Source organism: Bufo bufo, chromosome 1 (genome assembly GCF_905171765.1).
Source record: "Bufo bufo chromosome 1, aBufBuf1.1, whole genome shotgun sequence".
NCBI lineage: Eukaryota > Metazoa > Chordata > Amphibia > Anura > Bufonidae > Bufo > Bufo bufo.
The window spans coordinates 734,838,263-734,956,169 of record NC_053389.1 but is presented as its reverse complement, the minus strand read 5'-3'; the positions used below and the strand labels follow the sequence as shown (position 1 = coordinate 734,956,169).

General features: G+C 43.5%; 1 protein-coding gene, 1 long non-coding RNA gene and 1 other non-coding gene across 9 annotated transcripts; 2 read left to right on the top strand and 1 right to left on the bottom strand.

The window, feature by feature from the left end:
• Positions 1-11,536: 11,536 nt before the first annotated feature.
• On the bottom strand, positions 11,537-92,504 carry TET3 (tet methylcytosine dioxygenase 3). 7 transcript variants are annotated; one of them, XM_040414392.1, is made up of 12 exons: positions 92,424-92,504; positions 90,791-91,515; positions 72,629-72,685; positions 48,784-51,235; positions 26,770-26,860; positions 26,463-26,556; positions 22,324-22,532; positions 21,948-22,098; positions 21,232-21,321; positions 20,522-20,659; positions 17,375-17,702; positions 11,537-16,937 (listed from the first exon to the last, which is right to left on the bottom strand). In XM_040414392.1, exons 2-12 carry the CDS (start codon positions 91,142-91,144, stop codon positions 15,271-15,273), a joined length of 5,631 nt encoding a protein of 1,876 aa, XP_040270326.1. In that variant the 5' UTR covers positions 91,145-91,515; positions 92,424-92,504; the 3' UTR covers positions 11,537-15,270. The 7 variants fall into 7 exon arrangements, with proteins under 7 accessions (XP_040270326.1, XP_040270331.1, XP_040270330.1 ...); XM_040414397.1 differs by lacking the exons at positions 90,791-91,515; positions 92,424-92,504 and adding an exon at positions 73,114-73,176; XM_040414396.1 differs by lacking the exons at positions 90,791-91,515; positions 92,424-92,504 and adding an exon at positions 72,938-73,050.
• LOC120986075 lies at positions 63,670-66,555 on the top strand. Its single transcript, XR_005775633.1, has 3 exons — positions 63,670-63,743; positions 64,068-64,334; positions 66,380-66,555. It is a non-coding gene; the product is annotated as an uncharacterized LOC120986075 (long non-coding RNA).
• On the top strand, positions 90,520-90,591 carry TRNAE-UUC. Its single transcript has one exon. It is a non-coding gene; the product is annotated as a tRNA-Glu (tRNA).
• Positions 92,505-117,907: the final 25,403 nt, after the last annotated feature.

Here is a 117,907-nt window from a genome sequence, read left to right as displayed (position 1 = left end):
GCTGGATTCATTTTTCCATCACCATTATACACTGCTCATATCCAGGGGTTATGACCACCCTGTAATCCAGCAGGGGTGGTCGTAATTGCACACTATAGGAAAAAGCCCCAGCTTCTCTGGTGGGAGCGCGCATGCATGCGCAGCAGCTCCTGTCCCGGCCACCTGTATCTGCGTTGCAACAGTGGTCATTGCAACAGAGTGGTGTATAATGTGATGGAAAACGAATGAAGCCAGCAAAGGAGACAATATCAGTAATAACAATACATTAGTAAGTGTCTTGTATTAACTTTCTCTACATGATAAATGCCTTTTGCTGAAGTGAGACAACCCCTTTAAGACTCTATCCCCATTTCTTTATTTTATACTTTTGATGTAATGGTTGGGAAAGGGCTAGATGAATTCAACTATACACCATAAAGTAGCTTAAATCACACAATGACTTGCATTGTGCAGTGAAAAAAAAACACCTTATACTGCACAGATTATTATTTTTTGCGGGATTGCCTTGCATTAAAAAGCATATTTGACTGTTCTTTTAATATATTTAAAAGTATGCAAATTAGCTCTTCTCCAGAAGGAAGAAACTATCTCAAGTTATGCCAATGCATACCACCCAAAATATTCCATCGAGACACTCTTTTAGCATATTTGGGGCTCATTATACACTCTAGACATGTTTGCACATCAGTGCCCTGGAAAATTAATCATATCCCTTGAACTTTTCCAAATTTTTTCACGTTACACCCACAAACTTAAATGTATGTTATTGGGATGTTAGGTGATAGACCAACACAAAGTAGCAAGTATGTGTGAAGTGAAAGGGAAATGATACATGGTTTTCACAATGTTTAATAAATAAAAATGTGAAAAGTATGCCGTGCATTGTACGCCGATACCCCTAAATAAAATCCAGTGCGACCAATTGCCTTTAGAAGTCACCTAATTAGTAGAGAGAGTTCACCAGTGTGTCATTTATTCTCAGTATAACTACAGCTGTTCTGTGAAGGCCTCAGAGGTTTGTTTCTGAATATTAGTGATCAAACTGCATCATGAAAACCTAGGAAGACCAGAAAGGTCAAGGATAAAGTTTTGTAGAAGTGTAAAGCAGGGTTAGATTATAAGAAATATCCCAAGATCTGAACATCTCATCGCACTGTTCAATCCATCATCCAAAAATGGAAGGAGTATGGCACAACTGCAAACCTACCAAGACACGACTGTCCACTTAAACTGACAGCCCAGGCAAGGAGAGCATTAATTAGAGAAGCAGCTAAGAGGCCCATGGTCACCCTAGAGGAGCTGCAGAGATCCACAGCTCAGGTGGGAGAATCCGTCCACAGGACAACTATTAGTTGTGTACCCCACAAATCTGGCCTTTATAGAAGAGTAGCAAGAAGAAGCAGCAGTTTGCGACTAGCCATGTAGGGGACACCACAAACATGTAGAAGAAGGTGCTCTGCTCAAATGAGGCCAATGTTGAACTTTTTGGCCTAAATGCAAAATGCTATGTGTGGCAGAAAACACTGCACATCACCCTGAACACACCATCCCCACCGTGAAACATGGCAGTGGCAGCATCATGCTGTGGGGATGCTTTGCTTCAACAGGGACAGGGAAGCTGGTCAGAGTTGATGGGAAGATGGATGGAACTAAATACAGGGCAATCCTGGAGGAAAACCTGTTAGACGCTGCAAAAGACTTGAGAATGGGGCGGAGGTTCACCTTCCAGCAGGACAACGACCCTAATAAACATATAACCAGAGCTACAATGGAATGGTTTAGATCAGGGATGGCCAACCTGAGGCTCTCCAGCTGTTGTAAAACTACAACTCCCACCATGTTTTGCAACAGCTGGAGAGCCTCAGGTTGGCCATCCCTGGTTTAGATCAAAGAATATTCATGTGTTAGAATGGACCAGTCAAAGTCTAGACCTAAATCCCATTGAGAATCTGTGTCAGGACTTGAACATTGCTGATCACAGACGCTCTCCATCCAATCTGACTGAGCTTGAGCTATTTTGGAAAGAAGAATGGGCAAAAATTTCAGCCTCTAGGTGTGCAAAGCTGGTAGAGACATATCTTAAAAGACTTGCAACTGTAATTGCAGAGAAAGGTGGTCCTACAAAGTATTGACTCAGGGGAGCTGAATACAAATGCATGTTGCGCTTTTCTGATTTTTATAAAAGATTTTTGATAAACTTGCTAGTATTTGTTGGGCTATCACATAAAATCCACCACAATGATATTTAAGTTTGTGGGTGTAACATGATAAAATGTGGAAAAGTTCACGGAGTATGAATACTTTTTCAAGGCACTGTACGTTGGGATTATTTCCCGAGCTAAACCCCTTTAAGGAAAAGTTTGAATATAGTGGAATGAAAGGAACAAGTACTCACACATGCTGTTTTGCATACCACTCAAGAGTTTGTCGTGCATGTAGACCAAAATCAGCATTTGCCCATAAAAGTCTATCTGCAGTCAAATTTAGAGCACATTTCTTGCCCATTTGATGATTGGGAACCCGTTGATGGTGTTTGCATGTGGTATCCATGAAAAGTAAAAAAAAAAAAATGTACATGCCTGCTTTCCTTCACAAAATGCAAATATGTAGTTTTCTGCTCTCTCTTTGTAAACACCTTATGTAGACCATAATGGTTGCCCCCTGACACCTAGCACTCTGGCCACATGACTCACCAGCCCCCACCCAAACAATGCCCCTTTATATGCTGCCTAAGTCAAGTTATATGAGGCATAAATTGATAGAACAAGGGGCGCTCAAGAAAAATAGAGCTTGAATTTTGGTGTTCAACTTCACAAAAATTCCACAAAATACCGTCTGGCTGCCAAAACCAAGAGTGTAAGCTTTGAAGGTCTGGTGGGATATGTGTCCCCGATACTAGGTGCCAGGCTATTTAGGTATAATACCAAGGCAGCAAACTGGGCAGGATAAATTAAATCATCGGTACAAATTTGTCCTACAACTCCATTGCCCATTTTCAATTTTTGGATTGTGAACATTGCACTGGACATTGGGAGGAGAAAATAAAGGTAACAATATTCCAAGATTACATTTTAAAACTGGGAATGAGTAATTTAGTGTCAGGCCTCTGTCACCTACTGGCAGGGGCGGATTGGGAACATATAGTGGCCCTGAAAAAAAAAAAAAAAAAATGGCCCCATATTGTAGGAGGGTCTAAATTGACAGGAGGCGGGGCAACAAAAGTAGAGTCAGCAACACCATAGCGCAAAATACCACATTGGCTCACAGCATATTGCCCTGGCCATCAATATAGTCCATTTTCTCTCCTCCTCTTCCAGTTGTCTCTGATTAAGATATGGAGCAGGATGCTTAGTTGGTGAGATGCGGGACACAGTTGAATTCAGAAGGGCATGTTGCTGGCCGGGTGCTTAAATACTTGACTCCAACAGAGTTAATTACCACTGATAGCTTATTATGTACCCAGCCAGCGGCAGAGCTGGGGGCGGATTGGGCATCTATGGCCAATCCGCCCCTGCCTACTGGGTCTCATAGGTGTTGCATAGCCTGTGTCTACAGCTGGCAGACTACTGCAGAATACAAGAAATGCTGCAAGATTGTTATACCATATGTCGAATGTTAAATCAAAACGCAGAGTTTGAGTGCAAAAAATAAATATAAAATTTATTGAAACACCCACAATATTTTAGTTATCAGGAATAATACATTTCACAAACAGATTGCTTGTGAAAATTATAATAATATAAAAAAAATTAAAATAACAAAAAATGATTCATACTTGGAATTTTTTAGGCATCCTAAAATAAAAATTACAGAACACAATAATGGGAGCAAAAGTCAGGAAAGAAAATACAAAACATGGAAAATTATACAAAATAAAATTATCAATTTACTGTACTAGTCATTTCTGCAGTTTAATACACATTAATCCTAGTGCCTTCAGATATCTTAAAATCTACCATTCATCAGATCAATCCCCAAAAATAACTGAATTTTCAAGTAACCACAGTCACAAGTTGAGATATATTCAAGTGTGGCCTACAAGCCTAGCTCCATTGGAGAACATTGTAGCCCGTGAATTTAAAGACATGAAATCAAATACATCAACATCTACTTGCTAGCTAACTATACTGCATTCATTTATGCCACAAAACCATGTTTTTTTCGTATTCTGTTCAACCCTTTCCACTGCTGAACGCTGGAAAGAATTCAAATACGTAAAGATAAAAAGTTGACAAAGTCATACCTAAAATGTACAGGTTTTCCATTGACATTATGCATAATAAACGGACAAAGATTATTAAAAGATGAATGCCTGTATCTGTAGTATGTTGTCTGAAGATATATCCCTGAACAATTATATTGGAATGTGGGCAAAATCTCTGGTCTCATGATCCCCGATAAGGTCATTAACAGATAAAAGCAACTCCCAAAATGCATTTTGCATGCTACCAAGCAATACCCCAATGTAAGATTTTGCATCCCAAATCAGTTTTTTCAAAATGTTTTCACAGCACCACAAACACACCAAAAATACATTTCAAATTAGAAAAAAAATACAGTTTGCTTTATTTTCCCAGACGCAGCACCACTGTAGTGCATGAGCATTGATTGGTATTGCAGCTCAACCCCATTCACTTGAAAAAGTTGTCCCATCTTGGACTTTCACAGCCGAAATGGGAATATCCTCAGAAGAGGTGGAGTTACGGAAAAGGCTGAGTAATGCAAAGGAGCGATGGCTGCTTGGATTTTTCCATAATTCTGGCCACTCCTGTTCGGCGCTTACTGTGGCCATTAAAGGTCTAGACGCTACAAATCCTTTAAATGGGAATAACCTGTAATACCACACATAACCCATAGTCAACAGTGGTGCTGTTTCCAGGACACAAAAAGCAACCCCTTTTTTCTTATGCTGTACAAACCCTTTGTGACCAGTATCTAAACCTGCCAACTACACATGAAAAGTCTGTAACTCTATTGTAGGCAGCTGTGGTGTGGACATTTATATTTTTACTAAATATCACCAGGTTACATGCGATCACCATAGAACAACTTGTGACTTTTCATGAACAAACTGCAGTGATGTATTTATGAGGTATATGTTAGAAAAGAAAGGTGTTTTACGGTGATTTAAGTGAAAAGATGTGAAAAAAAAATATGCTTATTACAAATAAATTATGTGCACCGTTTTTTCCTCCCCCCAAAAAATGAAAAAATTAAAAACAATAGCACCACATATAAAAATAAAAAGTTTAAAACACAAGACGTGAAAGCTTACATATGACTTTTGCATTATAACCAGAGAGAAATGTGACAGGAAGGAGATCCATTATATAGAAAAAAGACATAATACAAGAAAATAAGTGAGACTTAAATCTCTTCTCAGTAAAAAAACAAAAAAAAAACAACCTAAAGAATATTAAAATTGATGTCATGGATCGCCCTGTACCTGAAATGACTGATTTAGCTTATTCCCCACAGTACTGTACATCTATACATGCAACGGTCTACTGTTTAATGTCACTATATTGTGAATGATTACATCATTTTGTTACACACTTCAAATAGAGTTGGCAAATTTAGATAAAAAGCCATCTGAACCCATCAATATGGTGGGATCGACCGTCATTGCCTCTCCAGTGTCCTCTGATGACAGATGTTGGGGGGGAACAAGGATTTGCCATGTATTGCAATATGTTCCAATGACAATAGATGGTTGCCAGAGGTCTCTTGCATCGACTTATTCTCCTAGCCTAATTGAAATAAACATGTAAAAACCAAGTATGTATGTAGACAATTAAGTCAAGAGACCATGTATGGCCAGCTATAGTGTAGCAAGATTATTGATCTAGCCCTAGAAAGAGATAACACATATTTCTGGGCTTAGGGTATAAAATGTGTAAGTTATTATTATTTAAAAGCTAAAAAAAAAAAAACTCCTTAAAATGTATTCCACAATATGTGTGCATTTATGTTTTAAAACTATCTTTTGGCAAACAACTGCCCTCATAAGTCTATGGCCAACATGACATGATTACTGACTTGTAGGGTGAAGAGCAAAGGCAAAAGTTCTAAAGCAATCTGACTATACCTGAAATCCTGATGCAATTGGATAGAAGACCTAAGGCTTTGTTCTTAAAGTTCTAAAAGAAAGTAGAGGGAGTAAAAGTCTAAACAAAAGACTTCCACTGGGTTCAACTCCATTTTAGCTTGAAAAAAGAGGCTGCGCTGTGAGAACAAAGCCCAGTAGCCCATATTTTTATTTAAAGGGGTCGTTCAGCCAATCATTTTTGAAGCTCAAAGTGGCAAAAAAATTAATAAAGAAAATATACACACCTCCACTAATCCCCTGCCTCTAATAATACTCCGCAGGTGCCGAATAGTCTCTACTTCCTGGTCCCTCTCAGCCAATCACTGGCTGCAATATTGACCCACTTCAGCCAGTGATTGGCTGAATAGTAATTTCCTGTGTGTCGAGAAGAACCAGGTAGTGGAGATCAGTGGGGACCTGGGGAGCATCAGAATGAGAGTGGCAGATTTTTTAAGGGGAGGAGAGTATGACTTATTTTGTTTTTGCCACTCTGAGCCTTTAAAAAAATGATCAGCCAGACTAGCCCTAGTGGGTTATTACCGTGTTATTGATAGAGTCACTAAAACAATGATTTGATCAATTATCAGAGTTACTGAAGAATAACACGTTTTGTGATATGGAGGTTCGACAAGTCTTCTCTAGTGGTTGGTTACGTTAGACCTTTGAGAGTGCATAGGTTTGTAGCACCACAGGGGCTGGAGATCTAACTACAAATTGCTTAAAATGCTATGAAATAATAATAATAAAAAAATCATAATCATTAGACTGAGCCCCGATCCCCGGATGGTTTCTGTTCTTCCTGCTCCAGCAATGACTCATTGGCCTGGACTTATCACCACTGCAGCCAAGTCAACACTACTGAGGTCACCACTGTAGCTGTGATTGGCTGCTGCAATCACATTCAGCATCATCACTACAGCAGGAAAAAGAACAGAGACCACCAGGGACATGGGAAGTGTTGGCACATGAGACGTTAGGGATCGGTAAGGTGAATATCACTTCACTTTTATTATTTTATAGCATTCTAAGTTTTTTTTAGCAACATTTTGGACAGCCACCTTCTTGCAAATTCTGTATAATGCCTCCATCTATCAGTGCATCATTTATAGTCTTTTAGAGTTCTTTTCATATGGGTCACAGGGATCTTTTTGGGTCCTCTCAGGCTCCAAGGTCCAGGTGCAACTGCTAGCTCTGCGTCCCCTATAGCTATGTCCATGACTTTTAACTTATCTAATGCCCTAATATCCAGAATGTCTTATTATTTTTTTTAAATGGGAAAACAGAGAATGTAATAATTCCTTAAGAAAATATGAGAAAGTTTCCGCTGATGACAAAAAAATAAAATGTACAGTACAGACCAAAAGTTTGGACACACCTTCTCATTCAAAGAGTTTGCTTTATTTTCATAACTATGAAGGCATCAAAACTATGAATTAACACATGTGGAATTATATACATAACAAACAAGTGTGAAACAACTGAAAATATGTCATATTCTAGGTTCTTCAAAGTAGCCACCTTTTGCTTTGATTACTGCTTTGCACACTCTTGGCATTCTCTTGATGAGCTTCAAGAGGTAGTCCCCTGAAATGGTCTTCCAACAGTCTTGAAGGAGTTCCCAGAGATGCTTAGCACTTGTTGGCCCTTTTGCCTTTACTCTGCGGTCCAGCTCACCCCAAACCATCTCGATTGGGTTCAGGTCCGGTGACTGTGGAGGCCAGGTCATCTGGCGCCGCACTCCATCACTCTCCTTCATGGTCAAATAGCCCTTACTTTCAAAGTTTTCCCAATTTTTCGGCTGACTGACTGACCTTCATTTCTTAAAGTAATGATGGCCACCCGTTTTTCTTTACTTAGCTGCTTTTTTCTTGCCATAATACAAATTCTAACAGTCTATTCAGTAGGACTATCAGCTGTTTATCCACCTGACTTCTCCTCAACGCCACTGATGGTCCCAACCCCATTTATAAGGCAAGAAATCCCACTTATTAAACCTGACAGGGCACATCTGTGAAGTGAAAACCATTTCAGGGGACTACCTCTTGAAGCTCATCAAGAGAATGCCAAGAGTGTGCAAAGCAGTAATCAAAGCAAAAGGTGTCTACTTTGAAGAACCTAGAATATGACATATTTTCAGTTGTTTCACACTTGTTTGTGATGTATATAATTCCACATGTGTTAATTCATAGTTTTGATGCCTTCAGTGTGAATCTACAATTTTCATAGTCATGAAAATAAAGAAAACTCTTTGAATGAGAAGGTGTGTCCAAACTTTTGGTCTGTACTGTATGTTAGAGTGGACTTCCCAGAACAACAATAAGCGCAACTGTACAACCTAAATTAATGGAGAGCACTGCCATTCATTATTCAAGTGATAATTCAATGTATATTCCTAGTCACAGACAATTATATCACTAGATTTTTTCGTTTTTGAGCCTACTGCCCATAGCTACTCCAATTGAACGTATCATTTACATTATTCGATATATATATTTACTGCATTTATCTTTTTTTTTATGCAGTGGAACAAAACAGAACCAGAGGCTTCACCCAAAAAATTGTAGTAACAAAATCAGTGCAACCACCACCAACAAATAAATGCACAGCGTCAGAAAAAAATACAGACAGAAAACATGTCTACATAGGATAGATTTAATACCATGACACCAGTGAAAGCAAAACTTCCAGCAGTTTCTCTCCAGACATATAGTTACAGTTACAGAATCCAACCTTAAATCATTACACTCATACAAAATGGATATCTATATTCAACACAATATGGGTTTATGCATGTATATATCATATACATTGTTGCATGCAAACAACAGTTTGCCAGTGCTTTGAATTGTAAATGGGCAGGGGGAGGTCACATACATTATTATAATTAGCAATGATAACACTATAGGAGGTCCATCAAAACTTTTTATTTTTTTCCGAAGAACAGGGAAAATGCTGATTATTAAAGAATAGTTAAAAAGGTTGAGCTGCCAAGTTATGCATAGCACAGAGTATGATGTAGGCAGAATGATCCCCAACCACATCCAGGACTATGGTCCTTCTCTGGCAGGAGAGGATGAAAGCAAGGAGTCTGAGGTAGGACAGATGTAGTGTAAAACACTGCCACAATATCTCTATAGTTTTTCATCCAAAAATACGTACAATCTCAGTTTGTTCAAGTCTCTCTTGTCACTATGCAGTAAAATCTTGCTAGTAAGAAAAAAAATCACAAATTTAAGTCCTATAATATTTTATCAGGCATCGATTGACTCAAGCACCACTGGAAATTGGGGGGAGGGGAGATACAAAGCTATATTTAGTAAAATAGGGCAAAAATACATCATAGACATATACAAGTGCACTGCAGCACAAATCCAGCATCTTCTATTACAGAAGGAAACGGCTCTTCGGTATTTTAGAAGTCCACATCTGCCAAGACCAATAGCTAGCCACTTCATTGACCCGTTATGATCAAGTCATATATATATATATATATATATATATATATATAATTAAGGCTAATCACATAGACAAGGTGTACAGTAGTACACTTGGGCATGTATATAACTGACCAATCCTTACATTAGGTGGTCATAAAATTATTTTTTTCATCTTAGAATAGTACGAAGTACAGAGGGACACCAGTTTAGGAAAAATCCATTTCGTCTAAATTATCAGTGTCACCAGGGGAAATATATAAGCTTGCAAAAATGAGCTTTGGTCTAAAGTTTTTCTATTGTATAGTTAAGTTATAATTAACCTATATACAGTTTATTGTCTCTTCTAAGATAGACTGCTTTCAAAAACACATTGGTCATTGCAAAGCCGTACCGAATAATAATTCTGTGGGTTATAAAATACATCATTTTATTTTTTTGTTTTTTACAAAGATCCATTTTATGGATCAGAATGTTTACATTCCAGATGAATAGCCCAGTAGCTCAAACAGCACCTACAATAATTAAAGCAGATTTGTTAGGTACCTGTCTAAAGACCAGCATAGGATAGAGGGACAGATGCTGAGCATGGTAATATATAGTTTTCTATGATTTGATTTACTGATTTACCTGTGAGACCTGCTTTTCCTGTCCACTCCTAGGGAAAGCCTGAGTATTGTTTCCCCTGCTTATTCATAGAGAAAGCCTGTGAGTCCTTCTTCCCGTTCACTCATAGAGAAACCCTGTGAGTCCTTCTTCCCCTGCTCACTCATAGAGAAAGCCTGTGAGTCCTGCTCCCCCTACTCACTCATAGAGAAAGCCTGTGAGTCCTGCTCCCCCTGCTCACTCATAGAGAAAGCCTGTGAGTCCTGCTCCCCCTGCTCACTCATAGACGAAGCCTGTGAGTCCTGCTCCCCCTGTTCACTCATAGAGGAAGCCTGTGAGTCCTGCTCCCCCTGCTCACTCATAGAGGAAGCCTGTGAGTCCTGCTCCCCCTGCTCACTCATAGAGGAAGCCTGTGAATCCTGCTCCCCCTGCTCGCTCATAGAGGAAGCCTGTGAGTCCTGCTTCCCCCCTCCACACACAGTAATTGACAGCTCTCCCTATCTTTAAAGGGGTTCTACAGTTTGTTTTAACTGATGATCTATCCTCTAGATAGATCATCAGCATCTGACTGGCGAGGGTCCGACACCCGGGACCCCCACCGATCAGCTGTTTGAGAAGGCCTTCTTACTGTTTACCGCTGGCCCAGTGATGTCACGACTAGTATCAACTGGCCTGGGCGCGGCTAAGCTCTGTTCACTTGAATGGAGCTTTCCCTGCCCAGGCGAGTTGATACTAGTCGTGACGTCACTGGGCCTGCGGTAAACAGTGAGAAGGCCGCGGTGCTGCCTTCTCAAACAGCTGATCGGCGGGGGACCCGGGTGTCGGAACCCCGCCGGTCAGATGCTGATGATCCAGAGGATAGATCATCAGTTTAAACAAACTGCAGAACCCCTTTAACTGTGCTGGCAGAGGAAACAGGACTCACAGGCTTAAAAGGATTCTGTCACCTGGATTTTGCCTGTAGAGCTGCAGACATGTGCTGCTAGATCGCCGCTAGCACGTCCGCCATATACATTCCCCATAGCTGTGAGTGTTTTTATTTAGGCAAAAAAATGATTTATATATATATGTAAATGAGGCATGTCCGCAGCTCTACAGGCAAAATCCAGGTGACAGAATCCCTTTAACTAGCAGCAATTAAACAGCTTTTTCTCTAAAAATACTAAATCAAATAATCGAAAAATATAATCCCAAGCTCAATGTATCCTGCTCTATCATAAACTGCCTTCAGATGTTCTTAAGTAAAGCCTTATGGAGATGATAATTTCAATAGTACATCTTGACAACTGATAAAACTCGTGCACTGGCCTATGCTGTATCTCACAACCACATTCGTATGACATCTTTCTACACTGTAGTTGTAGACCCCGATGTTTCCATTTTATGAAGCTCATTTTTTGGTGACCTATATTTCCTCCTTTTGTGTCCTGCTATATCAGCAAATATATCCAAAAAGCACAATACAATTTCATATCCAAAACAAAAATAATAGACTGACTGCTGATATGTTACCACGTAAAAAAGATTCAAGTGGCCTAAAATTTAAAAGAGGGATGCTTTCCTAGTAATGGCCGCTTATTATTGGCATTTATAAGGGTTTTATTGGATTAGAAGAAGGGGCTGTTTTTTCCCGCAACAGTGCCACTCTTATGTATCTGTTGTGTATGTGTTCCAGTTAATATGGCTGAGCTTCAATATTAGACATAGCCCATCATCAACAGGAGGTCCCATTTATGGGGAAATACGAAGCAGATGTGTTTTACCAATCCTGGGCAGGTCACTGAGTTTGTTTCATTGACCAACATGGCAAAAACTGTAAATCATGACTGGTTATAAACTACTGAACTGGACTCATATTTAATATTAAGGCCTCATGCACACGAGCGTATTTTGTTTCTGTGTCCGTTCCGTTTTTTTTTGTGGATAGGATGTGGACCCATTCATTTCAATGTGTGCTGTCCGCATCCGTATGTCCGTTCCATAGCGCCCCAAAAATTGTAGAGTATGTCCTAGGCAGGGTAGGCATTGTTACAAATTCAAAAAATCAAACAGAAGAAAAATCCAGCTTCCCAGGAAAAGTGATGATCTTTAACACATACGTGCCTTAGAAGCCGACATACACTACATACATGTCTACGCGTTTCGGATCACAAAAATGTGGACCCTTACTCATGAGAAGGGTCCACATTTTTGTGATCCGAAACGCGTAGACATGTATGTATTGTATGTCGGCATCTAAGGCACGTATGTATTGGGAAGCTGGATTTTTCTTGTGTTTGATTTTTTGCATTTGGCGCTTGGTTCCTGACGTCTATCCGCGCCTCCCTTCGATTTTGAACAGTCGGGTGAGCACTGCAATCTGACTTTGCATTGTTACAATGGATCCGCAAAAAAAAACATGCAACACAGATGTCACATGGACGTCATCCGTATTTTTTGCAGACCGCAAAATACATACGGTCATGTGCATGTAGCCTAACTGATCCAAAAGGAAAAAAAAAAACATTCCATTAAATGTTCATTTAATCAGGTCAACGTGTTATCAATTTCTTGTCCTAACTTGGGCCACTAACAATGCCCAGCTGCCATTTTTGCCTATGGTGGACTTAATAAATGAATAAATGTTGAAAAATGAATGTTTTATTTTATACTGCAGTTGTCAAAGGTCAGTTTATACAAGGTAAAAATGAAATGCAAATTGCAAGGAGCCAATAGTTGTTTTTTGGTCTTCCTTAAGAAAGAAGTCACACATTAGTCTCATGATGTCATCTAATGTCAATGTCCCCGGCCTGAGAGAAACATACCATTTATATGGAGCTGTACGGGTACATGGTGGGGGGTGGAGTGGCATTATCTTCTTTTTTCTAATGGCTGCTCTAGACTGTACAATAGTAACAATTCTGTAGCTTACAAATTACAACAAAAAAATTATATATATATATTTTTTATATATATATATATATATATATATATATAAAAGCAGATATAGTTATTGGTAGGACGGCCACATTGCTTTAAATATTCTACCTCTATATACAATTCTCCCATTATCTATGTCTTTGCAGCAGGATAAAAAGTGCTTTAAAATCAAATTAGAAGTCAGGCAAAAAAAACTAAAAGCTATTTACAGACTGATGATTCGAAAAAATTTAGCTTTATGGGGTCTTCTCCCCCACGTGTTATGCACCACAAATAAAAAATAATAATAATATTAAAAATGGAGTTAGAACTGGATTTACATTCGGTATGGAACAAACTGCCCGGTAGTTGGGGCAGTCAATAATATATAGGTGCAGTATCTTTGTTGTGTCTTTCAATTCTCTTTGACACAACCTTGCAACCTTCATCCAATCTAGAGACTAATACATTTACCCCCTAAAAATCTAAATAGTCTTAATTCTGCTACTTTCATAAAAATACTTTTATTTTATTTCTTTATTCTTCATAGCACCTGTAATCTTCAGGCCGAAAAAAATAGGTGTTGCTGTCATAGATTTTCCATGTTGCAATAATTGTCCGGTTTGTAAGGAGATAAAGCACCAAACTCCTTGCACCTCCCCCTACCACCAGAAAACAAAAATAATACAAAAAAAAATCATAAAACATTAAATTATTAAAAACGATTGAACACATTTACAGTATAAAAAAAAATAAAAAACTTGCTGGGAATTTAAAAAACAAAACTAAAAAACTGAAGGAATTCCAGGATATTGTGGTCTGCATGGCAGTGTTCATGATATAAATGAAAGAGAGAATGCCCCAGAGCCTACCAGCACCATGTATGCTATCAAAGAAATACAGACAACAATGGTATCATATTCACAGTTCTCACTGGATGCAAGATACAGCAGCCCTTTTGTCTACAATTTACAAATTCATTCATTTTTTTTACATTGCTACAGGGGTACATACAACCTGTTTGTAGGTTAAAATTTTACAGATTTCAGAAAGAAGTTCCAAAAAAGGGGAACAAACAGATGTGCATTGAACATGACTCAAAGATTCCAATCAATATCACTTCTTGTGCAAAAAGTAGCAGCAAAAAGATTGTTAAAATGATAATGGTATGTTAGAAACAGGCTTCCTCTCCCACGTGGTAAAAAAATAATAATTTTATTAAAATGATTATTTTTAACATGTAATTAAATAAGGTTTTACATACATGACAATAGGGGGGGTATAGCCCGTACTTTGATTTCCTGAAGAACACGTTTAAAATGATTAGATGTTTTTTTTTTTTTATAAATATATTTAAAATGTTATAAAATGCTGCTTGAAATAAAATGGTGATTTTATACATCGATTTTCAATGGTCATATTCGAAAACACATCCGTATTCGGCTCTGTTCATCCATTCCGTTCATAATGGAGCCATGTCATCTATGCTAGATCCGTTTTCAGATCCATAAAAAAAAAAAAATGTTTAAAAATTTAAAATACCAGAAAGCCCGTGGGAAACCCAGATGGAACCCTATTAATACTAGCGGGAACAGAGTCTTACTGCATCAACAGATGGTTCTATTGATCCAGAAGAAGTTATGTCTAGGTGGCAATAATTTTCAAGATCCAATTATAATGAGGCAGACGCTCTAATATTTGATTTTTAAAAGGGTTACTGTATCTGTGGTGTAGCCGCTGCCGTAGATACATTATGACCACCCTCTATGAGACTGCTAGATGGACAAAAAAAAAGTTCCTTGTCGTGAGCATACTTTTTGGTGGCAAGTCAGCTATGATTTTTAGTAGCTTAGAAAACCTTTGCAGATGTGATCTGGCTATAAATTTTGCACCATTATTGTTCTATAAAATCCAATAAATATATGTTTGAATGCAGTTAAAAATCTTATTTTTTTTTTCATTTTGTGTGTGTGTCATAAAAGGATGCCAAGATATTCCTGTTATTTGCTGTACAACAGTAGGTTTAAAAAATGCAGATAGAAATCTTTTTTAAGATTAATTGAAAAAAAAAAAAAAAGATACAGTAATAGTTCTCTTGTGGGTCAAGTCCTGGGAGATGTGTACAGATACAGTATCCCCCTGTGGTACACAGGAGAAAAAAAAAAAAGCACCAAAATAGCACCATATATTAGAGTGCTGTCAAATAGCTGAGGTACAATGGCCACAATGGTAGCTGTTTTAATCTCATATCCAGCGACTATATGGTCCCGTAACCTTGGTATAGGCATAGGAAGATGAAGTGGTAAAAGAGTTTGTCAAGATAGGAGCTGCTTGTCGAGTTGGGATACTGTCCTTGTTTTCAACAGGTGGGGTCTCTGTAGTAGCAGCACCACCCCACTTTCTCTTTTTGCCAAAGCCTTTAACTTCTTCTTTGATCCCCAGTCTAGCAGCTTCCTCCTGCCTCAGCCGTGCTCTTTCTGCCAATGCCTTCATTTTGACTTCCCAAAGTGCCAGTCCATGGTTAGGTTGATTTAAGTTCTTGTGTTGATAAAACACCAAGGAAATGCGGGTTGGATGACTGCGATCGGGCTTCTTCAGAGGTGTAGTGGCATGGAGCTCTCTTCGTGCACACTCTATAAGGATGGAGCCATGGGCTGGTGCTACAGCAACTCCTCCAATATTTTCATCAAGAAAATTGTGCTCACTGTCGGACCACACTTCATCATCCTCCTCCTCTTTCTTTACTGGGGTATCATCTATATTATCATCTAGACTATATGGATCCCAGGTTTCTCTTTTTAAGGGGGTTGATGGAGTGGCTGAAGACGCAAACATATTCCATGGCTTTTCCTGCATACTGGAACTAGGTGTCACACTGCACCTATCATTACCAGCAACTGAATTCCAGAGCTTTTCTTGGAACATCTGGGTCTCCTTCATAGCACGACCACTATTCCAGTTCTTCTCCTGAGTGACGGCAGAACTTCCACTGAGCTTGCATGAGCTCCAGATCTTTCCTGGAGTGTCAAAATCACGCTGGCCAGTCTGAGTATCCATCTCATATGCACCCCATTGCTTATTTGGTCCATGTATGTTCTTCAAACCCATGCCATGTGATTGGACACCATAATAATCTATCTTACCCAGACCATTTGTTAAGCCGCTTTTCTCACTATTCATAAACATGTTTTGAGAACCTTCTGAATTTGTCTTCTCAGAAGGAGGCAGTGCCCCATTTGCTTTATAGGGAATGGCCTGATCATTTTTCGGTAATGAGAGATTCAAAGCAGGACTTTGAGAATGCGAATGGACACTAAGGGGTCTATGGAATGCATTGTGCAAATAGTCATTCATAGGTTCCTTCTTAATTGCTTTGTTAAAATACGAAGAATAAGGAGTGTTATCCATTGGGACAGGTGTAGTCCGGTGGGGGGTATTTGCTGATCTTTGACTGTTTGCATCATAAAGATTGTACTGCTGTGCCAGGTCTCCTGACCGCCCATAATTTTGCTCAGATGACTCATTTCCATAACCATGATTCGCACTGTCTACAGCTGGTTGCATTTCAGACTTTTTCTCAAACGCGTTGCTCATCCATCCACCAGTCCTTTTGTCATTGGAACCATAATTCAAAAATTGAGAAGGGACCACTGGATTATTGGGTAAGCCATAATATCCAAAGGGAGGAAGAGCAAATTGTGAGTGATAGCCATTGATAGAAGGCAGGTTAGGTGCTTGTGCATAGAAAGAATGGTAGGAGTAAACACTATTCATGCTGTAGGGATCAGAAGGTCTGCAGCTGCCCAATACAGAGTAGCTCTCAACAACTCCATTTGCATTATACTTGAAGGTATTGTAGTGATTTGTAGGCTCCACTTTTATACAAGGCTTTACCTGTTGCTGTGGTGTACCTGTGGATGAAGGAAGCACATTGGCATTAGAATGTTTAAAATAGACAAATTGATTAATTTACTGCTCATCAATAACCATAATCACACAATATGGTCCACCAACATAACCTGTAGCCTAAGGGCTTACGCACACAGTATTATAGCTCCATACCACACTACTAAACGAATGGAGCCACAATACAGCACCCGAAGTCGATGGAGTTCTACTGTTCCTCTGTAAGTTTCTGAATTTATATTATTATTATATATATGTTATATTATTATATTTATGTTGGATTCAATGATCCAACCAAAACAAATATAGCATGATCCATGGGATTCCACAATAGGGGGGAATTCTTCCATAGAAGACAAATATAAAAGCATTCAACAATGAAGTTGCCCCTAATGTATACACACACAACATGATCGTCACCCATCCCTCAGTCATTACATACCTGGGTTTCTTGGTGTTTCTGCTGGTTCCTGCTTGGTTTTATCTGGGGTGATTAGTTTCTCCTTTTGAAGCTTCTTCTTCTCAGCTGCTGCCTTCTTAGCATCTAACTGCCTCTGCCTGCAAGATTTGGCAGGTTCGGGAAGCTTGCGGACTTCGCGGGGGAAAGCCGTCAGCACCTGTATTCCCCCTTTCCTGATCTTTTCATGTTGGCCTTCTTCACTCCCAAACTCATCTGTGGTGGAGACCTTGTAAAGTGGCAGCACATGGAGTTGTTCATCTTCAGCAATCTTACCAACCATCCTGTTGTCTTCCTTTGTAAGGGTGCAGACCTAAATATCAAAAAGAATGTGCTTTTTATGGACTGTAAAACACTGTTTTTTATAATGTGTGTTTTTGGTATACTTAAAGGGGTTGTCCGGGTTCAGAGCTGAACCCGGACATACCTCCATTTTCACCCCGGCAGCCCCCCTGACAGGAGCATCGGAGCAGTTCACGCTCCAATGCTCTCCTTTGCCCTGCACTAAATCGCGCAGGGCAAAGGCATTTTTTTGAGATCCGGTTACGTACCGGGGCTCTCCATGGGGCTGCCAGGAAGCCCGGTGACGTCACCGGCACTGATGGGCGGGATTTAGCGCTGCCCATGCCAGTAAAACGGCTAGGGCAGCACTAAAGCCCGCCCATCAGAGCCGGTGACGTCACCGAACACACTGCCGGGCGGAAGTTTCCGCCCGGCAGTGTGTTATTGAAAACAAAAACATGAGATGCTCCGATGCTAGCCTCAGGGGGGCTGCCGGGGTGAAAATAAGGGTATGTCCGGGTTCAGCTCTGAACCCGGAAAACCCCTTTAAGCATTTTTTTTATACTTGACAACCCCTTAAAAGGGTTTTTGGTAATAATTATATTTTGTGTAATGCCCGCAGCCTGGCTTCTGAAAAAGAAGAATCATATTTACCTGCTCCATGCTGCTCCGATCCCCCGCTGCCTCCATCTTCCAGTCCCTGCACTGTTTACATCCGGCTGGCTATGGGCATGGTCACATGTACCACTCCAGCCAATGACTGGCTTCAGTGGTGAACTACTGCTTGTGGTTGCATCACTACTGAAGCCAGTCATTGGCTGGAGCGGTGCATGTGACCATGCTCATGTGAGGGGACCAGAAGATGAAGGAGGCAGGCTGGGAGCATTTCATAAAATACACTGCTCAAAAAAATAAAGGGAACACAAAAATAACACATCCTAGATCTGAATTAATTAAATATTCTTCTGAAATACTTTGTTCTTTACATAGTTGAATGTGCTGACAATAAAATGACACAAAAATGTAAAAATGGAAATCAAATTTCAACCCATGGAGGTCTGGATTTGGAGTCACACTCAAAATTAAAGTGGAAAAACACACTACAGGCTGATCCAACTTTGATGTAATGTCCTTAAAACAAGTCAAAATGAGGCTCAGTAGTGTGTGTGGCCTCCACGTGCCTGTATGACCTCCCTACAATGCCTGTGCATGCTCATGATGAGGTGGCGGACGGTCTCCTGAGGGATCTCCTCCCAGACCTGGACTAAAGCATCTGCCAACTCCTGGACAGTCTGTGGTGCAACGTGACGTTGGTGGATAGAGCGAGACATGATGTCCCAGATGTGCTCAATTGGATTCAGGTCTGGGGAACGGGCGGGCCAGTCCATAGCATCAATGACTTCGTCTTGCAGGAACTGCTGACATACTCCAGCCACATGAGGTCTAGCATTGTCTTGCATTAGGAGGAACCCAGGGCCAACCGCACCAGCATATGGTCTCAGAAGGGGTCTGAGGATCTCATCTCGGTACCTAATGGCAGTCAGGCTACCTCTGGCGAGCACATGGAGGGCTGTGCAGCCCTCCAAAGAAATGCCACCCCACACCATTACTGACCCAATGCCAAACCGGTCATGCTGGAGGATGTTGCAGGCAGCAGAACGTTCTCCACGGCGTCTCAAGACTCTGTCACATGTGCTCAGTGTGAACCTACTTTCATCTGTGAAGAGCACAGGGCGCCAGTGGCGAATTTGCCAATCTTGGTGTTCTCTGGCAAATGCCAAACGTCCTGCACGGTGTTGGGCTGTAAGCACAACCCCCACCTGTGGACGTCGGGCCCTCATATCACCCTCATGGAGTCTGTTTCTGACCGTTTGAGCAGACACATGCACATTTGTGGCCTGCTGGAGGTCATTTTGCAGGGCTCTGGCAGTGCTCCTCCTGTTCCTCCTTGCACAATGGCGGAGGTAGCGGTCCTGCTGCTGGGTTGTTGCCCTCCTACGGCCTCCTCCACGTCTCCTGATGTACTGGCCTGTCTCCTGGTAGCGCCTCCATGCTCTGGACACTACGCTGACAGACACAGCAAACCTTCTTGCCACAGCTCGCATTGATGTGCCATTCTGGATAAGCTGCACTACCTGAGCCACTTGTGTGGGTTGTAGACTCCATCTCATGCTACCACTAGAGTAAAAGCACCGCCAGCATTCAAAAGTGACCAAAACATCAGCCAGGAAGCATAGGAACTGAGAAGTGGTCTGTGGTCACCACCTGCAGAACCACTCCTTTATTGGGGGTGTCTTGCTAATTGCCTATAATTTCCATCTGTTGTCTATCCCATTTGCACAACAGCATGTGAAATTGATTGTCACTCAGTGTTGCTTCCTAAGTGGACAGTTTGATTTCACAGAAGTGTGATTGACTTGGAGTTACATTGTGTTGATTAAGTGTTCCCTTTAGTTTTTTGAGCAGTGTATAATTATTACTGGAAAAAAAACCTTTAAAAGTAAATATCTAAATTTTTACAGTAAGTACCAATTAATTTTTACATTTTTTAATTATTTTCTTTTACAGAAGCAGATGTCCATTTTCTGATACAGAGCTACAAATCTCCTGCAAAGACAAAATAAGACTGCAAACAATCCAATGTTGCAGGTAGCAATAATTTTAGAAATTTTAATTTTAAAATGTCTATCCAGGAGATTTGGAGCGATAAATTTAAAAAAAAACTCAGCTTCAACCTTAAATGTATAATAAAATAAATCGGCACAGATGTGTGGACCTATTTAGAAAATATATTTAAAAAAATACAAAATGTTGATGGGTGGACATCTTGACTGTAAATACTGAACTTACCACCGTGCAGCCATTGTAGAGGTTGTGCTGGTCTTTGTGTGCGTGGGCACAGAAATCCATACATGCTGTAATACCGGAGAACGGACGTCCCTCTTCCATCCCAAGCCTGCAATCTATTGCTACATCCTCATTGTTAACCTAAGGAAGAAAGGCACATGATAATGAATTCTAAGTGAATCCAGATTTTTTTTTTTTATACACTAAATAAAATTTATTAAAGGGGCATGCCAGGCTACCTGTCTCCCTTCTGTGGTCTTCAGGCCCCCGTTCTATAAATTTCTGGACAGAAGTGTTAAGTGCACCACTGCCTGTCCTCAAGCAGCACATGACCCAACAGTGATGTGACACTTGGGAACATATCACTGTTGAGGCCAGTCACTGGCTGCAGCGGTGCGCGTGACCCCATCGATGCAGACGTTTGCAGGACAGGGACTGGACAACCAAACAAGGGGCGCCAGAAAGCGAGCAGCAGGGAGCAGGTGAGTAGTTTTTTTTTCACCTTATCTATATTTATAATTATATGAGTCCTAAATGCTAAACAGTTTGCATTTCAAGGGGTTTCTTTTAAAGATATGACTTCATAAAGCATAGGGCACTGTGGATGCTATGATATAATAGGGCACTAAGATGAGGGCGCTGTGGCTGGCTTGAGTATTGGGGCTCAGTCATGGGGGACTGTGGTTTCATCTGTGACTACCAAGTCTACATACCTGATTTTGGTAAGCCTCTGGAGCAAGCCTCTTGTAAAGTGGGGCAACCTTTGTAGCCAGATCTTGAAAGTTATCATTAAGATGCTCCTCCTATTAAAACAACAAAAACTATTAGTACAAGGTCAGTAGGGAATTATCAATACAGGCTTTTCTGCCTAAAATTGGACACTCCATGCAAATATAGTGTCCAAACCATCATCATGTTGGACACACTTTAAACTTTTTTTCTGTAAACTCACTTTATAATTGGGAGAGAATTTGGGGCGCAAGTGGTAGTAATTCTTACTAATGACGAATGGATTCTCATTATTACAAAAAGTCTACCAGAAGAGGATCATGAAAACTTCTCGGAACAGGGACTTTCTTCAGATAACACTAAGTTTGCTTTATCCTCTGAGTACAGTGGTTTATCTGCCATATTCGTGTCCATGGGGGCTAGTTTAGATCTGCATATTACTGCTGTATATTAAGAGTTAACAGTGGGATAAGATCTAGTCATAGGGTTGAAGGAAAATATTTTCAATTTTTTTTTTTTAATAATGGGTGTGCATCCAATACATTTTTGGTGCTGAATACACAGCTCCCATATGCAGCCAAAATATACCCATCAGCCCTTAGGCTGACAGATTTAAAAACACACTTGTGTATTGCCAACATTCAGACCAATGACCTATATTATCTGATAGCGTGGGAAAGAAACCATATTAACTGCCTACCTCCTTTGGATGATCACCCACAAGTCGAAATTTCCTTGGCGTTTTGCTTCGAGCAAACTTGCAACCATTGAAGTACATGCTCCATGAACACCCAAAGGAGAAAGAGGCGCCACAGGTGTTGGGATCCTTACCTTGGCACGCGCAAGTCCGACTGAAAAGACATAATATACATGAAACCTTTCACTTTCCACTGGTTTAGTGTCCTGCATATTTCATCGTTTACTGTTACAAAGTTAGGCCGTCTGCCTCCATGTGTATAATGTTATAGGAACGTCAATTTGAGATTTGGTTGTGAGTTATATTCACTGCAACATGGGAATATCAGGAAAAATCCCTTAAAATTGTTTGGGTCAGGCCTTGTCCTTAGAAAACTTACTCATCGTTCAGGCCACATCTTCTTGATGTTGGGTTTCCAAATTTGGTGATGGTTTCTGTGATAGTATCATACAACTTATCTCCCATGGAACGAGTGATTCCCTCCCAAGCCATGATTAATATAATAATGACAGCATTCTCGCAATGGTGGCCAGTTCGGTGGCGGACCAAACACATCAGCTTCTCTTCCTCACTCTGCCGGCGGATGACCTGAGAGGCAAAAAATACCAGACTTGTTAGTTTCCGAACTTCCTTAGGAGTGGCAGCTAATTTCCAACTCATGTAATCAATTTAAGAATAGAAACCATTGCATGGATATTGTGAGAACCCCTTTCTATATACCCTGATAAAGGGGGTATATGATCCGTTAAACAGAGTATAGAGGAGCCCATTCATTTGTATGGCTGGATGTAATACAACATTTTCCCTGTAGTAGTCACTGCTGAGTAAACGTGCAGCCAATTGCATCTCATCCCAGCAAAAATGTACGTTTTGCCTGGGGTCTCCAGATCAGCTGGCTCTAGTATTAAAGTCTGTGATGTCTTGGATGAGATTAACCCATCATGGCTGGATCTGCAGAGGGAAACGTACTTACCTTGCCGCTGGGTTAATGCTCGATTGCTCCCCCCCACTACCGCTACTGCAGTGCTCCGCTCCCTGTGTATCAACATCCAGTTTGATGGCCACATCACCCACTGACATGACGCAAGGGGGAAGCAACTGCTGCGGCCACTCATTGGCTGCTGCGGCTATCAAACTGAATGTTGACAGACAGGGAGTGGGGTGCTGCAGTGTCGGCGGGGGAGTGAACGAGCAGGAACTCAGCGGCAGGGAGCAGCTAAGTATGATTTCCTTCCCCTGTCCGGCCATGTAATAGGGTCTGTCCAAAAAGCCCCTAAAGATGGAAAATCCCTTTAATAAAGATGGCAGTTCATCCGACTGCATTTTTTTTCTAGACATTAGTTATATTAAAGGGTTTGCAAATATCTCCAATACAACCATTCTATTACATGACAAAGAAATAAGTGTCAATGATCAGAAGTACAATGCATTCAATGACTATTACCTGCAGCATTGAGAAGGGCGATATATCATTAATATATGGTGACACGGGCCAGTCACAACCCTGTTCTATTAATACTGTAATAAACAAGCATGTCCTCAGTTCACCTCTATCCTACAGACGATCGTCTGCTTCCTGTCAATGAGGAACAGCATCCTCTATCGGAAAGCAGCAAAAACACGAAGATGAAGGTGGCATGCAATGTCATTCACTACAGAAGGGAGGAAGATAACATATCCAAACATACATATAAATATATGCTATGGGCACAACCATAACTGCTGACTAACGGCCTCTAAACCTCTACACCTACCTGCAATATGCTCTAAAAAGGAAATGGATATCTGTAAGTCCCTAATTTTCAAAGCCAGTCCCTGTATATTTTGGCTGTCCCGGGGCAAAACGGGGCTTGTGTATGCAACACCCATAAATGGGCAGTTCTGTCCTGTTTTGGGGCATTCCTGGTGGTGGGGTCTATATGTCCCTAATTTACCAACTGCTATGTGGTAAGTATGCGCTTGGTGCCGCCGAGAAGAGGGAAAGGTTATGAGGTGCTCTGCCTAGGGAAGGGAATTTAGGGCAAAGGCAGCAGACGGAACCTTTGCCCTTGGTGATGGAATACCTATCTATGCCATGTATGATGACCCACCAGGGAGAGATGTGATGAGGAAAGGGCTGGTAGTGATGGCACAGAGGGAGTAATTGTGGTTCACGGTAGCTGCCCTCACTCTGGCACTCCCCGGGGCTGTGCATTGTATGGCGGGTGCACTCTTTCTTCCCAGGGGACACACCCTGAGTTATGGGGTATCTTGTTTGGTGGTAGTTGGGGTGCCTTTGATGGTGAATGGTTGGCAGGGCGCAAGGCAGGAGTACAAGTGCAGGACTGGATAATAGCAGTGGTGCAAGGCAATAATCATGCTAGTCTAAGGGTAAGGCTGAGTTCACACTTCAGTTATTTCCATCAGTTATTGTAAGCCAAAACCAGAAATGGAGCCTACTCAGAGATAAGGTATAAAGAAAAGATCTGCACCTGGTTTTGGTTCACAATAACTGACCAAATAACTGAAGTGTGAACTTGGCCTAACAAATCTGGTGTTCCTTACTGAGGTAGTTTAGGCAGTTCATAAACTGAGACACTGGTAGCAACAAGTTCATTCTCTCCAGAGGACACACAAAATACTTCCAAACCTGAACATGGGATAACTGGCCGACTCTGAGTCTCTCTATCAGATCCAAACTACTTTCAAAGTCAACCAAAGGGGTGAACATTCCCAATACGTATTACAGTTCCCACAGCGGGGTGTAGATCCTTCAATGGGTAGCTAATCTGTGATATAAACATATTCCATCTACCCTTCTTGTCTGATCTCAGTATAACATTCTGCTGGCTGATACCTTCTATTAGCACACAACTATACCTGACTAGCTCACAGCACCTCAACTGTTACAAAACCACTACAACAGAAGTGCATGGAAAGTCCAAAACCGACAAAGGAGCAATGAAAATCAAGGTATTGCAAAAAACTTCCAGTAAAAGTCTCAAAGGGGTTTTCTAAAACTCTATACTGATGGCCTATCCTCTGGATAGGTCATCAGTATTGATTGGTGGGGGTCCCACACTCGGGACTCCTGCCAATCAGCTGTTTGAGAAGACACCGGCGCTCACAGTAGTGCCACGGCCTTTGTTCTGCCCACCAAGTACAGCGCCGTACGCTGTACAGTGGTTGTGCTGGGTATTGCAGCTCAGTCCCTTTCACTTCAATGGGGCTGAGCAGCTCCTAGGCCACGTGACCGGATCACATGGCCTAGGGAAAGCTGTGAAAAGACAGTGCCGCTGCCTCCTCAAACAGCTGGTCTACAGGGATCCCGGGTGTCAGACCCCCACAGATCAGATACTAATGACCTATTCATAGGAAAACCCCTTTAACAACTTAACTGATTGTTACTATGCACATAGCTAGCATTCAACACTCCAATGGACTTCTACCAAAGATAGTAAATAGAATATACCCTCATTAAAAAGAAAATGACCCATTGTCTAAATTAAGTTTTTATGGTAAAACTAAATTTTTATATTTTTTTGTTGATTTTTTATTTTTTACATTTCCCTGTCTCTATATTTTTTTTAAAAAACCTCTTAAAATCTGTCAGTTTTCACACTAGCCACTAGGCTTATAATATCTCAAAGACTCCCTGTACTTCGAATACAGCCACATGGGCTATAAACACAATAGAAAGGAGGGGGCTCATTGACTTCTATGGGGGAGTTCTCTAGGCATGCTCTGTGAACTGTGCAGAGGTCAGGAGGGAGAAGATAAGCTATGATATCAGCTATTGTGACTGGTGGATCCTCTGTTATCTGTACCAGAGGTGTTATTTCTACTGAAAAGTTAGGCTTCTTTCACACTGGCGTTTCTGGGTCCGCTTGTGAGATCCGTTTCAGGGCTCTCACAAGCGGCCAAAAACGGATCCGTTCAGCCGCAATGCATTCTGAATGGATAAGGATCCGTTCAGAATGCATCAATTTGGCTGCGTTTGGTCTCCGTTGCGATTTTGAGGTGGACACTAAAACGCAGCTTGCAGCGTTTTGGTGTCTGCCTGACGATGCAGAGCCAAACGGATCCGTCCTGACTTACAATGTAAGTCAATGGGGATGGATCCGTTTTCACTGACACAATATGAAATTGAAAACTGATCCGTCCCCATTGACTTTCAATGTAAGTCAAGACGGATCAGTTTTGGCTTAGACTTTTTTTTGAATGAATAATGCAAACAGATCCGTTATTAACGGATACAAGCGTTTGCATTATAGGTGCGGATCCGTCTGTGCAGATACAAGACGGATCCGCACCAAACGCGAGTGTGAAAGTAGCCTACCTGTACAGAACAGAAAGTCTTGATATACCGGTAGGCCTAGTGGCCACTGCAAAGACTGCACGCTATTAGGTATTTTTTTACACAGTGACTTGAATAATTAAAACAAAAATCATCCAAAAAAAATATATATATTAAGTTTAACATAAAAACGTGATTCAAACAACAGGTCATTATAAAAGATATTTTTTGCAATCACCTACCCATTTAGCAATAGGACAACCCATGGAACTCTTCCCTTCTTTTCCTGTGTAAATGACTTTTTCAATGCGGATTGCTTTCCCTTTCTCTCCATACCTGCAAATAATAGTAAGTGCATAAATAGAAAAAAAATTGTGTGTGTATATATATATATATATTAAAACCAATGAACTTCACAAAGTATGGTCAGAAGAATTGGGAGAACATAGGAACTCCATGGAGATCTTGCACTCGTTCTGTAAGCCAGTAGTGATAACCTATGAGTCACATGGGGTTAACATACATTACATCCTTGCCTGTCCTACTCACCTTTCCTCCATTAATTCTCTAATTGATGCTACAGTTGGTCCAGATCCAAGGTGAGTGTAATATGGTCCTTCATCCCTCTCATTAATTTGCTCTGCAAAGAAATGGTACACTGATGACAAAGTCCTGTAAGAGTACCAGCGATGGTAGACATTGGTGTGCTTACTGCATTTACAAGTCATAAAGTGGACTCAAGAAAAGGTAGTGTTGAAAATTATCTTAAAAGGGGTTGTCCAGGATTTTAAAAATGTGCTGGGTTTTCTCCATAAATAGTGCCACACTTGTCCACAGTCTGTGCTTGGTATTGCAACTCATTCCTATTCAAATCAATGTGAGCTGTAATAAAGTACTGGACATGTCCCATTGACAGGCATGGTCTCTCTCTGGGGGGCTGGGGGGTAAGCAGACCCATTTTATTTAATGTAAACCTGTAAAACCTAGTTACCCTTCTACAAGGAAGGAGTGAGTTAATGGTTCTTCAACAGCATCTACCAGCAAGATGAACTCCTTGGTGGTCCGAGGATGTGTAATATACAGGCTCTTAAGTCCCTCATGACGACTATACAGTCCCAGTGGATTGCGGGTTTCCTCCTATGCAGGTACATACAGTATGGAACTATACAGGATATATCCTAGGACGACTCTTCATCCTGGTTTATAAGCTGGAGCCTCAGAAGGTAAACCTCCCCTTTAGGCCTCATGCACACGGCCGTTGTTTGGGTCTGCATCCGAGCCAACGTTTTTGCGGCACGGACGCGGACCCATTCCCTTCCATGGGGCCACAAAAGATGCGGACAGCACTCCGTGTGCTGTCCGCATCTGTTGCTCCGTTCCGTGGCCCTGCAAAAAAAAAATAGAACATGTCCTATTCTTGTCCGTTTTGCAGACAAGAATAGGCATTTCTACAATGGGCCACTCGTTCCGTTCCGTAAATTGCGGAAGGCACACGGGCAGCTTTCGTTTTTTGTGGATCCGCGGTTTGCGGACCGCAAAAAACGGAACGGTCGTGTGCATGAGGCCTTACATTCACTTTTCACAATCCTGTCGCCCAGTACGTCTCCAGCTGCCGTCCCTGCCTGTCCGTTGCTCACAAGGTCATGAATGTTCACATGCAGAATTGATTACTTTCTGTGAAATCTGCTGAACTTTCGTAATGAGTTATTGATCATGGGTTTACTGAGCATGCGGTCACTGTAATAATGCGTCCCATCTCCTTGGAGCAGTGAGGTGGACATCCAAGATCATATTTCACCATGCACTGATGAAGAGCTGGCATTGCTGAGATGTTTTACAGAAATGCCTGAAATATCTTACATGGACTGTTTACAGAGTGTGCCTAGATTGATATGGACCTCCATAGGCAAAATAAAGGGAATTCACTAGTATACAACGTGTAGGCCATTCTCACATACATACCTCACAACTTCAAGAACTTAAAGGGCATCTGTCAGCAGACTTGTCCCTATGACACTGTCTGACCTGTTTCATGTGCACTTGGCAGCTGAAGGCATCTGTGTTGGTCCCATGTCCATATGTGTCCGCATGGCTGAGAAAAATGATGTTTTAATATATGCAAATGAGCCTCTAGGAGCAACGGGGGCGTTACCATTACACCTAGAGGCTCTGCTCTCTCTGCAACTGCTGTGCTTTCTGCACTTTGATTGACAGGGCCAGGCAGAGTAAACATCATAATGCCTGACCCGTCACTCAAACTGTAGGGGGAGTGGTAGTTGCAGAAAGGGCAGAGCCTGTAGGTGTAATGTCAACTCCCCTTTTGCTCCTAGAGGCTAATTTGCATATATGAAAACTTCATTTTTCTCAGCCATGCGGGCACATATGAACATGGGACCAACACAGATGTCTTCAGCTGCCAAGCGCACATGTAACAGGTCAGCCGGTGTCATAGGGACAAGACTTCTGACAAATGCCCTTTAAAGAGGAGCAATTCCCACACTGTCATTTTTTTAAGTTACCGTTTCACATTAAAGGGTTTCTATCACTTCGTTTCACCTATTTAGCTTTCAGACACTAGCGATCCGCTAGTGTCTGCTTTATCTAACCATCCTAATATAAGAGCTTATTGTCCTGCCGTTTAGCTAAAAAAATAACTTATATAGATATGCAAATGAGCCTCTAGGTGCTATGGGGGCGTCATTAGCACCTAGAGGCTCCGTCTACCTTAACAAACTGCCGCCGCCCAGCGCGTCCCTCCAGCCCGCCCATCTCCTCCGGAATGCGATGCTCCTCGTATTCGGCGCATGCGCAGTGAATGTCTGATCGCTTCCCTGCTCAGACATCTCCACTGCGCCTGCGCCGATGACGTCATAGTGCTCCGAGGAACAGGCGCAGTGGAGATGTCTGAGCAGGGAAGCGATCAGACATTCACTGCGCATGCGCAGAACAGAGACGCGCACGGAGAGGATCGCTTCAGCTGGAGATGGGCGGGCTGGAGGGACGCGCTGGGCGGCGGCAGTTTGTTAAGGTAGACGGAGCCTCTAGGTGCTAATGACGCCCCCATAGCACCTAGAGGCTCATTTGCATATCTATATAAGTTATTCTTTTAGCTAAACGGCAGGACAATAAGCTCTTATATTAGGATGGTTAGATAAAGCAGACACTAGCGGATCGCTAGTGTCTGAAAGCTAAATAGGTGAAACAAAGTGATAGAAACCCTTTAAGCCCCCTCTCTAACCTCACCCAATCCATGTTCATACGCGCCCAGTCCCAATAAGTTCTTTTTGTGCCTTTTTAATGTCCTTTGTGTGGCACACCATAATAGTATTCCCACTCTGTGACAATGCCTCCTGAGTGCCCCCCACACAGTGGCATAGCATGGGTTGCCAGCACCAAGCATTGCGCCCCCTACCTGTGGACACTCCTATTATTACACAGGCAGAGCTGTGCCCCCGAGACACGTGGGGTCCACTAGAGGTAGCGGTATAGCTTACTGGAAAAGTGTGGGGCATGGTCTGATGCGACTGGGAAAAAATAGATTAAATTTGCAGGGTGACTTTGGGGTAAATTCCCTGCCCTCCTCTTATCGTGAGATTTGGTATTTTTGCAGTGTACCCATCTCTTTACAAGGCTTTATGTGTAGCCAGAGGAGTAATAAGTGTATTTCAGTGTGCAAGTCCAGTGAAGAATCAGGGCAGATTCACACGTGGCATAATTACACGCCACCGAGAAATCTGCTGCAAGATCCGTCCCTCCTGTATACTGTACCATAAACCCCAATGATGGGCTATGTTGAGTTGAAGGTCCATGCATTCAGGCCATAACATGGAGGTAATAATATTATGGCCATGTGACAAGGGTCTGACGACATCTTAGGGTCTCCCTCATCAGGCTGGGAGTGCAGGTCCTTCAAGAGCGGAGCGACTGCCCCTTGTGTGCAAGTGGACGCGGTGAGTAGTTTCATTAAATTTTAACCCCTAGAAAACCATTTTCTACTAGTCTACCCATTTTAACAGCTGTTAGAAGGGTGTACTGTCTAATGCCCTTTAAAAACTGCCCCATTGACTTCAATGGGTTCCATCTGGCTAGGAAAAGGGCCAAAAACAGGGCATGTCCTATTTTTTCATGGCAGCTATTCACTGGCTGTTAAAAAAAAATGCTTATAGCCCTATTTACTTCAATTTGTTCTAAAAATGGCCTGTTGTGTGAGTGTAGCATTAAGATTTCTTTAAAGGGTTTATCCGACCCCTGAAATGCCCCCTCCTCACACACAATATACTTACCTTGCTCCCCGGGACCTGTGTCGCTCCTGGTCCCCGCACAGCCATCGCCGCTTCTCCTCATGCGCGGATGGGGGGGGGGGGGGTTTGTGAGCCAATGGCAGGCGGAGTTTAGCCTCCCTAGCGTCACCTGCGATGCTCCCTGTCACCGCCTGCCATTGGCTAATTCCCCCAAACTGGATGTTTTCATTCGCGACTGGGGAGAAGCAGCAGCCGTGTGGGGACCAAGAGCGACACAGGTGCCGGAGAGCAAGGTAAGTATATTGTGTGTGGGGGGCCCGGGTGTATGGTGCAGCATTTCAGGGGTTGAGTAACCCCTTTAAGGACAGTAGAAGTCATTCAGTCTCAGGCAGCAGAAAAAGTGACTTTCGGGGCCTCTGTATGGAGGCCATGGAGGTCATGACTAGCCCTAGGATCCAGCAAGGCAGGGGTCATGTCTGGTCCACACATTCCAGTCAATACCTAGTTTTGATTTTCCTCTCCTTATTTGCAGCTTTAGTCTTTCAAGGTGACAAGCCGTCCCACCCTCCCAATGTTTTTATCCGTTGTTTTAGGTTTTCAAAATCTCATTTTGTTATAAAAAAAAAATTATATATATATTTTAAAAAAATTAATAAATAATTACAAATGCTAAAAAAAATTATGTCTACGGCTACTATTTCTATATTATACTGTTTTGTCACAGCTTTAATTTGGCGGGGTTGTGAGACCAGAACTTATGGAATTTGGGGAGTTACTACGGAGACGTGGTACGCCACGGGTTCATCTCTCAGTTGGAGACTCTTGGAAGTTGGGTTCGCTGCGGCAGGCATATCGTTTTCGGAGTTATGTGTTATTATTCTATAAAGCTGTGGTCAGTTTAAATCCCACATGGAGTGTCCGCTTGTTCTTTTGGTTGCACCACAGCTTTAGTAAAAATCCATAAAGTCTAATAAGTATTGTGTTTGCCACCATCATATCTGTTTTGCGATCCACAAATCAGCAAAATACAGATGCGGTCTGTGTGCCTCCTGCAATTTTTGAAGAACTAACTGTTAAAAAAAAAAAAAAAAAAAAGAACAGGACAGGTTCTATAAATTGTAGCCTGGCTGCAGACAGCACACGGATTACATCTTTTGCGGACCCATAGAAACGAATGTGTGTGTGTGATCTGCAAAAAAAAATGAGGATTGGACACGGACCAGAAATGTCATGTGCAGGAGACCTTTGGGGTATGTTCAAAAGTGGCAGTTACGCAGCAGATTTCCCATCACGTTTTTTTTTTTTTTTTCTTGCGGCAAATCCGTTGCGTAACAGCAAAGTGGATGAGGTTATACAAAGTCTCATCCACAGTCTGTAAAAAATCCACAGTGCGAATTTACAATCTGCAGCATGTCACTTTACGCTGTGGATCTCCCCTGTGGCTTTCAGACAGTGCACTGGCTGAAATCCACAGCAAACCTTTCCACTGTATTTTCTGGCCACATTCACTTGGTTTTAGTTACGATCTGTGTGATTTTTTTTTTTTTCTCCCTGCGGCCGAATCCCCGCCAGTCACCATTATCGTGAATGGGGCCGGACGGAATTCTGGCAGCGCGCAGTTGTGCCCTGCCGTGACTGAAAGAAGATACAAGCGGCACTTCTGCTCTCAGCGGTGCGGTGCGCGTGTCCCAGAGAAGATCCACAGATAATTGTATAGTAAGGACCAGCACTCGCTCTAATAGTAATTTCAAGTAGATTTATTGGTCACATACAGGTGGTAAGTGACGCGTTTCAGCTACTGTGAGCCTTTGTCAAACCTGCCGTGACTGATCTGGCAGGCTTTTCCCAGCCGAAACAGGCCTTAAAGGGGGTAACCGGAAATTTGATATTAATGGCCTATCCTCAGACTCCAGGGTTTCCACCGATCAGCTGTTCGAAGAGGCCATGGCAATCTGACCAATGTACAGTGATGTCACTGGCCGAGGATACGGCCTAAGCCTAGCTCAGTCCAATTTAGGGTACTTTCACACTTGCGTTGCTGGATTCCAGCAGGCAGTTCCGTCGCCAGAACTGGCAATCTGTATACAAACAGATACCATTTGTAGACGGATCCTGATGCAGATCAGTCTCACAAATGCATTGCAATACCAGATCCGTTGCTCTGGTTGTCATCCTGAAAAACGGATCTGGTATTTGTCTTTATCACATATTTAAAGGTATGCGCAGACCTCCAAACCGGATCCGTTTTTCCAGAACACTTGGTGACGGATCCGGCGTTAATGCATTTCAATGTAAAATAATGCAAGTGTTCCGGAATTTTGGACGGAGAAAATACCGCAGCATGCTGCGGTATTTTCTCCGTCCAAAAACCGTACAGTGACTGAACTGAAGACATCCTGATGCATCCTGAACGGATTGCTCTCCATTCAGAATGCATTAGGATAAAACTAGGACGGAACTCAATACCGGAAAAGTTTAACGCAAGTGTGAAAGTACCCTTAAGTGAATCAGACCAAGCGCAGCCACTATACAACGTACGGCACTGTGCTTGGTTAGCTGTGAAGAGACGGCAGCGCTCACCGATCTGATACCGAGCACTTGTCCAGAGGATAGGCCATCAATATCAAATTCCTAGATAACCCCTTTAAGGGTGGTGTCACACACAGCTTTTAGTGGTAGATTTTTGATGCAGTGGGTTGGACTTCTACTTCTCTTTCCTGCTGGATCCAGTCAATTTGGAAGGGCTAAATAGCTAAACATTTATTTGAACATTTTTGGAGGCATTTCTGCCACCAAAAAGTGTTCACCTAGGCCAGTGGTGGCTAAGCTCCGGCACTCCAGCTGTGGTGAAATTACCACTCCCAGCATGCTCCATTATTTTTTATGGAGTCCTGAGATCAGCCAAGCAAGTGTGCATCTTGGGAGTTGTAGTTTTACCACAGCTGGAGTGCCGGAGGTCAGCCATCATACACTGATCTGCCATCTTGTGCAGTAAATTTTTGCTTTGTGATACCCTCAGGCTGGTGTCAAATTCACCTTCTTGTGGCAGGTTTTGCCATCAAAAACCTGAACAGGTGGCAGCACCATCAGTATGACCGTAGCATGTAACATGTATGTTCTTTCTGGATCTGTATGTCCGTTCCGCAATAGAGAGAACATGTCCTATTCTTGGCTTCAAATTCAGACCATGGACCTATTGAAGTCAATGACTCAGCAGAAAAAACAAAACAAAAACAGATGCAACACAGATGTCATCCGTTATTTGCGGATCACAAAATACATACGGCCATTATTATTTTATTTTATGCACTTATATAGCACTACTATATTCCGCAGCTACTGTAGTTTTAGGGTCTTTTTTTTTTTAGGTAAAATGTCAGCTCCAGCTTAAAAACAAGCAGACAAATTGCATGTAATTTGGAAAAAATAAATCAATAATCCCCTTTGGACACATTTGGCATATACACCAGGAGCAGGTGAAGGAGATGTGAATAACTGTATTCATTTATTAGACTACGTCTCCAGAGCTTCTTGTTGTTCTAGAACGTATTTTTCTTCTGGATGATGACACCGGGTGTAATACTTCCTATGTAAATTCGCACAACAAACACACAAGACAAAAATAAAATAAAAATAACCTTCATTAAAAAAAATAATCTAGCTGCATGACACGAGGTATAAAGAATAAATCTCTCATACCATCCACCAGTAGGTATTTAGTGTTTTCCCCTGACAACACTAATACCAGTGATAAATTGTACTGTAGAGCAGAACACAGCAATGCAGATATATTACATACTGCCGCCCCCCCAGCTATTGAATGACTTACGTAGAGCAGATGTCTTTACTGCAGCATTCCTTGGAAGAAATCTGGTCACGGATGGTTTTACACACAGTCGCACCCTTCATGCAGACGTTTATAGCAACATAGGCTCAAGTTCAAGGTTAAAATACATGGGGGCAGAATGGTAGCAGAAGCCGATCTTCACTGCCCCAATTGTCCTCTGAGCTCTGTTGGACGATGCACTACCATCTTTCTTACATTGCTCCATACATATTTTTTACTTGATGGTTTGATATACCTTACTCCTTACAACCTAGATGCTATGGACATTTTGGCACGGAGATCAAAGGCTGTGTAGGCATATAGAGAGAAAGTAGAGCACCCACTGAAAATGCATGGAGAGGGGAATCACACACCTCAGGAGATCCCTCATGAGTAGGGATGAGCAAGCATCAAGTTTGGAAGTTCGGGTATATGCTGAATTGCATTATGGATTCCGTTACCACGGAACATAACGCAATTCCACGATGGAATGGATAACGGAATGCCTTTAGAGGCATTCCGTCATGGAATTGCATAATGGTCTGTGGTAACAGAATGCATAACGCAATTCAGCATATACCCGAACTTCCAAACTTGACATTCAATCATCCCTACTCATGAGCTGTAGAAGGGGAAATAAGTCCAGGGATAAAGCTATGCTCATACACAACAGCAAATGAAGACAGCAGCATCCTGGACACACAGGCAGCACATCCAGCATGTTTTACTGGGAGGGATATGCCCACATGAGAAAAATAGGAAACTAGAAGCAGGTTGCAAACTGCATATCAGTGAGTCTGAAAATGAATTTTGGGATGAAGACTGGCACCCAGTATATTATCTACATGACTAAAACAAGGTCAGGTTACATCCGCTTAAAAACTTGGATATTACAGGGGTTTTCTGAGATTCTGATATTGGATGATCTACGCTCAAGATAGGCCATCAATATCAGATCAGTGGGACCCCATGGGACTCCTGCTGATCAACGGTTTGAGGAGGCCTCCGTGCAGCTCAGCACCATACATTGTACAGCAGCTGTGTTTAGCATTGCAGCTCAGCCCTATTTAATTGAATGGCACAGAGCTGCTCCTAGGCCATGTGACTGATGGCTGGGGGCGCTGCGGCCTCTTCAAACAGTTGGTCGGCTGGGGTTCCAGGGGGTCAGACTCCCACAATCAGATATTGATGATGTATACTAATGGGTAGGTCATCAGAATCAGGAAAGCCCCTTTAAATGTTCCTGCACAGGAGGCAGTGCAATCATCAATTTAACATGTGGGCGATTTGAATATTCCCTATTGTACTACATATATACACACACACACACACACACACACACACACACACACACAGATTTAAAATATTAACCCTTTTAGGCTCGGGCCATTTTTCATTTTACGTTTTAGGGCCCTTTCACACTTGCGTTCTTTTCTTCCGGCATAGAGTTCCGTCGTCGGGGCTCTATGCCGGAAGAATCCTGATCAGTTTTATCCTAATGCATTCTGAATGGAGAGAAATCCGTTCAGGATGCATCAGGATGTCTTCAGTTCCGGACCGGAACGTTTTTTGGCCGGAGAAAATACCGCAGCATGCTGCGCTTTTTGCTCCGGCCAAAAATCCTGAACACTTGCCGCAAGGACGGATCCGGAATTAATGCCCATTGAAAGGCATTAATCCGGATCCGGCCTTAAGCTAAACGGCGTTTCGGCGCATTGCCGGATCCGACGTTTAGCTTTTTCTGAATGGTTACCATGGCTGCCAAGACGCTAAAGTCCTGGCAGCCATGGTAAAGTGTAGTGGGGAGCGGGGGAGCAGTATACTTACCGTCCGTGCGGCTCCCGGCGCGCTTCAGAGTGACGTCAGGGCGCCCCACGCGCATGGATGACGTGATCGCATGGACACGTCATCCATGCGCATGGGGCGCTCTGACGTCATTCTGGAGCGCCCCGGGAGCCGCACGGACTGTAAGTATACTGCTCCCCAGCTTCCCACTACTACTACGGCAACCAGGACTTTAATAGCGTCCTGGCTGCCATAGTAACACTGAACGCATTTTGAAGACGGATCCGTCTTCAAATGCTTTCAGTTCACTTGCGTTTTTCCGGATCCGGCGTGTAATTCCGGCAAATGGAGTACACGCCGGATTCGGACAACGCAAGTGTGAAAGAGCCCTTAGTTTTTCACTCGCCGCCTTCCCATAGTCCTTACTTTTTAATTTTTCCGTCAAGATAGCCTTGTTAGGGCTTATTTTTGGAGGGACAAGTTGTACTTTCTAATGGTGCCATTTACGGTTGCATACCATGTAGTGGGAAGCAGAAAATAAATTCCAAATGGGGTAGAATTGGAAAAAAAAACTATTCTGATAAAAAAAAACAAAAAAAAAAAAAACTTGATTACACTATGCGGTAAAATCGACCTGTTATCTTCATTCTCCAGGTCAGTACGGTTCCAACAATACCACACTTGTATAAATTTTCTTGCGTTTTAATACTGGGGGAAAAAATTAAAACCTTTCAGGAAAAAAAATACATTTTATAACCATATTCTGACCCCTATAATTTTTTTGTAGTTATGTGTATGGGGCTGTGTGAGGGCTCATTTTTTGCGGGATGATCTGTTCTTTTCAGTGATACCAATTTGAAGTGTGTGCGACTTATTGATCACTTTTTATAAAAAAAATTATTGAGTAGTTGAAGTGACAAGAAATGGCAAATTAGCCGTTTTTTATTTGTTTCCCGTTATGCCATTTGCCGTAAGCCCTTAATATTGTTATATTTTAATAGTATGGGCATTTCCGCACGCGGCAATGCCCATGATGTTTATTTTTTATTGGTTTAGCATTTTTAGGAAAGGGGGTGATTTGAACTTATGGGTTGTTGTTTTTTTCTTATATTTGTAAAAACTTTTTTTTACTTTTTTTTTTTTTGTCACCTTGGTTGACAATAACTGCAAATCATTAGATTGCCCATTGTGTTCATTGATGGCTATATAGCCATCATTGAAGACTTCATTTGCACTATTCCAATACTATGCTGCCACCTCGTGGCCTCTATTGGTATAGTCCTGAAATAAGCTCAGAAGCCTGCTTGAGGCTTTGGGCTATTTCATAGATATAACAGGTTCCCCGATCTCAGTCGGGGAGAGCTGTTACTGGAGCAGAAGTGTGCAACTTCTGCTTCCGGACTGAGAAAATGCCATGGTCACATTTGACCACGGCATCTGAAGTGGAAAATGTATGTGATCAGCCTTATGGCTGATCGCATACATGTGCCGCGGGTCTCTGCTATTTAAAATAGCAGAAACCCGGCAGCTATGGCACCCGCTGTGGGCGCCATGTTTAAAGACCGGTCCGATGACGTACATGTACGTCATCGGGCATGGAAGGGTTAATTTATATGACATCACATCTCAGTTTGGTTGTAGGAGAACCTTTATTTTTAACAGATTTTCATATTACTAAAAACAGATAAACAGATGTTGGCTAATGTTGGGGTCCATTCACTTTCAATAGGGCTGGAACAGATGCGCATCCGCATTTTCGGGATCCGCATTTTTTTAGGATCCATTTTTTCGGGATCCGCAATTCCGTTTCTGAAAAAAATAGAACATGTCCTATTCTTGTCCGCAATTGCGGACCAGAAAAGGCATTTTCTATTATAGTGTCTGTGATGTGGGGTCCGCAAATTGCGGATCGCACATTGCAGGTGTCAGTGCTTTGCGGATCCGCAAAACACTTACGGACGTGTGAAATATAAGGGTACTTTCACACTTGCGGCAAAGTGATCCGGCAAACAGTATGCCAACTGATGGCATTTGTAAGACTGATCAGGATCCTGATCAGTCTTACAAATGCACTGAAATGCCGGTGTCATCTGGGAAACGGATCCAGCATTATTTGTTTAATCACCTTTTTTTCGGCCTGCGCATGAGCAGACCGGAAGGACGGATCCAGCACTAATACATTCCTATGGAAAAAAAAAATTCCAGCCAAGTGTTCAGGTTTTTTGGACGGAGATAAAACCGTAGCATGCTGCGGTATTATCTCCATCCTGAGAAGTCAAAAAGACTGAACTGAAGACATCCTGATGCATCCTGAACAGATTGCTCTCCATTCAGAATGCATGGGGATAAAACTGATCAGTTCTTTTCCGGTATTGAGCCCCTAGGACGGAACTCTATGCCGGAAAAGAAAAACGCTAGTGTGAAAGTACCCTAAACGGTGTATGTGACCCGACCAAGCAAAACATCCCGGTATGTCTTATTTATCTTTGCCACTACTGCTATGGACAGTTAGGCTAGGGCTACACAGAGACATATCACACGACAATGCACCTAATGATGTTGCAATATGACACACAACACGCTGCCACAGTCTCAAAAAATCCAGACATGATCGATTTTGTATCGAGGGTCACAGGGGACTATTTTTCCACTGACTTCAACGAGCCAAAAAGCTCAAACATTCGCACAACAGGAAGATGGAGATAAGTCACACTTTCTTTGCAGCACGACTTTTCTTTGACTTTGTCGTGAAACACATGTCGCTGTGTAGCCCTAGTCTATTAGAGAGGTCTTTGGTTTGTGTTGCTGCAGCAAACTTATAAAAAGTGTTTTAATCAATTTGGTGCAAGTGTGATGTGGTTTAGCCACTGTCAGTAAGAGGGGGGTTGCTTGCCTTTTTTATTTTTTTTTAAATAAGACAACACTATTCCTGACTTTTCCTAATCCTGTCCAGCCACTTTAGAAAGTGGCAAAAGCTCATGAAATATCACAAAGTAAAAATAAAAAAAAAATACATAAAACGCCACACGTTTGCGACATTTTAACGCCACAATCCTGGCATAGCAGACTTGATAAATATCCCACTTAGGGTACTTTAACACTTGTGGCAGAGGATTCTGGCAGGATGAAAAACGGATCCGGTATTATCTCTCCCCCCGCATTTTTAAAGGTCTGCGCATGCGCAGACCGGAAAGCCGGGTCCGTTTTGCCGGAACACTTAATGCCAGATCCGGCACTACTACACTTCAATGTAAATTAATGCCGGATCCGGCATTCCGGTAAGTGACCAGTATTTTTGGCCGGAGAGAAAAATGCAGCATGCTGCGGTATTATCTCCGTCAAAAAAACGTAAGAGGGACTGAACTGATGCATCCTGAACGGATTGCTCTCCATTCAGAATGCATTAGGATAAAGCTGATCAGTTTTTTTCCGGTAGTGAGCCCCGAGAACGGGACTCAATACCGGAAAACTTTAACGCAAGTGTGAAAGTACCCTTAATGTGAACAATCATCTGTGATGGCCAAAGTCCGAGTTCTTTCTGCTGAAATGTTGTCCAACAGGTTGGAAAATGTCAGCTGAACAGGCAATGGCCAATTTGGTCTGTAATGTGGGTGGCAGCATCCTTCGTAGGAACGATCCCATGATTATTAATCCCACTGTGACCGATCAAGCAGCAAGTATAAATACCTTAGGGCACAGTGTTGATGAGTCTACAATGGAATATTCTGAGGCTTTTAAATTTTACTGCACCATAGTTATTGTAAAAATCATGTGTCTGGTGGCTACCTAGAACTAACCTGACCTCTCAACTTTCTACTACAACAGAAGGCAGGCCTGCGAGATTTAGTGTTGGCACGCAGAAGGTTCCTCCCTGAACCACTGGACCTTGCTCCAGCCACCTACAGTGTGTTGGGGAGTTCACCCTAGTTTAGTCCTGCTGACAATTCCTTATCAGTCCTTGACTGATGGCATGGCCCTTGCCTTGACTGGTAATAAAATTCTAAACTCCTCCAGGAGTGACAACTTCCTTATTGCTCATTATTCGTATCCTGACAACTGGCTACTATAGCGGCAGCACACGCCAGTCTCTTCTGATTTAGTGCTCCTGCTTTGGACAATGATATTTGGACAAGAACAGTAACAATACCTTTTTTGTGTTAAGGAAAACACTTTAAACTAGCCAATAGGTTGTAGATGTTAAAAAATTAAAATAAATGAAAGGTCATGTCCGAGTAGGACAATGCTGGAAATACTAAGGTTAGGCTCTGTTCATATCTGCATCATGGCTTCTGTTTCAGGCTGGACACCCCTGATACCCAGAGGATCCCACTGACTCCCGATTGAAATTGTCAACTTCTGCTGAGGAGTTACTTTTTTTTTTTTATGTCAAATATAATGTCATTTGTGATGGAGACCCCAAACATAGCCTCTAAAGGAGATGTGAACATAGCCTTAATGGGCTTGTCCAACCCCGTTGAAATAATGTTACCATATATATATAAAATGCTATAAACTGTATAACACTCACCTTACTAATCCCCTGACACCACTTCCCAGGTCCACCGCCGTCCTCTGTATCCTGGCCTTCAGGGAGGATATGACTGCTGCAGTGGTGACCTCATGGTGTCAACAGTGGTCACACATCCATGTCAAAGCCATCACTGGAAACCAGGATACAAAGACTGGCAGGAGACTGGTGAAGCAGTGTGGAAATTAGTAAGGCGAGTATTAGTTTATTTTATAGCATTCTACAGAATAACTTGACAATATTCCAAGGAGCAGGACGAAGATGTCCATATAGACCTTTCCTCTGAGTACAATTAAACAGTGAATACTAAAGAATACATGAATTTGCCAATTCCTACTCATGTGCACTCAAAATTCTCCATACTGCTCCACATGTGACTGCATGGGATTCTACAGTTATCACCATATTCTTCTGAAAAGAAAAATTAAGCCCTAATTTTCGGAACTTGGTGATAAAACACAAAGAAGATATTGGTTGTTTCAAGTAGGTGATGCTATGTTTCACAGCCATCCAATGGAGGACTTCATGTTTCTCTTCTTCCAGTTACCTTGGTAGGTTGTTTCCCCTTACCTACATTCATGAGGGCTAAGAAGCCAGGAACAGCTCAATGATATGCCGTGCATGCACATGGCCGAAGCAGACAAGAACTGGCCAAAGCAGTGACTTGCTGTACATAGTAGAATCACTACTGAGGCTATAGCGATAGGACAGTCTCCATTCAAGCAGGAGATACGATCTCTACATATCTCTTTGCAACACTCAGAATCTAAACCGTGTGAAGAATGCATTTCACATAGACTAGATCGATGCTACTTAACATATATTCTATTCATCGCAAAAGGTCTATGGTCTTCTCCACCCATAACAGAACATTAGTCAAGTCAGCTCAAAAAAAGGTGCCAAAAGGACCAAAGTTCAATGTTCGTTCCTAGTGGTGACTGAAAGAACCGAGGCGTCTAATTATTTGCACACAGCGCAAAAGTGAAGTAGGTAGGGAAGATATTCAGAGTATTACAGCTGGCTTGTGGCGTGGACTCACCGCCCAGCTGCTCAACCTTGGAGAATGGTTGACAAATGCATGTGGTAAAGAGGCGGTGGAAGTTACTAAGCAACCAGGACGCCAGTACTGATTCGTAAGAGTAGCTGGCGGGTAATTAACCCCTTGTGTAGTTTCCTGGTTACGGTTATAGACGGGGACAGTAGAAATTGTTTATCTTGCCATTCAGGAATGTGGTATTTTAACGCTTTGTGAATCCTGTGTTATATTCGCATATCTATATCAATTAGCACAGAAGTTATAATAAAATAACCGTAACCGTCTATGTTCTCACACATGCATGGCCATGACCGACATTCCAGAATATCCGTATAACGTGGTATTATTGTTAGATTGTGTCTGGGTGGGGATTTCCGCTGTTTTAAGACGTTTCAAGTAGAGGAGCTATTGGGAGCTACACAATCCCTTAAGACTTCCCTAAATAGAATGGAAGAATGGTCTGTAAACAGTAGTTATTCATTTTATATGGATCCTGGTATAGTTTTTTTGTTTGTTAGGTTTACCATTGTAATGACTATTATATTCTATTATCAAATTGTTCTTACTTGGGGTGGCGGTCATTCTGCTACTGGAAGATTAGAACCAGAGATTGGTGAACTTATAAATGTATAAAATTCTCTAAAGATGTCCCTGTGTCAATTATGGTTGTGACCTTAGTTCTGTGAGGTTTGAAGAGAACGGTCATAGTAATAGTAGGATACTACTGCTAATCCCTTGGGGTACAGGCAGTGGGACAACCTTATAACATAAGGTATTGTTTAAAATGGACAACCTCTTTTAGTTTTGACTATGGTTACTGGCAACTAGGTACTGTGGGCTTTAGGGATGTGTGACAAAACAAGACTTGCATATTTTTAATTATTCCATTAAAGGGGTTGTCTCACCTTAACAAGTTATATCTATTATGTGTATAACATTGATATAAGTAACTTACTAATGTAGATGCATTAAGCAGTAATGGCTCTGGTCTCCACCATCATCATCTTCCTCTTTATAGACGGCTTGTCTCTAGGGGTTACAGCGGTGGCCGCGAGTCGTACAGCAAGAAAAGAGCCGGCCTTTCTGGTTGCCGGGAATTGATTAGGTCCCATTCCTGGCCACCTCTCAATCTCCACCGTCATTCCCTCATCTAAGAATCAGATCACGGCAACCACTTACCACTGGTTGTACAGGGTCTGCTCCGCTGAGACTGCTAGTGATTCTGATACACTAGCAGCCTCAGGAGCACGCACAGGCCATGAGTTGCCCCAGGAGTCGTGCACGGAGGACTGAAATCAGGAGGTGAGTCAACCCCTTTAATTCATCAGATTATCGCTCTTCTCACCCAGAAAGTCACTCTTACAAACTGAACTGAAATGTAAGATTGTATAGATTTTATAGAGTTTGACATTTAAAAAGAATGAGGATGTTTTATGAAGACAACCCCCTTTAAAATAGAAGCCAGCCTCCATCGGCCTTTATCGCCAAAGTAAGCAACTGCTGGCAACAAAAAAAAAATATCCCCAGTAGCAATCACTGCAAAGGGAAGGTAGCCACCCTCTCGCTCTACCTGGGCTTGCTGTACTAAGTGGGCTTGTGAATAAGTGGAGTTTAAAGAACCGGAGTGCTGGTGCCGAGTGTGATTGCAAATAGATGCCTATAGTTTATAGCAAAGGTCCTTTTGAGTTAAGGGCTTGCATTTTTTCCTCTGCTGTGTACCTGGTTAAGGGGAATGGTTTGTGCTTCCAGGTGCTATTAATTGCACCACTGAACTTATCCTGAGCTCGCTCTACCAAGTGGGCTTGTGAATAAGTGGAGTTTACAGAACCGAAGTTTAAGACAAGGAGCAAGAAACTAAGGTTTGATAGATTTTCCTTGAGTGTTGTTGGCTTGATACTAGCTAGTCCTCCAGCTACAGCAGACAGGGTCTAATTCTAGCTCATATTTACCGTTTTCCTTCTTTACTGTTCATCCCCATTTCAACATGTGCTTCATGGACAATGATACTAAGGCCTTATGCACACAAACATATTTTCTCTCCGTGTCCGTTCCGTTTATATGCGGACCGTATACGGAACCATTCATTTCAAAGGGTCCGCAAAAAATCGGAAGTTACTCTGTGTGCATTCCGTTTCCGTATTTCCGTTCCGCAAAAAAATAGAACATGTCCTATTATTGTCCACATTACAGACAAGGATAGTACTGTTCTATTAGGGGCCAGCTGTTCCGTTCCGCAAAATACGGAATGCACACAGACGTCATCCGTATTTTTAGCGGATCAGTTTTTTGAACACCGCAAAAAATACATATGTTCGTGTGCATGAGGCCTAAGTGTGTCCTGTGCAATGTATGCGTGCCTTGAGGAGCCATTCGAGGGTGAATACATTTGCACTCGATGATTTGGAAGCCCAGATCCTGGATCTAAATAAGCAGCTTGAAACACTTAAGGGCATTGCAGACCTGGAGAGAGGCTTATACCTCACTGTGCAGGTACTGACTGGGGTCAGTGTAATGGAGGTGGGAGGAGGAGGAGGGCAAGATCAGGTCAGCAGTTGGGTTAATGTAGGAAGAAGGGGTAGAGGCAGTGGCGCAGCTAGAAATGACTGGGCCCCACAGCAAATTTTTGAATGGGGCCCCCCTCCTCCAGTAATTTTTTCACAACCCCTTCCTTTCATGCTGCCCCCATTCCTGTGGCTAGTAAAGATCGCTCTCTCAGACCAGGCCCGGCAGCTGTTCCATCCGTTTTCTACACTGTCTATACTGTCACTGTATATAATTTCATTGTGCAATACTGTTGAGGGGGCCCTGACAAAATCTTTTAGTCCTCCTCCTCCTGAATGGGCCCCAAAGCAGCCACTTCCCCCTGCTTCCTCTATAGCTATGCCCCTGGGTAGAGGGAAAAGTACCAGGGAGGCTAGTCCTGAGCTGGAACACCCTAGTAAATATGCCTGTTTGGGCCAGCAACACTGCAGCAGGGCGTTTGTCCTAGCAACCAGGAGGATGACTGCTGCAGGAAGGTTGGGAAAAGGAGTTCAGCAAAGGTTAGACAAATGCTGGTGGTAAGGGACTCCACTATTAGGAGGACAGACAGGGTCATCTGTCGCAGAGACCGTGAATGCCGAACAGTGTGTTGTCTTCTGGGTGCTCGGGTTCGGCATATTGCGGATAGGATTGACAGATTGCTGGGTGGGGCTGGGGAAGACTCGGCGGTTATGGTACACATTGGCACCAATAACAAAGTCAGGGGGAGATGGAAGGTCCTTAAAAATGATTTTAGGGAACTAGGTGAGAAGCTCAAGTCCAGGACCTCCAGGGAAGTTTTTTCTGAAACACGAGCGTCACCAGAGAGGCAACGGGAGCTTAGGGAGTTTAATAAGTGGCTCAGAAGCTGGTGCAGGAAGGAAGGGTTTGGGTTCATGGAAAACTGGGCCGACTTCTGCGGGTTACAGGCTCTACAGTAGGGACAGGCTGCACCTTAATGGGGAGGGTGCAACTGCCCTGGGGGTAAAAAAAAAAAAGGGTTAAATGGCTGGAGGAGCTTTTAAACTAGGATCTGGGGCAAGGGGGGGGGTCATACTAATAAGGGGATAGATAGTGTAGACAGAGAGTGGGATATAGAAGGGGACAATGGGGATAAGGTGGGGGCTGGGATTAGACAGGAAAGTAGGGATTAGACTGGGCAAAACTATACAATGATGAAAAAAAGAACTTCTGGTAACAAGAACCTGTTACATACAAACATCAACCAAGGTAACCCAAAAATCCCAGATATTTACTTTACAGGTAAAAGTAATTTAAAATGTAAGTCTAGCTAGCAAAATGGGGGAGTTGGAGGCTATGGTACTAGAAGAACACATATATGTAGTTGGTGTGGCTGAGACATGGTTGGACTCTTCACATGACTGGGCTGTAAATATTGAGGGTTTTACACCATTTAGGAAAAGACAGGGTCAATAGAAAAGGTGGTGGTATGTGCCTGTATGTGAGGAGTGATCTGAAGAAAAGTGTGAAAGAGGCAATTGTGGGTGAGGATGGTGAGGATGTGGAAACCTTATGGGTGGAATTTCAAAAGGGATATAAACACTGAAAAAAATAATACTTGGTGTAATCTATAGACCCCCTAGCATCACAGAGGAGATAGAAACGCAACTGTATAACCAAATAGAGTGGGCTGTACAGGCTGGTACAGTGGTCATAATGGGAAATTTTAACTTCCCAGACATTGACTGGGGTCATGATTCTGCCTCAACCGCAAAAGGGAGAAAATTCCTCATTTGCTGCAGGACCACTTTATGGGCCATTTTGTAGAAGCTCCCACTAGGGGCAATGCTCTGTTGGATCTGGTAATTTCTAATGATGCAGAGTTTGTCCTCCCCTGCATAACGTAAATTGGACGGATCAGTTTTGCAGCCCATAGACTTCTATTATGACAGAATGAATAACGGAATGCCTCTAAAGGCATTCTATTATGCATTCCGTCATAGAATTGCGTTATGGTCCGTGGTAAGAGAATCCATAACGCAATTCACCTTTTACCACAAAACGAAGTGTGAACAAATTTCATAAGCGGAAATTCGCTCATCTCTAATGTCAAACTACAAGATGACTTGGACACTGAGTGTTTGGGCATCAACTTGGCAAATGAGGTTCAATGTGGATAAATGTAAAGTTATGCATCTTGGTAGTAATCTCTGTGCTTCATGTGTCCTAGGGGATGTAACACTGGGAGAGTCACTTATAGAGAAGGATTTAGGTGTCCTTGTAGATGGTAGATTAAATAACAGCATACAATGTCAATCAGCTGCTTCTAAGGCCACCAGGATATCGTCATGCATTAAACAAGGCATGGACTCGCGGTGCAAGGATGTAATATTAACACTTTACAAAGCGCTGGTGCGGCCTCATCTGGAATACGCAGTTCTGTTCTTGGCACCAGTCCATAGAAAGGATGCACTGCAGCTGGAAAACCTATACAAATATATAATGGGCCATACAAAAAATACGGTGAAAAACTGTTCCATGTAAAATGCTCTCAAAAGACAAGGAGGCACTGCCTCCGACTGAAGAAGAAAAAGTTCAGTCTCCAGAAGCGTCAAAACTTCTTTACTGTAAGAACTGTGAAGCTGTGGAATAGACTTCCTCAGGATGTGGTCACAGCAGGAACAGTGGACAGTTCTAAAAAGGGTTTAGACGAATTCTTAAAAGTAAACAACATTAATGCTTATGAAAATGTGTAGAAATCAGAGTCTCACTTCCTTCTGGGATTCGCATCCCCACCTATCCCTTGGTTGAACTTATGTATTTTTTCAACCGTATTAACTATGTAACTATGTAAATATTTGACCAACTAGGTCATACATATAGGGTTACGGTTGCAATATAATCTCTAAATCTGGAGCTAAATAATTCTGTTGGTTAATATTTTTAAGCCAACCTGGAACGGTGGTTCTTTTAAAGGAGATGGCCAGAAAACATAGTACATGGAACTCATGATCTGTCACAGGTAACCTGGTCTACATAAAAGGGTGGTCTCCTCTATGAGATGGTCTTTTGTAAAAGTTTCATTGAATAAGCAATTAAACTTTCTCATCTTGTAAATGACTAAGCAGCATCAATTGACAAGTGATGGCAGTTTATCTGGCATCAATGTCTGCAACTGAAACAAAGTATCACACATGTTGAAATTCAACTTGGACAATCCTTTCTCCTGTGACATCCATCACTGGAGGACCGCCCCATTGGTATTACCAACAACAAGCGGGTTTAAGAAATTGTGTTTGAACATATATGGAAAGTTAAAAAGGGTTGTCAATTTTGCGATATTAGGTCCTCAATATCAGGTTGGCAGGGTCTGACTCCCGACACCCTCACTGATCAGGTGTGTGAAGAGAACACAGCGCTCTTGGGAGCTATGCTCACCGTTTACCTGCTCACTGTCCACATCGCAGCGTTGAGCTTGTGTACTTCCAGCTCCTTCATCCCATTCACTTGAAGTGAGGTGGAGTGTAACTACAACTGTTCCTTCCCATTCAAGTAAATGGGACAGAAGAGCTGTAATTACGCTTGCTCACTGCTGAAATGCCAACGGGAAGTAGATTCACAGTGAAGAGAACACTGTTCCAAGAGCACTGTGTTCTCTTTACACAGCTGATTGGTAGGGGTGTCAGGAGTCGAACCACTTCAAATTTGATATTGATGACCTATCCTGAAACCGGACAACCCCTTCAAGGCTTGGACTTGGACAACTATAAAACTATTGAGTGTCAGCTGCACAAGTGTAATATGGTGCATGCAACTCATAGTATTCCTTCAGACTGCAGATGCAGCTCAGTTAAAATTGCAAAACCACACTACAAGTCTCAATGATACACCAGCTTCAAGATGGCCATACACATTAGATCAATGTCGGATGAACCTGACAATTTTGACTAGCTGCCATCTAAAGTGTATGGGGACCTCCCAATTCCATCCTGATGGCAGATGTTGGGGAAATTTGGATCAGGCAGTTGGTTTTCCGCTGTTCAACCTATTTGGTCATGGGGATATAAGTTGCTAATAGAATCTGGCAGCAACTTTCTCCCCGTTCAGGACATATGCACACTTGATGAATTCTCATTTGGCTGACAGCCACCTCTTCTTATACTTCCCATACACAATACCAGTTGGCTGAGCGGGCATGTGTATGGGGTGGTTGGAAAGTAGCTGTTGGCCGAACCAGTGTTTGGCCAACAGCAAGCTTATGTATATGGCCAGACTAAGTGTTTCCTACATAAATTACTGTACAGTGCCTCATGTAATGATAACTCTTCCAAACTTTAAAAGGAGCACACACTAAGCCAGTAATGCACTAAGACTACAATATGATGTAACTGCTGGTAAGTTTTGAAGCTTAGCTTAGGGTGCTACAGCCTGAGCAACTGTTTTGTCTAGAGCAGAGTGCACCCACAAGAAGCCGAAATCCTATAGTTTCCTTTCCAACATTTGCACTTCTCATCATTTACTTACAAGTCATGCCTGTTTGTGCTGATGCTTACTGTTCATTTGTCCCATCCTGTAATGTTTGACATGTGTGCACATTGTGAAAAGCTGTCATCTTGCACAGTAAACCATCTTAAACTTAGCACATAAATAAAACTTTTGTACTTACCCACACAGTTACACGTTGGAAATTCAGACTGAGCCTGCTTAGCTGGAGTGTCCAATAAACTCTTGGTTGGAGATGTTAAATAGCTTAATGGAGATTCCAAAAACCCACTAAGAGTAGGATTAAATGGCAGTTCGCTTTTTGTAGGAGTCCCATCAAGTTGTTGATTTTCCTCTGAGAATGAGCATGTGGTAGATACCACTGTAATAGCACCAGAAGTCTCAATTTTGACTTGTTTTGGAGGTTTGGAGGAGAACAGGCTTTCATAATTCTGAGACAATTCCTGTCCTAAGGGCATGGTAGACCTTGGAGCAGACAGTGGTTGAGGAAGAAATGGGAGTCTAGCCTGTGGCTCTAAAGAAGTTGCTGGTTTTGCAGGACTTGCACCATTTTGAGAGGCCACCACTGTACTTGGGAGCGGGAAGTCATCACCAAACTCTGCTTCAAACTGCCTAATCAAGTCTTCAAATTTGTCATCAATTAGATCATTTTGAGCAGAAACATGACCTACATTGGCCTGCTGACTGACAGATTCGCTCTGTCCAGAGCTAGAGCTGGTGTCATCAACTGAAGATGCCGCATTTGTATTTTTAGCACCAAAACTGTTGGTTTGAGGAATACCAAGTGATAAGCTATTGCCCTGCCCATCAGACTGATTTACAGAGCACATTTCCTGAGTGTTTAATGTAAATCTGTTGTGAAGATTAGCCTGTAACCCAAGCTGTGATGTAAGCACCATTGATTTGTCATTGGAAAGAGACTGCTCAACCTTTTCATTTGGTTTGCTCCCTTCATGCAGAAATTGGCGAAATTCTTCTATTTTAATTTGGCTCACTGGCAAGAAGAGGTCCTGGCCATCTTTTTGCTTGTTTTTTTTAATCTGTATTTGTTTACGAGGGGCTTTTATTTTCGGCTCAGTTTGTTTTTGCGATGGCGATTGCCCTCTCTTTTTCCTCTCCTTTACTGGCTTATCTGTGGTCTTTGGGACCTTTTGTGGGCTTGGCACCCACCAGTGTTGTTCTGGTGGAACCTCCTGTTTAGTGTGTGGGTCTATGAAGAGGTTGCGTTTATGGTGAAGGTGTTGCTGTAATGCAGCCTGTGCATTCCTATGCATATTTGCTTCTTGGAACAGCTGAGATAACTGCTGATCTGGTGACATTTTGTAAAAATCTGATGTTGGGGTTTCTTTCTTAACAGAGCTTTGTTTAGACTTTTTTACTTTGGGGGTTATGGACTCAGGTCCCTTGAAACCAGACTTAATGTAATCATCTGGATTCCCAAGCAACTGCTTCAACCCGGTCATGGGATCTGACGGCGTTTTTCGTTGCTCTGGACCTTGAACCCATTGCTGCATAAATTCAGATTTTTGTGGAGTGGATGTCTCATTTTGCAGCATAGGAGTGCCATGAGATATTTTTTCTGGAATGTATTGTCCTTCTGGATAACTAGAGGTTTTGTTTTGATCCCAATTAGTTTGTCTGGAGGGTTGAGACATAGCAAGTGCATTATTACCAGTGTATAGTTGGGACTGGGGATTCTGAAACAGTTCATTGCATGACATTGGTAATAACTGACCCTGGTCCCCCTTTGCAGACGGAAAATGTGTTAGACGATCATGGGAAGGTAAAGGTGTCTGTGAAGGGCCATTGGGGCAATCCTTGTTTGTTTGTGGAAGTGCAGAAGACAATTGAGTAAGCGCTTCTATGGCGATCGCAGTTTGCAGACTTATATTTTTCTCTTTCGCAATGCTCCATGCATTTTGAGAAAAGGGAAGGGAGCCAGATGGGCATTTTGCAATCTTATTTTCTAGTGCAAGCACCTGTTCTTTCGAGTAGTTCTTTTCCCTGCTGACGTGACTGAGTGGGTTGTGTGAGCCATCTTGATGGTCCTTAACAGCAGATTTAATTTTGTTCTCAAGCCATTCCAAGTAATCAGGACATTCGGGTCCATCACAGTTACAGTTTGGGGGTTTCATGCCATGTTTTGCGAGTTCCAGGGCTGTTTTTAGAGTATTTAGATCTTCTGGGCAAGGTGGTGGTTTATTTTCTGGAATGCCAGAGCTTTCTCTATTTGTCTCATAATTGAACTTTTCATACAGCTGCATTGAAGCCATAGATGGTGTCCCTGATGCTGGTAAACCATAGGACACAGCCTCGGCCACAGCAGAGAATGCTACTAGGTTTTTGGCATCTTCTAAATTTGAACTGTTAGCAGCAGCATGATTGATGTGAGCATTTTCCCAATTTATTTTTTCACCAGAATCCTGTTGGATAGGAGTATTGCTTAACCAACTGTTTGCTTCCATTAGTAGCCTGCTTCCCAAATCTTCACATCCTTTATTCAGCAGGACTCTGTCACATGCCTGCATCACCCTTCCTTCTTCAACAGGATTGGCTGGCCCCGTTTCCATTTGCTCTGTTTTGGGTCCATCAACTAAAATACTTTCTGAACAATTCTGGGGAAAGACAAAAATGAAAAAGAACAAAACAAAATTAATATACAAATTTTTTAAGTCACTAATAACTAACAAAATAACTTTACAGCCCTCCAAGTGGTAAAATGTTTAAGCATATAGATAAAAATCAACTTTTTGTGACATAGTGAGTGTCACACGAAAATTTCCCCAGTAACTGGGAAGCTCAACAATTACAGTTGGGTGATGCAAATATTCAGTTGGGTTATTAGGCACAAAACTGAACTTGCTTAGTCATAGAATGTTATCTTGAAGAACGTTGATCGTAAAAAAAACATTCAGTTTGTGGACGTTTCACTACTCTAGTTCCTATGTTCCACGGTGAGCCCCCAACGCAGACGCAAAATTACACTGCACAAAACAATGTAAAAATACTAGTATTACAGATGTGTTCTTAAACAGCATCTATCACAGACAAGAAGTGCTCTCTTGGGACCAATGCTGGATTGTGCAGTACACCAATGATTACAAAGTGAGCTTCACACAATGGATGCTTAAATTTAGTGGGATATTCCATAAGTAATTTACCGGCACTACTTACCAATGACTAATATTAATGAGAACTTGTTTATGGTATAGTACCACTTAGAGATGAGAGAATTTCACGTTATGAAATTCGTTCACGCTTCGTTTGGTGGTTAAAGCAGAATTGCGTTCTGGTTTCCGTTACCACGGACCATAACGCAATTCTATGACTGAATGCATAACGGGATGCCTCTAGAGTCAGTTATTCCTTCCGTCATAATAGAAGTCTATGGGCTGCATAATGGATCCGTCCCGTTTCCGTTATGCAGTAGAGGACGTGGTAACGGAATCCATAACGCAATTCTGCTTTTACCACCAAGCGAAGCGTGAACGAATTTCAAAATATGAAATTCGCTCATCTCTAGTACCACTCATAGACCGTTATACCCACACTATACAGCCGATTTAGGACTGGTAAGGACAGATACCTTGCTAATAACTGCTCGTCGGAGAAGTTGATTCACTTTCACCAGTCCCTGTGGTCCAATAGCACTATGTAGGTCTCATGCACATATCCATATTAAAACTCAGTTTTGTATGCAGCTATGAAAGGGCTCCCATTATATTACATAGGACCTCTATTGTACCTCAACATGCCCACTATTGCTTCTAGGGAGAGAATATCTCCATACAAATGGTACTAGTTGAATGGTAGCTATACACTGCCATGAGCCCTTATCCCATCACAGGTACTTACATGGAGCACTGTTAAAGCCATTAGCCATCATTAAAACCACCTGCCTAATATGGTGCTTTTTTCTTTTGTGCCAAACTGGTTCAAGGCATGGTCTGCAAAAATCACTGAAGGTGTCCTGTGGAATCTGGCACCAAAACATTAGCAGCAGAAACCTTAAAGTCCTGTAAGTTGTCAATATGTGGGATGTGCTTGAATAACATGTCCGATCAGATTGAGAACTGAGGACTTTAACACCTTAAAATTTGGCATGTTTTTCAAACCACTTCTGAACAATTTTGGCCACTGCCATTAAGGAATACAGATAGTATGTTTCCCAGCGCTGCCCAGAGCATCACACTGACTTTACCAGCTTGCTTTTTTCCAATCGTAGCCTATACTTCTCCGCAGGCTTTAATAAACCTTAGGCACCCAGTTCTTCCATGGACTGCTTTTTGAAGGTTCTAATTACTTCAAACCAGGGATACAAGACCTGCCATTTTGGACATGCTCTGACCCAGTCATCTAGCCATCACAAATTGGCTCTTCAGTTACTCAGATTCTTAGGTTTGCCTATTTTACCTGCGTCTGACACATGAACTTCAAGAACCATCTGTCCACTGGGCACTTAATACCACACCCCCACCCCCACCCCGATATGTGTCATTATCAAAAGATATTACTATGGCTAATAAATTGGTTACTAAAATATGATAGTAAGCAAGTTTGGTGTACAACTGCACAATCCTTCTTAAAACAGACACAAGTTATACATGATTAATCTATATGTGTGGTCTTGATTACTGACCATTAATATAGTCTGGATCGGACTGGTCCACAGGGGCACAGGTTAAACCCCCGGTGGGCGCCCAGTCACCCACCACTTGCACAAGTGGCAATGGTACAATAGATTGACTGGGCTACATACAGATAGCCAGATTACAGAATCTTAACCAGCCTACGTGTCCATAGATAAAAGTTTACTATTCTACATGTAATGGGTGGCAGAGTTCTAGGCACAGAGGCATGCCAGCAAGTATCTTCTTCCCCCAAGGTCCTGCGTTATCAAAGACCCCATAATCAATCATATTTAGCGTCTTGCGCTGCCTGCCACTGTATGAGCAGGTGGTATTGCATATAGTTGTACACTGGGCCCCCAGAAAGAATTTTACTGGTGAGCCCTAGGCGCCCTTGAATATAATGGAAGTGAATTGTGTGAACTGTAGAACCATCTTTCTAACTGCAACCTATGGCCAAACCTCTGTGGGATTTGAAGCATACAGACAGCTGCCCATAAGGATACAAGATATCTGTATAAATCCATTGTGATAGCGACAAGCAAAGGATTGTCTGAATATGACAGCTGTAATCTTACTGGTTGGGAGAACCTATTGAAAATCCTTTTAGACCAACATTATCTTCATTCACACTCTTCAAGATTTCACAGTCACATTAAGGACAGCCCGAGAAATGTAATGCCCAGATATGTGCAACTGTATGCTTGTTGCACACCATTACCCCTATTTAAAAAATAATAATAATAATAATAATAATAATAATAATGTACCCAACTGTATGTCAAAAAGCCAAAAAATGTTTTGGCATGTTTGGCTAGTAATAGTCCATGGGCATGACAGACATAAGTATGGAGAATTTTCCAGCCTCACGCAGAATGAAGAACACAAAAGACGTTTGAACCTAGGCTTATCACTAATTTGGGAAAAGTATGGAATATTTCAAAACAGCTTGTTCCAAAGACCTCCATGTATGGTTCACTAAAGCCAAGGTGGTAAAGGTCTGTCAACTTTGCCGATACACATATGTGCATGTTCTGATGCAGTTAAAAGGGGGGCTTTCTGAGAATTTTTTTTTTCCCACTGATGACCTATCCTCTGGGTAGGTCATCAGTATCTGATCGGTGGGTGTCCAACACCTGGGACCCCTGCCAATCAGCTGTTTGAGGAGGCATCGATGCTCACAGTAATGTCGCAGCGTTTTCTCAGCTCATGAAGCACAGCGCTGTACATTGCATGGCAGCCCAGTGCCATTCACTTCAATTAAGCCGAGCTGCGTCTGGGCCATGTGACCGCCGAACGTGATGGCCTAGGCAAAGCCACGGCGCTACTGTGAGCACCAGTGCCTTCTCAAACAGCTGATCAACACGGGTCCGGGGTTTCGGACCTCCACCGATCAGATACTTACGACCTACTAGAAGATAGGTCATCACTCAAAATCTTGGAAAACCCCATTTGATTAACATGGCTATATGATGACAAACAGAGGTCTGAGAGATGCTCATCAGCCAATCTTCCAAAGACTGTAAATTAAAAAGAAAAATAACAAAATTTGCAAATCCAAACATTTTTTGAAAAACCACTTTGCTACAAAAAAAATTAAAAATTATATATATAAAATACTGAAACATAAAAAACATTTCTCCACTGAAAGCATTACATATGGAAACAGAAATAAAGGGTTGTCCATTTCTGAAACTGCACAGGGTTAAGTAGGACGTCTTTTTGGTACAGAGCCTGGCTTTGTGAACCAATAAAATCCCACACCGACCATCACACTCCATCATTTGCCGTTTCTTTGTCTGCTGCAGAGGAGCACAATGAAATCCAGGCTTGTACCAATGCTAAATCTCCTCAAACACCCTCCAAGAAACCCTTTTTTTCTGCAGCAGCCAACATATAAAACAGCCTTGCATTGTGTCCCAGGAATCGGTCTCCTGGAAGGGGCATATTCACCACACACACCCAGCTCATCACAATACAGTTTCAAACCATATATCCTTTAATCCTATGCTTCAGTGTATCTTCTATCTGAGCACTGCTTACAAGTATTCTAGATATAACATTCTAGATTAGGTTTGCTGAAACCTACAGTGCAAAAGGGAGGGAAAAGGGGGGAGGGGGGGGGGGTCATAGTAAAAATCACACCATAACACCAGAAGCATCGAGCTTTAACCCATAGGAACAAGTCTATGATATTTAAAACAAAATCTGTAGTATCTATGGCAGAATCTGATAAAATGAACAGCCATTTAAAGCCTTCCTGACAAAGGAGTCAATGAAACCCTAAGGATCCCACTGCAATTAAAAGAATCACAATGCCCTCACATATTTAAAAAGAGCATGATTACTGGCGTCATGAAACCCCTTACTTTAACCCTTTCACACAATAACCTTCATTTGCTAACCCAAGAGAAGAGGAGAGTAAACTAAACAGATCAATGAGACCCTAGTTCCTAGAAACCCAACGACAATGAACAATGAGAGGCACTTACATTGGAATGATCCGGTGGAATTAAAACAGAAAAACAAAAAGAAAAACGGTAAAAATGAGGAAGCACAAGAAGAAGGAAGAGAAGTCCTGGGGCTTTAAAGGACGTGAGAGTAGAAGTGGTGAGCAGGAAGCGGCTTATAGATTCAGCCTACACACACCTCACCCTCCCCCCTCCTAACAGCTGTAGGGGCCATTAGCCCTGTCAAACAGCACACGTACATTCTGCATACAGCACACAGGCTCGCTCTGCTGCAAATTTAGGAGAGAACGGTCGCTAAAAAACACAAACAGGCGGTCCTTCTCTCCATGGACAACAGCTATATGGCAGCAGAGGCAAAGGCAGCATTCTGTGTCGCCCCGGTGGCCTTGCCGGTTGACTCTGCTCATTTATACAAACAGAGTAAGGCTGCAATTACTTTATCGTTCGGTGTGTTTTTTATGTCTAAGATGATGCTTGCTAGCGGGAAAAGAAAAGCCGGTTCTCTCCGCTGTTCCGAAACCATTCGTTTTTGGCATGAAGTTTCACGTCTCCCTGGCATAGGGCACGAGGAAAGGCAGAGAGCGCTCCCATTCTTTTCCTGCTCTTAGTCCCAATCTCCCCGTATGATGTAATCTGGAGAGCACTGACAGATAAAGCGGAGTCCACCCTTCTACGGCTGCGTAAGGCTGTCTGCCAATCAGAGGCTGGGCATAGCTTCCGTAGCGCAAAGGGCAACACTTTCTACTACAATACTACCATAATTAGATGGTTTCCCGACAGCAGTAGACCTACGGATTCTTATGCCACGATCTTTCAATGGACCTGCTTGTAGAAGAACACTAGATACTATAAAAAGGTAAGGACATCGGGTCTATAGAACTCTGAGTTCAGTATTATAGCGATCACATAACCAGTTAAACACGGTCTACTCAGTTAGCTGAAAGTGAATGCGTTTGAAGGGCATGGCCAATATGTGACATAGCCAATATGTGAAATCCGTAGCATTCCATTCAGACTAACCATTCTTCATCCACTGGTCTAGCTCGTAAAGACAATCGCCAACCTCAAATCATTTCAGAACTGCATATTTCTAGCAGAATACATCTACCACCTTTACGGAGAATCCTTTGACCAGGATACACATGCAACCCCAACCAATTAATTAAACGGTCATTCGAGAATGCTGGCAGTAGTTCGAAAGCAATGGTAATTTGTTCAGGCCTCATGAAGTTGGCTGGAATGGGCATACATCCGATCCAGCAATTGCAAAAGAAAATCTAGGAAAATGCTTAACAAAAAAAAAAAACATAAGTGTTTGTTAAAAAATAAAAAATAAAATTATATATAGACCTCTATGAAAAGTATTGATTTCATCAGATCAAGTAGGACACCTTGCCATCATCTAGGTGAATTGCAAAATGACCTGAGTCAAGTTGACAAAAACACTTTAGGCTACTTTCACACTGGCGTTTTGGCTTTCCGTTCAGGGCTCTCACAAGCGGTCCAAAACGGATCAGTTTTGCCCTAAAGCATTCTGAATGGAAAAGGATCCGCTCAGAACGCATCAGTTTGCCTCTGATCAGTCTTCATTCCGCTCTGGAGGCGGACACCAAAACGCGTACACAATTTGGCACAATAGAAAATGGATCCGTCCCCCATTGACTTTCAATGGTGTTCAAGTCGGATCAGTCATGGCTATAGAAGACAAAATACAACCGGATCCGTTCATGACGGATGCATGCGGTTGTATTCTGGTAACGCAAGCGTTTCTGCGGATCCGCAAAAAACGCTAGTGTGAAAGTAGCCTTAGAGAATCATGGCCCCACCATTTAGAAACCTAAAGACCCAAACAGAAGAAAGACCATACTGATGTACTCTTCATATGCTCCACAGTAGTCAAAGCTAATAATGATACTCAAAGGATATAATGATAGACTCCAATTAAAGAAGTTGTCTCACAAAGACATCCCTTGTCTAGAAGACTAGTAGCGCCTACCAACCTCATGGTAGTGGTGGTGGGCGTAATTCATTTGAGTGCCCCTTATAGGACACAGAATGGAACTGCTCTGTGAGACATGCTGCCAGTCTACGGATGGCTATCCACTAGAATGGCCTTCATGTAATGTTATATTTCCCCTACAAGAAGGGAAGAAGCGAAGGATGGGAGAAGTTGGAAACGAGAAAAAAAAAAAAAGGGGGGGGGGGGGGGGGAGAAAACTTAATTTCTTAGCCGAATCACTGAGTTAGAAGTGAATCAACTTGTGGATCAAAAAAAGAACTTCCTTATGTCTCTCTAAGGGTACGCCCACAAGGAATGGATATGCCACAGCGGATCTGTGTTCGGCAAATAGTCAGTGCTTTAGGTTACTTCCTCACTAGCGTTTTTACTGGATCTGGCAGGGTTCAACAAAAACGCTTCAGTTTCTGATAATACAACCGCCTGCATCCGTTTATCCGGTTGTATTATCTTTAACATGGCCAAGACGGATCCATCACGTACTCCATTAAAAGTCAATGGGGGACGGATCCGTTTTCAGTTGTGGCAGAGAAAACTGATCCCCATTGACTTGCATTAGGGGTCTTGCTCCGCATCCCAGGATGGAAAGCAAACTACAACATGTTGCGGTTTGCTGTCCGGTATGGGAACGCAACTAAACGGAACGGAATGCATTTTGGAGCATTCTGTTCTGTTCAGTTTTGTCCCTATTGACAATGAATGGGGACAAAGCTGAAGCGTTTTTATTCTGGTATTGAGCCCCTATGACGGATCTCAGTACCGTAAAACTAAAATGCTAGTGTGAAAGTACCAGCAAAGTAGATAAAATATCATCATAAATTAACCTCTGGTGTAGATGTTAAAATGCATGGGTGACACATTCCCATTTTATTATAGAGACACACATTTTTTTCTAATCAATTTATATTTACTGATTGCAGATTTATTCTATCTCCTAACTATGATTATGGGGTGGCCATCTTGGCTAAGCTATTGTTAACAGTATTTAGAGATTTCCATTGGAAACTTTTCTAGTCATGCTCTGTGACCTGAGCAGAGGTCCGGAGGGAGAAGATATGAATGGCGGATTGTGTTTTATCTATTATATAGGTGACATCAGTCATTGTAATCCAGCCTATCATAAATGAGAGGACTGTAAATAATTAGAACAGAACAGTTCAAAATCTGCAGGATTAAGATATTTCTTCTTTAAATATAGGCAGGGGTGGACATACCGCCTGTGCAGCAGGTTCGGCTGCACAGGGGCCCAGTGCAGGAGGGGGCCCCTTATTAACGGTGGCAGGGGGAGATGAGCGCATTGTGGAAGAGCTCATAACTCTATATTGCCGTGGCGGGTAGGGGAGAGGCGTCTCCCTTACCCAGTCCTCTCATAGGCTGCAGACCTAGTGCCTATAACCTATCAGAGGCCGACACAGGCGGCACGATGATATCATCACGCCGCCTGAGCCGTACAGCACGGGACACAGGCCGGAAGAAGCCTGCATCGCATCGCTGAAAGTGGCAAGGAGGTAAGTACAAGTGTTTATTTATTTATTTACGCTTTGCTAGGGGTCGTATCTGGCACTCATGGGGGCATCTACTGGGGGCCCTATCTTATATACTGTTACACATGGGGGGCACTATGGAGGAGGAGGAGCACTATGGGGGCCTATTTTAAATACTGACACATGGGGGGCACTATGGAGGGGGAGGAGTACTATTGGGGGCCCTATCTTATATACTTGCACACATGGGGGGGGACTATGGAGGGGGAGCAATATGGGGGCTTTATCTTATATAATGGCACAAAAATGGGGGGCACTATGGAGAAGAGGGGAGAGCAGCACTATGGGGGCATCTTCTGGGGCCCCATCTTATATACTAGCACACATGGGGGGCACTATGGAGAATGGGGGGAGAGGAGCACTATTGCGGTCATTATATAGGGGCATTGTACTGGCACACATTATGGGGGCATTTTATACTGGCACATTATGTCAGGCACCATGGGGACAAGGGGAGGCGCACTATCGGGACACAATATAGGAGTATTTTATACTGGCGCAAATTATAGGGCACTATGGGGACCTTGGCTCAACTGGGGGCACTAAGGGTTTTTTGGGCACACAGTAGGGAGCATTGGCACACATTATGAGGGCACTATGGGGACATTGGCTCTACAGGGGGCACCAAGAGGAGGTTTTTTTTTTATACTGCCACACAACAGGACATTTTTATGTACTGGCGCACATTATAAAGAGAATTATTACTACCAGGGCATTATGGTGGGCTTTATTATAGTTGAGGGACTATGAGGAACATGAGCATATGAGCACTATGGAAGCATTATTACTTCTGGGGCACATTATTACTGTAGGGGCACTATTACTACTACCTGTTGGCTGGTAGATACTTTTTTCTATTGGTGGGACTTTGGGGAGCACTAATACTGTGGGGGGCACCCTGGCACGGCATCAGCTTAGCACAATTATTTTTGGGGAACATTAGGTTTACACTAGTAGGCCTCTTTCACACGGGCGTCACGTTTTGGCTCAGGGTGCATTGCTGCACGCGAGTGATAAAACAAACTGAATGTGGTACCCAGACCCGAACTTATTCACTAAAGTTCAGGTTTGGGTTAGGTGTTGTGTAGATGTAATTATTTTCCCTTACAACATGGTTATAATTAACTCACCTCAATCCACTTGTTCGCGCAGCCCGGCTTCTCTTCTTTCTTCAGGACCTGGGTAAAGGACCTGTGGTGACATCACTGCGCTCATCACATGGTCCATCACCATGGTAAAGCATCATGTGATGGACCATGTGATGAGCGCAGTGACGTCACCACAGGTCCTTTTCCTACTGCACAGCAAAGAAAAAGAAGGAAGAGAAGCCGGGCTGCGCGAACAAGTGGATTAAGGTGAGTTAAATTATTATTATTTTTTTAACCCCTCCAGCCCTATTTTCCTAAGCATTCTGTATTCAGAATGCTATTATTTTCCCTTATAACCATGTTATAAGGGAAAATAATATAATGATCGGGTCCCCATCCCGATCATCTCCTAGCAACAATGCGTGAAAAATCGCACCACATCCGCACTTGCTTGCTTGCGGATGCTTGCGATTTTCACGCAGCCCAATTCACTTCTACGGTTCCTACGTTGCGTGAAAAACACACAAAATAGAGCTTGCTGCGATTTTCACGCAACGCACAAGTGATGCGTGAAAATCACCGCTCATGTGCACAGCCCCATAGAAATGAATGGATCCGGATTCAGTGCCGGTGCAATACGTTCACCTCACGCATTGCACCCGAGCGGAAATCTCGCCCGTGTGAAAGAGGCCTTAGTGTCAGGGACACTGTTTCCTGGGCGCAGTTATTTTTTAGGACACTGTGTGCAAGCTGTAAGAAGGCTGAAGCCAATTCAGAAAAATTAAAATTTGATTTTAATGCAGTCTCCGTACAGCATTAAAACACGTGGGCTGCGTGGAGGCAAAATTCGTAACAGCCGAAGACTCGCGAGACTTATGTGAATTAATTCGGTATTCCTATCTGCAGCTTTAAAAACATTTTAAAATAGGAATTCAAAGTCGGGTCTGGTACCGGCTGGTACCTTGGTACCAAACCAGACTTCGGATTCCTAATTTTAAATGTTTTTAAAGATGCAGACAGGAATATTAAATTAATTCAAAGAAGTCTCACGAGACACCCATAAACTTAAATGTATTTTATTGGGATTGTATGTGATAGACCAACACAAAGTAGTAAGTATGTGAGAAGTGAAAAGAAAGTGATACATGGTTTTCAAATTTTTTAATAAATAAAAATCTGGAAAGTGTGGCGTGCATTTGTATTCAGCTCCCCTGACCACCTTTCGCTGCGCTGCAGTTACAGCTACAAGTCTTTTGGGGTATGTCTCTACCAGCTTCGCACATCTAGAGGCTGAAATTTTTTTTCTTTCCAAAATAGCTCAAGCTCCGTAAGATTGGATGGAGAGCGTCTGTAAACAGAAATGTTCAAGTCTTTCCACAGATTCTCAATGGGATTTAGGTCTGGACTTTGATTGCACCATTCTAACACATGAATGTGCTTGGATCTAAACCAGGGATGCTCAATCTGCTGCCCCTCCAGCTGTTGTAAAACTACAACTTCCATCATGCTCGGCTGTAGGCTTTCCAGGCATGCTGGGAGTTGTAGTTTTGCAACAGCTGGAGGGCCACAGGTTGAGCCTTCCTGATCTAAACCATTCCATTGTAGCTCTGGCTGTATCTTTAGGATCATTGTCCTGCTGGAAGGTGAACCTCCACCCCAGTCTCAAGTCTTTTGCAGCCTCTAACAGGTTTTTCTCCAGGACTACCCTGTATTTGGGTCAATCCACCTTCCCATCCACTCTGACCAGCTGCCCTGTCCTTGCTGAAGAAAAGCATCACCACAGCATGATACTGCCACCGCCCTGTTTCACAGTAGGGATGGTATGTTCAGGGTGATGTGCAGTGTTATTTTTCCGCCAGTCATAGGGGTCACTTATCAAACTGGTGTAAAGTAGAACTGGCTTAGTTGCCCATGGCAACCAGATTCCTCCTTTCATTTTCCAAAGGAGCTGTCTAAAATGAAAGAGGGAATCTGACTGGTTGCCCTAGGCAACTAAGCCAGTTCTACTTTACACAGTATGATAATGATGACTATGGGCCTCTTAGCTGCTTCTCCAAGCAGTGCTCTCCTGATGGAGCGGTCGGTGGATGGCCATGTCTTGGTAGGTTTGCAGTTGTGCCACACCATTTTTGGATGATGGATTGAACAGTGCTCCGTGAGACGTTCAGATAATTAAAAAAAAATATTCTATCATATATAACCTAATCCTGCTTTACACTTCTCCACAACTTTATCCCTGACCCGTCTGGTGTGTTCCTTGGTTTTCATGATACTGTTTGATCACCTTATGTTCACCAACAAACCTCTGAGGCCTTCACAGAACAGCTGTAGTTATACTGAGAATAATTACACACAGGTGGACTCTTTACTAATTGGGTAACTTCTGAAGGCAATTTGTCACACTGGATTTTATTTAGGGGTATCCCAGTACAGGGGAATACAAAATGCATGCCGCACTTTTCTGAGTTTTATTTATTAAAAATTTTGAAAACTACATATTTTCTTTTCACTTCACACATACTTGCTACTTCATGTTGGGTCGTGAAAAAAATGTGGAAAGTTCAAGCGATATGATGAATACTTTTGCTCTCTCTGTCTAAAAATATAAAATTATATATATCCCCAAAGGCATGAAAAGCCATTTCAGAAGTCAATTTGCCCTTGTGGATGATAGGATCTTCACATTGAAATTTGGTTGCACAGGTCTTTCCTGTTTTTTTTTTTTTTTTTAAGAGGACAGCTCCGAATAAAGTCAACATGTGCTTGAAATGTGACATTCCATTTCACAATAGTATCAGGCAGAAAACTCCCCAGCCTTTAGGCCCTCTCCTGTCACCACAGTGCACACCTATAATTTTGGACCCATGTTATCACTCATGGGTCAAACGTATTAAAATGTTCAAAAGCTAGGAATCTTTGCATCCCATTCGACTAACATAACCCTGGAGTAACAACACTAGTATCAGATCAATTAAACTGGGCAAAAGATTTTGTCCTATGCCAAACAGTAAAACATGATATTGTTCCATTTCTGTTCAACGTAATTATGTACTTTCCATGTCACCCAAAATGACGAAAAGGGCTAAGGCAGAGGTGACCAGTTCATAAGAGGTTAGGTGTACATTTTCTCCCTGGTTGTAGACCACAGGACTTGCAGCTCATGTTAGGAACATGAACTGTTTGCTGCTAGTTGCTCTATTCAGATTACGCACTTCGGATCGGGAAGCTCCGATGAGGGCGGGGAAAATTGTGTTGTCATACAAGAGCACGTGCTCCTGCATCACACATGGCCAGAATTCATCAGAATAAAAGGACGAGTACCAGATTTAACCACAGGTCATAGTTCTGACACTGGAGGAAGAAAAATAAATTACGGTAGGAGAACAAAAAGTGGGGGGGGGGGGGGGTTGCAGATTAGGTTTTGAGCTGTAGCAAATAGTTAAGATACTACACTAGGCACAAGCAAGGCTATGAGATATTTGTTCTTCTAATAGCTTCACGTTCAGGCTCGCCGACTCCTAAAAACTTCGCTTTAGAGACTGGATTGTGATTTTTATAGGTTACATTTTAACAGTCTTAACATTCCAAGAGTAAACCAGTAACAGTAACCTCCAAAAGTTTCAATTTTGCATCAGCTCCCCTACAGGAACCTTTAGAGGGTAACACAAGCCTAGTCAATGATTAACCCTTCTTTTCTAGGACTCACACCCACACTATCTGCCGGCAAAGTAACATGTGGTGAGGACTGGAAAATTTGTAACTGCCATGTAGGACAGACCCAAGCCTGAAGTTCAAAAATGAAATATGCTCGCTCTTCATGTCACACTGAAAGCCGAAAGCTGCTCAGACTTTCAAAAAAAAAAAAATTTTCTAGCAGGATGTCACATGCGGTAACCAGTATATCAGATAAAGTCTCCCATTCAAAGGGCAACGCACTACATGGAAATAATGAGAACAACACACAAAGTACATTTTATTGGTTTCATTGGTTGGTAGAAGACTCAGGAATGTCTCTGGTGTGCACATTTAGCTGCACATACACATATATGTGGGGTCAGGAGGAATAGCCAAGAGCCATCTGAAGTGTAGACCAGGTTTACACATAAGGGTAATATGGCACTAATAGGGCCTACATTCTACACTGGATGCAATAGTGTAGAGGACCTATATGGACTATGTCTGAACAGGTTTACACAAACAGCCACCATGTGCATTAGACCTCGAGTGTCAAGGAAACTGGCGACACCACTGGCAAGTCCTTTGTCATCCTGGTTTTTGACACGGTTGCTCGTCAATCATATCATATAAAACCTGTCCCACTACAAAAATAACTTTACATATAGATGTAAGGTGTACGAGATTGAATTATTTTGTAAACTGACTGCATTACCAATGCTATGGTGCTCACTATAGCCAGAGGTGCATTCAAAATTCTTCTGGCTTCAGAGCTGAAATACTTGAAGCTTTTCTTGCTGGCTCTACATCTGCACAGTGCGTGCTCTGGGGATTTGTAGTCTTCACACCAGGCACTGTACAGTAAATGATGTAGGAAAAGTGACCCACTGCCATTATTAGGGACGTGTTAGACTACAAGCTCAAGCAGCCGTATCTGATGGGAACCAAAACCTCTTAAATGGTTAACTTTTTAATGTAAGCCAAATCCATCTACTTATTACATATCTGGTGCTCAAAAGGTCCAGATCCTCTTGTGCCAAGTTACTATGGGTCAGCTGAAGAACGTTGCACATTTTATGAATGTTTGATCTGCTAAGCACAATGGGTACACTTAAATGCAAAAGCATTGTTCGTATGGGCATGTGACCAGTATACGTCTATCAGACGAGATGGTGTCTTAACAGCCGTTACTCCAATTATTTGGAACATAATAGTCACCAAGACAGGCTCAGTGGTGCAGAAACTGCTTACATAGTGACAGTACTTGATAAAAGCTAAGTGCCGAGGCAAAGCTCCTGACACTAACACAAGTTGAAATTCCTTTGTGTTCCTATATATGGGTTTACGGCATAGCTCATGTCCGAGATCCTCATCATTTAAGGACTTTGTTCTCCACAAACACAATGCAGTAGAATGACAAAATGCATCATCATTGTGAATGCATAAACTGTGAAAAACAGACGCAGCAAATTTTTACCCGCTCAACAATATATAGCTAGTTAATCAGTGCTCATTTAAAAGGGGTATGTCATCAATGACAGATCTGGGACCCACACCTCTCCAGAATGGGGCCCCTGAAGTGAAGGGAGAGCAGCCACGCATGCACCGCCACCCTCAGTTAACTGCTATGGGAGTTCTGAAAATAGCCAAGCACTGGAGAACACGGAGGCTGTGCATGTGTAGTGTGCGGTCCACTTTAAGGGACCCATTCTGGAGATAGGAGCGGGTCCCAGAGCCAAGACCCACAGTTCTCTGGCATTAATATCATCACCTGGCGATATGCCGCCAATGTCCCAGATAGGTCCTTAAAGGGATATTCCTCGACTTGGTCAGACTGTTTGCCTTTATATACTTGTTGGCAGCACCTGCACTGCGTATACGGGCGATATGCTGCCCACAAAAGAATGTTCATGCCACCATAAAAGATCAGTTGAGAAACCAGTGCTTGTTCATTTGTCAGCTGATTTACATGCCATCGGGACCTAGCCCATGTAGGAGGGCATAACAATTACAATATGTATAAGTGAGACAATTAAGAATTAACTATAAAGATTTCCACAAATCCATGTATGGACCCTTCACAACCCCCACTTTACAACAAAAGAGGAAAACACAGCCTGCAACCTTTGGTCCACTAGAGATAGGACTAGTCAGCTAATGTCTTGAGGCAGGACTCCGAATCATAGTTCATAGTTTGCAGAAACCACCATACCTGGTTGCTCAGATAGCTCAGCTCAGGGGGTGTGTTATTTTGCCTTCGAGAATACTGAATCTGAAGGTGTGACACCCTATAAATCCTCTTTGTCTCTTTAAACGATTTCGCTCTCCTCCTCCAGAACCACACCTGTTCCTGCAGACCGGTTGGGCAGGTCTACCTGTGCTGCAAGCACCTGCATGATCTGCACTCTTCAGCTGTCTCTTCCTTTTAAAAGCCAGCTGATGTAGAAGATTATTTAAAAGGCCATTGACACCTTTGGTCACGTTTGTATTGCACTGCAATAATGTAATAAAACATTTTCCAACTGGTTTTTATTAAACTTTTTTGCTCAGTTTGGCTTCTGCAGCTTGCATATATTCCAGTACATGGCAAGCTGCAGAAAGCCGTTCAGTTCCATCAGAACGGCTTTTCAAAGATTTATCAAAACTTGTGGATGGGAAAAGTTACTTTGTTGCCCATAGCAACCAATCATATTCTACTTTATGTTCCAATGGAGCTCCGAAACATGAAAGGCTGAAGTACAGGTGCTTGCACCAAGTCCTCCGAGTGACATTGGGGCTCTAGGAGGGGACTTTGGGCTCCTTCAGAATGGGCATGGCTTGGCTCCACAGATGTTAGGAACAGCGTCTTGGGCTCTTTTCAGAGGTAATTTGCATATTGATAAAATTGATTTTCTTAAACTAAAGCATTCATATCTGTGGCAAAGGTATATTGTGCACATGCTATAGGAGATCTGGCAGACCCTATAAATGTAAAATCTAGGCGACAGGATCCCTTTAATTAGCGTTCAACTTACCTGCTACGAGGCTGTCCTTTTAGGCCAGGTCTACGCGACAATAAGTCGCGCAACTACACTGCAACATTTGTCGCGACAATTTTTTATAATGGTACTCTATGATGTCACACTGCGACATGCGACGCAACAGTCGCAGAAAAATCCATCTCTAATTGAGTTTTTGTGACTGTCACCTCACAGTCGCAGCGCGACACCATAGACTTATAAAAATTGCCACGACAAATGTCATGTAGACCTAGCCTTACAGTAAAATCACAATTCCACATTTGCACAACAGCAATTTTGCAGACATGTCTATGTCGCCTCAGCCTTCATGTATACATGTATAGAGCATTGAAACTTGGATTTTTATTCACCTAAAGGGTTTGTCCCATCTGGAAATTTATGGCATACATGGTCATTTACATTTGGACATCCCACAGCAGTGAATGGAAAAAATTGTGCATACTCAGCCTGCTCTGTTCACAGCAATGTGTAATATTAGAGAGAAAGGATAAGTTTACTGGGAAAACTGTACAATAGAAAGGAGGTACTAGGACCCTGTTGCGCCTTCTGTAGCCTGGATGCAAGATGAGATACGGCCTCTAGGCTGGATACAAGATGAGATACGGCCTCCAGGCTGGACACAAGATGAGATACGGCCTCTAGGCTGGACACAAGATGAGATACGGCCTCTAGGCTGGACACAAGATGAGATACGGCCTCCAGCCTGGACACAAGATGAGATACGGCCTCCAGCCTGGACACAAGATGAGATACGGCCTCCAGCCTGGACACAAGATGAGATACAGTTGGGCATGGAGGCCTACAGGTTCTGTATGGTATCCTGCAGTACATATGATGGGCCTGTAGATCCTGGTCACTTGCAGGTTGCTGAAGATGGAATCCCTGCTGGTCCCATAAAACGTTAGATTGGTGATAAATCTGGCGAGCTGGCTGAGATATTCCTGGGAGACCCTTGCTGTGTGTAGGCAAGCAGTATCCAGCTGGAAAATGCCTGTTGGAAGCCCTGCCATGAGAGGCAGCACTTGTAGACACGGGATGTCCTGCACATATCACTGAGTTGTTAGTGTCCCTGGTTTCACTACTAGAGGTGATGACAGTCATGTGATGGCTCCTCAGATCATCACACCAGCATCTGGGGCAGTGGGTTGCTCCTCAGCAAAGGCAGGATTCAAGCGCTCACCACGAGGCCTCCATACTGGAACTCAAACGTTATGGAGCGCAGAAACCTGGATTCCTTGCTAAAGACAATAAGGTTTCAGTCCATAGCAGTCCAAGTTTTTTGTTCACAACACCACTGCAAACAAAAGGCAGTAGTGGCCAGCTGTCAATAGCAGGACAATGGGCACCATGACACCAAATCTTCTGCCAAGTGCCTGGAACTGGTCCGGCCAGAGACAGAGGTGTGTAATGAAGATGCCACCTGTGTCTGAACGGTGGACAACAAAACTGAGGGAGCTGCTCGTGCTTGTGGGTGTATCAAAGGATTCCTTCTACCGGTGTCTGGAGCCTGATCACTATGTGTGCCCTCACATAACCACTGCCCCCGACACCTAGATGGCGGGCAATTCATTGAAACGTCAATCCTGCTTCGATGATGTGCCCCCTCTCAAAAAATGTCAAATGGGCAAAATGTCAGAGTGTTGAAGAGACATGTCTAGCAGTCAATCTCCCACCAAGAGGTACAATACCCAGAAGTAGCCTCTGAGAGCCTTTTTATAGAGCAGTGGGGGAAGTGTAGTAAGAAAAAAATAAGTATATACAGTATGGGATTGCTCTGTTTTTTTCCTGACCCTATACAACCACTTTAAAGGGTACCTGCACACAAGTGTAAGTGAACGCACATCTCACCCTTCATTGAAAAAAGGTTGAAAACCACCGCAAACATATTTGACATTCAGATTTGGAAATCCACAATGCAGGACAATTTCCACACAAAAAATAAAAAAACAAACAACTGGGATCTGTGTAATTTCGTACACTTTGCTGGTACCGTACTATGCTGCAGTTTTTCTGCACAGGAATCTGCGCAGAAAAGCAGCACATTCTGCAACATGTGCAGGTGGCCTAAAGGACATCTGTCAGCAGATTTGTACCCATGAAACTGGCTGACAGGTCGTATGTGCGCTTGGCAGCTGAAGGCATCTGTGTTGGGCCCATGTTTATACGTGTCCGCATTGGTAAGATTTTTTTTTATATATGCAAATGAGCCTCTAGGAGCAACGGGGGTGTTGTCGTTACTCCTAGAGGCTCCGCTTTCTCTAACTGCTGCGCCCTCTATTGACAGGGCCATGCATGGTGTTGTTTACACTGCCTGGCCCTGTCAAAGTGCATAGAGATCAGAGCCTCTAGGTGTAACGGTAACGCCCCTGTTGCTACTAGATTCTCATTTCCATATAATAAAACATCATTTTTCTCAGCAATGCGGGCACATAGGAACATGGGACCAACACAGATGCTTTTAACAGGCCAGTTTCATCAGTAAAAATCTGCTGACAGACACACTTCAAGATAAGGAGCTGGTCCCAAGCTTATACAGAGTATAGAAGATCCACTTGGGCAGAATCTCCATAATGAAGAGGTCACATGTCATGTCTACTATACTTGGTTCACAAGAACACTGTACACACAAAGGGTGAAAAAATATAACAGCTCCTTCATGACTACAGAAAAGATAATGCAATAAATTACTACTGTACATCTATACTATAGCACTCACCTTCACAGGTCAATACTAGGTGGGAGAAGACGGAGCACAACTACCTGACTTCTCACTATAGCTCAGGTGGAGTCTAATGGCTTATTTATTTGCCGCTAGGATCATCTACATGAAGGTGCAGACATCTTTGTGCTGTTCAGACTCGCCCTGTGCTACAGATCTTCATCAGCGGCGTGACTGTTGCCGTGTTTTCCCAGCCCTAGAGACACAACAACTGCTGCACCTTGCTAAAGGAGGGTGTGGGGAGGAAGACATTTTAGGATAACTATTCCTAATCCAAGAACAGCAGAAGACAACCCCATTAAGAAGAGACTTTAGAGCCAACCAATTGCCTCTACAGTCCATTTGTTATGGGCCGATTCACATATAGCCGATGAGCCCCGATTCGGGATCTGTCCTTTATTGGTAATACAATTAAGAATGGATGTGGCCATGTTCTGGAGGGTGGGCCCAAGGAAACCAAGTCATCCCTGGTCCATGACATTCCATTCGGAACACTGGATCCAAGAATATAGGAACATTAGGCTTAAAGGGGCTGTCTCAAGACAGTATAATTCTACTACAGGGGCTGTCTCAAGTCAGTAAATGGCAATCATCTAGAGAAAGTTAATACAAGGCACTTACTAATGTATTGTGATTGTCCATATTGCTTATATGTTGGATTTTTCCATCACATTACGGTTATGACCACCCTGCAATCCAGCAGTGTTGGCTGTGCTTGCACACTATAGGAAACCACACCAGCCTGTGTGCACTCTTGCACCGGAGAGGCCGGCACCTTTCCTTATAGTGTACAAGAACGGCCACCGCTGCTGGACTGCATGGTGGTCATAACCATGGAAACATGCAGTGTATAAGGTGATGGAAAAAATAAATCCAGCCAATGAAGGAGGCAATATGGACAATCACAATACATTAGTAAGTGCCTTGTATTAACTTTCTCTAGATGATAAATGCCATTTACTGACTTGAGACAGCCCCTTTAATGCAAAGCTGTAGTAGAATTATTTCTTAGAAGAAAGAACCTGTACATTATAATAAATGACACAACCATGCTTTAGATTTGGTACTTGGGGTAAATTGAGGAGCTTGCACCATCCTGCAATTTCTGAGCTTACATGGTTAAAGGCGAAAGCAGGCAAATATAACATTTAGATAAAGCATTTTCCATCCCGTATAGTATAACGGACAGATAGGAGCCTAAATGTCGGCCTGTGGCTCCCCAGACCGGCAGAGAGGACTATTGACTACACTCGGTTACATCACGGTGTGAACGCGGGAGCAGAGAACTTTCCCCCCCCCCGGCCATTATCTTTTGGTAAGCGGTCGAAGTCATTCTGCAGGCCATCGCAGTTTTGCTTCTACTGTAAGTGCGTGCAAGCGGGAAAACTGCGTGTTCTCCTCTGATGTGACGTGTGAGGGATGCGATGTTTGTAAACTACAGAGACACGTGACTTGGGGATCTGTGACTCCGCCAGAGACGAGAAAAGCAAGGTCTGCCTGCCAGAAGAGGGGCGGTGAGGAGATGTTTCCTAGAAAGATGAGGCCCCGTGGTTTTCGCAGAGAACGGAAAAAGCAGCAAATAGGTACGCGCAAAAGCTATTTTTACACGCTACGTCTAACTCTGGAGCAACCTGTTGCCTAGATTAACTCCTTATTCACATAAGCTTATACGCAAGGCCCGGCAGTAACGGCTTGTTTTGTAGAACGTAATACGAGTTCCTGTACAAATATAGCCCTCGGGTCCCATAATTGTGTCAATATCTGATGGGAGGTTTGCTCTGGCGTTTCTCTTTTGATTTGTGTTAGCTTTGGTGCTGGACTCTCTTCCTGTAGCGTATATACTACACATATACCACAAATACGGCTGTGGGAGAATGCAGACTCCTCGATGGTAATGCCCTGCTCACTACAACACAACAGATTTATAGTCCAGTAAAAGGCTCCGGCTTTATATTATAGATATTATATATATATATATATATATATATATATACACACACACACATATACACACACACATACATACATACACATACATACACACACCACACACACGTTTCATGAGCTGGGTTTCTGCCATTACCACGCCCGGTGGTCACAGGCAGTCATTAGATCAGGAACAGGTAAGTTAATGTGAGGAAGGTAGCTGGCGTGTAAGTGCTGGCCATACAGACAAGAGGAGTAGCATACAAGGCGCGATGACGTCAAGAGTGATACATGTGGGAAAATACTAGAGTAACAGAGATGAATGGAGGTCCACGTTGCGCTACTTCCACCCCTGTGGAGTGCAGTATGTCCCGCGTGTACTGCAGAAACAGAGGCATGGAAAAAGGGGGTTTACGCTCAGTATGCACAATGCTGAGTCAGCATTACGTATCCCATGAGGCGGCACAGGTGATGCAGCAGAAGACCCCCGCATCCACCCAAAATGACATTTTAAAAAGCCACTCCTTCAACGGGAAAAACCCTAGAGCCACCGCCTTGCCGATTTAGTTACAAGTTCACACGCTGACCACAATCACCACGCGCACAACACGTGTTCAGGATAGACACTGTACGTCACGCCACAGTTAAAGGGACACATTCCATTCTACTTGGCACCAGCACAACACACTTCCTTTCCTTTAGCGAATTTAAAAACCTTCTGTGCAGAGACGTAATTACACCCAAAAACGTAACCACAGTGAGAAGCAGAGAACTTAAACACCCCCACCCTCTTTACCGGTAAGTAACCGCACTTATGTATGCTGACTATCCGGTAATTGGGTGCATTGGGATCATTTTATTAGCTACATTCTGGCAAGTGAAACGCGCAAGGTTACATGAAGGGGTTAATTTGTACCTACCGTCACAGTCGGCGCTTGTTCATTCGGCAGAATGTCGGAGCCGTCCTTATTTACAACCTGGAAGGAGATTTAAAAAAAATAATATATAAAAATAAAAAAATAAAAATTAAAGCTATTAAAAAAAAAGGTAAGGAAGAGGAAAGCCGGAGTATTAAGGGTGAGATGTCCTATCCCTCAAACCCTGCGTCTGGGATCCTTGGCCGGATGCCGAAGGAAATGGGATTTAAATGATATGTTTACCCGGCTCCCACAGACCACAATGTCTAGGTGTCCCTAGCAAATATGAAAGCGGACAGACAGAACAATAACCTTTTGTGTAAAAGGATCTGGCGACAAAATCCTAAACACAGTTGATTACCAGCAGCCATTTTAGGTCTGCTCCTATAAAGACACTGGTGCAATGGCTTTTTTTTTTTATGAACTCCCTCCCTCTTCTTTTCTGCCAGACGCTGGGATCATTATCATAAGACGGCAGCTCTTAGTACCTCTCCTACCCCCAACACATGATATGTGACATGCCCCCTCCCTTCCTCACTTGCAGTAGTAGGGAGTCCGAGGCACAGAGAGAGCAGGGAGGGAGGGGTGGGGGCTGGGTTCTGTAATGCCGGATTTTTTTTCCTCCAGATCTTAACAGGGAGAGCAGACCATGTGGTTTCCCTCCCAGCAATTCAAGGCTGCTGGAATCTGCGGACTGGACTACAGGGAATGAGCGGCGGAGCTGTCAAATTGGGAGGGTGGGGGGTTAGCGACAGAAAATCAATCTGTATGGACGTGCTACATGCACAAATAAAACGTCCTCGATGGCACAGGCTTCCTCCTCCATCTGTTACAGGTTTTTACATTTGCTGCAAGAGTTGAAATCACATGTAACCTATACAGCAATGTCCTTGTGCAAGATCTCTGTACACAGACATACATGGCCCACGCTATAGCCGACAATGGCCATAGCTAATGACAGGATCCTGCACCCAACTTCGACAGTAATCTCACTAGAATTCTATTCATGCCCCTCGTCCTTTGACATCATTCCATTTAATTAGATTTAAGCCCCCCCGAAAATTTTAGTTTTAGGGGACCTATGGTACGACGTTGAAGAACAGCAATTCAAAAGGGTTAAAAGACTAGATTACACTGTAAACACGAGGCTAGCCTTTCTACATCAGGAAATGCCAATTCGCTACAAAAAGGGTTAACTTTAGTGGGTGGCGCGACCAAACCTTAAACTCAGTCAGAGCCAGCTCTTTAAACTGCGGAAGTATGTAACCTGCGCTCTGCCAAGGCTGACAGCCTGGCATTTGCAGGGTTAAAGCCATACGTGAAGAAACAGGAAACCCTTCTGAGAAGGATGTTCCGGGTGTGTTAGACAAGAGGCACCATCTTCTCCAGGAAGCCACCATATAGGCTTGTGGCCGTGTGTTCACTGGCATGCTTACGGCATTACATATAGGAAGGAAGATCGGCTGTGTATAGCGCTAGAAGCTGAATAACGCTAGGTCGGGATGACCCAAAACAAACCAATCCCAAAATGGAAATGGATTTTTAACATTTCACGCATCTGAATTGTGTGCGCCGGCTTCTTAAAGGAACTATGGAAGATCGGGAAAAATCGTTCTCGCTAGTCTTGATATGCCAAGGGTACGGCTGCTTTAAGAATTTTATATAATAGTAAAAGAGATCATCATGAAGCAAAAGAATAGCGGGTCTGGTCTCATACAATGCAAAAAAAAAAAGGACTAGACGTATTGCCTTGGAAAACATTCGCCTTGTATGACCTCTGCTACTGAATAAGTGATGTGTAGCGGTACTAGCGGCACACCTCCAGCTTGGATTTCAATGAAGTAGAATACAAAACCACGTGAAGAACCCTACAATATAAACCTGTTGATGGCCTCCTTGGACATATTTAGGGTCGGTGTTCTTTTATGACTCTTCAAGCAAGCGTTACAATTAGGGAACGGGTTTTTATTGTTGGACCTGATTTGGCCAAATACGACAAGTTTGATAAATGAGGTTCCCCACTTGGCTACCTCCACCAACAAGGCCCACCTGGATTCCACGTAAAGGTTATGCAGATAGGAAGAGACCTGTCAATCAAGCCGAGCCGTACGGGGACAAGCTGAAGGCACCCACCTCAGATTATGTTCCAAGGATTTAAGATTATGCTCTCTCTGAAATGTAGTCCTTTATAATCAACGGGTCTGTCAGCATTTCATGGTGCCTGCAGCAAGGGTGGCATGAACACGACAACCTATTCACTTTAGACCTCATGGACATGACCGCACTTTCAGTCAGCATTGGAACTGCATTTTTTTGCAGATTGAATGCAGACACATTCATTTCTATGGGGCTGCACAAGGTGTGGACAGTGCACAGATGTCATCCGTGTGCAGTCCACATCGTTCAGCCGTGCTGCAACTTCTAGGATGTCTCTTATTCTTGTCTGGATTTTGGGGGTACTCTCTCCTTGGAGAGAGACCGCCTTAGTCGGCGTGAGGAGACTTGTAGGCCATACATGCTCCTCTGGAATTCTGGGGAAAAGATGCAAATGAGCTCTTAACAAGCTCTGCCTCTAATGCCACCAGGTGTAAGGCAGCTATCCTAGAAGTCAATGTTCGACCCTTTAAAAAGGCCTTCAGACATGAGTCAGACATTAAATAAGCCAGCACCTCATCTGCAGACAGCTGTTTCGGGGTGATTGCCTGTTTTGCGGACAACAATGGGCATTTCTACAAAAGGTGCGGGATGCACACGGACCACATTCATATTTGGCAGATCCGGAATTTGCGAACCGCAAAATGTATAGAGTTGTGTGCAGGAGGCCTTAAGCAGCAGAACCAAAGGATGAAGAATACAAAAAAATTCAGTAATAAAAAACAGTAGAGTGAAAGATCTAACTTCCCGTCAAGTGCTCTTATACAAGCAGTTTATAGCGTACAAAGCAAGCGATTGAGATGGTAGATATCTAGGAATTCTTCGAAAGTTTCCTTCGTCTAGAGAGGAGCAATTCATGGCCTCTGCACTACTTGTTGACACTTGCCCCATCTAGGTAACGGCACTTTTCTATAAACCCTAGGTGTGCACATGTCTAAAGCCAGCCATATATGAGATTGCACGTGTGGCTGACAGCTCTTTCGCCCCCTAACTTCACCATAAACATGCATGCCCATCTCAGGTAAGTCAATATTTCAATAGTGAGGGGAAAAAATCTGGCCAAGACCTCAGTATAAGGCCTCTTTCACACTTGCGCTGTTGGGATCCGGCATGCACTTCCGTTGCCGGAGGTGCCTGCCGGATCCGTAACAACGCAAGTGTACTGAAAGCATTTGAAGACGGAACCGTCTTCCAAATGCTTTCAGTGTTACTATGGCACCCAGGACGCTATTAAAGTCCTGGTTGCCATAGTAGGAGCGGGGAGCGGGGGAGCGGTATACTTACAGTCCGTGCGGCTCCCCGGGCGCTCCAGAATGACGTCAGAGCGCCCCATGCGCATGGATGACGTGATCCATGTGATCACGTGATCCATGCGCTTGGGGCGCCCTGACGTCACTCTGGAGCGCCCGGGGAGCCGCACGGACGGTAAGTATGCTGCTCCCCTGCTCCCCGCTACACTTACCATGGCTGTCAGGACTTTAGCGTCCCGGCAGCCATGGTAACTATTCAGAAAAAGCTAAACGTCGGGTCCGGCAATGCGCCGAAACGACGTTTAGCTTAAGGCCGGATCCGGATCAATGCCTTTCAATGGGCATTGATCCCGGATCCGGCCTTGCGGCAAGTCTTCAGGATTTTTGGCCGGAGCAAAAAGCGCAGCATGCTGCGGTATTTTCTCCGGCCAAAAAACGTTCCGTACCGGAACTGAAGACATCCTGATGCATCCTGAACGGATTTCTCTCCATTCAGAATGCATTAGGATAATCCTGATCAGTATTCTTCCGGCATAAAGTCCCGACGACGGAACTCTATGCCGGAAGACAATAACGCAAGTGTGAAAGAGCCCTAACAACAGTTCCATTATACTGAACTCTACAACACTGACCCTCCTTTATCAAGAAGTATCTGCGGTCTAAAGGCTGCATTACAAAGCCCGATGTGGCAGAAGACTGTCAGGAGGGAAGCGTTCCCTCCCGGCAATCATCTGCTCGCTAGCAGAGGAGACTAGTGCCATTACATTCAGTGATTTCCTCCACAGCACATGGAGTAGCAATCATTACGCCATCGCTCGTTTCCATGCTGTATAATGGTTTGAGGGCGGCAGATCCTGATTAGACACCAAGATCTGCTGCCTGCAAATGATACATTTTTAACATGTCAAAAGATTTGGATTGCCGATGAATCGGCAGCAGTATTACACTGCAAGATGATCGCTAACGAGTGATCATCTGCCAAAAAAAAAATTTAAATATGTCATCAGGTGCAATACAGGCTTTAAACACATTAGATCCTCAGCTCGTCTGTTTGAAATTTGTGGGTTTGGCCAACTTTTATTTAATGTGTAGGCCAGTTTAACGCACTGTACACACAATGGATAGGCAGAGATGCCAGTCGTTCCTCCTTTATTTATTTCTGTCGATTACAAGCAGCACGTCCCTGATTACACAGGGCGATGTGTGCCAATAAGCGGGCACCTCATCCTGACGAAAGATGCTCATCAGCCGACAAACGAGTGTTTGCTCGTTTATCGACTGATCAGTTGCTCACTTATCCGTGCTAATTATCGGGAACTAACCCGTTGCCGATAATTGGCTCGAAAAATCATGTGCTCTAATAGGCCCTGACTGCTGGAAAGAAAGACTGCAGCAAAAGCCAACACCACAAACAGGCACCCTGCCCGGTTCAAAGTCCAGCAGACCATACTATAGGTGCAATAAACTGTTGTTGACAAGCAGCAAACACAGAGCTGTGCACCATGGGGCATGTCGGACACTACCCAAACCTTCACAGCAAATTCTTCCCCATTATAAATACAATTACCTGAACAATATTTACACTCCTTCCTACACTGGATACATAGATGCAAGATAAACTGACCCTAAAAACAACGAGTATAAGGCTACTTTCACACTGGCGTTTTGGCTTTCCGTTTGTGAGATCCGTTCAGGGCTCTCACAAGCGGTCTAAAACGGATCAGTTTTGCCCTAATGCATTCTGAATGGATAAGGATCCGCTCAGAACGCATCAGTTTGCCTCCATTCTGTCTCCATTCTGCTTTGGTGGCGGACACTAAAACGCTGCTTGCAGTGTTTTGGTGTCCGTCTGACTAAACTGAGCCAAACTGATCCGTTCTGATACACAATGTAAGTCAATGGGGATGGATCAGTTTTCTATGACAAATAGAAAACGGATCCGTCCTCCATGACTTTCAATTGTGTTCAAGACGGATCCGTCTTGGCTATATTAAAGATAATACAACTGGATCTGTTCTGAACGGATGCAGGCGGTTGTATTATGTGAACAGATCCGTCTGTGCAGATAAATGACGGATCCACACAAAACGCGAGTGTGAAAGTAGACTAAAGGGTAGGTTCCCTGGATCCGGCCTAGCTGACGGTCATTTACTAACGGACCCCATTGACCAACCGGATTCAGACGCTTTCTGGCAAAATGCCGCCTTTTGGCCAGACAAAAACCATTATATGCAAAACTGAAAACTGGCACCTATGCTGGATCTAGTTAAACAGAATGAACCAACCCTAACCATTCAGTATAACGCCTAGTTCACACATCCATGTTGTGGTCAGTGATTTCCATCAGTGATTTTGAGCCAAAACCAGGTACGGCTCTAAACTCAGAACAGGAGCAGATCTTTTCTTTATACCTCCCATCCAATCCTGGTTTTGGCTCACAATCCCTGATGGAAATCACCGACATGTGAATGAGGACTAACGCCTTTAAAACAAAAGAAATTAAATAACCTAAAATGACCTACATATAAGCTGTGATGATACAAAGGTTATTCGGTTCTGTGAAAGTGGCCCCTTAGCGTTTGACTCATTTGGACAACAGCTATTCCTCCCGATACCCATATGCACATGCATGCTCAGGCGTGCATGTGTTCTCAATAGGGAGATGTGGCCTACCTCCCATAAGAACAAAGGATTGGGTATGTTGAAATTCTCCCTTTCCCAGGGAGAGTGAGGTCACCTCCATACACATCAGATGTCTGGAAAGCTGGTCCTGCCAAAGTCAGCATGTTCAGTCAACATTAAAGTGTATGGACTCCATAACAATTTTCAAACAAAATTGGCAAAAAATAAATAAGTCACAGTAACAGTTTGGCAATACAAGTGGACATAATATAATAATAAAAGTGGATATAATTAGGGGTGCACCGAAATTCCGGCAGCCGAAAATATCGGCCGAAATTGCACCTAATACACTTCGGCCGATATTGTTACATATCGGCCGAAAATATGGGGTGTGGGATTTGTCACCCACCATCTGCGGGCGGGCGGTTTACTTTGTCACTGCATCTTTATTTTACCTTACAATCGTGAGGCTCCAGTAACTAACAACTCTGCAGGCAGAGCGGAGGCCGGCGTAACGTCACTTACTCACGTGACGCGCCTGCTCCGCCTCCTTCATTCATAAAGTGGGCGGAGCAGGTGCGTCACGTGAGTAAGTGACGTTACGCCGCCCTCCGCTCTGCCTGCAGAGTTGTTACTGGAGCGTCACAAAGATGCAGTGAGTGATGCTGTGAGCAGCAGGGCCGGGGCTGTTATGGGTAGGGGGATCGGTCTATGGCACTGCTATGGGGAGGGGGGATCTGTGCACTGTTATGGGGAAAGGGATCTGTGCACTGTTATGGGGAAAGGGATCTGTGCACTGTTATGCCCATAACAGTGCACATATCCCCTTTCCATAACAGTGCACAGATCCCCCTCTCCATAACAGCGCCACCCACAGATCCCCCTCTCCATAACAGCGCCACCCACAGATCCCCCTCTCCATAACAGCGCCACCCACAGATCCCCCTCTCCATAACAGCGCCACCCACAGATCCCCCTCTCCATAACAGCGCCACCCACAGATCCCCCTCTCCATAACAGCGCCACCCACAGATCCCCCTCTCCATAACAGCGCCACCCACAGATCCCCCTCTCCATAACAGCGCCACCCACAGATCCCCCTCTCCATAACAGCGCCACCCACAGATCCCCCTCTCCATAACAGCGCCACCCACAGATCCCCCTCTCCATAACAGCGCCACCCACAGATCCCCCTCTCCATAACAGCGCCACCCACAGATGAATTTCATTCATGAAAAATAATTATTAATAAAATCATTAAAAAAAAAAGTATTTTAAAAGTATTTGGGCAAAAAGGCAGTTTCGGTTTCGGTTTTCGGTCAAGGGCATCCTGAATTTTCGGTTTCGGACCAGAATTTTCATTTCGGTGCACCCCTAGATATAATAAAATTGTAAGCGTCATGCCAGGGACAGCCATGCCATAAGTCCAGCTGCATGGGGCCCCTTAGGCAAGGGTGGTCCACACAACATTAAAAAAAGACACCAAAATTCACTTGGCTCAACATTACTGATGTATTCTATGTTATAAAGGATTGACCAGAGAGACATAGAAACTGATAAATCCTTGGTTAGATTCGAACCCAGGACCCTAATGCTGTAAGGCACTAGTGCTGACCGCTAAGCCCCCTCTTGACAAATTAGTTGAGAAATAGCAAAAAGCCTACACACTATTTTTACACAGGGGCCCTCTACTGCCTATACATCCACCTGTCATGTGCTACAGTGCAATGACAAGACCCGACCCAATAAACAGGGGATGTCTGTTAACCATTTTACAACCTGCAAAAGTCTTGCTTTTAAAGTCTCCATTGTAGCCGTATCTGAACACTAAAAACGACCACAGATTAAAGATTTCAGGTTGGCCATCTAGATGACCGACACAGCAAGTTACAATGAAAAAATGGCTGACTAATCTCTGCTGTGATCTATAAGCTTGTCATGGCTGTAATTAACATGCACACTTGGTGCACACTTTTCTTTCTGGCACAAAAAAACAACAAAAAAAAACCTTACCAAGTATTGCCAAATGCACCCAATAGTGACTGAAAGGATCCAACACTGCTTGCCAAACTTTTCACAGATATTGCTTTCCAGCTATGGTGCACGTACAAGTGTATGTATATGTGTAGACCAGTGCTTTCAAAAGATCAAATGGAATTCAATATTGTTTGCTCTTGATGGCAACCATAAAGTGGGAGCAAATGTGGTCCTCAATTTCTGAATACAAGGTCCTTCTACTTTACATTTTTAAGGCAACCAAGTCATGCTTCTTCCTATTACATAAACCCAGAAAGCCCATTAGCTACAAGAGTTAAGATATCCCATGTCGACAAAAGGAAAATAACCAAGGTTCAGTAGGTCCTAGCGGTCACGATCAGTGTGTGTGTGTGTGGGGGGGGAGACTCCACACTGAACACAGGAGGGAAGTGGAACAGTAACTGGGCCTGGAAACTAGGGAAGAAACAGGTCACCTCCTAGACAACCCTAATCCAGGCTCTGACTACCTATCAATATGAATAGACCTTGAAGGTAGGAATATTCGTAAGCAGGATAGCTAGGCCCTGATTTCCCTATAAGGCCCTGGAAGAGGTATAGGACCAGAGACAACCCATTCCTCCCCAGATGGACGAATGGAAGTCTCTGTCTCAGGCCCAGATACAACAGGGAATATAACAAATACAAACAACCGCAACACTTGACTTCTGTAGAGATGGAAGAACAGGAACACCAGCTTGGATCTCACACCAGCTCAGCCAAACCCAAATGAAGCTATCAACCACATAGTCAGAAGGGTGGGGTGAGACTATAAAGGGTAGAAGTGATGACCACTGAGGAACAGCTGAGAAAATGGAAGTGGTCATTAACCCCATCAACACTGAATCAAGAGAAATCAAAGAGGATGTTAGATTCCTCCACGCTCAGCCAATCTCCTTGATTTTCTGACAGTCATCTGAGGGACCGTGACACTAGCCTTGCACAATACATGCATGGGTGTATACATTGTAATCTCAGCATAAAAAATATGCATATACTGTAGTCATTATTTCTTCTGTTCTACGACAGGAATTACAGCATTGATAACAAAAGTATTGGTGGGTTTACACCTTAACGCAAATCTAAGCAACAGTGTTTTGGCAAACAACGTATATATACCAGCCCAACAGGTCTCCAATGGCAGGACTCAGCAATATTCTATGGTTTTCTTTCACATCCATTTGCCAATAGCATACTTTGTGCCACGTAAGAATGTCTTCCATTGGTTCCGCTGCTTAACTTTGCTGCAAGTGTTAACATTTCTTTAAAAGATTTGTCAACTCCAAGTAACACAAGACAACGACATATTGATCAATGGTTCCATTGTTCGCAAACTCCCCCCAAGGGTATAGGCTTCGATAATACAATAAAGACAGCTACCTAATGTTCTGCTACATGGCCGTTTCCTTAGAGGTGACAAGAACTGGTAAAAATCTCAAAGTTATATCACCTTTTAGCATTCACCCCCTAGTTCTCATGAGCTTGGCGTTGGTCACCTATGAAAAGGGAAGCCTGGGTTATTCAGAGATAAAGCTTTGGTTTTAGGTAGAAAAGTCACAAGCCATGCACTTGGCCTGTTAGAGTGGTTGTTTAACTATTGCAGTTCCTAAAGCCTGCTGTGTGCTTCATTTAGGCGCGTGTCAGAGGACAAACTTCCCCCGCAGAATCCACCAGGAGCAGCACCTCCTTTATTCTCTACGCTAATTAGCCATGTGCTCAAAATCTTTGTCGGCCATCCTCTACTGGAACACTTCCCGTTCCATGCCACTCTGGCACCAGCACGAAGCAGCATAGTGAGGTTGTGACCTACGGAGCCTTCAAATATGAAGAGCGCACTGAGGAACTAAAGTACAAGTTTCAAAAATTTCTACGCAAAGTTGATCATAGTGCGGAAGATAGCTGATCCCACCCAAAATCAAAACAGTTTCTAGTTTTCGTTCAATGTACGCTCAGTGGAAAACTAGGCTTAATATACATAAAGAGGACATAATGAACCACACGGTTTTGCAGTAAAGCTAGAATGGTGCTCCACCATTACCTCATTTAGCAGTGGAGCATGACATAAGACTGTGATGATTTTGGTTTGCATCCTGTCATATTGTGCTCCTTTCAAAGATTTTTCAGTGATCATCTTACAAAATGATCCCTACCACAGTCACTCCCCCTATGACGCACCATTGACTGGATATGGGCACCCTAAAATGTTGGGCCACATAACCGCAATGCTCACTACTCTGGTACTGATAATCCAACTTTCATGCACAGTCAATTCCAAATTGCACGTTTTTAAATCCCCTTAGACCAGCAGGCCTATATGGCTTCTTCCCTCTCTTTCTTGGTCATTAAACAGGTATTCCAGGACTTAAGGTACATTTACACTGCCCAACTGTCGGGCAGATTATCGGAGATGAACGCTTATTCCCAATAACCTGCCCCTGTAAAAGGTGCCTTATTCATCAGGGGGGAAAAAAATTATCTTTAATGTAGAAACCTAAATCTTCATTTCTGGACAGCAGACTGTGCTGTGTAAGCAGGGATATGCTGCCCAGAAACAACAAATCAGTATGAGGATGAGCGATGGCAGTAGCCATCGCTGATCTTTATACAGTAGAGGAGATCGCTGCATGTAAATGTAAAGCTTCGCCTCCACTGATGAACAGGCAGCTGTTAGGAAGGAACTCTGTTCCCGACAACAGCCTGTTCCATCGGGCCTTGTAAACCCACCTTTAAGACACCACATCAATTTCAGATCAGCAAGGGTCTGACTCCCAATGTCCCTATTGCTTCATATGACCCACTTAAATGATGCATGGGGGACACATCACCACATGACCCATGTCAAACTGGATGTTGACACAGGGAGACTGGAGAGTGAAGGATATGAAACCCAAGGATGGGTAGCAGATAGGCATGCTCCCCTCCACAGGTCCATCCACATGGAGTGGGGGGCCTGAAAAGGCCACCTGGGGTGAACAAACCCCTTTAAAGTCGCATCCCGAAGTCTTCAAATTCCAATATATTGCTTGGTTTCCTGGGACCATATGTAGACCAGGAAAAGGCAGCCCTTGCCTTCATTCCACAAGTCAAGCTTATTTTCTTTTGGTAGCATTAAGATAGGAAGAGATTAGTCTGGGATAAACCATGTATAATAGAGCAACCCACTCACATTTCTTAAAATTCATCCCCTTCATCTTGAATAAAGTACTAGGCCAGGAACGTTTCACAAGGTTTCTCAGTCCATTATCATTCCCTGCTGTATTTGAAAAGGGTTGACCAAATGTATACGAGGATCACTGAGGGGTGCAACAAAGGCACTGGATGAACATTTGTCAAATATCACTCCACAACTTAAGGAGGTAATTAAGCACCATCACTCATGACTACACCCAGATCCTAACACTGAGCCACCTCCAAAACACTGAGCCCATAACAGAGTACGTAAAAGGAAACAGATGTTCATTTCTGGGATGGTCACGAGTTCCCTTGATCTGAAAAAGTGGATTCAGAGCCATTTGAAGCACACTGGCAATAAATACAATGATCTTACACTTGTAAAAAAACAACTTCAGAATTTACAGAATTATAATAATTATTATTGGCCCACCTTAAAAAGGTCCTTAAAAGAGAACATGTCACCTCTCCTGACACGTCTGTTTTAAATAACTACTTGCATGCCCCATGTAATAACCGTTATGGGGCAGCTATTCTTATGACTTTGCTGTTTTATGACCAGTACTGGGGAACAAGATCCAGAAATGGAAATCTTAAGGGCCCTTTACACAGGCCAAGAACCTGCCAGATAAAAATTGCTAAATCTGTGTAAAGGTGCTGCCGATTTCCAGATAAAAACAACGAAATGGACATTCATCGGGTGATTGGATAGTTTGCGCAGGTACCCAAATCGCTGTCTGCCGGCAGAAACACCCTCTGCTGCCCGCAAACAGCATATATGAGGACGAGAAATGGCATTAGCATGTGAATGTAGGGATCTCCTCCATTGACAAGCAGGCGATTGCCGAGAAGGAACCCTTTCTTCCCGACAATCGTCTGCTGAATTGTCCCGTCTAAAAAGGACCTTTAATGGTCAAAAGGAGAAACCAAATAAATTGACTACAAGTTCTCAAACTACCATCAACACCTGCCTGTGTATGAAGTCATTAAAGGCGTTGTCTCATGAAGCTGATCAACTCAGGTCCATAGATTTCACTGCAGGAAATAATATAGCATTCAAATAAATGAGCACTCATATAATGCAATGGACTGGTCTGGTTCATAGGCAGAAGCCTTCAGATAGAGAACCCCTTCTAAGGCTATATAGCCTAACAGGGAATATGCACGGTGGTTGTCTTCACAAGAAGCATCATTTAGAATCTATATGTACGATGTAAAGTACATCCATTTCTCAACAGCTTGGCAATGAGAAAAAAGCTTTCCTGAAGGCTTATGTTGAGTGAACATGTCTACATGTCCATTTCTCATAATGTTTTTGTGAAGACAACCCAAGCACATTCTCTATTGGGCTATATGGTCATTAGGGAGGGAGGTGGGGATGGTCAATCACAGCAAACTGGCCCACATCAGAAGTATACATTGGAGCATATTTCTAATGTATAATCATAGTGGGATGTGAACAAGTCATACATTCACGATAGAGGTTGGCCGAAAAGCTGCCCTCACCCCCAACTCTTCCATACACTGGAAAATTGCCGCTGGCAGCCAATGTTAATCTGATCTAAATTCATGGCCTGCTTTATAAGTGAAAGGTAACCCAATATGGACTGTGTTGCCAGCATGTACACAACTGTCCCACTACGTGGGTAGCAGTATTCAATTTCCTCTGTGTATTCGGAGTAAACGGTCAATGATAATGCTCACAAAAAGAAAAAAAAGATTAGAGTAACATTCCCACTCTGCAGCATCTTCTCAATCCCACCACGTGCATCACACAGCTAGTCATCTGCTTGCCCCTCCACCAGCAGAGCACACAATGAGGCCATTGTCTTGATTGTTACAGCACTCTATAGGTAAGGGTACTTTCACACTAGCGTTTTTGTTTTCCGGTATTGAGTTCCGTGACAGGAGCTCAATACCAGAAAACAACTGATCAGTTTTATCCTAATGCATTCTGAATGGAGAGCAATCCGTTCAGGATGCATCAGTTCAGTCCCTCTTACGTTTTTTGGACGGAGAAAATACTGCAGCATGTTGCATTTTTCTCTCTGGCCAAAAATACTGATCACTTGCCGGATTGCCGGACCCGGTAGGCAGATACGGCGACGGAACTGCCTGCCGGAATCCTCTGCCGCAAGTGTGAAAGTACCCTAACTCCATGCAGCACAAGAAGTGTCCTCCTATCCGTAAAGACACCAAAAACTTCATTACCATCACTGAGGGCAAAATCCCAAGGGTCTATTCGTTCTTTTAGGCATTTAGGAGGGCAGATACAATGCAGTTAGTGAAAATGGAGATTCTCTGACCTACTGACCATCTAACCTGGATAGACAATAGAATGCTCGTTATAGGGCACATTATAAAACTAAATGGCTCCTGAAACACATGGCTTGAATAATTCTATTTCCCATGCCTTATTCAGATAGCCATGGTGCCCCACAAGTGGTTATCCAGATACGGAGAACTACTGCATGTGCCAATATGGTCTAAAAGCAAGTAGGTCTCGGCAATATTACAGCACACGCTACTTTTGTTTGTCTGGTGCAAATGATGTCCATCACTCCATGCTTTTTTAGCATTCAAATCAACGGTGGACGATGAAGAGCATAGATTGACTTTTTGCCTTCAATCTATTGTCCTATTAGATTAAGTTTTTCACTTCATTAAATAGGATAAAGGATGAAAATACTGACAGACCACACATGCTTTTAGCCGTTATTGGCCAACCATCTCTTGATGGAACCAATCCTTGGAAAATAAAACAGGGAGCTATATTCAGTGATCGATAATCCCCCTAACCATCAGTGTTATGGCTCGTTCACACGAACGTGCGCTGCCCGTTGCCGTATTGCATACTGCATTTGCGGATCCGCAATACACGGGCACCATTCCGTGGCCATTCCGCATCATGGATGCGGACCCATTCATTTCAATGGGTCCGCAAATCCGGAGATGCAGAACGGAACACTATGGAAGCACTACGGAGTGCTTTCTGGGGTTTAGTTCCGTGCTTCCGCACCGCAAAAAACTAGAACTTGCTCTCTCTTTTTTGCGGAACGGAAGGATCGCGGACCCATTCAAGTGAATGGGTCTGCTATCCCCATGCGCCTGCCCCACGGACAGTGCCCGTGCATTGCGGACCGCAATCTGCGGTCTACAGCACAGGCTTCACACGTTCGTGTGAAGGAGCCCTAAGTTTACCAATTAATAGGGGTTCTCCAGAATTTACAGTTTGATGAACCATCCTCAGGATAAGGCCTCTTGCACACGAACATATTTTCATTCAGTTTCCGTTCATTTATGGGTCTGCATATGGGTATTTCCGTTCAAAGATAGAACATGTCCTATTATTGCCCACAAATCACATTCCGTGGCTCCATTCAAGTCAATGGTTCTGCAAAAACCGTAACCGTTCCATTTTTGCGGGACCATCTTTTGAAAAGGTTATGCCCAGCCCAATTTTTTTATGCACTGTTTAAACATTATTGTATGCTTCCGTTTCCGCAAAAAACGAATCACAAAACAGAAAAACGGAACGGAAACACTACTGAAACACTGACCCTTTTAAAATGGCTCGCAAAACCATATGGTCGTGTGCAGGAGGCCCGAGTCATCATTATGAGATTGGTGGGAGTCCAACTCCCAGGATCCCCTCCAATCAGCTGTATGAAGAGGTCGCAGTGCTCCGAGCGCTTAGGCCTCTTCCTAGCCCATGTGACGTTATGTTAATCGGTCAGATGGCCTAGGCGCAGCTCAGGCCTATTCAAGTGTACTATACAATGGTACGGCACGGTGCTTGGTAAGTGGCGCTCACAGCTGATCGGCAGGGGGTGCTGGGAGTCAATCAAATGTGTATGATTACCTAAGGGCACCTGCACACAGGTAGCCTCAAGGCTTCATTTCTGATGGCGATCGGCATCAGTTGCCTTAACCCAGTCTCCCTTCTGTCGGGTTTCCATTGCTTTAGGCCTGTAGTTTAGTGCAGCCGGCCACGTTTCATTATGCTTCCGCTGTAATCAGAGGAAAATTGCTCCAGCAGGAACCAAAGCCTTGATGCCCAGGTGAAGAAAGCCCACATTTTCATCTAGATTCCTACTGAGGTTTATGAAAGTTGTTATGAGAAACCTGAAGTTCCTGGGTCCTAAGGCAAGATTTGTAATAAAGCCCCCCACCTATCATGTGCCATGGTGTCCTATATGGCAGAGGCACCAATGGTTGCCCTCATACACTAGGGCCTGGGGGCGACGTCATCTCTGTAACCCTTACAGTTACATCCCTGGTTCTTAGCGCAGGGACCGTAACCTAGCATTCTGTCTACTGGGATTATATATCACAGGGGTCTCTCATACTGAACGGGAAAAGAGAACACAAGACAAAGTAAGTTTAGAACCAAAATATGCACTTTGGGAATCGGAGAAGCCTCTTTGCTGGAGTTTTTCATTCCGCTAAGAAAGCCGCTAGGAGAAGGAACTGAACAGTAGGGGCAGATCGGTGGCACAATCCAGAAAGAAGAAGTATAAAAAAAAAAATAAAAAAAAAGGGAGTTCCTTATTCACAACGTAACGTGTTTCCCACAGCGTAACCTAGTGGGCCAAGGCAGAAAACTGCCCTGGAAGGTAACTCGAGGACATTGCTAGTGGAAGGCTTATGAGTCATAGCTGCTGGTTCAGTTATGCAGCAGCGTAGGGTCGAAGGATGGGAAAGCGGTCAACGTCACACTTAAAAACACAGTCTAGTCATAGGAGCCATTGGATTTAAAGACGCCGCTGCGCGTACGGAGGTGGAAGCATAATCTCTAATGAAAGGCAACACGGATTTCAGACCACGGAGAGAAAGCGGTACACACTCTGCAATGGAAGGGCATGAGCAATACGGACGCTGCAATCATGGATCATCATGAAAGGCAGAAGAACACAGTCCCGATATCGGGCCCACGTTGGCAGGAACAGACGTTGTGCCAATTGTACTGCAGATTCTTCGGAAACAAAGCCAAGTAGGATTTCTCTAGGATTTTATTCACGGAGCGGTTCTGAACAAGGTCCTAAACCAGACTCTTCACCCCTTGGCAGTGGGCACAGGTATACATTTGTAGCATTTTACACAGGTCTGGGGGCAAAAGGGCAAGCAGCTGCAGCCAGCCATTGCAGAAAACCAGAACCCCGTGCAGACTGCAATGGTTTCAGTGTATTTAGTGATCCAGCCAGATCCAGATCATAAGGCTGCAGAAGAAAAGGAGTCTAAACAGGCTACACAATAGCAGCAGTATGTGGCTTGCAGTGGGGGTGGGGAGTTTAAAAACCCAGCTGGCAGCCATAGGATATGCTTGCCTATACCACACGTCAAGAATCATTCCCTGTGTGGGGGGGGGTTGGAGGAGGAGGGGGAAGGAGCGGGGGAGGGTGACGCACGCTCTCTTACAACCCCAAACACAAAAGGGAGGCCTGGCATGTAATACTATGGAAGGCGGTTTGCTACTATTCAGACTGCAAGAGAACAGGTACAAATAGGTGCCATAAACGTATTGAAGCTATGAAGGGGAAAAGCCCATTTCACACACCCATATACCACCCATGTGAGACCATTTATGACCCTGGGAGATAACAGCAAATAGCAGGCGCAAGCAGATCAGTAGCAAGTACGGCCATGTTGGAGGGATTTAAATTACCAATTACACACAAACTGCAAGACAATGTGGCTGATCAATAGGACGTGACACAATGGGAGTTGTAGTTCCCTGGAACCTGCATGGCATCCATTACCTATATCCAGCACCGTATACCATGTGCCATCATCAAAACCTAGCTTTTATCTACACGGGTTAAATAATAGGTTACTGCCACCATCATAGACCCAGAGCTATGTCTGACCCGAGATAAAAAGTCTGGCTTTATACACAATAGTCCTAGGAAATAAATGGTTAATTTAATCAAATAATTATAAGTAAACTGTGATTGGAAGGAAAAATCTCTATACTGAAGACCAGCCGGACTACTTTGCCAGTCTGCTATCTGAAAGCAGGATATTCCAGAGGGTATAAGCAGAAATCACAGAAGAATTATTTTGTCTGATTTTTCTCTATTTTGCCAGGATAGAAAATATTTCCTGTTTCCATCCTGGAAAAATATCGGCATACATTTCCTCCGTCTGATTGGAGGTGGGGAAGGGGTTTCGGCCATGTAAACCCAGCCTAAAGGTGCACAACCAATCCATCATCATAACCATAGAAGGGCATCTGACAAGTTTCCAACACATGAATGGAGATACGAAACTCAGCAAATAAATGGGTAATAGAAGGAATGTCTCGAAACGCGCAGCACTGCAGATATACAGGGCGGCCGGATTCCTGACCGTCCCCAGAATAAGTACAATATAAAAGAAAACATTCAGGTGGAATTAACATGAAGCGGAAGGTGTCAAGAAGAACTTCCATGAACTTTTAACATGAACCCCAGTGATGCAAGCCCCTCCCACTAAACACGACAAACCAATCAGGCGCGGACGCCATCAGCTGAGACGCGTGTATCAGTAGCGAGCGTGACAGGATATCTGCCGTTCTTCTGTAACTGACATTTAACCCCGCTCTGGAGGTGCACCGAAACGTCATGTAGAGCAGTCTCCGCATACCACACAGCAATGTGTACAAGAAGCAGCTTGCCAACGTGCTCCCATATGGTCTAGCGGTTAGGATTCCTGGTTTTCACCCAGGCGGCCCGGGTTCGACTCCCGGTATGGGAACAACAGTTTTTGCAAGCGCTCTATCAAAAGACAGAAGAATTTGTTGAGCTACCATCGCTTTCATTAGATCTTTAAAATTAGAATCCTTTTGCAAATCTAGGTCAACTGCAGATTGCCCACACCCTGCGGAAATCCCCCATACAAAACGCACCAATACATAGCAACCAGTGAAGACATATGAAGAGCTAGCACCGCTCACCTCTACTACTTTTAGCGGTACCACTCGCTTCCTCTTGAGCTGCTCGCACTTTCTCTTCTTGCAGATCTGGTGACTTGTACTTCGGTTCACGCAGTTGTAACAGGCTCCGCAAGGTTCCTTTCTCAGACATGGCTCACAGACCCCACAACGCTTTCTCTTCTTGAGGGGCTGCTCCGCAACGTCCACGCTACTGCCACCATTTCCAACAGTGCCATCAACACCACCACCACCAACCGCTGTCTCCACCGGCATTGCCATTGGCTTCAGCCTCCCGAGGGATTCCCCGTCGTCGCAGAAATCATACACATCTTGAGCCCCCATGTGCGGCAATGGGGCATGCTGGGTCTCCATCATCACGCAGAACCTCAGAACCTTTAAGACACTGGCTTTGCCAAAGGCATGGGCTTGCGCTGTGTGGGGTCTGCGGTAAACGTTATCTAGTCCTGTGAACCAATATTAACCAACTTCTAAAAGTGATCCACAGTTTGTGTCCCTTCATTTGGATGTGAACCTCCGTTTAGCTGGTATCTTCATGGAGAACACTTTCTTAGCATCCCAAATTCTTCTTTTCCCAGCCCGGCAGACAGTTTAAACGGAAGCGCAAGCGTGTCTTCTGGTGATTCCCCTTTCCCCCCTGACAGCTCATCGTGACTCAAGTACTTGGAAACACTACGCTCCAGTGATGCGCCAGCATAAGGGCATACTAAGACTTTCTGAAACTTTTCCTACAAAGAGAGGGATAGGTTATACACCCGAAATACAAAATTAACCCCAAACTTATAGGGGGGGGGGTCAGTCTTACAACTTTACCTACTAAAAACATATATTACTCCAACCAACATAGGACATACTGGACACACTCCTACATAATTTAGGAATCCCATTATTGTCACTTTACCTTTAAAAGCCATTGTTATACAATGTATTCACTATGTATAGAAGTGAACTTCTAAGCACACATGACAAATGCAATAAACAATTAGCAGAACCACCAGACACACTACACAAACTCTGTCTATGTACAAACACATGGGATATGCATTCTCTGGACTATAAACATACCCACATCCAGCAATACACACCAAGGGCCCCGCACTAATGGCTCATTACCAGTGACAGGACTCAGCTCCCTGCAATTCTTTGTTCTGAGCCTGGAGCTGGGACTGAACCGGTAGGTCGGCCCTCCCCCACCCCCTCCAACAAAGAGACCCCCTCCCACTGTGTGCAGGGAAAGAGGACACCCCCCTAGATCCCCCCTCTTGTTCCTAGATCCTGCACCCCAGTGCAGCAGAGGGGACCCCACAGCATGCACACAGCAATGTGACTGCAATGCATGGGAGGGGGGAGGGGGTGTCCCTGCACACAAAACCCAAGTGACAAGGGGGAAACCCACGTGTAGGCACATACATGGAAAGGGGCACAATTCTCTAAATTGTAAAGATCTGGCACATTACCTGGCCCTTGCAGCCGGCACAGTAATGCACGCACATGCAGCGGACCATACATTTACACTGATTGCACTACTGAGCCCAGCCAGACATGCAGCGCTGCCGTGGACTATGTGACAAGACACACGTCCTCAGCCAGCACTGCAGACAGCCGGGCAGTGCCACCGTCCAGTGCCCGCACTCACCTTGTGTGTGCCCCTCTCTGAGGCTTCAGCACGCCGGGAGGAGGGGGAGGGGAGCAGCTCAGGGGCACAGATGTGGAGCAAACAAAAGGGAAGTGACTGAGAAACACAAAGATACGAAGTGGAGCAAGAGAGGATCAGGAGCAGAGAGAGGAGGAGGAGGGTAGGGGGTCACAGAGAGGGAGGGAGCAGGTGCCGAGACAGAATGGGGGGGAGAGAGCACATTTCTAACACATATGTGATAGCACAGGCAGACTGCACCATGTATGTGGACATTATATGTAATATACAGGCGTGCTGGTGTGTGTGTCTATATGTAATATACAGGCGTGCTGGTGTGTGTGTGTCTATATGTAATATACAGGCGTGCTGGTGTGTGTGTGTGTCTATATGTAATATACAGGCGTGCTGGTGTGTGTGTGTCTATATGTAATATACAGGTGTGCTGGTGTGTGTGTGTCTATATGTAATATACAGGCGTGCTGGTGTGTGTGTGTCTATATGTAATATACAGGCGTGCTGGTGTGTGTGTGTCTATATGTAATATACAGGCGTGCTGGTGTGTGTGTGTCTATATGTAATATACAGGCGTGCTGGTGTGTGTGTGTCTATATGTAATATACAGGCGTGCTGGTGTGTGTGTGTCTATATGTAATATACAGGCGTGCTGGTGTGTGTGTGTCTATATGTAATATACAGGCGTGCTGGTGTGTGTGTGTCTATATGTAATATACAGGCGTGCTGGTGTGTGTGTGTGTGTCTATATGTAATATACAGGCGTGCTGGTGTGTGTGTGTGTGTCTATATGTAATATACAGGCGTGCTGGTGTGTGTGTGTGTGTCTATATGTAATATACAGGCGTGCTGGTGTGTGTGTGTCTATATGTAATATACAGGCGTGCTGGTGTGTGTGTGTGTCTATATGTAATATACAGGCGTGCTGGTGTGTGTGTGTGTCTATATGTAATATACAGGCGTGCTGGTGTGTGTGTGTCTATATGTAATATACAGGCGTGCTGGTGTGTGTGTGTCTATATGTAATATACAGGCGTGCTGGTGTGTGTGTGTGTCTATATGTAATATACAGGCGTGCTGGTGTGTGTGTGTGTGTGTGTCTATATGTAATATACAGGCGTGCTGGTGTGTGTGTGTGTGTCTATATGTAATATACAGGCGTGCTGGTGTGTGTGTGTGTCTATATGTAATATACAGGCGTGCTGGTGTGTGTGTGTCTATATGTAATATACAGGCGTGCTGGTGTGTGTGTGTGTCTATATGTAATATACAGGCGTGCTGGTGTGTGTGTGTCTATATGTAATATACAGGCGTGCTGGTGTGTGTGTGTCTATATGTAATATACAGGCGTGCTGGTGTGTCTATATGTAATATGCAGGCGTGCTGGTGTGTCTATATGTAATATGCAGGCGTGCTGGTGTGTCTATATGTAATATGCAGGCGTGCTGGTGTGTGTGTCTATATGTAATATACAGGCGTGCTGGTGTGTGTGTCTATATGTAATATACAGGCGTGCTGGTGTGTGTGTCTATATGTAATATACAGGCGTGCTGGTGTGTGTGTGTGTCTATATGTAATATACAGGCGTGCTGGTGTGTGTGTCTATATGTAATATACAGGCGTGCTGGTGTGTGTGTCTATATGTAATATACAGGCGTGCTGGTGTGTGTGTGTGTGTCTATATGTAATATACAGGCGTGCTGGTGTGTGTGTCTATATGTAATATACAGGCGTGCTGGTGTGTGTGTCTATATGTAATATACAGGCGTGCTGGTGTGTGTGTCTATATGTAATATACAGGCGTGCTGGTGTGTGTGTGTGTGTCTATATGTAATATACAGGCGTGCTGGTGTGTATGTAATATACAGGCGTGCTGTGTGTATGTAATATACAGGCGTGCTGTGTGTATGTAATATACAGGCGTGCTGTGTGTATGTAATATACAGGCGTGCTGGTGTGTATGTAATATACAGGCGTGCTGGTGTGTATGTAATATACAGGCGTGCTGGTGTGTATGTAACATACAGGCGTGCTGGTGTGTCTATGTAATATACAGGCGTGCTGGTGTGTCTATGTAATATACAGGCGTGCTGGTGTGTCTATGTAATATACAGGCGTGCTGGTGTGTCTATATGTAATATGCAGGCGTGCTGGTGTGTATGTAATATACAGGCGTGCTGGTGTGTCTATATGTAATATGCAGGCGTGCTGGTGTGTCTATATGTAATATGCAGGCGTGCTGGTGTGTCTATATGTAATATGCAGGCGTGCTGGTGTGTCTATATGTAATATGCAGGCGTGCTGGTGTGTCTATATGTAATATACAGGCGTGCTGGTGTGTATGTAATATACAGGCGTGCTGGTGTGTCTATGTAATATACAGGCGTGCTGGTGTGTCTATGTAATATACAGGCATGCTGGTGTCTCTCTCTCTCTCACACACACACACAGCTGCCCAAATTATTGAGAAATCTATGTCCCTCATTAAGAAATTGCTGTATAAAGCAGGATTTTCCAGTGCAGAATACAAGTAGGAATATACATCTGAAAGGGTAAGGCTACTTTCACACCTGCGTTCAGGTGTCCGCTCGTGCGCTCCGTTTGAAGGGGCTCACGAGCGGCCCCGAACGCATCCGTCTGGCCCCAATGCATTCTCAGTGGAGGCGGATCCGCTGAGAATGCATCCGCCTGCCAGCGTTCAGCCTCCGCTCCGCTCAGTGAGCGGACACCTGAACGCTGCTTGCAGCGTTCGGGTGTCCGCCTGGCCGTGCGGAGGCGAGCGGATCCGTCCAGACTTATAATGGAAGTCAATGGGGACAGATCCGCTTGAAGATGACACTATATGGCTCAATCTTCATGCGGATCCGTTCCCCATTGACTTTCAATGTAAAGTCTGAACGGATCCGCTCAGGCTACTTTCAGACTTAGAAAATTTTCTAAGTAATAATGCAGACGCATCCGTTCTGAACGGATGCAAACGTCTGCATTATCGGAGAGGATCCGTCTGATGAAACATCAGACGGATCCGCTCCGAACGCTAGTGTGAAAGTAGCCTAAAACAAACCACGTTTACCGAGCAGCAGACAATCCATTTTGACAGGTTTTGCCAACGGTTTCCTGAAATCTCTCATAGGAGGATCAATGAAATAATATTGAAGAGATTTGGAGTTCATTTACCGAGAGGCAAACCATCATTTGGCTACCACCACCTATCACACATCTATGGCCAGCTTTATTATTCCATTATCACCATGCATCACTTTGAACAGTATTAATCTGCATGAAAAATTGGAATATTAGACGATTTAGTATGGTGTACAAGAAGCGGTATGTTCCAACAGAGAGGACGGTCAAAGATTGCATAAAAGCCATGTCTGTTATGGCATCGTATCCTCATTCAAGAGATGGGCTGAGCTGCAATACCAGACACATACCAAGGACAGAAAGAGGAGTTTCTAAAAAAAAAAAAAGTTAGAGAATGCCTAGAAACTCCCCCATAGAAATGAATGAGGTTTTCTCCTGACCATTGTGTCTATGGCCATGGTTGCTGCAGTAAAGAATCTCTAAATGCTGCTCAGAACAGCTCATGCAAGATGGTCACCCCCATAAACATATTCAGGAAATAGAATAATAAAAATAAAAAAAAACTGAAAGATGTGTCACCATCCGGTTTTAACTGGTAGAAAAACTTTTTGGTGGTCACTTTAAGGCCAACCCGTTGTGGGATACATCAGTAGAAAGCTACATAATATCTTAAATGGATGAGACCTAAATAAATGCCCATTTTCTGGCCCCTGGATACAGCATATACTCTCTGAAGGTGAGGTCATTGCCATTTTTACCTGTATTTACAGGAAGCATCATCTAGTGTATAGACCGTTTCCTGTTCAAAGATTGCTCCCTCTAGATCAGGGGTCAGAAACCTCGGCTGTTATGAAACTACAACTCCCAACATGTTCCTCCCATTTAGTTCTGAGAACAGCCAAGCAAGTGTGCATGCTGGGAGTGGTAGCGTAACAGCTGTGGCAGAGGTTGCGGCCCCCTCCTCAGGAATATGTGGGGTACATATGTAAAATTAGCTTTCTTCCAAAGAGTAGAAACCTACTTCCTAAGAGCCAAACCAAAAAAAAACAAAAAAAAAACTCCATCTATAGATGGAGCTGCTCCCACAGGCATTGGGCATCCGAGACTGACCAAAAGGAATTTCCTATAGAATCTGCTAATCGCACCTGGCTGGTCTACGTCTATAGTCATTATAGAGCATTTCTATTTTCAACAGAAAAACGAAGAAAAAACTTTTAAAACAAAGACGTAACTACTGGTACAAAGTTTTCGGTGGAAGTTTTCCTAAATCTTATATACTATATTATACAAAGAACTTTTTCCCCATCTAACCTGCACACGGGCAGGAATATTTCCCCCATCCAACCATAGATACCAGGCCATAGATACATTGAAACATATGATGCGATGGCTCAATCCAATCAACTTAGAAAAATTTGGAGTCAGAAGTGATGATTTTAGTGCCACACAACAATTCTCCTGGATTACAATGACCTCTATAACCAGACTTGGGTTTCATGGAACATGTCCGATGGCTTTGTAGAACACCATTGAGTGCTATGCAGCAATATGGCATATACACCCCACGGTACACATACCACGGGATGGGAGCCTAGGCAGTCGAGGTTTCAGAAGCTGGATTTTAGTGGCCTTTCATGGCTCCCATATTGAGCAATTCTCACACACTAAATCAAATACATATTATAATAAATTTCTAATATAGTTAATTCACGTACTGTATATTATGCAGAGTCCACAGAACCACCAGTTCTGGTTTCTATACATTTATTGAAAATGCTGCTTACTACAAAAAAAACAGCGTACTGCCTTCACCAACACAAGGATCTCTATGGGGAAAAAAGTTGCATCCAGGCTTCTTGTTTTCAGTGGTAGCTGTCCCGGTGATCAGCCGATCGCTACCAGTCCTGCTTCTGACACGGCTGGCCACGCTTTTCCCCATAGCGGTCGCTGTAAAGATGATGTATTTACATGCAGTCCATGCAAATGAATGGCTGACAATGTAATAGGCCGCCGAGTCTACAAGAGCATTTAGAGCTTTGCAGGCGCTGCTAGTCTGGCTCTTTAACCACTTCCTGGCACAGCGCTGCCGTGTCATGTCCTTCTAGAAAAGGGCCACTTTCCTTTAGATCTTGAATAGGGGTCTGCCGGCTCCCCCAGGGGTTTCCCTGCTCTGATCCAGCTCACACTCTACCGCAGGTACAGACATAGTGGTGGGGAGGGTGTACCTATCACCCCAGTTAACCTCTTACATGCCTCTGTCAATCTATAGCATACAAGGAGTTTCACTGAGGGAGAGGGCTCCAACCATCAAGAGAAAGTCTCACTGGTCAAGAATGTTCAGATTCCAGCTTCAATCTCCCATCTCCACCACTTTCATTCCCTACTGGGCACATCATGCTTCTGTAGGGGGGACAGAGTTCATTTCTGGGCCAAAAACACTTGCAACAGGTGAGTTTTTGTGCACCATGCCCTACTCCCTCTCCATTGGTTCCATGATCTTGGAGAATCCTTTAAATTCCAATAACTTAACACAATAAATGGTGCTGCTGATAAAAAAAAAAAAAAAAAACAAGCGGCAGGGGACTCCGGCAGGTGAACAGTCTGTCGGATCCGTCCTGCCGCTAGTTCACGTGTGCCCCCGGACTGCCGCTATAATGGGGGCAGAGTTCTGGCAGCAGCACGGCGAGAGGCAGCCGGACTAAAAGCACTGCATGCAGTGGAGCAGCCTACACCAGGTTAGATCATACGATGTAGAGATCATTTCAATTAACAAGCTTTTCCTATTGGAGCCTCCAATGCAGAGGTGAATCTGGCCTTTGTTGTTATGCTGCAAGCAAGAGTGGACTGGCCATAGACTCTACAGGGAAATTTCACGGTGGGTCGATGCCCAGGGGACTGCTGGAGCCCTCCTCATGGATGCTGGCCAGGTACAGAATGATCTGATGCTCTATTATTATTATTAAAGCGCCATTCATTCCATAGCGCTGTACATATGAAAAGGGGAGCACATACATAATATAGACAATGGCAGTAAGCATGAACAAGACGAGTTAGACTGGTACAGCCCACCAGGGCTTACATCAATACTAATGACCTTCCCTCGGTATCTGATTGGTGGGGGTCCGAAACCCAGGACCCCCACCGATCAGCTGTTTAAGACAGTGGCCCTCAGCAGCGCTGTTGCGTTGTCAATCTGCCTAGGAAAAGCTGCGAGAAGGCATTCATCTGTCACATGGCCTAGGCACAGCTCAGCCCGGTAGAAGTGAATGGGGCTGTGCTGCACTACCAAGCACAGCCACTATACCATCTATGGCGCTGTGCTTCGCAAGCACGGAGAAGGAGCGCTGGTGCCTTCTCAAACAGCTAAGGGTGGGTTCACATCAGCGTTATGGATTCAGTTATGGCTTTCAGTTATAACGAAAAATAACGGAATCCATAAGACGGAAGTCAAAACGGAAGCCTTTAAGAGGCTTCCGTTTTGACTTCCGCCTTATGGTTTACATTATTTTCTGTTATAACGGAATCCATAACGCTGATGTGAACCCACCCTAAATCGGCAGGGGTCCCGAGTGTCGGACCACCACAGATCAGATACTGATAAGCTATTCAGAGAATAGGTCATCAGTATTTAAGTCTCAGAAAACCCTTTTAATTAGCGCTGGAAACACCAGGTACTTCTGCAACTTGCAAGCGGCCTCAGACGCCTTCCTGGACTGTCATGGTACAGTTGAGTACTGCAGCAGGGGTGGCAGTATTTTGTGCTGCAATGTGGTATTTGGTTCTCCTGGGGCAGAATTTAGTGCTGCGCTGTGGAATTTGGCGCTGCACCAAGGCATTGATGGCCCCGCCTCCTATTGCCGCTCCGGCTTCTGTCAATTTGGATTCGCCTACAACACTGGGCCACTGTTGATTTTTTGCCAGGGTCACTTTAAGTTCCCAGTCCACCCCTGGCTGCACCCTGAAGGTCATCATTAGGTTCTGTTCATACTTTGATTCATGCCATTGTCAGAGGTACACGTCAGGAGTATGGCGCTGTATAATGACCGATCTTTGCAGTCATACTGTGTAAGGACCGCAGAGCTGCTCCCACACACAAGTGTAAAAAATTAAAAAAGGATGACGCACGGCAAAATGCGTTAATCCCTCCGACATCTCAGGAACTTCAGAGGGATACAAGGAAACATCAGTTCTCTAGAATATTACCATGGGAACCTGTCAGGACGCCATTCACAGACCCATTGCACCGCCTATAAAACCTTGTACCAGCAATTACTACAGATCTGGAAAATAAGCTGCGGCAGAACGACACCAGCTACAGCGCAATTCGGAGAGCCCCATTCACCACGGATGGCACGCCTCACAGTCAGGAGGACGATCCTCAGACAACCTTTTTCCTTTCCCATTCATCACGCAGTCAACGTTCTGCCTAGTCCTCAATATTAACAAGAGGCAGAACATACAGGCGTGCCCGGGAGGGGGGATTCCACCAATTCCTACGCATCACTTAAAGGGCAGTTCTAGTCAAGTTTGAAAATGCTCTTGCAAAAATCAGAATCATCCTCTTGCCCATATAAGCAAACATCAGACTTAAATATTAAGCATCGGACTGGAAGAAATAATGAAGTGCACAGCGCCGTTCTCGGCACACCACAGAGAGCTCAGTGATGTCATCCTGGTGCGGTCAGCATCCGTGTGGCCGTCCGCACATTATAGAACAACTTATTCTTGTCTGTTTGGCGGACAATTTTATTTTTTTAAAGTGGGTGCCGCGAAATAAAAAATTGCGGGTTGCACGCGGACTGCATCCATATTTTAAGGATTGCAAACCGGATACGGTTGTGTGCAAAGCTGTGGTGCAATCTCTAGGAGGGCTGCAGTGTCAGCCATTAGTTGTCACCCAGCTCTCCCAGACACAGATTTAACAAAAAACAGGCACTCGCTGTGCGCCAGACATCTGTTTCCCACAGAGGTCACCGACCTCCTGGATGTTAAACATGTCCTGCCCAAATGATTGAAACTAGAGAACACTTCTTTTAACCCTTTAACTAGACCCGGAGCTGGACGCAGCTACTATGTGAAGAGCGGACACGATTTTTCTCTGGAGAAATTTGGTCTGAATTGTCCATTTTGTCATGGAAGTCTGCAAGGTCCTACATTTTGTTATGTACTGTAGAGTTCAACAAGGAAGTGGTGGGAGCGTAAACCTGCAGGCCAGGGATATGGACCCTGCTGGATACCACCTTCCACCTGGAGACTACGGACCCTAAGGGCGAATTCACACATGGCAGACTGTTGCAGAAATTTCTTGAGCTCTCATTAATCTGCCTGGGGTTTACAGAAACCTACAGTCAGGTCCATAAATATTGGGACATTGACACAAGTCTAACATGTTTGGCTCTATACACCACCACAATGGATTTGAAATGAAACAAACTAGATGTGTTATAACTGCAGACTGTCAGCTTTAATTTGAGGGTATTTACATCCAAATCAGGTGAACGGTGTAGGAATTACAACAGTTTGCATATGTGCCTCCCACTTGTTAAGGGACCAAAAGTAATGGGACAATTGGCTTCTCACCTGTTCCATGGCCAGGTGTGTGTTATTCCCTCATTATCCCAATTACAATGAGCAGATAAAAGGTCCAGAGTTCATTTCAAGTCTGCTATTTGCATTTGGAATCTGTTGCTGTCAACTCTCAAGATGAGATCCAAAGAGCTGTCACTATCAGTGAATCAAGCCATCAGTAGCCTGAAAAAAACAAAGCAAACCCATCAGAGAGATCGCAAAAACATTAAGCGTGGCCAAAACAACTGTTTGGAACATTCTTAAAAAGAAGGAACGCACCGGTGAGCTCAGCAACACCAAAAGAGCCGGAAGACCACGGAAAACAACTGTGGTGGATGACCGAAGAATTATTTCCCTGGTGAAGAAAACACCCTTCACAACAGTTGGCCAGATCAAGAACACTCTCCAGGAGGTAGGTGTATGTGTGTCAAAGTCAACAATCAAGAGAGGACTTCACCAGAGTGAATACAGAGGGTTCACCACAAGATGTAAACCATTGGTGAGCCTCAAAAACAGGAAGGCCAGATTAGCGTTTGCCAAACGACATCTAAAAAAGCCTTCACAGTTCTGGAACAACATCCTATGGACAGATAAGACCAAGATCAACTTGTACCAGAGTGATGGGAAGAGAAGAGTATGGAGAAGGAAAGGAACTGCTCATGATCCTAAGCATACCACCTCATCAGTGAAGCATGGTGGTGGTAGTGTCATGGCGTGGGCATGTATGGCTGCCAATGGAACTGGTTCTCTTGTATTTATTGATGATGTGACTGCTGACAAAAGCAGCAGGATGAATTCTGAAGTGTTTCGGGCAATATTATCTGCTCATGTTCAGCCAAATGCTTCAGAACTCATTGGACGGCGCTTCACAGTGCAGATGGACAATGACCCAAAGCATACTGCAAAAGCAACCAAAGAGTTTCAGGGAAAGAAGTGGAATATTATGCAATGGCTAAGTCAATCACCTGACCTGAATCCGATTGAGCATGCATTTCACTTGAAGACAAAACTAAAAGGGAAAATGCCCCAAGAACAAGCAGGAACTGAAGACAGTTGCAGTAGAGGCCTGGCAGAGCATCACCAGGGATGAAACCCAGTGTCTGGTGATGTCTATGCATTCCAGACTTCAGGCTGTAATTGACTGCAAAGGATTTGCAACCAAGTATTAAAAAGTGAAAATTTGATTTATGATTATTCTTTTGTCCCATTACTTTTGGTCCCTTAACAAGTGGGAGGCACATATGCAAACTGTTGTAATTCCTACACCGTTCACCTGATTTGGATGTAAATACCCTCAAATTAAAGCTGACAGTCTGCAGTTAAAGCACATCTAGTTAGTTTTATTTCAAATTCATTGTGGTGGTGTATAGAGCCAAAAATGTTAGAATTTATTTATTATTTATTTTATATAGCGCTACTATATTCCACAGCGCTTTAATTGTGTCCATGTCCCAATATTTATGGACCCGACTGTATTTGCTGCAGAAACAACCACATTAAGATGGATGGAAAGGGTTTCAGTGGCACAAATTTCTGCAACCAGTCTGCTGCGTGTGAATTGACCCCAAGGCTGGTCTCAGATGAGTGCGAGCACTTATGGTAATATATGATGGGGAGAGTGCCTGCCCTGTGACTGAGAATCTACCGCCGCATACGCATGGTGCAGTTTGGGTCAGCTGCGCCGTGGTTTGTCCAGAACACGCAGTCAGTACACCGACACTTCCATGGACCCGATGCGAATTACGTGTGGTTTTTCAGCTCAGAATAACACGCCGCGTAAGACAGCACCAGCAAACTGTACGAGATTAGACAAGTCTATTGTACAATTTGCCTTAGGTGTGGAAATTGACCTGCTGTGCGCATTTTGAAATCTGCAGAATGTCAATTGTTCTTGCCATTTAATTTTTTATTTTTTTTTGGTGCAGATTTCACCCTTTTCAATGAAAGGGAGAGATCGGCGAAAAAAAACCGCGTCAAATCCACAAAACAAAAACACCCTAATACGCAATAAACTGCTGATTTATGCGCATTCTTGTGCGGATTTCATGTGGATTTTTTGCACCCTGAGGCTATCTGCACACATTGCAGATTACGTGGAGTTTTTTTCATGCAGAAAACCCACACAGTTTAATATCGTTCAAGCAAATTGAATGAGATTTGGCAAGTCTCGTGTACACTATATACACTGCTCAAAAAAATAAAGGGAACACAAAAATAACACATCCTAGATCTGAATTAATTGAATATTCTTCTGAAATACTTTGTTCTTTACATAGTTGAATGTGCTGACAACAAAATCACAAAAATAAAAATATGGAAATTACATTTTTCAACCTATGGAGGTCTGGATTTGGAGTCACACTCAAAATTAAAGTGGAAAAACACACTACAGGCTGATCCAACTTTAATGTAATGTCCTTAAAACAAGTCAAAATGAGGCTCAGTAGTGTGTGTGGCCTCCACGTGCCTTTATGACCTCCCTACAACACCTGTGCATGCTCCTGATGAGGTGGCGGACGGTCTCCTGAGGGATCTCCTCCCAGACCTGGACTAAAAAGCATCTGCCAACTCCTGGACAGTCTGTGGTGCAACGTGACGTTGGTGGATAGAGCGAGACATGATGTCTCAGATGTGCTCAATTGGATTCAGGTCTTGGGAACGGGCGGGCCAGTCCATAGCATCAATGCCTTCGTCTTGCAGGAACTGCTGACACACTCCAGCCACATGAGGTCTAGCATTGTCTTGCATTAGAAGGAACCCAGGGCCAACCGCACCAGCATATGGTCTCACAAGGGGTCTGAGGATCTCATCTCGGTACCTAATGGCAGTCAGGCTACCTCTGGCGAGCACATGGAGGGCTGTGCGGCCCTCCAAAGAAATGCCACCCCACACCATTACTGACCCAATGCCAAACCGGTCATGCTGGAGGATGTTGCAGGCAGCAGAACGTTCTCCACGGCGTCTCAAGACTCTGTCACGTCTGTCACATGTGCTCAATGTGAACCTACTTTCATCTGTGAAGAGCACAGGGCGCCAGTGGCGAATTTGCCAATCTTGGTGTTCTCTGGCAAATGCCAAACGTCCTGCACGGTGTTGGGCTGTAAGCACAACCCCCACCTGTGGACGTCGGGCCCTCATATCACCCTCATGGAGTCTGTTTCTGACCGTTTGAGCAGACATATGCACATTTGTGGCCTGCTGGAGGTCATTTTGCAGGGCACTGGCAGTGTTCCTCCTGTTCCTCCTTGCACAAAGGCGGAGGTAGCGGTCCTGCTGCTGGGTTATTGCCCTCCTACGGCCTCCTCCACGTCTGATGTACTGGCCTGTCTCCTGGTAGCGCCTCCATGCTCTGGACACTACGCTGACAGACACAGCAAACCTTCTTGCCACAGCTTGCATTGATGTGCCATCCTGGATAAGCTGCACTACCTGAGCCACTTGTGTGGGTTGTAGACTCCGTCTCATGCTACCACTAGAGTGAAAGCACCGCCAGCATTCAAAAGTGACCAAAACATCAGCCAGGAAGCATAGGAACTGAGAACTGGTCTGTGATCACCACCTGCAGAACCACTCCTTTATTGGGGGTGTCTTGCTAATTGCCTATAATTTCCACCTGTTGTCTACCCCATTTGCACAACAGCATGTGAAATTGATTGTCACTCAGTGTTGCTTCCTAAGTGGACAGTTTGATTTCACAGAAGTGTGATTGACTTGGAGTTACATTGTGCTGTTTAAGTGTTCCCTTTATTTTTTTGAGCAGTGTATTTTTTCTTACATGTGGAAACTTACCTGCCCTATGAATTTTGAAAACTACTTTCACACGAGGGTGCGATGCGTTAAGCAAACGCATAGCATCCGGACTGAATCCTGACCCATTCATTCATGCACATGCACGTTTTTCACGCATCATTTCTGCATTCAGGAAAAATTGCCACATCTTCTATAGTTATGGCCGTAAATGTTGGCACCCCTGAAATTTTTCAAGAAAATGAAGTATTTCTCACAGAAAAGTTTTGCAGTAACACATGTTTATTCCCTTTGTGTGTATTGGAACAAAACCAAAAAAGGGAGGAAAAAAAACAAATTGGACATGATGTCACACCAAACTCCAAAAATGGGCTGGACAAAATTATTGGCACCCTTAACTTAATATTTGGTTGCACACCCTTTGGAAAAAATAACTGAAATCCATCGTTTCCTATAACCATCAATAAGCTTCTGACACCTCTCAACCGGAATTTTGGACCACTCTTCCTTAGCAAACTGCTCCATGTCTCTCTTATTGGAAGGGCACCCTTTCCCCAACAGCAATTTTAAGATCTCTCCACAGGTGTTCAATAGGATTTAGATCTGGACTCCTTGCTGGTCACTTCAGAACTCTCCAGCGCTTTGTCATCATCCATTTCTGGGTGCTTTTTGACGAATGTTTGGGGTCATTGTCCTGTTGGAAGACCCAAGATCTCAGACGCAAACCCAGCTTTCTGATACTGGGCACTACAGTGCGACCCAAAATCCGTTGGTAATCCTCAGATTTCATGATGCCTTGCACACATTCAAGGCACCCAGTGCCAGAGGCAGAAAAACAACCCCAAAACATCAATGAACCTCCACCAATGAACCTCCACCATGTTTCACTGTAGGTACCATGTGATGAGCGCAGTGACGTCACCAAAGGACCTTTTCCTCCCAGGTCCTCAAAGAAGACCACCGAAGAGAAGCCGGATTTCACGAACAAGTGGATGAGGTGAGATTAATATTTTTTATATTTTTTAACCCCTCCATCCCTATTTTACTAAGCATTCTGTATTAAAGAATGCTATTATTTTCCCTTATAACCATGTTATAAGGGAAAATAAAATCTACACAACACCTAACCCAAACTTCTGTGAAGAAGTCCGGGTTCGGGTCTGGGTACTAAACATGCAGATTTTTCTCATGCGGGTGCAAAACGCATTAAACGCTTTGCAGTCGCGCATTTTCCCGCGACGCACCCGCATCCTATCCGGCCCTCAGACAAGACGCCCGTGTGAAAGAGGCCTAAGGGTCTTTCTAGGGCCTCTGGCACACAATTGTGGTTTGGTTCCGCATCCTAGCCGCATTTTTAACGAGGCCGCAAAAGATATGGACAGCACTCCGTGTGCTGTCTGCATCCGTTACCCCACAAAAATGATAGATCATGTCCTATTCTTGTCCGTTTTGCGGACAAGAATAGGTATTTCTATAATGGGCCGTCTGTTCCGTTCCGCAAATTGCGGATCTGCAATTTGCGGACCACAAAACATGGCACGTTCATGTGCAAGAGGCCTAAATGTGAAGATAAAACAAGTCGATTCATATGTAACAATTGTCTTTTTCATACTTTCAATCACTGAAGGTATTTACAGTAGCCTCCAGAAACCAGAAGTTTGGTTTAACCCGTTAATGAGTTCCCATGATTGACTTGATAAGGAGAAAAGATCTGCTACAGTGAGATTACCATCACACTGGAAGTCAGGGACCATTCATGGCTGTATGATAACAGGAAGGAGGCTCCCAGCGAATAACAATGCACCAATAATCCCTGAACTAAGAGGACATTGTGGTGGCAGCTGTCCCCCTGCTAGAAAGGGAGAGCTCTGCACAGGGCAGCACATTTAATATGTAGGCAGAGAATCTGTGACCGGACAGTGGCCGACTTGTTAAAAGCATTCACAGCAATACAATACAAGGAAAGATGTCGCTCTAATCATCAGGGAGATTCACTTAGAGTTCTAGTAAGGCCTCAGTCATATGGCCGTGTCCACATTTTGTTCCACAAGTCACGGATACCTTCAGTGCAATCTGCATTTTTCTTACTTCTATCAATAGAAAAGACTATCCTCGTCCACCATACTGACAAGACTAGGGCATGTACTGGAATTTCTGGAATAGCCACAAGGAACTTTTGACATGTGAATGGAACCATAGAAATGAATGGGTCAGAATGAGGAAAGCTCACAGATGAAAAATACAGTCATGTGCATCAGGCCTAAAGGATTAAAAGCAATGAGTATGGCTGGACATGGAGTATTTCAAAGATTGCTCATCTATGCGCATATTTATGGGGCTGCAGGTCGATCATTTGCCTACTTACACACGATATTAGATGTTCAGAGAATGAGGTCAGGAGGCTTGTACATACAAGGGGTCATTGTATGCCTAAGGGGAGATTTTCTACCTGTAATGAGCAGCAATCGTTGATCGGGGCTCGTTAACTGATATCTTCACGCAACAACAATGGTACTGTATAGGGACAAACGATCGTTAGTACTCTTGTTCGTCTGCTCGCTGGGCACCGCCATAGTTCGGAAACAAATGTTCATAGAAACGTTTCTTCAGACGCCTAAAGGGTTTTAAATCTGAGACTTATCTGAGCTGTTCCTGGGAGTGCCATTCAGCTGTATAACCAGTCATCTGTCTGGATTTTATCTGACTTGTATGAGCATTGTACTAGATTCCAAGAATGACCAGGGGCAAGGCGATGGGCAGCTTGAAGTGTTCATACACATTCAGCAAACGTAGACTGAAAAGCAAACTAGTGGGGTCAGCTGATCCGCTAGTGGCGGTGTCCTGACTTGCGCCCCATGTCAGCTCTAAGGGGACAGAAGGATTGGGCATACTGAATTTCCAATCCTTTGTATCCATCTTCCCATTGGTAACACATGCCATCCCGGGTGAACCTGCATGTAGCGGTATATAACCTCTGTTCCTGAAACGTCCCTGTTTTTGATCTGAAATATAGATTTGCATTATTACAGTTACAATATTGATCCAGATGCATTTTGGATTGTAGAAATTTCTATATTCAGATAATTCTTGCGCTATTGTGTAAAATAAAATAAATATAAAAATAAAGGGAACACTTAAACAACACAATGTAACTCCAAGTCAATCACACTTCTGTGAAATCAAACTGTCCACTTAGGAAGCAACACTGAGTGACAATCAATTTCACATGCTGTTGTGCAAATGGGATAGACAACAGGTGGAAATTATAGGCAATTAGCAAGACACCCCCAATAAAGGAGTGGTTCTGCAGGTGGTGACCACAGACCAGTTCTCAGTTCCTAATGCTTCCTGGCTGATGTTTTGGTCACTTTTGAATGCTGCCGGTGCTTTCACTCTAGTGGTAGCATGAGACGGAGTCTACAACCCACACAAGTGGCTCAGGTAGTGCAGCTTATCCAGGATGGCACATCAATGCGAGCTGTGGCAAGAAGGTTTGCTGTGTGTCAGCGTAGTGTCCAGAGCATGGAGGCGCTACCAGGAGACAGGCCAGTACATCAGGAGACGTGGAGGAGGCCGTAGGAGGGCAACAACCCAGCAGCAGGACCGCTACCTCCGCCTTTGTGCAAGGAGAAACAGGAGAAGCACTGCCAGAGCCCTGCAAAATGACCTCCAGCAGGCCACAAATGTGCATGTGTCTGCTCAAACTGTCAGAAACAGACTCCATGAGGGTGATATCAGGGCCCGACGTCCACAGGTGGGGGTTGTGCTTACAGCCCAACACCGGGCAGGACGTTTGGCATTTGCCAGAGAACATCAAAAAATGGCAAATTCGCCACTGGCGCCCTGTGCTCTTCACAGATGAAAGCAGGTTCACACTGAGCACATGTGACAGATGTGACAGAGTCTGGAGACGCCGTGGAGAACGTTCTGCTGCCTGCAACATCCTCCAGCATGACCGGTTTGGCATTGGGTCAGTAATGGTGTGGGGTGGCATTTCTTTGGAGGGCCGCACAGCCCTCCATGTGCTCGCCAGAAGTAGCCTGACTGCCATTAGGTACCGAGATGAGATCCTCAGACCCCTTGTGAGACCATATGCTGGTGCGGTTGGCCCTGGGTTCCTCCTAATGCAAGACAATGCTAGACCTCATGTGGCTGAAGTGTGTCAGCAGTTCCTGCAAGACGAAGGCATTGATGCTATGGACTGGCCCGCCCGTTCCCCAGACCTGAATCCAATTGAGCACATCTGGGACATCATGTCTCGCTCTATCCACCAACGTCACGTTGCACCACAGACTGTCCAGGAGTTGGCAGATGCTTTAGTCCAGGTCTGGGAGGAGATCCCTCAGGAGACCGTCCGCCACCTCATCAGGAGCATGCACAGGCGTTGTAGGGAGGTCATACTGGCACGTGGAGGCCACACACACTACTGAGCCTCATTTTGACTTGTTTTAAGGACATTACATTAAAGTTGGATCAGCCTGTAGTGTGTTTTTCCACTTTAATTTTGAGTGTGACTCCAAATCCAGACCTCCATGGGTTGAAAAATTTGATTTCCATTTTTTTATTTTTGTGCGATTTTGTTGTCAACACATTCAACTATGTAAAGAACAAAGTATTTCAGAAGAATATTTAATTAATTCAGATCTAGGATGTGTTATTTTTGTGTTCCCTTTATTGTTTTGAGCTATATATATATATATATATATATATATATATATATATATATATATATATATATATAATTATATACACACTCCAAAAAAAAAACTTTATTCACCTCAGTGGCAATGGCGACGTTTCGGCTCTGTATCCGAGCCTCTCTCAAGCAAAGTAACAGGACACAGTGAACAATATATACACCCACAATTTATTACGTCATATCACGTGTCAAATACATAATCAGTGCATTAACTCATTAACATTTAAATACAATGATTAAAAACATAACTTGATCTCAAAAATTACATGATAGTGTCAATAAATCTATTCCAACTGTTGCATACACACGCACTAATTATTTTATATTATATACATATACACACACACACACACACGGAAAATGGTTCTTTCACACAGTGAACAAAAATTGTCCCACTGACCTTCTAAAAACTCAACATACATTACAAGGACAGCCTATTTATTTAAAAGGATACCATGCATTTGCATGCATTGTTTCCCCTGTGGTGGCGGCTGTAGAGGATCTAAACAGCCTCTGCCCCATTCTCTCTGGCTCATTAAATTGGGGGTGGGGTAATCTGTTGGGGGCCCCCCTTCTGTGATGTCCACATGCTGTAATAGGACCTATGGAAAAAGTCTCATTAGAACCTAACTGCAGTCTTTTTTAAGTAGTACTCCCTTTCCTTGGCATTTCACGAAGATTGAGTACTTCTCTGATACTCATCTATATAAAAAAATATGCTCCTGCAGGTCCCAAGTTCTTGGCCTTTTGGAAAAAGTTTTGAAAGAAATAAATTGCAGCCAATATTAGGCCGTGTTCACATCATCATTGCAAACTCTAGCACATATACCAGAAAGCAGTGAATAGGGATCTAGTTACACGGGATACAATAAACAAACTGCCAAAGTTCACAATGCAGATGTAATCGCGGCCTTAAGCCTGCATTACACCTGCCAATTTTTCAGCAGACAATTGCTAAATGAGCATTTGTATGAATGCTCGTTAGTGATCATCTTGCAGTGTGAGGCCTCATTCACACGTACGTGAATTTTCACAGACCACGGTCCGTTAAAACCCGTCCTGCCGTTCTGCTCAGTGCACGGCATCATTGGTTGCTATGACTCTGCACTTCGTGCCACCGCCGTACAGTAATGCACTTGTATGATCTATAAGAGTGTATTACTGTACAGAGGCATGAAGCGCACGGCGTCATAGAAACCAATAGCGTCCAGCAGGACGGGTTTTCACAGACTGTGGCCCGTGAAAATCCACATATGTGTGAATGAGGCCTAATACTACCGCCGACTTCCCGATGAAAGAGCAAACGTTAGTTTATTGGGCAATCCAAATCTTGACAAAAATAGCGATTGCCCCTCCGCATGCTGGGGAGGAGAACGCTGCATGTATTAGCAGCGGTCTCCTCCACTACCGAGCAGGTGATTGGTGCTGGGAGGGAGCGCTTCCTTCCCGACATTCGTCTGCCACATGGGGCTGTGTAATACAGCCTTTAGAAACAAAAAATAAAAGGCACTACACTATTGTTTGCTGCAGTAGACTACTCTTCACTGCCTCCCAGAAAGCAGATGGGGGTGGTGATAAATTTGACATGGGGAGGAGAGCAGATAATCGCACAAGAGATAAACTTAGTTGTGAAGTGCAGAGGTCAGTGGGGATCCATCATGCAGCTTAAAACAAACCAACAGCAAGTCTCAGTTAACAGCGATATTACCTCCTGTAGTGACTTTAAACAGAAGTAACCTTTATCCTAAAACCAGAAGAGCCGCACAGCCTAAAGCTGGCCACACAGATTAGATAGCTCGGCCAAGCGGAGAAAAGTACTACAAGACACCTCTGGTAGCGTCTTGGCTCCCTGCTAACAAAAGGATTGGGCAATCGAATCCAACATGCCCGATATTTAAGACGTCTGATGTCAGGAATCCACCATGCACAGCTGAACAAACCAAAATTGGCGAGGTCGGCCAATACACATCCAATGTGAGCCGCCAGCTTAATGGTCTTCGATCAGCGCTTGTTGAAAGGAACTTTTAAATTGGGCAACCATCAGTGATGAATGGCTGCACGAATAAACATTCCCAACAGTTTTCTACACATCCGTTAGTTTACATCATTGTCCAACACGTCCCCTGTTTACACGGGGAGATCTGCTGCTAATAATCATTTACACTGATGCATAACAATAGCAATCAGCCAACAAATGCCATCTGGTCTGATAAGAGTCTGATCTGAGGTCTGATTGGGGGGTGGGGGTGGGACATTTTATTTTTTGAAAAAAGTGAAACCACCATAAAAGTCCTGGAGGGCAAATTTTCACTTTGCAGTTATCAGGAGGGGAATGAATGAATGAATGTTCATTCAAATGCCTCTTCTCCGAGTGCATTGTTTGCTGGCTGCACACCCTAGTGTATACTGGTAGGTGTGCTGCTGACAAACATTTATAGGCCTACAGAATAGATGCAAACAACAAACTAGCACTGATCTGATCACTGGGCATGTTTACACAGGGCACGAACATTCATTCAGCCAATCAGCCCATGTAAAAAGGGCCTTAAAATAGGTTTTACAGGACAAAAAAAAAAAAAGAAGATCTAGCCTTCAAGGGGTTTTCTATGCTCCCGATACGGATACCCTATCTTTATTTTTTTTAAGATTAATTTGGGGAAAACTGTAAACTTTTTTAAAAAAGTAATTTTCAAAATATATTTTTTCAAATATATAAATTGACACCAAAATAAGTTGTTTCAATGAGTTTTCCATTTTGTGTATGTATAATTTATATATATTATATATATTTTTTATTAATTTTTTTTGTATTTTTATTTTATGTATTTTTGGTGCATAATATATCCTCCCCCCCCCCACAGCTCTGCTATGGCCCCGAGACACCTGGCAATCACATGGTCACTGGGTCCAATAGAATAAGCAGCCATACCACTTCCTCTATTCACCGCTTGGCACCCATTGAAAGCTATGCACCCCTTGGTTCCCTGCCTGTCACTCACAGCCAATGTGTCAGGCGCAGCACTATGAAGTGCCTTTTGCGCTGTGGCATTAGAAGAATTTTGATATCTCTGACTTTTAGTCTAACCAGACTGTCTATTATTCTGTAATTCCTCTAGCGCCATTCTATGGAAACTGTAGGTTTAAAGAGCACACCAAATGCTTGAAATAACTTCATTAACTTCAGCTTTTCTTCATATATAACACTGCCGCCTCTGCAGCAGATAGTCCATGTATCTAACACGTGTTGAAAAGAAAACAAAATGGCGGTATGCATAAGATGGTGGTTCAACTGTTCAATCTTGTCATTCAACATAAAATGGTGGATATATTTCTCTTGAGTATCTATACTCCCACTTTAAGCTATTTAAGCACTTTATGATCTCTCCGAGAGGTATATCTGAGGTCTAATAGTTCTACTTGCTGAATTTGGTCACAATTTGCAGTATGCAGTTAGCAGTAACTATTTGCAGATTGGTCGAGTATGATCTGGTATGGTTGTATGCAATTTGGATTGCAATATTGAATTTGAAATTGTATGGCTCAGTATGGTGGAACTGTAAGTAAACATACATATAACCAGATCAGTATACAGTTCTAATCATTATACTAACAGTAGGCATTATATAACTGTTTTAAATACCTATTTTGGCCTCACTGCTCCCATAAAACACAGCTCTTAGTGGAGTGTGTGCCTGTTCAGCTCCTCTCTCTGGTAATAGAATAAGGATTCTAGCAGCTCCTGATAGGGGAATTTCCCCACACAGGCTGTGTGTGAGGCTGGCTGTGATTGGTCTAGACTCCTGTCTAGCAACAACAGTTTAACTCTATGCTTTCGGTTTCTGCGGTGTCATTGAGCTTACCTCACATCCATATAATTAATCTTAAAGGCATATTATCTTTTCTGCTTCTGTGAACACAATATATATAAGTTTTATTACATCCAAACATGAAGTCACTGTAAATAATTCTGCTTTTGTCTTTAAACACACAAACATAGGAACTGTATTAAGGTTATTGGCAGGTCTAGCTGTATAAACATATAAGCTATATTAGCAACCTAGGAAAGGTCTTAGCTGGCCAGCTACAGCCAAGACCAAACCTGCTAGACTGCTGGAGCTTTAATGCGATCACATTACAGCGCTTGGATTAAAGACCATCCGCAAATGTATATGCACTTGCTAAATGCAGGTGGCATAGGCAGTTAGCACGCATCTATACATATGGCAGTTGTGAATTGGGTTAATAAGATGTCCTGATAGATCGTCAATGTCAGGAGCCTAGAAAAACTCTTAAGGCCTCTTGCACACAAACATGCTGTGTTTTGCGGGCAGCAAATTGCAGATCTGCAAAACACGGATGCCGCCTGTGTGCCTTCTGCAATTTGCAGAACGGAACAGACTGCCCATTATAGAAATGCCCATTCTTGTCCGCAAAATGGCCAAGAATAGGACGACATGATCTATAATTTTTACGGGGCCACGGAACTGAGAAACTGATGCGGACAGCACACAAAATGCTGTCCGCATCTTTTGCGGCCCCATTGAAGTGAATGGCGAATCGTGAACGAGTAAAGTTCGCCGCGAACAGACCACTGGGCGAACCGCAAGGCCATCACTATTCCTGACATTGTTCAGAAGAACAGTGTACCTTGATTAAAAAGTTGATTGGAGACGGGAAAACATATAAAGTGCAGAAAATGATAGGCTGCTCAGCTAAAATGATCGCAAATGCTTTAAATGGCAACCAAAACCTGAAAGACGTGGAAGAAAGCGAAAAACTACCATTCGAATGGATAGAAGAATAGCCAAAAGTTAGAGTACTGTGAGTACTGTCACAATTAGAAGACGCCTATGTGAAGCCAACCGATCTGCAAAGTCCCACTGTTGAAAAAACACATGTACTGAAGAGATTACAATTTGCCAAAGAGCACATTGACCGGCCTAAAGAGACATTTTGTGGACTGATGAAAGAAAGATTGTTCTTTTCGGGTCTAGCGGCCGGAGACAGTTTGTCAGACGACCCCCAAACACTGAATTTAAGCCACAGTACACTGTGAAGACAGTGAAGCATGGTGGCACAAGCATCAGGATATGGAGATGTTTCTCATACTACGTTGTTGGGCCTATTTATCGCATACCAGGGATCATGGACCAGTTTGAATACATCAGAATACTTGAAGAGGTCATGCTGCCTTATGCTGAAGAGGAAATGCCCTTGAAATGGGTGTTCCAACAAGACAACGACCCCCAAACACACCAGTAAACGTGCAACATCTTGGTTCCAGACCAACAAGATTGACATTATGGAGTGGTCAGCCCAATCCCTAGATCGTAATCCAATAGAAAACTTGTGGGGTGACATCAAAAATGCAGTTTGAGCCAAAACCAAGAAATAGAGAAGAACTGTGGAATGTAGTCCAATCATTCTGAGCTGGAATTCCTGTTCACAGGGGCCAGAAGTTGGTTGACTCCATGCAACACAGATGTACAGCAGTTCTCAGATACAGCGGTTATACAACTAAATATCAGCTAAGTGATTCAAAAGGAAAGCAAAATCTTCAAACATTTTTCAGTTGATATAGTGAATGTTTGAAAAGAAGAATACAAACACTGCTATAATATTCACTTTTCAATTTTTTTTTTAAAGGAACAACACAAATTTTATATATTTTTCTTCATGTTTTGATTTGGAATAGAATGTGTATTGTTCCCAATGCATTTGTGTGTATGGAAATAAAAGCTATTAGAAGGATTGAGCTTTATTCACTTTTTTAAACGCACTGCTATTATTTTGAACACAACTATGTATTGAATTGCAATGTATGGTATGCTCTATCCTCTGGCTTGCAATTTCATTTACATCAATTCGCCCATAGGTGGTGCTGGCATAGTGGGGAGTGTGTACCCTAGAGATAGTTGAAGCAGAAGTGTGAGGAGAGAAGCAAGTTCATGGAGGAGACACACAGGCTTAAGTCACCATGTAGCTGTGTTCATTTCCTCTGGGCCCTGATCAAGCCTGGAGAAGAAAACTACAGAAACCAAGCACCAGACAGTGAGTCTATACACCAAGATGCAGAGAGCCTAACAATGGTAACAGCTAAGCTTAGCTTATGGACCTCATAAGCACAAGTGACCAGGAGTAGCTTTCCGAGTGCCTGGACACAACTGGATGATTAAGGCCGTAATTGTCCTTATCCACTACACAAGCCTTCAGGGTCATAGTGGAAAAGCCTATTTATAGGAGTATCCTGCCAAATAATGAAGCAAATGTGTTTTCCTGCCACAAGGGAGATAGCCCTTAAAAGGATAGCTCATAGGAACATTAAATTTTATTTTTAATATATATATATATATATATATATATATATATATATATATACACACACACACATATATATATATACATACACATATACACACACACACACACGTGAAACTCGAAAAATTAGAATATCGTGCAAAAGTCCATTTATTTCAGTAATGCAAATTAAAAGGAGTTGTATTAAGTGTCGCACTCTAGTCAGCAAATTAATCCATACCCCCTGAGCAAAGGGGACCTGAGATTGTGACTTTAGGGTTTCATAAGCTATAATCATCCAAATTATAACAAATAAAGGCTTGAAATATCTCGCTTTGCATGTAATGAGTCTATCTCATATTAGTTTCACCTTTTAAGTTGCATTACTGAAATAAATGAACTTTGCACAATATTCAAATTTTTCGAGGTTCACATAAATATATATATATATATATATATATATATATATATATATATATATATATACACACACACACATACATACATACATACATACACTTGCAATAAAAAGTATGTGAACCCTTTGGAATGATATGGATTTCTGCACAAATTGGTCATAAAATGTGATCTGATCTTCATCTAAGTCACAACAATAGACAATCACAGTCTGCTTAAACTAATAAACACACCAAGAATTAAATGTTACCATGTTTTTATTGAACACACCATGTAAACATTCACAGTGTAGGTGGAAAAAGTATGTGAACCCCCTAGACTAATGACATCTCCAAGAGCTAATTGGAGTGAGGTGTCAGCCAACTGGAGAACAATCAATGAGATAAGATTGGAGGTGTTGGTTACAGATGCCCTGCCCTATAAAAAACACACACCAGTTCTGGGTTTGCTTTTCACAAGAAGCATTGCCTGATGTGAATGATGCCTCGCACAAAAGAGCTCTCAGAAGACCTATGATTAAAAATTGCTGACTTGCATAAAGCTGGAAAGGGTTATAAAAGTATCTCCAAAAGCCTTGCTGTTCATCAGTCCACGGTAAGACAAATTGTCTATAAATGGAGAAAGTTCAGCACTGCTGCTACTCTCCCTAAGAGTGGCCATCCTGTAAATATGACTGCAAGAGCACAGCACAGACTGCTAAATGAGGTGAAGAAGAATCCTAGAGTGTCAGCTAAAGAATTACAAAAGTCTCTGGCATATGCTAACATCCCTGTTAGAGAATCTACAATATGTAAAACACTAAACAAGAATGGATTTCATGGGAGGATACCACAGAGGAAGCCACTGCTGTCCAAAAAAAACATTGCTGCACATTTACAGTTTGCACAAGAGCACCTAGATGTTCCACAGCAGTACTGGCAAAATATTCTGTGGACAGATGAAACCAAATTTGAGTTGTTTGGAAGAAACACACAACACTATGTGTGGAGAAAAAGAGGCACAGCACACCAACATCAAAACCTCATCCCAACTGTGAAGTATGGTGGTCTGGGCATCATGGTTTGGGGCTGCTTTGCTGTGTCAGAGCCTGGACGGATTGCCATCATCGAAGAAAAAATGAATTCCCAAGTTTATCAAGACATTTTTCAGGAGAAGTTAAGACCATCTGTCCACCACCTGAAGCTCAACAGAAGATGGGTGTTGCAACAAGACAACGACCCAAAGCATAGAAGTAAATCAACAACAGAATGGTTTAAACAGAAGAAAATACACCTGACCTCAACCCGATTGAGATGCTGTGGCATGACCTCAAGAAAGCGATTCACACCAGACATCCCAAGAATATTGCTGAACTGAAACAGTTCTGTAAAGAGGAATGGTCAAGAATTACTCCTGACCGTTGTGCACGTCTGATCTGCAACTACAGGAAACGTTTGGTTGAAGTTATTGCTGCCAAAGGAGGTTCAACCAGTTATTAAATCCAAGGGTTCACATACTTTTTCCACCTGCACTGTGAATGTTTACATGGTCTGTTCAATAAAAACATGGTAACATTTAATTCTTTGTGTGCTATTAGTTTAAGCAGACTGTGATTGTCTATTATTGTGACTTAGATGAAGATCAGATCACATTTTATGACCAATTTGTGCAGAAATCCATG

Coding starts and splice junctions, on each gene's coding strand:
- TET3 (XM_040414392.1), bottom strand. CDS start 91,144: ATGATGGAGACCCAGCATGCCCCATTGCCGCACATGGGGGCTCAAGAT. Junction 72,686..90,790: donor TACCGCTAAAAGTAGTAGAG/GTGAGCGGTGCT, acceptor ATCTCCTTCCAG/GTTGTAAATAAGGACGGCTC. Junction 51,236..72,628: donor AACAAGCGCCGACTGTGACG/GTAGGTACAAAT, acceptor GTCTTTCCCCAG/AATTGTTCAGAAAGTATTTT.